This window comes from Platalea leucorodia (assembly GCF_965183815.1).
Source record: "Platalea leucorodia genome assembly, chromosome: 5".
Taxonomy (NCBI): Eukaryota; Metazoa; Chordata; class Aves; order Pelecaniformes; family Threskiornithidae; genus Platalea; species Platalea leucorodia.
The window spans coordinates 84,061,040-84,196,915 of record NC_138827.1 but is presented as its reverse complement, the minus strand read 5'-3'; the positions used below and the strand labels follow the sequence as shown (position 1 = coordinate 84,196,915).

The following is a 135,876-nucleotide window of genomic DNA, read 5'->3' as shown; positions in this document are numbered from 1 at the left end:
CCAGCGCCAGCACGCTGCACGGCCTGGGACACATCTGCCGGTCGGGGCGGCTGGGCGTGCGCCAGACCCTCTGGGCGTTCGCCTTCCTGGCCTCGCTCGCCTTCTTCCTCTACCAGGCAGCCAAGTCAGCACTGCTCTACCTGGAGCACCCCCACGTCATGGCCCTGGACGAGGAGGCCATCCGTGAGATGGTCTTCCCCGCCATCACCATCTGCAACATCAACCGCTATCGCCACTCGGCACTCACCGACGCTGACATCTTCCACTTGGCCAACATGACCGGGCTGCCCCCCAAGGACCGGGATGGCCACAAGGCCACGGACCTGCTCTACCCTGACCCCGACATGGCCGACATCGTCAACCGCACCGGCCACCAGCTTGACGACATGCTCAAGAGCTGCAACTTCAGCGGCGAGAACTGCTCCTCCCGCGATTTCACTGTGGTGAGTGCACGCCTGGCTCAGCTTCCCCGGGGGCCCCTGCCGGCGCGGGGGGCACCCGCCCTGCCGCACCTCACCGGAGCAGGGCTCCCTGGCTCACTCCGGCTGCTGAAGTTTGCATCTCTGTCTGTTTGAGTTTCCCTCCAATTTTCACATGGAGAGAGAGCGAGGATCCTCCGTGGGAGCTCTCGGTAGGGCTCTGCGCCGCAGGACCGGGCTGCCGGCAGGTCCGTGCCAGAGGGGCTCGCAGGCAGGAGCTGGGGCGGGGGAGCGGGGCTCAGCGGTCCCCGGGGTGGGTGTGCAGTGGGCAGGGGGAAAGCGGTGGTGTAGAGACCTGCTCCAGCCTGCCCTTCCCCCTGGGCTGATGTGCTGTGTCGCAGGGTGCTTTGCACAGCGAGAGTGGATGGGGGGGGGGGGCTGAGACCCCTTTGCACATAGGGGAGCACTCCTGCGTTTGGGGGGGATTGGTGCTAGGATGCGTGTGAATCCCGGAGGCTGCCAGCACTGTATACGCGTGTGTGCACACACATGCCGAGCGGTGCCACTCCCGAGGCATGGCTATGGCCAGGCGAGCGGGGGGCTGCCCGCTCGCTGCCCGGGGCTTGCGAGCAGGGCCTCTTCCCAGCAGCGCCCTGCCTACCCAGGCAGCGAGCTCCCGGCCGGGCGCCGCCGGCATGCAGCTCTCGCTAATATTGAGCCTGGAATCACAAATCCCCGCTGTGGTCTGGGAAAATAAATGTGCTGAACGGGCGGAATACCTGATGGGACCCTTTTCAGACCGTAATGACTCTGGAAATGAGCCGCCGCTCTCCTACGGCTGCCAGGGGCTACTGCTCGGCTGGCTCGCTGCGCTCCCAGGAGCAGTGCTGCCAGCCGGAGCCCGCTCCGTGCCGGAGAGGGAGATGCGATGCCACGGGCTGTGCGGGATGCTGGGGGGGGGAGACGAGGCTCCATGGGGCTGGAAATGGCTGATGCAGCATGTCCTGTTTCACTTCATGCCCATCGGTACAACAGCTGCTCGCTGCGCAGGGTGATGCTGTCCCTGGGAAAGCGCCGTTTTGGGGGGCCTGCCCTGTGTGTGGGGGTGGTGTGGGGCACTGCAGTGGATTGGGAAGGAGCAGGGGGCAGCGGGAGAGCAGCCCCACTCCTCATGGGGTTTTGCTGGGCTCTGTGCCTGCTCTACGCCGGCTGCCTGAGTTTGCTGGGGAGAAGTGCGGTTCAGCGGGGCTGGGAGCAGGGAGCTCTGGTGCCGGACAGTCCTGCACGTGGCTCGGCCACGCTGGCTCCAGCCCCGGGGTCCTTCTGGGGGATCCTGCACAGCTTTGGCTTGCGGTGGAGGCAGCGAGCCCAGTGCTGTGCCGGGCAGCAGCACGGCATGGCAATGGGATTTGGCGTGTGCTGAGCCGCGCTGCGAGGCTGGCAGGGCAGAGCTCAGGCGGATGGAGCTGGGTACAGGCTTCCCGCAGCGTGGACACGGTGTGTGGCGTGCGCCGTGTTGCGTGGCAGCGGAGGGTGACTGCCAGGACAGTCATCGAGACCTGGTTCCTCAGTGGGTGGCTGCACAGGACCAGCTGGCCTGCCTGCCTCAGCTGCCTACGGGTCTGCCCTGGGGATGCCCGGGCAGCTGGGCTCCGGTGTACCAGCACTGTGCACTGGAGCAGGTTTCAGTCATGAGGATGGTTAGTGCCAGCTGACCCCCGGCCGCTGACCCAAGGAAGGGCAGCCCAGGGCTGCTGCAGCCTCCACCCCCCTGTCCCCAGCTCAGCCCTCCAGCCTGGCCTTTGAGGCATCAGCAGAAAGGGGTGTCCCCATCACCTCTCACTTGCCTGGAGCAAAGGGGTGAACTTGGGGCAGCAGAGGCTGCAGGGCATGGGTGTGGGGAGGGATGGGGGCAGATGTGACCTCCCTCTGCCGCATACCATGTCCCAAAGCCTTGCCAGGCAGCAATGGGACCTCTCGAGGCATCACATCGTTTGCAGCTGGAGCCTCCTACTCCCATTCCCCGAGACGAATCGGTCCCTCGTGCTTCCTCCTGGGAACGATTCAAACACAGCGCAAGCTGCTTGGCAGGCAGGTTGAGTCCCAGCTGTGATGTGTGGGCTTGGGCGCTCCCGTACCTCCCAGCTGTGGCCCCGACGCAGGGGCACCCAGGCTGCCCTGCACCCAGTCGTCATGCGGCGGGGAGCTCCAGGCTTCATCGGTCCCAGTCCTGGAGCCCCATGTGTGCCTTTATGTTCGGAGAGCTCTTGTACCCCCGCTGCAGTGGGTGGATACGTGAGTCACAGCATGTCCCAGCAGTGATGGAGGGCTCCCAGACTGCAGCACATCGCAGTGGGGCAAGTGGCCTGGGGTCCCAGGACGCCCAGCCATTGATGAGCAGCCCCTGGAGCAGAGGTCACGTCCCCAGGGATGCTGGAGAAGGAAAAGAGCTTTTCCTGCAGCCGTGCTTGCAGGAGTCCTTCCTTCCCTCTGGGCACGAGGTGGACTTCATCCAGAGGCTGGAAGTTTTACAGCACGAGGGTGGCCAAGCCGTGGGGCCGCTGCCGGCCAGCTGCCTGCTCGGGAGCAGGAGCAGCGCCGAGGCTGGAGCGTGTCCCCTCGCACTGCCGCTTGCAGCCTGTGCTCACACGATAAATAACTCGTGCGGATCCTTTAAGTAAGAGCCGCGAGTGGTAAATGATCTTCTCCTATTTAACGTCACAAATCCACATTCTTTATGGGATAGCAAATTAAGAAACTATGGGGGAAAAAAATCCCCAGCGTAAGCATCTTCCATGTAATAAAGCCCGGCTGGGCTGTAAATCTCCCCACGCGGCAGGGACAGCCCTGAGCTGCAGCAAGGCTCCCCTGCAACCCTGCTGACAAATGTGCCCCCTGCGTCGGCTACCGGAGGGCTGTGCCGGAGCCCCGGCGAAGCCTCTTCCGACCCCTCGAAGCTGTGCCGTGCTCTGCAGCCCCCCGATCCCTGCTCTGCTCGGGGGTGCAGGGCTGGGCTGCCCCTGCCCGGTGCCCACCGGCACGCTGCCCGGCGCCTTGGGGAGGGCGGTGGGTGCGGAGCCCTGCCGGCTGGGTGAGCACAGCTGTGGTGCTGAGGGCGCGAAGCGTGCCGTGCCGGTGCGGGAAATCAATAGCGCTCTTTACGTGCCATTAAGCAGGAGGCTGGGAAGCATCCCCACGGGGCTGGGGCTCTTCTATGGCAGGTGGCTTGCGCCTGCCCTTGCCACCGTGCCTGGCACCCCAGTATGGCCACAACCTGAGGCTGGTGCTGGCCACGTCGGGGGGGCGGGGGGCACTGTGGGAAGGGAGAGCGGTGCTTTGGGGACAGGGAGGATGGGCAGGTGGGGTGGGCAGGGGTCTGGGGGTCACGGGAGGAGGTGTGTGGAGATGGTCCCCCCTGGCTGGCAGCAGCATCCCGCCTGCTCACCGGCAGTGACTGCCGCAGGAGGCTCCGCTCATGGCCGGGCGGGAGCCCGGTGCCTTTTTCAAAACCACATCCCCTGTCAAAAGCCTTTTGTTTCTGATCTGTGGCTGCCGAAGCCAGTCCTGCCAGGGCTGGAGGCTGGAGGGGAGCGGGGAGGTTGCTGAGAGCTGGCAGCGCCTCTCAGAGCTGGCACCGGCCCCGGCTCTTCAGGCAGGGTCTCCCGCCTGCCCTGGACGTGGGTGGTGCAGGGGATCTCCCCGGCACCCCATGCAGACCCTGGTGGGGGGGAAGCCGAGACAGGGGGAGCATCCTTGGCTGCACCCCACATGCACCCCAAGAAATCCTGGCTGGAGGCAGCAGGCTGTTGCCCCTGCCTCCTCCCAGCAAGGCTCTGCCTCCATCCCCCCTGCAACCCGTGCCGCTCCCGACGCGGGGACTCTCTCTGACCTTTCTGCCAGAACTGTACTTAATAAATGTCACATTTTCAGCCTATTTTTACTCTGGGTAAAAGAGCTGGACTCGTTGCTCCTCGCCTGCCCTGCCCCACCTGATGCCTGCTCAGCCCCCGGTGTTCGCCCACCCTGTTTCCCTCTCCCCCTGTGCAGTGCTGAGCGTGCCCTGGGGCGCAGGGGGCTCGCCGGGTACCCCTCAGCCGCTCACTGGGCTCCAGGCACTGCAGGACCTGCCCTGGCCAGGGCACAGAGAGGCTTGGCGCCAGGCAGTGCCGTAAGGGTCCCAACGCAGTGTCATCCCCGCTGGAGGGTGGCATGGCTGTGGCTGTGGTGGGTGTCCTGCTGCCCATGGCAGGGGCTGACTGGGCTGAGGCTGGCAGTGTTGGCGTCCAGGACAGCCTGGAGCATCCCTCGCCAATCCCATGCCTGTGAGCTGCCCAGCCGTGCCCATCTGGGTCACTGTGCTCTCTGCTCACCAGATCCATGTCCTGCATCCCCAGCCCAGTGCCTGAGACACCTCCCCAGGGGCTTGCAGCCCATCCGGAGCCCCCCATCCTCGCAGCCCCGCCGCTGTGCTTGTGTCCCCCCGGGTCTGTGTGCCAGGTGGTGCAGACATGCCGAGGGTTGGTCGTGCTCCCGTCCAGAGCGGCGGCAGCAGCAGCTCCGGTGCTGTTACACATGAGCTGCCCGGGCACGGCTCGAGGCACTGTTTGTGCCAGAAAACGGGGGACTTCAATGCAATTCGTTGCCATTTAATTTTACACAATTCCTGCTGCTTAATCCACGGAGAAATGCTAATTTATACAATTCACGTCTAAAAATAAATGTCAGTCCAGCAGCTCCCAGCAGCGGGTAGCTGCTCCCACCAGCCCCCGCCAGAGCCTTGCGTGGGGACCCCAGCCCGGAGCCCACCCCGCTCCCAGCCAGCCGGGCTGTTGCTCCTCGCCCCATGGTGCCTGGGCTGCAGCAGCACATGGGTGGATATGGGGGTGATGAGGATTTGGGGTACCGAGGTGGGACAGTGAGGGACTGGCTGAATTTAGGGGTGTTACCACAAAGCCCCTCAGCACGGTGGGTCTCGGGGCAGCGTGGCAAGGGGACACTGGGTGTCCTGGCAATCCGGCTGTCTTTTGGATGGCTGGGGAGGTGTGAGGAGCATGGGGCTCCTGAGGCGTCTGTGGGACCCCCTCTCCCCGGTGGTTTCCCCCAGGAAAGACAAGCTCAGCCCCACATGCAGCTGCACCCCGGGCTGTGGCTGGGGGTGCACAGGGCAAAGGGCTGGTGTGGGGCCACCTGGGCTGCACGTGGAGGGTCCGGCCGGGGGTCAGGGCAGCCTCCGCCTGGCTGGCATGTATTAATTGGTCACAAAGCGCCATTAATGAATGTGGGAGTGGAGGGAAGCGCGCACCCTGCCTGCCTGGGGAGCAGGGATGCATCATTAGGTCCCTAAGGAGGCTGCTCTGCAGGGGACAGGGAGGGGGTCGGATCCTGCGGGGAAGTGGGCCCGTGGCTGGGAAGAGCCCGTGCTCAGCTCCCCAGACCCCCTGGCTCTTGCCCCAGAACATCTCCATACCCCGCTGTCCTCCTCCTCAACCCCACCAGCCCTTACACCTCGCCCCCATCGCCTCCCCTCTCCCACCCCTTTGCTAGGCAGACCCCATGCCACCCCCATTCGAGGGGGGTGGCACCGGCACCAGCAGCGACACCGGCGAGTGGGTGCCGGCGCAGCGGGGTGGGCAGGGAGGGCCGTAGCCATGGGTGCTGGCTCCCCATGGGTGGGGGCCGAGGTGGGGAGCAGGGGGGTGTGGAGGCGACGCGGCGGGGGAGCGGAGATGCTGGAGGAGCCGGCGGCTTTCCCACCGTCTCCCTGATTGAGATCGGATCACTGTGAGCATAAAAAAGCTCTCTTCATAATTATATTTAATGAATTGACTTTAAAAGCTCTTACGCTCTTATCTGGGTAATTTAATATCACACACTTAATAAGCCTGTCTCCGATACAGGGGGGAGCCAGCGGCCAGGACGCCCGCGCCTGGTGTGGCTCCCCAGGGACATGGGACGTGCCATGAGGCCGATCCCACACGCTGGGCTGGGTGGATCGGGAGCACTGCCATCCCCCGGGACCAGGGCACCCGTGGGGGTCTGTGGAGCAGTGCCCCCCCAGCGTTGCTGGCTGCAGAGTGGGGTGGGCGCCTCGGGCAGCTGTGGGAAGGATGGGGCCAGGGCACCCATGGGGGCTTGGCCCTGGGAGTGGGTGCTTGCTGGTGCATGGGGCTGCAGGGCTGTGGGGCCATGGGGCAGTGGGGACACAGGGCTGTGGGGCTGATGGGGTGCAGGGTGACTGGCTGGGGGTGGGGGGTGTTCGTGGGGTGCATTGTGGCTGGCTGGGCATGGGGGCTCTGGGCATGGGGCAGGGCTGACTGGGGTGCAGGTGCCCTGTGCCAGCAGCATGGTTGGATGCCATGTGGCACTGTGGCTGGCAGGGCATTGCCGTGACCCTGTCCTTGGTGCCAGTGTCACCCGTGGCAGGGGTCCCACAGCCGGGCAGAACTGGGGGCAGCCACGGGGCAGAGTGCACCGCGGGTCCCAGTGCCGCGATGCTGTTGGCTCCTTGTGTCCCTCCGGCTCGGGCCACCTACCCACCTGGGGTAGCCGTGGGGTGGCACGGGGGTAAACGAAGGCTTGTCACCACGATCTCTGCAGCTCTGCCCCCCCAACTCGTGCGCTGCCAGCCAGGGTGCCGGCTGCCTCCCTGCAGGCAGGCATTGCTGCAGCCCCGGCACGAGTCCTGGCCCCCCCACGACCCATTGGTGCGTGCACGCGGGCGCCTGCGGCGAGCCGGAGGGGCAGGCTCTGCCATATGGAGCTGGGGGGCCCCAGGGACCACAAGAGCCTGTGTGCAGGCTGGGACTGGGACCTGTGCCCTGTGGCCGTGGGGGCAGCCGCCAGCATCCCCCGCACCAGGCACTCACTGGGCAGTGGGGTGGAAAGCCACCGGCCGGGCTCGTGTCCCCTGCATGTCAGGGCCAGATCTGCTGGGAGCTGGCCAGTCCCCCCAGCCTGGCACCACATCCCCGGTCACTCCGCGCTTTTGGGTCCCTGATTCCCACATGATGGAGGATGGAGTGGCACCTCCCAGCATCCCTGCCTGTGCTGCCCCAGGACTCGCAGCAGGGACAGGGAGGGTGACAAGGACAGGGTGTGTGACACTGGCCTGCAGCCAGCCATCCCCCAGTGCCGGGGTGCCTGGCAGTGCCGGCTGCCGTGCCGGCACTCGGTGCCAAGGCCAGGCGGGCTGGAGGGAGGCGCGTGCCAAGGCGGCGGGGCGGGGGACGAGGACACAGCTGCCACCTGGCCCTGCGGGGGGGATGGGGCAGCCCCGGGCGGCGCGGGGACCCCGGGCTCCCCGCCGGCGGCGTGGGGCACGGGGCAGCCGTGCCGGGTCTCCCTCCGCGGGGGAGCGCCTGGAGCAGGAGGTTTACGGAACTGCACTAAGTGACGCAAATGGTTTGAAGCCCATAAAGAGAGACGGTTTTATGTAAGACGACTATATAAAGCTCTGCTGTTCTGCCATTGATGAGATATAGGCCTTTATTTATAGAAGGCAATGTTTGCGGTGCGAGCGCTGAAAGCCAGCCAGGGACCCGCAGATAGGGCGTCGAGTCATTTCACATGCAGCTGCCGTCGACACTGTTCACACATTAAAGAAAAAAATTAGCAAGTTTGCAGCCAGTCAGGTGGAAAAAACAATAATTGTCGAAAACCGTATTTCCCCCTTTTTCCAATAACAAATAGCTGGAACGCTGCTGGGGAGGCTTGGGCTTGCGCCGGCCAGGCTGGGGGATGGAGCGGGCAGGGGGAGGCAGCCAGGGGCGGGAGGAGAGGCCAGGCAGGGGATGCCAGGGCTGCTGCCAGCACCCAGGGGGCTGGCAGGGGGTGGATGCCCCTGCCTGGGCATTTGTATGTCCAGGACTGGAATAACAGGGCCTGCGGGCAGGGACGATGGTGCCGGCAGAGCAGCATGGCCATGTGCGTGCTGGGGGCTGGGGGGGGGGGGGGGAGGCAAACATCAGGAGCATATGGCTGAAGGTGCTTTTGCTGCACGGGAGGCTGCGGACCAAGCCCCGCTGGGTTTTCCTGCCTGGCCTGGCAGTGCCTCTCCCCGCCTGTGCACACAGGGATGCTCTGAGGTTATTTCTTTGCCAGATGTGGCTGGGTTTTTACTGGAGAGCAGGCAGCGAGTCCCTGTGGTCAGAGCGCCCTGCCAAATTTTGTTTCATGCACGAAAGGAGGAAAAACTTCTTATGATTAATTGTGCAATAGGGGAGAACATGCATCTCTCTAACCTGCTCCTTGCCAGTCACTGGTCTGCTCTCCCAGGCGCTGCCCTGACACGCAGCCGGGGAGGAGGCGGCGAGCTCGTCCCCAGGGCACATTCCCTGCATGGGCTGCACCACAGCCAGGGTGCGAGGGCAGGAGGGTGCCAGCACCTCTGCCACATCCTAACTCTGCAAGGGCTGTGAAGGGGAGGAAAGGCAGCCAGGGCTTCACAGCAGGGGAGCAGAGTCAGGCTTGTGCTTGAGCAGCCTCCCTGCAGCTCCCCGTGCTGTTCTGCGGGTGGCTGTCCCCTGCTTACACTGCAAAACCTTCCCTCTGTGCTCTGAGCCGTGCCCCGGTGTGCTGCGCCAGCAGCAGTTGCAGGCAGGGTGCTGCGGCCCTGTCCGCCCACCGCTGCATCGCCGTGCCGGCAGCACGCGGGAGGTGAGGACGGCCCCGCCGCTGAGCTGGGGCACATGGCACTGTGCGGCTGGTCTGGGGTGGGGGGGCTGGACCTGCACCCCGACCCACTGGGACTCAGAGCTCCCGCATACGGCTGCCCTGTCCCCAGGAGACATCGCTGCCTGCATGGCAGGTCCTTCCCAGCCACCCTGGCGGAGGCACCCCCAGCTTGCCGTGCCCCTCTCCGCGCGCAGATGCAAGCCGGAGCGCGCTTTGCACCTGAACGGCCGTTAAGCGCCGGCTAAGCTCAACAGGTTTTCTTCCAGCAGAACAAAAGGTTCCCTCCTGATTGCAGCGCCGGGAAGGCGAGCACAGGAGGATGGAGGGAGGGAGGCAGGGAAGCCAGAGTAGCTGGAAGGACCTGTGGGTGCTGTGACCCAGTGGCACGGGGGTTGGGGACCCCTCTCTGTCGGGGAGCTCAGCTGGGCTGGAGAGCCGGGCTGGCCTCTGCCACGGTGGCTGGGCAGGCAGGGAGCAGGGGCTGGGGGCACCCACTGGCCCGCTGCTGGCCGCCAGCCCCTGGGATGTGCAAGGAGAGGAGGCACACGCCTCATCAGAGCAGAGCCCCTGATTAATCACTAACTGCCGGCCCTCCAGCCAGCAGCTCATTAGCAGTTTAATTCCCGGTGCCCGACGCACTGGAGGGCTACGTGGCTCTGATTGAGCTGACCGCGCTCGTCTGGGCAGCTGCAATCAGGCTGCGGCCCCCGCCCCGGTCACAGGCACAATTAGTGGCCGTGTCCGCCGTGCCCTGCGGTGGGCTGGGCAGCGGATGCTGCAGGTACTGTGGGTGATGCAAGTGCTGCCGGTGCTGCAGATGCTGCAGGTGCTGTGGGTGCTGTGGTCAGGCACGGATGAGGCACATAGGTGACAGTGGCTGTGGAGGGCTGGTGGGCAGCCCTGGGGGCAGGAGCCGTGCCCATGTCTCCTCCCGTATCCGGCTGTACCCTGGCTGTGCCCAGAGCATCGTGGCCACCCCGGTGTCACAGGGCCAGGAGCAGCTGTCAGTGGTGTCAGCAGCCACGGCGAGGGGATCTCTCACTAGTCTGTCATCCCTGGGGGGCCGTGGCACCCTGCACATCCCCGTGCTGTCCCGTCCCTCCGCCACCTGCACCTGCACCCACAGGGTGGCAAAGGGAGGGCTGCGGGTGGTACCCGTGTCCCTGCCTGCACCCTGGTGTCCCTGCCACCACCCCAGGCTCTTTCCTGCCCGGGCCGGGGCTCAGCGTGGGGGACCCCTCCGGGGATGGGCTGGGGGTGCTCACCTGGACCAGGGGAGCAGGGCAGGGGCAGGAGGGAGCTGGGTGCCCCCGGACAGCAGGCACCGGCCGTGGATGCTGCCCATGGACCTCGTACCCCATCCTGGACATGCAGAGGTGGGCACACTGCAGGACGGTGTTTGCAGATCGGCCACCCCCCTTTGCCCTCCAAACCCTGCTGTGCCCTTCACTCCTGAGCTGCCATCCCCGCAATTTTTCACACCCCGAGGAGGGAGGGAGGGACTGCGCGGCAGAGGGAAGCATCTCCATCTGTCTTCAATGCTCTGGCGGCTGGAGCAGGGCAGGGCGAGGGCCTGCGGGCATCCCCACTGTGAGGGGCAGGGAGGTGAGGAGGGATGGGGTGCACATGGGGGCAAGTGGGGGGCCATGCTGGAGCTGTGACCCCCACGGAGGAGGCATGGCCAGCACAGCATCTGCTGCTGCTGCCCCCGGGAAGGGCACAGAGCCGCCCGCCTTCCCGGGCAGCGCAGGACCAAGGGCACTATGCAAATCCTGCCGAGATTGATGCAAGTATTAATTATGTCCCGGACAGGCAGGTGCTGGGTGCTGCAGCTGCTCGCACAGGAGAGATGGGTTTGCACTGGCAGTGTCTCCCCTACGCATGTCCCCTGGGTCCCCAGCCTGCTCCCACCACCCCACTGTGCACCACGCTGTGCCATGCCAGGCCAGCCCTGCTCTCCCAGCCCCGTGGCACTGCCCAGCCCGGGCGGCGAAGCCGTCACCGAGCGGGGAGGCGAACAGACCGAGGCAGGAGCAGCGCGAGCGCTGTCAAGCAGCCTGGCGTGCCCGGCTCTGAGGTCCTGCTAATCAGAGAGTGTCTGCAATTACATGTGCTAATTACGGGCAGAGGTTCACAGCGATTCCTGCCCTGCCGGCACAGCGCCGGTCGCACCGGGGCGCATTGCTCCTGCACAAGGACAGGAGTGGATAACCAGGGCTGCTCAGCTGGCTCTCCCTGCCCAGGCACAGTGCATGGCAGCCCTGCCCAGCTCCATCCCATCCCATCCCTATCCCATCCCATCCCCATCCCATCTCAATCCCCAACCGATCCCCATCCTATCTCAGTCTCCATCCCATCCCATACTGGACATGGGTCCAACGTGCGCGGTGCCGTCCTCGGAGCCCCTGCACGTGCGGCTGTGACAGCCGCTCCGTCCCCGGGCGCCTGGCTGATCACGTCTCGGTGGAGTTGATTTTCAGAGGGAGTTTTTCTGGCTCTGGCCCCCCTGCGCTGCGGCCGCTCTGACATCCTGTTTCCTTATCACCTGACATGACCTTAATTAACTCCCTGGTCTGATAACTCTCTGGGCTTCTCCTCCAGGAGCTGTATCTCGGCATCGTGTCCTGCCTCACCTGCACAGGGACTGCTGCACAGACTGCACAGGCAGCCTGGAGCAAGAGAGGGAGGGGGCTGCATGGTGCAGGCAGGGCTGGGCAGGGATAGCTGGGGACACTGGGGTGACATGGAGGGGATGGGGCAGATCCGCCCGCCCGGGCAGATTGAAATGCCAGCACCGATGACTTTTGTAGCCACTTTATCTCCCGCACTCGGCAAATATTGGCGGAGGGGAGATGATTCAATAGCGAGGTTTGCAGATGGGAATCTCGGTGTGTAATCCCTCCGGCTCCATACCATGCAGCAGCTTGGCTGCCTCCGCTGCAGCCGCCGCTCGCTGAGGCCGAGCCTGGCACAGGCACAGCCCAGGGCCAGCGGGGCTACTCCCAGCACCTCCTCCCCACGGACTGGTTCCCAGCACGGCACTGGTCTGAGCTTCGCTGCGTTGCAGCTTGCGTCTCATCCTCCGGCACAGGCAGCTCAGGCCCTGGAGCAGGGTCCCTGCTCGTGGGTCCTGTCACTCAAATGCCACCAGACCTGTAGGCAGCTCTGCTCTGGCAGCATCCGGGGTGACGCCATGAGCCCTCCAAAAAGCAAAGGGTGCAAAATGCTCTCAGCCGGTCTCCTCCCAGCTCGCAGCCACACAACCCTCATCCGCACAGCTCCTAGTCCCCAAAACCTTAGTCCTGCTCGTCTCAGGGGCTCAGCTCCCATCCCCAGGCCCCCAGTCCAGGCAGCGGGTAGGACGGGAGGCCAGTTGTTCCTGGGGCATCTGTGGGCAGGGTGCAGCTTGTCCCCTCTGCTAATGCTGCCTGCAGACACAGTGGGAATTGCATTTTCCTGAAGCTGGGCATGCAGTGGAGACCACGGGCATTATGGAAAGTGTGTACTGATACTGCTGCTCACAGCACGTGGTGTATGGGCTGCTGCAGGCAGCACATGGTCCTGGGAATGTGGTACTGGCTCCAAGCAGGGGGAAGGGGAGACGGTCTGAAGGGCAGAGGAGATGGGAGCTGCCAGTGCTGCTCCCCAGTGTGGGGGAGGCAAAGGGGGCATGAGAAGGAGTCCCCCAGCTGTAGGGGCAGGTTGTCCCATCCCATCCCTGCCAGGACATGTCCCTGCTCCCAGAGCAAGCCCCAGGAGCTGGGAGGAGCCAGGGGGGACTGGGGTGCTCCTGCAGATGCTGAGGACCAGCACGAGGACAATGTGGCCCAAGCATCCAGGAGGGGCAGGCACCCCGGGAGTCCTGAGCTCCCCCCAGCCCATTGCTGCCTGCAAGGCAAGCAGAGGATGGGGATACGGGGATACAGGGATACAGGGGTACAAGGACACAGGGATACAGGGATAGGGGCCATGGCGTTGTCCCTGCCCACTGGTGCCTATGCCTCCTCCCCTGCCCGGCAGCCCCAAGGAGGGAGCCCTCGCCAGTGCTGGGGCGCAGGGGCTCTGTCGATCAGCCCCTCCGCTCGGGAGCACACGGGCTGGGGAAAGCCAGCCCCTATCATGTTTGTTCCATTGATTTAGCGCCGCAGAGAGGGTTTAATCAGCCTTTAGCCTGCACGCTCCAGCATTAAGAACAAATCCATTAGCCACGAGATAACCACAAAGGGTTGCACAGAGGCTGGATGAGGTCCCAGCGCCTTCAAGATGCAAATTGGCAATCAAAGATCAAAGCCGCGCAGCTCCCTAATCTCTACTAAAAGGGCTCAGCTATTAACGAGCCCTTTCCTGCTGGCCTGTGATCACCCCACTTCACTCGGGCTCCCCGATGTGTTGGCAGGTTACACCATCACCCCGACCAGCCCCCCGGCCCCCGCGGCCCCCCGAGCTGGCCCTGGGGAGGAGGGTGCAGCCGGGGCTCGGGCTGTTTGTTTGCGTGTTGTTTCCTTGGGTTCTGACATGCTGGGGTCAAATTCGTGTTGGCGGAGAGAGTGGAGCCCCCAGCATTGTCGGGGGCTCAGCGGCTGGAGGGGAGAAGGGGAAGAGGCAGGAGCTGGGATGGAGCAGGGCCGTGGGGGAGCTGTGCAGGGCTTATGCGGTGACTTTGGGGATGGGGGGGAGATGCTGGCAGGCAGCTCCCCCTCCCGCTGCTCAGGGATTTAGCCTGGTTCAGGCCCTGCCTGGCTGCACCAGGTGGCTCAGGGCAATCCCCGCCAGCCCCAGGGAAATCAGTGCTGGGGAGCGTGGCAGGGGGGCAGGCAGCAGGGCGTGGGTGAGGGGCCAGGACAGAGCAGGGTGCCTTGGGGCCAAATTCCCCTTTTTGGGGTATTCCTGTCCACCCCAGTCACCCTGGGGCAGGGCGTGCACGAGGCCCCAGCTCCCACAGCCGCCCTGCCGGCTCCTGTGCAGTGCTGGGGTCAGGCTGCAGGTTGGGGGCTTCCCCCTGCTCTCTGCCTGGCCATGCTGCCTGCGGTGGCTCCACGCATGGCCGTCCCAGCAGCCCCGCGAGTCCCGCACCGTGTAGGAGAGCTGTGAAGCCGCCGAGCTGTGACAGGAGCCGCGCTGCCAGCACTGTCAGCAAAACTCTGGCAGCACAGATGTGTGCTCTGCTCAGCCTGATCCGGCTCAGGGACCAGCATCCCACCGCACCCCGCTGCGATGGTGAGAGGATGGGTGAGGCACCCTGGGACAGGTGAGCAGGGGACCCATCAGCCCTGGCCGCGGGGAGCAGAGGGACGTGCCCGGCTCTCCTCCCATCCAGGGATCCGCTCTGCCGGCTGCCACTCGGCGAGGTACTGCTCTTGGCTCTCACAGCACCCCCAGGCAGGCAGCACAGCCTTGCAAGAGGAGCAGGCAGTAAAGCACTGGCAGCACCTCAGCCAGGGTGACAATAAATCTTATCAGTGTAAACCCATCTGTAGGCAGCAGGATAACCCCTGTGACAACCTGGCTAGCACTGAGGCTTCATCTGCACCGTGTCAGTGCTGCGGATTTACAGATAAATGCCGTGGCTGGAGGGACCGTGTCTGTGCCGGCACCTGCCGGCTCCCGGGAGGCAGCCCCCCTCCTGCCTGCCCCGGCCCTGCGGCTGCGGGAGCTGCCAGGGCCAGGCCAGGGGTGACCCAGCGACATTGGCCATGGCGTGGCCAGTGGGACGAGCAGACAGCAGAGCTGGTCTGGCACCCGGCAGGGGAGCACCTGGGTGGGTGAGGATGGAGGGAGGGTGACATGCAGGGCGAGGTGGCATTGCCCTGCCTGCTGTCCCGGCCCTGCTGTGTCCTACGTGCACCGTCCCACGGAGCCCTGCGTCCTCCATCCACCCATGGGGGCATGGGCATCGCACAGGCTGGACCACCAGAGCACGTGTGCGGGGGCAAAGACCAGGAAATGTGTGTGTGACACTGGCAGTGTGTCCCCGCGGCTGTGTGATGGCGCCAGGCGTGAGCAGTGCCATGTGTGAGACAGCACACGCTCGATGGTTGCAGTCTGTGTGTACAGCCCTGTGGGGGGGCTGCGTGTGTGTCCCCGTGCAGCCGCCCCGCTCCGGCTGGGAAGCGGGGGGGACATGTGCGTGCCAGGCGTGGGGTGCTGGCGTGTGCCCGCCGGCGCAGCGGGCCTGGCGGAGGCTGCCGAGCGAGGCGGGCTGGCAGCAGCCGCTGCCCCAGGCCAACGCTCCCCAGCTCAGCTCTTACATCTCCTGGCGGCGCAGCCCGCGCAGCCGTGGGAGCAGTAATGAGATGGAGCAGCAGAAGGACGGCGAGATAAGGCTGCCTGCGCTGCCCCAGCAGATTAAACGCTGGGATTAAGCAGGCGGTGCCAGCTCTGCTGCCTTTTTATCTCGCTGCTTCTCCCCTCTTATTCTCCCGCAGTCGATAGTGAACGGTCTCTGAGCTGTCAGCAAAGGAAATTGCTTGTTAACCCTTTGGGGACGGGCAGCGCAGCACTCCCTGCACTGGTGCTTTCAAAGGGAAGCGGTCCCCAGGGACGGTGCTGCCTGGAGAGCTCTGCCTGGAGAGCAGCGGGGACTGCGGTGCTGCGCGCTGCCTCCCCGCAGCGCCCCAGCACACGAAGGGGAGCGAGGCAGGGCCGGTGGCACCCGGGATCTGGTGCCATCTCTCAGCCAAAAGCCACCAGCATCCAACCAGCATCATGCAGAGGCGCTGCTGTACCTGCAGGGCTGGGGTCCCTGCGGGGTGACAGCAGCCAGAGAGCAGAGGCTGCCTGAGCTTCCAAAGGAGCCCCGGGGACCCTGCGTACCCCACTTTCGGGTATCCTTGATGTTCCCTGCTTTCTCCAGCCTGCAGGATGGGTGGGCTTAGTGCTACATCTCTGCTTGAAACCACAGGGCTGGGGAATCCTTCCCTGGTCCTGGGGCCAAGTGGCACAGCTGTGTCTGCACAGCACCGTGCATGGCGCTGGGTCTCCTCCAGCTGCCAAGAGGAGCCCGCTACCCAAAACCGTAATTATTGCTCTGTCTGTGTGTGCATGTTTTGTTGGGTTTGCAGCAGCAAGGCTGGGCTGCAGCCCATCCCAGTGCTTATCCGTAGCATACTGTGCTGCGTGCCCGGGGGCAGCGTGCTCGGCGTGGGGGTGTCTAGGGATGGGAAGCCGGCTGGAGAGTGCCGGAGGGGTGCACTGAGCAATGGCAGGATTGCCGCTCAGCACAGTCCAAATGCGGGCCAGGGAGCATCTTAGCAGCTCAGTGAGCTCGCTCTGGCGTGTTTGGGGGTGCAGCTTTGGTGCACCTTTCCCCTGGGGATCCTGAGCTCCTCCTGACTCTGCCCCACAGCTTTCCCCATCTCCCTCCCAGGGGTTGCAGGAGGCAGAAACATGGGGCAGAAACCTCCTGCAACCCCAGCACCTGACCCTCGTGCTACTAGAGTAGGTAGGCAGCACGCTCAGCATCTCGGAGAGGCATGCCGGCTGCTGGCAGGGTGAAGTGGGCTTCCCCAGCTCCCGCTCCCCTGCCTCTCTGCACCCCTTCCCTGTGCTGCAGCATGCCTTCCCCCTCCGCCAGCAGCCCCGGCGCTTCATCTTCTGCAATTCCCTTGGTGTTGGTTCCTTCACCTGCCCAGGTGACCCTTTTGGTGGATGCTTTAAAGTGCTTAGTGCAAGCAAACCTTATGAAACCACAAGCTGCCAGGAGATCTGCAGGGAGCAGGTTAGCCCCGGACGGGGCAGCGGTCCCAACCTGGGTGGGATGCTGACCCACGGCTGCTGTGGGATGGAGAGAGCAGAGTCACGCCTCTGCATGGGCCAGGGACCTCAGCAGAGCAGTGTGCGAGCCCTGGGCAGCCGGGGCTGAGGAAGCTGCCGGGGAGCTGGAGCAGATGCCGAGCCGGGCTGCGCAGGCGAGCAGAGCCTGAATCAAGAGAGGAAACCAAGAGCGATTGGCACGTGCGGGCTGGCAGGCTGGAGGCTGCGAGGGGATGGGATTGCTGTTTATAAATACATCAAGGGAGTAAACACAAGGGAGGGAAGAGAGCTATTTAAGCTAAGGGACAATGCTGGCACGAGAATAAATGGTACAAACTGGCCGTGAATAAATTTAGGTTGGAAATGAGGAGCTGAGTGAGATTCTGGGACGAATTCCCCCCAAGAGCAGTGGGAGGGGAAAGCACAACTTTACGATGGGACTTGTTTTGCTATCGGAGGCAGCTGTGGGCTGCCATGCCTGCGCAGCAGGGCCAAGAGGTGAGGACCTGGGGTCCCCAGCCCCTCACCTCCGTGTCACAGCCACCCTGGCTCTGTCTGGCACCGGTGGTACAGCCCCCTCTGGCTCCCGGCTTGGCCGGTGCAGGACTCCTGAGGTGAGGGCTTGCAGGGAGAGCTCCTTCCCTGGCACACGAGTTTGGGTGTGCTGTCACAGATGCTGCTCCTGAAAGCAGGGTGGTGCCAATGTCCCCCTGCCTTACTGATGTCACTGGCAGCACTGGGGCAGATGCACTGGGAAAGTGTCCTGGCCCGTGCATGCCGTGCATTCCTCTGCCACGCATTGCATCCCTGTGCTCCCAACCTGCCAGGAGCAGGGAGCCCTGGTCTGGATCCTGCCCGCTCCCGGGGACACGGCACTGCACGCTGGCCCCAGTGCGGCAGCCCGGCGGTGTCGTGCTCACCGTGCCTGGTGCTGGGGCTCGGGTGCCTCCTGCCACTCTGCCCGGCTGGCAGTGCAGCCCACGGCACAGCTGAACACTTGGTATTCCGGCAGCGAGCCTGCTTGGCACGAGAGGGGCTCTGCCAGCCCCACGCGCCCACGTCTCCGCTGCTGGCTCAGGCCTGGCCAAGGGGGCTCAGCTGGCACGGGCTGGCCTGTGGCACAGAGAGAGGCACATCTGCCGTAGCAGGAGGAGTCCCGGCCCCTCCGGGACGTGCCTGCAGCATCCCCCGGCCCCGCTGCCACCCCACTGCTCTCTCTTCTCCGGGGGAAGTGGGTTGGGGTGCCGCGGAGGATGCTCCAGAGCTTGGCCCTTTGCAGCCCTGCTCAGCCCTAGCCCCCACGAGCAGGGCTGCATCCCGCTGGAGCGATCCCAGCAGCTCTGCGTGGGGCGGGCGGCTGTGCCGAGGGGCTGCCAGTGTGGGGGATGGTTGTGCCGCTGCTGGAGCTGGGGTTGAGCCAAACTGGCACTGTTCCCCAATCCCTCCTGGGAGCAGGGAAGGGAAATGGTGCGACCGTGCGTGAGAGGGGACGTTTGCAGAGGTGAAAACATCCCACTGGCTCAGAAAATTGCTGCAGAATCGGGCTTGAAATGAGTTGAAATTGCTGAATCCAAGCGGATCTCATATCCCGGGCAGTTGCAATGCTGGCATCAGCGCTGCGGCTTCCCTCCCAAGGCACCCAGGCGGGGCCTGGCCGCACCGCGCGGGGGGAGCGGGCTGCTGGGGATGCGGCGGGGGGCTCCGGCAGAGCCAGGCGGGGGGCAGGAGCAGAGCGGGGGGCAGCATGCATGGGCATGCTATCGTCCCAGCTCTGCCAGTGTCATCCCAGTTTGGCCCCAGCTCCTGCGCCCTGTCTCCTGGCCAGGGGCATCCCTGTGCCTCCAGCTGCCTGCACTCACTCAGGAAGCAGCATTTCCAGTTTTGGAGGTTGCTTTCCTTTACACCACAGCCCTGCCCATGCTGATTTGCTCTCTGGGCTGGGGTACCTGGAGATCACCCTCAAGGTTACCCCTGGACTGGCACCCACACCAAGCCCAGGGTGGGCAGCATGCTGGTGTCTTCCCATCCCTGTCCCCATCCCCATCACACCCCAGTGATGACTGCTCTCAGTGGTGTCTATGCTGGGATGCTCGCTCCCGCATGGTGTGCCCGTGCCCAGGGCCTGCCTGCCAGCTGCATGTCCCAGCGGGGACGTGGGAGCAGGGCTGGGTGTCCCGGGCGTGCAGGAGCAGGACCCACCAGCGCTGCACGTGCCGCAGCTCGTTTCCCTTGCATGCAAACATTTGGCTGGAAGCTTAGTGCGGCCTCTTGTCTCCTCGGAGCAATCAGGATTTGTCGCTGCTTGCAATGTTTAACGTCGTCTTCCAGAGGCTAAATACCGTGGGGAGTCGTGTAAGCCGCGGAAATACCTGCGTGAGCTGGGATCAGCCGGAGGCTGGCACAGTGGGCTGGCAGAGGCGGGGATGGGGGACCGGGAGTGCATGGGGCTGGTCCTCGTGCCCCCAGTGCTTACAGGTGGGCTGGCATGAGCGGAGGTGAGGATGCTGGGGGCCAGAACCTTGCTCCCATGGGGCTCCCCGCAGCAGGGGGACAGAATGGCAAGCCCCAGGGGGGTGGAGGGGACTTGGGGGGGCCCCAGAGTTGTGCGGGGTGGGGAGGAGGATGCCAGGGCCCCCGGCGATCTCTGGCTGGGATCCGCCTACCGAGGCACAAGCAGCTATTTCTGTCAAGGTCAGCGTGTCTCCACGGCAGAGAGCAGGGAAATGAGGAATCATGTCGAGAAATTACCTCCCTAATGGGGTCTCCCCTGCACGTGAGCATGGCGCGGGGATGCCAGCGTGCAGTGGCTGAGCGGGGAGACCAGCACGTGGTGTGGGAATCCTGCCACCCCAGCCCCAAGGCTGCAGCACCTATGGGTGCCTGGCGAGCGGAGCAGGGTGCCCCAGGCACTGTCCCCAGCTGGACACATGCGCTCCAGCTCTGCAAGGCACTTTTCTGGGTCAGCTGCAGGGAGAAAAATCATGTTCCTGATGCAGGCATGCTCTCCTCCGCCCTTCCTCCTCCTCCTCCTCCTCACGCGCTCCCTGTTATCTAATTGGGTTTGTCATGTTGGAAAGGCAAAGCCCTTCAGGACTGTGCTGTGCTCTCGCCAGCACAATTTCACAGCTGGCCTCGGCACCCTGGCAGCCGACAAGTGAGTAACTCAGCTGGGCGCCACGGGCACCCCTGCCCTCCCCATGCGCCCCTGGAGCCGTGCCCGCCTGCCTGGGGCTGCAGGGGACGGGGGACAAGGCCACCATCACCGCTGGACCTTCTCCTCCAGTCCTGCCCAACACTGGTCCCTGTCCCCGAGCCGTTTGTCCCCACGTGCCCCAGCCTCTGCATCCCATCCCCATCCCTCGCCTGGCTCCAGGGTGATTGCGATGCTGCCTGGAGATGTCTGAACCGACATGAGATGGAAGCGTTCAGAGAAATGACATTTCCTCCAGCCTGGGAAGCTCATCCTCCGTTTAAAGAAAACTAATATAAAAGCTGCCCTGGTGTGCAAGGGGCTGATGGTATCAGGCTGGCAGCCTCCGGCTCTTGGAGCCACAATAAATCTCAGCAAGGAGCCGAGCCAGCTCGAGCAGCCCCACGCAGACGCGCCGGCACGGTGGCAGGGGGGCCCAGCCGTGTCCCGGGGATGGCGCAGGGACACGCAGGCTGGAGGGGAGAGCTCGGGGTGGGGTGACCCACTGGGCTGGTCCCGAGGGTGCGGGGAGCTGGGAGCCCGCGGCGGTGCCCCTGCCCACACCGGCGTTGTGCCGTGGCGGGGACGGTGCCAGGCCCGGTGCCAGCTCTGGGGCGTGGGGCCATGTGGGCGGCCAGGGCTGCTCCCCAGCCTTGCCTTCACGTCCCCAGCGAGCTGAGCTCTGCCCCGGGGGAAGCACCGTGACCCCGCAAGAGCCCTTGCTCCTCCAGCGAAGCAAGCAGCAGCGCAGGCACCCCGCGGCGGGCGGGATGGCGGCCGCCCTTCCCCGGGGCGCACCGTGCCGGGGGGCCGCCCGCTCCCCGCCGCCGCGCCGGGCCGGGCCGGCCGAAGGGGCGCCGGGGCGGGCGGGAAGGCGGCCGGGAAGGCGGCCGGCGGGGCCGGCGCTGCGCGGCGCGGGCGGCCGGAACGCGGGGCCCTGCTGCCCCCTGCCGGAGCCCGGCCCCGCCGGGCCGCGCACCCGCCGCGCAACGGCCGCCCGCCCGGCGCCTGCCGGCAGGCGGGGCCGGGGCTGGCACCCTGCGTGCCCCGGGGCTGGGCGGGCGATGGAGGCGGGGTGGGAGGGAAGCGCCCTGCCGCCCCTGGCACCGGCGGTGCTGCCTCTGCTCACCCACCTTGGTGCCTCTCCCGTTCCCTGAGGCCAAACCCTGCTCCTGACCTGCCGGCCATCCTCCTGCGCCTGTCAGCCTGGATCCCGGCCGGGTCCCCGGGACGGCTGCAGAGTCACGCCGTGCTCAGGCGGCAAGGCTGGCAGCGTGGATGGTGCTGGGAGTCACTGCTGAGGCGAGCAGGAGCTCCCCTCTTTCCAGTCCCCCCTTTCACTGCTGCCCTCCTCCTGCCTGGCTGCCATGGGGCAGCAGGGATGCTGCCCTTCACAGGGGGCACGGCAGCGCTGGCTCGTCCTGGGGTTGCAGAGGCTACGGGACCCCTCCCAGGGCCAGCCCGCTCCTCGGCAGGGCTGGTGCCGAAGGCGGGTGCCTGGGAGTGGCGGCAGCGGGAGATGAGAGGCTGCCGGGGAGCGCGGTGCTGAGCTTTGAAGGCACCCTGACAGGCTGTCGGGCCCTGCCAGCCGCGCTGACAGCCTGCTGCAGAGGCACCCCCCCACCGCCGTGCTCTGATCACAGCCTCGCCGTCACTTCAAAGCGCCCGCCAGGCTCAGGTGGGCTCCCACGCAGCCTCCCGCCCCACGGCTCTACTTCTCCTGCCCCACGGCTCTGCTTCACACACCCCACAGAGCCCAAATCCACTGGGGTCCCCAGCTCCAGGGTGGGAGATACCAGGGTACAGCATTGGGGACTAAGGTACCCATGTGGTGCCAAGCAGCGCTGGCAGGAGGTGATGGCCCCCCAGGCCTGGCACTGTCCTGCCTCTGTGGGGCAGGGCCCCCAGCCCCAGAGCAGCCACGGCTGGGGCCTCTGGGGGTCCACGCAGGGATCCAGGGGGGCTGCAGTGCCAGGGCAGGGGACAACGGGGACGAGCCGGGGTGCAGCATCCCTAGGCACAGGGCTCACACAGCGTAGCTGGGACAGGGCACCACTGTCCAGACACGGGTGCCCACCATCCTGGGGCACTGAGTGCTGCTAGTTTACCCTGCCTGGGGTAACGCAACACACACCCCCGTCCCAGCCCGGCTCGGGGAGGAATTTTCCATTCCCGAATGGAGGTTGGGGGAAGGCGTGTGTTTGCAACAGCCCCCTCCTCTCCCTCCCCTCGCCCGTCACCGGAGAAGCTCGGGAAGGCGCTTGCCACGTTCGTCTCCAGGAAGGTGCGGAGCAAAAGCCTCCCGGGAGGGAGAGCTGCCTGGAGGGGACAGGGGACCCCAGGCAGCCTCAGGGGCAGCCTGCACCCCACTTTCCAGAGGAGCCACCCTGCCTGCAGCCATGCCACTGCCCCTTGCCTGCTGCCAGGACAGGGAAGCCCTGGCAGCGGCTCAGGATGGCAGCGCTGCCCAGCTCACCGTCGGCGTCCTGCGAGCCACCAGGATCCCCGGGCTGCACTACATGTGCACCCGGCCGCAGTCCCGCCTGCGCCGCCTGCTCTGGAGCCTGGCCTTCCTGGCCTCTGCCGGGCTGCTGGCCACCGGCGCCACCGACCGCCTGCACCACCTGCTCTCACGCCCCGTGCACACCCGGGCACGCCTCGCCTGGGCCCCCCAGCTCCGCTTCCCGGCCGTCACCCTCTGCAACCCCAACCGGGCACGCTTCCTGCGCCTCACCAAGCCCGACCTCTACTCGGTGGGGCAGTGGCTGGGGCTGGCCCAGGAGAACCGCTCACTGGTGCCTGAGATGCTGGCCGTGCTGGGGGAGGACCGGCGCGCGTGGCTGACGCGTCTCGCCAACTACTCGCGCTTCTTGCCGCCCCGCCGCTCCGAGCGCACCATGCAGAGCTTCTTCCATCGCCTGGGCCACCAGATTGAGGACATGCTGGTGGAGTGCCGCTTTCAGGGAGAGCGCTGCGGCCCCCAGCACTTTGCTCCCGTGAGTCCCCTCCTGGCAGGGGCAGGACAGCTGGGCTGCCCCATGGGTGCTGGCAGTGATGCTTCATCCCCCTCCAGCAAGGGCAGAGGGGTGGCAGTGGGGGGCGGGGGAAGGCTTAGATGAGCCCTTGCAAGGGTCATGCACCTCCATGGGATTGGAAAGGGGTCCCTGGACGTCATTCAGCTTGCAGAACACCCTGCCAGATCCCTGACTGCTCCCTCATCCCCCCTGCTTTCTCCATCCCCAGGTCTACACACGCTATGGTAAGTGCTACACCTTCAACGGGGACCGGAGGAACCCACGAGTGACCCGCCAGGGCGGCATGGGCAACGGGCTGGAGATCATGCTGGACATCCAGCAGGAAGAGTACCTGCCTATCTGGAGAGAGACCAGTGAGTGGGGCCGTGGCGCGGGCAGGGCACGGGTGAGGAGGGAGGGCTGCTGGGCAAGCAGGGCACCCTGGGGGGGCTATGGGGCAAGCAGGGCACTGGAGGGGTGGTGGGCCCCAGGGTGCAGGTGCTGGGTGGGTGCAGGCGTGCAGCCCCTCTGTCCTTCCCCTGCAGACGAGACGTCATTTGAAGCTGGCATCCGGGTCCAGATCCACAGCCAGGACGAGCCGCCCTACATCCATCAGCTGGGCTTCGGTGTCTCGCCTGGTTTCCAGACCTTCGTGTCCTGCCAGGAGCAGCGGGTAAGGCAGGATGCCCCACAGCCCCTGGGGAGGTGCCCGCAGGCACGCAGCCTGGCACAGCCCTGCAGCGATGCCCCTCTCCCCCCGGCAGCTCACCTACCTGCCGCAGCCGTGGGGGAACTGCCGGGCCAGCGTGCAGGGGGAGCAGACGCTGCCCGGCTACGACACCTACAGCATCGCCGCCTGCCGCCTGCAGTGCGAGAAGGAGGCTGTGGTGCAGAGCTGCCACTGCCGCATGGTCCACATGCCAGGTGAGGGGTGGGCATGACGGCGTGGGGGCACCCCGCTGCCCCGATGGTCCCGCCCGGAGCTGCCCCGGCCCCCTACAGCCTGCACCCAAAGATCACCCCTGCCCCGTTCCTCTGCACTCAAGTGTCCCTCCCACCACATCTTTCTCCACTTGAGAGTCCCTCCGGCCCCATCCTTCTGCACCCAGGAACCACCGATCCTCTCTGCACGCTGGGTCAGCCCCTGTCCTACCCTCCTTACACCTCCAGTCAGCCCCTTCCCTGCCTGCCTTACACCCAGGGGCCACCCCTGCCCCAGCCAACGTGCACCCAAGAGCCACCCGTCCCCATCCCCTCTGCACCCAGGGGCCACCCCTGTCCCACTGCCTTGAGGGGAGCAAGTCGAGGGCAGGGGGCAGAAGCGGGCCAGACTCCCACCCTCCCAGCCAACCAGCTGCTTCTCCGCAGGCAACGAGTCCATCTGCTCCCCCAACGTGTACATCGAGTGTGCCGACCACACGCTGGGTAGGTGCGGCGGTGGGCGGGTGGCTGATGGCCGGCCGGGTGCCCCCGGGGAGGGGGCCAGGGGGGTGCAGCCATGCCAACGGGTGCGTGCCCCCAGACGCAGCGGTGGAGGACAGCCAGGAGCGCTGCAGCTGCCCCACGCCGTGCAACCTGACACGCTATGGCAAGGAGATCTCCATGGTGCGCATCCCCAACAAGGGCTCGGCGCGCTACCTCGCCCGCAAGTACAACAAGAACGAGACCTACATCCGGTGAGCCAGCAGTGCTGGGGTGTGCCGGGGGGTGGGCAGGGGGCTGGGGACACTGGGGACCTGGGGGACCCCCACACCACTCCTGGCAGTGTGAGGGGAGCGGGTCCTGGCACGTGCGGTACCTGCAGCATCCTCTACTCAGGGGTGGCTGCGACTAGAGCATCTCCCCGACCCATCCGTGTCCTCCCAGCCCTCCTGCCAGCATCTCCCCACCTCACAGTCCCTCCCGACCTGGGACATGCCCCTTCCATGTCCCCACCCCACCAGCCTGAATAACTCACCGGGGCCCTGGGAGCATCTGGGAGCTGGGGGGCTAGGGGACAGGGTCACGAGGTTTGGGGGGCAGTGGGGGTGGGAGGGCCAGTGACCATCCCTCCTTGCTGAGCACTGTGGTGTCCCCACAGGGAGAACTTCCTGGTGCTGGACATATTCTTTGAGGCGCTCAACTACGAGGCCATTGAGCAGAAGAAAGCCTACGACCTTGCTGGTCTTCTCGGTGACTGCCCCCACCTTCCCCTGGGACCCCGAGGCGCGGAGCTCTGGGTCCCAGCCCAGGAGGGTATAGGGCTGGCTGGGGAGGGACCACATGGGGCGGGAGCTGGCCACAGCCTGGCTGAAGGGTGGCATGCTGCTGGCCGTCCCCTGTGCCACATGTCCCCTGCTCCTTCCGTCCTGCCGCCCCTGCTCCAGTGACCGTGCTGTCCCCCTCTGTCCGGCAGCCCTGGCACTGCCCGCAGCCCCGCTGGCCCACCCTGGGCTCCCAGTGGGCTGCACAGCAGCTCCCGGTGACCATCTCCCCCTCCTCCTCCTCCCCAGGGGACATCGGGGGACAGATGGGCCTGTTCATCGGTGCCAGCATCCTCACCATCCTGGAGATCTTGGACTATGTCTATGAGGTGCGCTGAGGCCTCGGGGCTGTGGCTCGGCAGTGGGAGCGGGGCCGTTGCAGAAGAGGTGCAGAGCAGGGGCTGGGCTCCCCAGGGAGGGGGTACTGTGTGTGGCCACCCCAGAGGGCTACCTACAGCCCCCAAATCGGGGAACTCCCAGCAGGAGGCAGTGGGAGGAGGGCGGGTTCCCCAGCATCACTCGGTGACCTGAGGACAAGGAGGGTGGCAGGCAGAGGTGCTGTCCCCACTGTCAGCCCCGCGTCCCCTGGGCAGGCAGGGGAGCAGGAGGCCGGTCCATGCAGGCCGGGGTGCCCACACGCGGGGTGCTAACCCCCTCCATCTGCACCCAGGTGATCCGGGACAGGGTGAGCCGGGTCCTGCGCCGCTCCAAACCACCCCTGAAGAAGCCCTCGGGCAGCATTGCCACGCTGGGACTGGAGGAGCTCAAGGACCAGGTACCCCGCGGGCAGGGGCTGCCAGGGGGCTGCGAGGACAGGGCCTGGGCAGCGTCCACCCCCGCCCCAGGAGGAAGGGACATTGTCCCAAGAGTGAGGGACAGCACGGCTCCGCGTTTGGTGACCTCAGGCTGCAGAGCTGGGGCAGCCCTGGGGTGGCAGGGAGCTGGGTGCCTCTGGGGGGTCTCCTGGGGACAGGCTATGCTGGGTGGGTGGGTGGGGGACAGGGTGCATGGGGTCTGCACCCACCCCACTGACTGCCATCCCCGCAGAGCCCCTGCGAGACGCTGGGCCGGCATGTGGAGGGTGCCTACAACGCGGGCATCCTGCCCAACCACCACCACCGCCACCACTACCCTCACCAGGGCGTCTTCGAGGACTTCGCCTGCTAGGCCAGCTCGGGACTGGGGGGGGGCAGCCCCCTGCCACCCCCCTCCCCACCGTCCACATGGAGAGGGACTGCAGCATTGGGCGCAGTGGGCACAGGCCCCTGCCTCCCCCACCCCACTGCTGGGACCAGCCATGCCGTTCGCCCCCCTGGCAATGCCGCCGGAGCTGCCTCGGCACCGGCACCGGAGTGGTCCCCCAGCCCTTTTGCCTGTCCCCTCCGCTTGCCCCCAGCACACGGGCTCAGCCCCGTCTCAAGCACACGGCGTGGAGGGGGATGGGCACACTGGGGGGGCTTGGGGGAGCAGTGGGGTGCAGAGCAGAGGGGCCCTGGCAATGCAGAGCATGCAGGGGGTAAGCTGGGGTTCCTGCGAGCCCCTCCAAGCCCTCCCCTGCTGACCCCTCCTGGGTGGGGGTCTCTGCCCTGCATGGTTCCCCCCAGGAGAGAGATGTGCCTGGAACAGCTTCTCCCCACCCCAGGGACCACCACCCCCCCACCTTCCTGCTGCAGGGCAGGGCAGCATTGCAGGGCACCCCTCTGAGCCGCACGGCCCCCCGGCCAGCCCAGGGACACCCCACCTGCAGTCACACCTGCATGGCACCACCCTGACCCCCAGCACCACCACCACTGTGACACCCCCCCAAACATCTGCCCGCCCTTCCCCAGCCTCATGCAGCCTGCCAGGGCTGCAGCCCCCCCCGTCACTGTTCCCAGCCAGACCCCTGCACTGTGACCCCCCCACACTCCAGTGTTGGCCCCCGATAGCTCCCAGGCACTGCAAACCTACTGACTCCCCCCTCTCCTGCCCCCAGTCCACCGTGCCCCCCAGCCCTCCCCATCCTCTCCTTGCCCAGGTGTTGCCCAAAGCGGCTCATCCCTTGGTGCAGCCGCCCGGCACAGCCCAGGCAGCGCAGGGGGGTCCTGCCCTCGCTCCCCTGCCTGTCGCCGCTCTTTTGCACCGTGCACGTACCCCTTGCCACGCTCCCAGCCCCCGGGTGCTGAGCACCCGCTGTGCCTCCCCCAGACTGTACACGGTTAGGAGGGTGCCCCGTGCCCAGCACCGCCCGGACAGCCACAGCCTGACCTGCTGGCCGGAGCCTCGGCCAGGACCGGCACCCACAGCCCTCCTGCCTGCCCCGAGATGGCAAGACCCATGGCAGGACCCACGGCAGGACCCACAGTGCTCCCCCTGTCCTGTTGGACATTGCCTCCTCCCCCTCCACTGTAGCAGACACCAGCGCAGGGCAAACTGCCCCAAAATATCTCAGGGGGGGGGGCGGGCTGGCAAAGCCCCCCTTGACACACACATGCAGCAGAGAGGGGGACCCCAGGGCAGGAATTCAGGACCTCTAGGGGAGGCTGGGGTTGAGCCAGATGGCCCCTGTCCCTACTGGTTTGGTCCCCATCCCTGGTGCCCGCAGACAGAACATGGCCATGCTACGCCATGGCCAAAGCCATAGATGCAGGAGGAGCCATCATCCTTGCAGCCCCCAACGCCCCACACGTGGGAGACACAGGACAGGGACCGGAGCACCAGCCTGGTGATGTGCCAGGCAGCCCTGGCTTTGGCTGTGCGTGGCCCAATGGCCCCCCACAACATGCACCCACGTGGAAACATGCTCCCTGCCGGTGCAAGCAGCCGGCTGCATGGTGTCCCGTGTCCCCATGCATGGGGGGGACACACAGCAAGCCTCCCAGCAGGGCAGAAACAGCAGTGCTCCCCAGGGAGCCCCTCCAGAGCACCCCGTGCCAGCTCCCCATAGGGTCCCCCCACACCCACCTGCGAGCAGGAGTGTCCCCAGAGGGGTGCCACATGTTAGCCCAGGGCTGTGCCACGGCCGTGCCAGGCAGCCCTACACCAAGGTCTCCTGTGGCGGGCAGGGGGGTGCAGGATGCAGCTCCCTCCCTGCCAGCGGGAGCAGCGAGCCCCGAGCGGGGTGGGCACGGGCACCATAGCGAGAGGGCTGGCGCAAATGCCCTCGTGCTGGTAAACGTGAGAGATGTGCGTCACTGTTTTATAAATGTACAAAAGCTCCCTAATAAAGAGGCACAAGTAGGTCCGGAGCCGCCTGCAAGGGCTGGGGGCATCAGGCAGGGCTGGGAGGGGCAGAGAGGTGGGGGAGCTGGTCCCACCCCAGGGGGAGGTGGCGGTGGGACCCGGGGAGCGCTTTACAGCCCTGCACCCATGTGCTGGGCACCCCGAGAGCCAGCATGCCAGGTCGCCCGAAGGCGAGCATCTCTGCATCGCTGCCTGCAGGGAGCTTTGCCCGCTGTCCGGCTCTTTGAGCCCTGGCTTGTGGCAGAGGTGTGGTGATTGCCAGCTGTGCATCAGCAGTGGGAACTGCCAGCACCGTACCCCGGCCCTCGAATCGCTCCCCGGGGCAGGGTGGGCACCCCACCAGCGCCCCATTGGGCTGTATCAGCCCCGAGCAGGTGGTGCGGTGGGGAGGATGGGCTCCTGCACCTGCCGGGGGCTGCTGCAAGGTGGGGGGCAGATTGGGAGGGCAGAAACATGGGCTGGGGGTGCTTTGGGGGTGGTCCACAGATGCCCCATGCCAGAGTGGCGCCCTGCACCCCTGCCAACACCCAGGACCCCATGCAGGACCCGCTTGCCCATGGAGTGTCCCCCACAGTACCCACGGCCCCTCCGCTCCCACACCTCTTACCAGCGCCAGGCACAGTCCCTACCAGTTAAAGGCCAGTGCTGACAGTGGCACTGCCCTGCACGGGATCACCATCACGGTGCCAGCAGCTGCCGGCTCCTCTGGCACCCGCTGTGGGCCATGAGCCCCGTCCCCCTGGGGGGTCACGGCACAGGTGAGATGCCAGGGCCACCATCAGCTGTCACACAGCGGGACCTCCAGCAGGACCCCTATGGGTGTCATGGGCAAGGGGTGCGGGGTGAAACTGAAACGGGGGAGGTGAAGGATGGGTGGGGGCGGAGGGGGGCCCTGCTGGGGCCAGGCCCTGGGGCTGTCCACAGCAGAGGTGCTCCTCCAGCTCCTGCCTCCTCTGGACCCTGCTCCATCCGCCCCGGCCACCCTGTGGCACAGAGAGAGGGAACAAAGCAGGAGACAGGGGCTGGCCTCATGGTAGAGGCTGCCGGCACTGGGCATGGCAGGTTTCCCTCTAAAGCAGCAAGGGCTGAAGATGCCCAGGTTAACTGGGTGCAGCTGGACCCCACTCCACAGCTCACACCATGCCCTGCCCTTAGGTTGGGTCCTAAAGTGAAAAGTGGGGAAATAGCTTCATCTGCCACATCTTTCATCACCTGATAAGAGGATCAGGTCCCTTTGGGGTCCCTTGGGATGAGGCTGTCCCTGCCACCGGGTCCTGACCCATCTGCCCCTCCGGGATGCCCTGCCACGAAGCCACCTTCATACACACCAAGGCTGTGACCAGGAGCTCCTGCTGCCTCCTGTCCCACAGTGAAGAGGTGTCGGAGCAGCTGAGTGAGGAGGAGAGCAGGATTGCATGGTGCTGTGGGTGCTGGAGGACATGCTGAGGAAGGACCAGGTCCTGATAAAAAACCTGAAGGACATGGTGGTGGTGGCAGGGAGGGCAGGGGAGCAAGGGCTGGGTGCAGCGCTGCACCATGCTCACCAAGATGCTGCTCTGGTGTCTCATCCCCCAGCTTTGGCAAGTGGCTTTCCAGAAAAAAAAACCCACAAAGCCAGATTCTACGCCTATGAGAAAATAAAGGTGATTTTGGAGGAGCAGGAGTGTGGCGTGGCCAAAGGAAAGGCTGAGCCTTGTGGATGGCCCATCCCAGCTCCCCAAGGCTGCCAGCAAAGTGGCCTCAGGACAGGTCCCAGGACCCCTGTAGTGGTGACCTAGCAAAGATTTGACATAAAGTTATTTTTATCTGTTGCTGTCAGCACCTCTGTTCTTTAATTTGGTAACTTCCCGGTGGCACCTGGAGGTGACACCTCCTGTAGGGTCTCCCACCACCTCCAAACAGGACGGGCAGGTGAGGTGACCTCTGCATCCCCTCTGCCTGTGCTGTGCCTGATGTCCCGGTGCAGATGGTGCTGGGCTGAGGAGGACCAGAAGGACGACCCAGATTTAGCACCCCAGGGCCAGCCCCAACCCCATCGCTGTGGCCCCTGGGTGCCCCCTCCCACGCTGTGCCTGACCAAGGGCCACAGGGGGTCTGGTCCTCTCCAGGGATGGGGCCGCTGCCACCCAGGGCTTGCCAGGCTGCAAAGTGATGACAGTCCAGCCCAGCGCTGCTTGAATCACCTGTAATGAGCCACATGAAATAGCTGGGGCATAATTAGAAGGGGATCCACTATAGTGAAACAGGCCCTTAATTTTAACGAGCACAGCCCTCTGGACAAACGCCAGGCACCCAACCGCGGCAGGACCGGCTGCACTGGCAACGGCTCCTGTCACCGTGGAGGTGACAACCCCGGCAGACTCAGCTCCTGTGGGAAGCGGTGCCAGCCCCCGGGGGGGGGGCACCAGTATGGAGCAGCCGGCAAGGATCCCTTCTGCCCACGGGACAGGCATCTCCTAGGCATTTCCCACCGTGCCTCCACCGCCACACACCACAATTCCTGCTGTTCCCAGGGAAAAGCTATGTTTCAAAGAAAACAAATCATATGGCTTGGGAGTGGAGGGGCTTGAAGTGAGCCCTGGAGAGCAATGGGACATGTGGCCTCACTGCCGCCACCTCCTCCCCATCGCCTCCTGCCCAGAGATGCCGGTGGTGACAGACAACACCTGGAGAAAGGAGTGACCCTCAGCATCTCCTGATGACCTGAGCGTGCCAAGCTCACTTATTTGCTCCTGGCTGTTTCCCCAGAACCTCTTTGCTGGGAAAATGAACTGGTGGTGCCCGTCGGTGGGGCCAGGCAGGGGACACACAGCCCTTGCTTTCCAGCGCTCGGCCCCTGACAGCAGGCTGGAAAAACAAGGAGGCAATTAAAATCAAAATCCAACCGAGCTGCCTGCATCTCCCCCCAGCCCCGGAGCTTCGGGCTCCTGCAGTCTGCCTGCGCTGGAGCTGTGTGCCCCCGGAGGGGATGCCCCTGTGCAAGGAAACCCGTGCGGGCAGGCCTGCACCTACAGCTAACAGCTGTTTCCCTTTTCATCGAAAGGCTCTGATTTCCCAGAGCTTGGCCAGAAAAACCCCTGGCCAAAGCTCCCTTCACCCTCCAGAGGGGCTCGGCAGCACGTTGGGCTGTGACCCAGGGCATTGGGCGCAGGCAAAGCCTGGCATCTCCCTGCCTGCTCCTCCTTAAGCAGCGCAGCTTCTCCTGCCTTTGCTTGCGGCCAGGAGGAAACGTTTGCTGGGGCTGGGTCCCGCTCTGCAGCTGGCAGAGCTGCTCCTGTGGGACAGGCAGCAAGGCACCGCTGGCCCCTTCCCGAGGAAAGCAGAGGGACGAAAGGACACTGCGCTTCCCCTTGCCCCCCAGCCCTCTCCTGGCACGGCCTCGCCCCTACATCCTCCCAAAGGTCAGCCATCGAGCTGATGATTAACATCGACGGGGCTGAAGTAACCCTGCCGCGGGGTTTAGTGCAGGCAGAAGTGACCCAAGCAAGGTGAGAGAAGCAGGCTTTTCCTTCCCCGCTTGCAGGCTCACTGCTGCATTTGCAACGAGGCACCTGCGTGACCACGCTGGGGGAACAAACAGGGAGGGCAGAACAGCAGAGCAGCAGCTTGGGTTTTCCCCAGTTTAAGTCCCTCTCCCTGCCTCAGTGCAGGAAGGAGAAGGGGGCAGGCGCCCACCCAGCCCCGGTGCACCCAGCCAGCCCCTCTCGTGCTTCGGAGTGCTCTGAACCAGCCCTTCACACCCTCTTCCAAAAAACTCCCCAAGAGGAACTTGCACTGCTCTTCTCAAAGGCTGTGGTGAGCCAGTAACGCTTTTTAGAAAATTTTCTCGAGGGAAGCAGAAGTCTAGGGACAGCAGACATGTGTTTTCTCCTGCCCCATTGGGAAAATTGCCCTTTCACCGCTCTGCCTCTGCAACCGTGTCTGTGCAAAAATCGGCACGTTGTATGGAAGTACTGGTCAAACCTGAACAGGGATTGCAGAAAGTCCCTGTCTGCTCAGCCGCCCACATCAGCACCCAGGGCCACTCTTCCCTGCCTCTTTCAAGGGTGTCACCGTCCCGGTCCGGCGCCCTGCCAGCGCCTGCCAGCCCTGCGCAGGCAAGAGGGGGCTTTCAGCGCGTTGCAATGCTGCAAATAGCTTGGCAAACACCAAAGCAGCTTCAAACGCTGCCAGCTCCCCTGTAAAAGGGAGCAATAACTGTGCTGGGAGCACCCCGGGGACTGTCATTTTCTCGTCACGGGGGGCTTCGTTGGTGTTGATAGTGCAGAACGTTAGGTATGCAAATAGCTCTAACTCCGTCTGGGCAAACAGCAAAGAGGAGACAAGAGCAACTCTAGCTAGACCATCTTGCGACAATTAAATGATAAATCAGCATTTCTTTTTGCAACCAACCTGATTTGAAGCCAGTTCGCTTTATTACCATTTGGATACTCTTCTAACACCTAATAGCATCCCAGTCCTAGGTCTGCTTTTCAGAGGAGAAATGTATCTGTACCGCACCTGCATCCGCCTCGCTCCCTCTGTCCCAGATTCACATTTAAAGGGAATTAAGGATGTGCTCAGGGAAGATCAAAGGTAGAAATACTCAGGGCAAGCTAACGGTTATCATCTGAAATATAATAAAATTATATTTAAACATATATGAATGAGGTATCTTTGGGGAAGGCGTGACACACTGCCCAGGGGTTTTCCGTGAGTTTTGCCAAGCACTAACAGCCTGGTTAACTAATAGCGAGTAGGTTTAGTTAATTTTCTTGGGGATGTCTCTTTGATAGGGGTGTCTCGTGAACAAGTAAAATGTGACGACCAAAGGACTGGTGGGAAGAGCACACAGAGCCTTGAAAATCATGCTTGGAGCAGGCAGCGTGGGTAGGGGACACAATCCCGGCTTCTCATACTGCAAATAGGAGCTGCAGGTGGCGAGACAGTCTGGGGCAGGACCACAGTGCTCTGCTTGACCCAGCACCATGGCAGCGGGGAACTGGAAACCACAAGAAGCTGAGAAGCCCCGAGATGCAAAACAGCCCGAAAAAGGGCGAAACCAACCCAGAGAGTAACAATTCATCAGTAGCCCAGCAGTAAGGATTCAACACAGTGCTCAAATGCGGTTTCTGGCCCAGGAGCTTCCTCTGGAGCTGATCCCAGATGCTAGAGGGCAGAGCTCACCCCACATGGGCCAGGGGTCCTCCATTACTCACGTACAGCCCACGCAGGCTGTCATTGGGACAGCACGTGTGGGAGGATATGCAGCTGCACCAGCCCCTCACCACGGTGCTTTTCCACCCACAGCCAGGGCTGAGGAGGGCTGGAAACCCGGTCAGCAGGATCACGAATTTACAGCAGCAGGAAAGACAAGGCATTGCCCAGAGCTCAGCACACTGCACAGGGGCAACGGGGCTTCCTGTGGCAAGGGGCTCAGCATCCTGCTGCACCACCAGCGACTGGTGGCAAGTGGTGACAGCAGGATGGCCCCAGGGACAGCGGGCACAAGAGGAGGTGCAGGACTCCTGCTGTGAGCCCCCAGGGGTTCAAGCTGGTATTTCCAAGTGTCTGCTTGGCCTGGTGTCTGCCAGCCTGTCCCTAAGCCGATGGGCTCCCCCCGGCCTCACTAAGGAGAGGCAGTCATCTCTCAGCTCAGGTAAAGGATGCTGCAGGCAGCTTGGGGAATGCAGCATCCCTTTGAGAAAGCAGTCCAGCCAGCTGCAGCCAGGTTTTATAGAAGCAGCCAGCACCTACCGCCACACAGACCCCCAGTGGGACGCCAAGAGAAGAATCAGCCAGACCCACCAGTTCATCTCTCTGTTTTATTACTGTAAACACACCCCCCCCCCTCCTCTCCCCACTATTAAATACAAACCAGGAGCAGAGAGCAGCTCCTCAGTCGCTTTCTCCTTAGGAGATGCGCAGCCAAACCCTCTGCCGTGCCCACCAAGCCGGGCACCGCGTCCTCCACCCCCAAGGGCGGCCCCGCAGCGGGGAGGGCTCCCACCTCTGTCGGGAGGCTCTCATCCGAGGGCTGCGACCTCCGACGTCCTATTGATACTGCGAAGGCCGAAGCGGCCTGGGTCACGGTTCCCATGGGGAGCAGCTCACGGTACGTGAATACAGCAGGATCCCCTCCGGCACCCCCTGTGCCCACCGGCCCCAGGGGCCAGGACCCCCTACCCTGACTCACCAGGAGTGCTCCAGGTCGTTGCCAAGTGGCAAAACCCCAAAACTAACCTCCTTATTGCTCTTTTGGGGTGGGACATGCCCCATCCCACTGTCCCTGCAAGACCAGGCCAACGCACCGAAGGAGCAATGGGCACAGCCCTGTCCCAGGACACTGGGGGAACCGCATGGGATCGCCCCCAGCCCCATGGCAGTTACAGCCCCACAGCAGGGGGACCTTGGGCTCTGCGTGCCTCCGGTGAGGGGGGACAGCAAGGGACAGGGCAGCCCATCACCTCCCTGCTGGGCAGCAGGGCCAGGATGGAGGGACGGGGCTGGTGGCCAGCAGCTCTGGGATAAGGAGCTGGGCATTCCGGCTCGCAGCTCGGCGACTCCGACCCCACCTCGCCCTGGGGTCTGCACAGCCACGGCTGCTCCGGAAGGACCCAGGCAACCCAGGCTGGCAGACCCCGGCCTGGGCAGTCCCAGCAGGGCAAGTCACGAGCTCGGGCACTGGCAATCCCTGCAGCCGCTGGGAAGAGGAAGACAGATTTGGGCAGCAGAAGAGGTGAGGTGGGCAGGCAGGCATGGCAGGGCAGGGCCAGCCCCTCCGCGCCCCAGGGTTCAGGTGCTGTTCCCCTGCTCCTGCTCAAAAAGCACCATGGCCAGCTGGGAGCGAGAGCCTACGCCCTCCAGGCTGCTCTGCACACAGCGGTGGTAGATCTCTTCACTGAGCCGTGGGTTGCAGGCCTGGTGCCGGTAGCGCTGCAGCAGGGCGGGCTCCACGGCCCGGAAGACATGGAGGTTGGAGTACTTGATGAACATGTCGTAGATGTCCAGGGTCTCCAGGATGTCCTCGTTCTCCTGTACGTCGCCTGCCATGCGGGTGCGTGCCGCCATGTAGTCGGCGTTGTAGAAGCAGGCTTCGTGGAAGACGTCGCGGTCAAAGTGCCCCGCGTCCCGCAGCAGGTCCAGCGTGGCAGGTGGCACCTGGTTGTGGTAAGCGATGGCAGGGTTGTAGCCCTGGAAGTGGATGGGGAAGAAGACCTGCCAGTTATTGATGGTGTTCATCCGGCAGCGGTTCAGGAAGTCAACAGTGACCTCCGTCCCCACACCAGCCACGAAGAAAAGCGTGTCCACGGGATGCTTCTTGGAGATGATGTCCATGACCTTGATTTGGGAGGGTGCGTCCGTCTTGACGCTGATCCACGGGATCTTCACCTCTGCATACTTGCGCTCGTACTCGGTGATCTGGGCCTTCACAGGGGCGAAGATGTCATTCTGGGTGACCTGCTGGGCCTCAAAGGGGTCATAGATGAAGAGAAAGGTGAGCACCGCGTTCTCGCTGCTCTCAAAGGCAGCTGCCGCATAAGCCTCCAAAAAACGGGTAGCGTGGTCCCGGTCGTGGGCCGTCAGCGGCAGGATGACATTGATGCGGCTGGCCTCCGTCACGTAGGGCATGGGGATGATCTCCACCTCGCTGAGGGGCCGCACCAGGTGCACGCGCTTGGTGACAGAACGGCTGTGCCCCTTCTGGGTGACCACCTCCACCTGGAGGTCCAGCGTGTACTCCATGCCGCGCGTGGGGTCAAAGCGCCGGTACCCGTTCACCAACTGCTGCTTGCGGACGTGGAGCACCGGCTGGTACTTGCGGTTCAGCTCCTCCATGGCCGTGGCCACCACATCGGCCACGTCTGCCAGGTCCGCGCCGCGCAGCTCGCACTTGGGGGAGCCATCCACGCAGGCGTAGACCTGCTCCTCCGTGAAGTAGTCCCAGCGCAGCACCTCAAAGCGGGTTTTGGGCTGGAAGGGGGGCGGGATGCCAACGGGCCATGTGGCACCATGGTCCCCGTCGGCAGACAGGCTGCTGGCGTTCTGGATCTCTAGCTGCAAGAGGAGAGACGGAGGAGTGAGAGCCAAGGCGGGCGCAGGTAGGCCTTCCAGCTCTGGCTGTAAGCAAGCTGATTCCCGATCCTCAGAGGTCAGCCACCCCTAGCCCAAAGAGCGGTGGAAGAACAACTCCGCCTTCAGCCTGACTCCTGTCCAGTGCCTCAGGTTTCCCTGAACAGCACCCTGAATATGGCACGCCACCTCCATTGGTAGGATCCGCACCCTCTCCCACCCTGCCCGGTCTTTGCTGGTGGACTCAGCACCCTTCTGGCTCCATCACTGCAGCTCCAGGACCCATTTGCATCCAAAGCTGCTCTCCAGCCAGGACCGCTGCCCGTGCAGCCACACCAGCTCAGCTGATCCTGTCCCACAGCAGGTTCAGGTGAGAAACCCTCTTATTAGAGTGGAGAGGTGACACAGAGTGACCAGAAAGCCCACAGGGATGACAGGAGGAGCCCAGACCCTCCCAGTCAAGCCAGGTCTCACCTGGAGCTGCTGGATCTCCTGGTACGTCCTCTCCAGCTCCACCTGCGCGAAGTACTTGTGCAGCCGGTACATCTGGAGGGGATCCAGCACGGGATGGACAGTGAAGGCGCTCTGGAAACGGAGGTCGGTCTCCCGCTCAGGGTCCACGTTCTTCCCCAGCTCAAAGTAGTGGTAACGCAGGCCCTGCACCAGCCAGGAGAGACAGGTCACGACCAGCTCTATCCCATGCGCCCACCCCACTGGCAGCCAGCATAGCAAGCTGAAAGGACGATAAAGCACAAGGGCTGGTCCCCCAGGCCCCAGGAGCCCCTGAGGAGGCAGTGAAACACACTGGGCCAGGATCAGTCTCCTGGAAGCCATCTCCACCGCAGGACCTACCTCGTGCTCCTCGGCACAATTGACAGCTGTGTAGTCAATGATGCAGCGGCCCAGCCACTCGTCGGGCCGGGCGCTGAGGATGTCATTGCGGCAGCTCTCCAGGTGCTGCTGCAGGAGCAGGAGGAGGCTGCGGGACAGCAGGTAGCCAAAACCCCCATAGCAGTAGCGTCCCTCAGTGTCCCCACCGATGAACTCCTCAGGGCGACCCAGGTAGAGGTGGGTGTCGATGCTGAGGTGGGCGACCAGGCGGCTGATGCGGTGTGCCTCCGTGTAGGTATCGTCCTGCACCAGGAAGAACCAGTCAAAGTCGTTCACATAGTGGTCCAGAAGGTACCTGACGGTCTGGTACATGTTCCAGATGGGCCGCTCGTCACTGTGCGTCACCACTGTCATGCCATGGGGCACCTTGCGGCCCCGTGTGCCTGTGAAGTACACCAGGCGCTCCAGGCGGTGGGCCAGCGTGCGGTTGACAGCCACCCCCAGCGTGTTCAGCGTGTTCTTGGAGGTCAGCACACCCACGAAGAGCCGCTGCCGCATCCCCAGCTCCGTGCTGATGTACCGGGTCCTGCAGAAGGGAGAGAACGTCTGGACCTGGGGCACTGCACCCCACCTCGGCCTGCACCCTCCCCGTCCACTGTTCCTCTGCAGGAACTGCTCCCAGGCTTCAACCACACATGCAAGACATCACCCCAGCAGCACTGGCTGCCACTGTGCCTGGGCCAGAGGCACAGCATAGCGCTCTGCTGAGGTCCCCCCCAACCTGAGACCATGGGGGACCCTCCCTTCCCGTCAGCCAGCCAGCCCAGCTCAAACCAGAGGCTCACAAAAGGCTGAGCACAGCTAAAAGAGGGAAACAGGGCTGCACGCCCCGGCTCTAGCGGGGACACGACCCCCCCAGGCACCCCACCATGCTGCCAGCCCCTGCTCTCAAGCGGGCAGGAGAGCCCATACTGCCCTCCCGGGGGAAGCCAAGCCCCACTGCGGGGGCTGAAGCCAGCATGGGACCGGCTGCGTCCCCCTCCCCACCACGGCCCCCAGCTGCCCCACTCACAATGACTTGCAGGTTCAATTCTCCCAGCCCGGCGCAGCAGCAGGAAGTGATTCCTCCCCCCCCCGGCCCCCAGCCGCCTCCTGGCACACACTGGCCCCATTCAGCCCCCTCCATCCGCCCACCGCCTCGCCGGGACAAGGAGGCCCTTTCACTGCCTGCTCCCTGTCATCCCGGGGCCACCGGGACAGGCTGCAGCCAGCCCCGGAGCAGAGCTGGAGTTTGCAGTGTTGGGTGGAGACGTGCTGCTGCGGGAGGGGTTCCTGCTAGGGCAGAGCAGGGCAGGAGAGAGACCAGGGCAGGGCGCCCGGCAGCACGTGCTGCAGCGGGCAACCTTTGCACAGCAGGCAGCAGCGTGGGCAGGAGGCTCTTCTGGGCGCTGTCGAGGCAAGCAGGGGCAGGGGGGGTAAGGAGAAGCAGAGGGAGGCAAAAGGAAAGAAGGGAAGCAGCAGGGAAAGGCACTTGCAGGGAGAAAAATCTGGCTGTAGCCCTGGGTGGCACAGAGAGGGGGAAAGTACATAGTGGGAGTGGGGTCACCTGTAAAGCTCCCCAGCAGTAGCCTGGCAGGCAGGCAGGGGCAGGCAGCCCCCCAGCACCAGCCCGGCGGGCAGACAGGGACGGGGGGTAAGGAGAAGAGGGGGGCAAAAGGGAAGCAGCAGGGAAAGGCACTTGCAGTGAGAAAAATCTGGCTGCAGCCCTGGGTGGCTGCAGGGGAGGGGCAGGAAAGTACATTGCGGGGTCATCTGTAAAGCCCCTCAGCACCAGCCCAGCAGGCAGGGGCGGGCAGGCAGGCAGGCAGCCCCCCAGCACCAGCCCAGCAGGCAGACAGGGACAGGCAGGGAGCCCCCAGCACAGCCTGGCGGGCAGACAGGGACAGGCAGGGAGCCCCCCAGCACCAGCCCGGCGGCAGGCAGGGGCAGGCAGGCAGGCAGCCCCCAGCATCAGCCCGGCAGACTCACGCCCCCGGGCACCCCAGGGCTCGGCCGCAGTTACTCCCATCTAAAGCCCGGCGAGCGCCGGCGGCCCTTCCCCCGCCGGTGCCGCGGGGCCCAGCTCCCCCCGGCCCGGCCCGCCCCGGTCCCCCGCACCTGACGGCCTTCTTGGCGGCCCTGCCGGGGCTGGGCGGGCGGTAGGGCACGACGCGGGGCTCCCAGCTGTCGGCGCCCAGCCCGGCGGGGACGGCGTTGGGCCTGCGCGCCGCGTTGCCATTGGTGTTACCGGGGCCGGCGGGCGGCGCGGGGCCGCCGTCGGGGCGCGGGCGGGCGGCGGGGCGCGGCGGCGGCCCGCAGGGCTCCTCCACCCAGGTGACGCTGAGCAGGCTGAGGGTGAAGCCCAGCGAGACGCCGATGGCCACCGGCCCGGCGGGCCGCAGCACCGACAGCACCAGCGACAGCCGCATGGCCGGGACGGGACCGCGGACGGGACCGGGGGCGGCTCCGGCTGCCGCTGCCGCTGGCGGCGCCGCCGTCCGACGTGTCACCCCCTGGCCCCGCCCCGCCGCGCGTCACGGCGGGCGGCCCGCCCCGGCCAATGGGCCGCGCTCCCACCGTCGCGTCACGGGGCGGGGCCGGGGGGGCGGGGGGCGGCGTGGGGGCGGGACGGGGTTGCTAGGAGACGGCGCGGCCGGGCCCCCCGCCCCTCGCCCAGCCGCCCCGGGAGCCGCCGCCGCGGGGCTGCCCGCGACCGGTCCCCGGCGCTGCGGGGCGGCAGGGCGGCGGCCCCCGGCCCCGGCTGCCCGCTCAGAAAGCGCGGTTGCCCCTCCCCGGGCCAGCCCGACCCGCGACGCCGGTGAATTCGCGGTGGTCTTGAAGCGCCATGTTCCCCCTCTCGGGCCGCTGCCCGGGGAGCGTGGGCAGCGGCGCCAGACTCGGCCCGGGCGTCCCCGGGAGGTGACCGGCGGTCCCGGCGGGTGGGGTGGGCGGCTGTGAGGCCGGGAGCGGGACGGACGGACGGACGGCAGGCTGCAGAAGGCGGCGGGGCACGCCAGCCGCCCCCGGAGCAGGCCTGCAGGAGGGCAAGCGGCGGCTGGCAGGCCTTGGGACGGGGCAGCAAACCCTCCCGGGGCAGAAGGAGGGCGGGCAGGGCAGCGGGAGACCCCGGCGGCAGCACCGGGGACCCCTCGGCGGCTGCGGGTCAGAACGGGACCGAAGAGGTGAGCTCTCGGTCCCACGCCCCGCTGCGAGCTGTCTGCGGCCGGAGCCGCCGTCCCACCGGAGAGCCCCCGGGCAGACGGAGCCGGAGGAACCGGCTCGGGGCAGAGCCTGCCGCAGACACGGAGCCTCTGGCGCGGGAACGATGCAGCCGCAAGGCCAGCAGCCCTGCGCGGCCGCTCGGCGCCAGGCATTACTGAATATGGACAAGGAGGACCCGGCCTGTCTGCCCGTTCCCAGCCCGTGGCTCCGCTTCCAGCAGCCTCGCCGCCGTCGGGGCTCTCAGAAGCCCGTGGATTTACTCCGGCTGGTGGGGAGCCCATCCCGCCCTCCCCATGAAACACATCCCGCCTGCCCCGGGAGCGCCGGTGGCCGCAGAGCAGGGCAGGGCACCCAGGGCAGGCGGGAGCCCGCTCCGCTCCAGGGCCTCTTTCATTTTCTGGAACAAAGCAGCCTGTTTTCATCAGGAAGCGGTTGGCAGCATCCCCCCCCCCTCCAGAGATACGGGACCATCATCCAAGCTCGGCTCGTTTTCATAGGCCTTTTTCTCCTGAATAGGCCAAGACAAGCAATAGGCAAAGGCGGTCACGTGGACGGCAGTTTAATGAAGAACATATAAAAACTAGAAACAGAGGGAACACGACGGGACAAGGAGATGCCAGAAGGGAAAAGATGCAGAAGAAATGAGCAGAGATTTTCCATGGACAAAGGCCAAAAAGCAGGCAGGATCATAAACAACCAAAGCCGCCTGTTTTCTGTACGCAGAAAAACATGTTAGAAATACACGTATTTCATTGCCTTTGCAGGTTGGAATATTTCATATTGGTCCCCTTATACAAACCTAGAAGATTTTGCATGAGTGCTAAGAGAGGTTTCGTTCTGAATGACCCTGTTGATCTGAGCTTGTAGTTAGATAAAGTTGCAGATCGGAGAAAGTACTGAAGTTTTCAGAAATAAGACTCAGCTCAGGGAAACTGCATGGAGATGAAGCCGTGGGCAGAGCAGTCACCTCCCCAGGGCTGGCCGGGGCAGTGGCCGAGCCCAGGGCCCCCGTGCCTGGCCCTGCAGGGGAAGCAGCCGGCGGGCACGGCGCCGTTCCTCCGGCAGCCCCTTCGCAGCCCCCCGCCAGCTGCAGCTCCCGCCTTTGTCTCGCCGGCGTTGGCGTGGGGCTGGGAAGGGGCTGCCAGGGGAACGGCCGCCGCTGCCAAGAGGCTTCTCCCTGCCAGGATTTCCCGGGGGGTCTCTGGGTGCCGCAACCGGGAGGTGCCAGCTCCAGGGAGCTCTGCAGAGCGCCGTGTCCTCCCACCTACCCACCGCGCCTGCGTCTCCCGGCCGCTCGCAGGGGCGGGCAGCCCCTATGGGTGCCCCCTACGTGCGCGTCTGCCCGCTCCGAACGCGGGCGCTGCGGTCCCCGTGGCCCCAGTGCAGGCCCCATGCAAAGCCCGCGTCCCTCTGCACGCTCTGTTGGTTGTGCACCGGCAGCGCAACCCTGTGCACACCTGGCACGAGGCTCTCCTGCGGTTTTCGCACCCACACCCCTGCACCCCGTACCACTCCATTCCCCCCCGCACCATGCCCCAGGGCCTGCAGCCCTTGGAGCTGCTGCATGCCGAGCGCACCGAGCGCGTTGCACGGCCTGGTGCGCTCTGTGCCACGCTGCACGTGCGGCCTCGTCCAGACTCTCCGGAGCACGGCCTGGTGCACGCCCTGCCACCCCGGTGCACGCTTCAGTGCACACGCTGCTGCATGGCCTGGCGCACACCTCAACGCTCACACCAGCGCACACTCCAATGTCCACACCAGCGCACACCCCAATGTTCAACCCAACGCCCACCTCTGCACACCCCAACACTCACACTGGTGCACAACCCAACGCTCACACCAGCGCACACCCCAACGCTCACACCAGCGCACACGCCAATGTCCACACCAGCGCAGGCCCCAACGCTCACACCGGTGCACACCCCAATGTTCAACCCAACGCCCACCTCTGCACACCCCAACGCTCACACTGGTGCACACCCCAACGCTCGCACCAGCGCACACCCCAACGCTCACACCGGCGCACACCCCAATGTTCACCCCAACGCCCACCTCTGCACACCCCAACGCTCACACTGGTGCACACCCCAACGCTCGCACCAGCGCACACCCCAACGCTCGCACCAGTGCGCAACCCAACGCTCACACCGGCGCACACCCCAATGTTCAACCCAACGCCCACCTCTGCACACCCCAACACTCACACTGGTGCACACCCCAACGCTCGCACCAGCGCACACCCCAACGCTCACACCAGTGCGCACCCCAATGTCCACACCAGCGCACACGCCAACGCTCACACCAGCGCACACGCCAGTGTTCACACCAGCGCAGGCCCCAACGCTCACACCGGTGCACACGCCAATGTTCACCCCAACGCCCACCTCTGCACACCCCAACGCTCACACCAGTGCACAACCCAACGCTCACACCGGCGCACACCCCAATGCACACACTGGTGCACACCCCAACGCACACTAGTGCACACCCCAGTGCTCGCAGTGGTGCGCACACCAACACTCACACCGGTGCACAGCCCAACGCACACCCGTGCACACCCCCACGCACACCCCGGTGCACGTGCCGGTGCACACCCCACCGCACGCCCCGGTGTAAGCCCCGCCCCCGGGGAAGCCCCTCCCCCTCCCCGGAGAGGCCCCGCCCCCTCCCGGAGAGGCCCCGCCCCCCCGCGGCCGGCGCGGTGACGCGGCGCGGTGACGTCAGGCGGAGCTGTCCGCTCAGCACCGCGCGGCGGGCCGCGCCGCCAGCATGCGCCGGGGCCGGGGCCGGGGGCGCCGGGCGCCGCGGGGCCGCTGCCGCGGCGGGGCCGGGAGCGCAGGTGGGAGCGGGCGGGGCGGGGCCGCGGGGGGGCGGGCAGCACGTGGGGGTCCGGCAGGCGGGGGGGGGGGGGGGGGCTTCTCTCGGGGGAGGGGCTCGGGCACCGGGCTCCCGGCCCCCCGCCGCCCGCGGGAAGGAGCGCGGTGCCCGCGGTGGGCAGCGCGGGGCGCGGCGGGGCGCCCCCGGGACCCCCGCCCCGAACAAAGAGAGGGGCGGAGCGGCCCCGCGCCCCGGCGGCCCTTGCGGCCGTCGCTTAGCAACGCCGCGCCCGCCCCGCCGGCCCGGGGCCCGGCAGCCCGGCGGGGGGCAGCGGGGACGGACCGGGGCCGGGGGGGGGCGGCGGGGGCCGGGCCCCGAGCGCTGCCCCCGGGCCCTCGCCCACGCTGTGGCCCACGGGGCGGGGAGGGGAGGGCGGGGGTCCGGGACGGGCTGCGGCGGGGAGCCCGGGGCGGCGGGGAGGGCGGCAGCAGGTGGGCAAGCCCCGGCGCCAATGAGCAGGCGCTGGGCTCCCCTAGCAACAGTGCCCGCGCCAATGGGCGCCGGCAGCTGCCTGCAACGCTGCCTGCAACGCTGCCTGCAACCCCGCCGGAGACGGGTTTTCCCAGGCGACCCTTCCCCGCTGCCCTGGCCCCGGCCTGGCCTGGGCTGAGGGGCAGGGAGCAGCACCTCCCTGCCCTCCCTCTGCTCTGCCGTGCCGTGCCGTGCCGTGCCGTGCCATGCCCACGCCAGCCAGCCGGCTGTGCCATGCCCCATCCCCGGCCCCCCGGGCACAGCCGGCCGGCAGAACCCTGCTTTCACCCCGGACAGCATCGCCCGTCCCCGCCGGGGCAGCCGGGACCGGCGCCTCGCTCCCGGGCCCTGCGGTTAAAGTCCAATCCTGCTTAGCATCCCTCCGGGGCTCGGGCAGGGGCCCAGCACTCGGCTGCCCGCTCCCTGCCCGCCTGCTTCCCCGGGATTAGGCACCACGCTCGGCTTCCTCGGGGGATTTGCCCTGGCCACTGTTGCCTTCCCCAGCTGGAGGGAGGGAAGGAGGCCGGCGGCGGGGGGAGAGGTGCCGGTGGGGCCTGGCCTGGGCAGCAGCGAGGTGCTGGGCAATGGAGAGACATGGCTGCAGCCTCTGCCCTCTTCCCTGCCCCTTCCCGGTGCTCTGGTTTTGTGAGCCGTCCTGAGCTGGCTGCTTTAACGTGGCACTTGGAAAGCCTGGTGCTGGCGCGAGGACAACTGGTGACAATAAACCCATCCTAAACCAACCGAGCCCGGAAAGGCACCAGGGGAGCAAAGGGATGCTGGAACTGGCTCCAGGTGGGAGTGGGCAGACGGCTGCTGTAATTAGGTTTAAGCTGGAGCTGGATCAGTCTTTGCGGGGGATTATGACCCCTCCGTCTGCGTAGGCACTGCGGGGGGCCCGGCGGCCGCCTGCTCGGCATCCCGGCACGGCCACGGCGTTACGGGTGAGCCCTCGGGTAAGGGGCAGCGCCAGCCAGGGCCGGTCCCCCTCCGGCCCCGTGGGTCAGCGTGGGAGGGCTGGATCCAGCACGGGGGCCTGCTTTGTTTTTACAAGGACGCTAGGAGCTGGAGCAGGGATGAAAAATAGCCAGAAATATGATTAGAGGATTGGAGAAAATGCCTTGGAGTACAAGCTTTAAGAGCTCAATCTGTTTAGCCTATAAAAATAGAAGACTGAGGGGTGACTTAATTACTGAGCATAATTACTTCACAGGCAGAAAATACCAGGTAGTGGAAGTCTCCCTTTAATCGAGCAGGGAAAGGGCGCCGGCGAGCCAGGGGCAGGAAATTGAAGCCGCAGACAAATTACAAAGCACCGCGTCCCGGCAGCAAAGCTCCCCGGGGGTGAAGACAGGCTCCCTGGGGACAGCGCAGCCACCCTCTGGGTGACGGTCTGTGCCCCCGCAGCCCGCGTGGATGAGGCTGTTCCCCCATTCCCTTCCTTCCCACCTGGGTAGCGAGGGGCCGGAGCGGGTTTTTTGGCGGATGGGTGCCGAGTTGTGGGCATTGTGGTCGGGCACGTGCCAGCGGTGCCTCCATCCCCCTTCTCTCTCTCTCAGCAGTTGGGGCGGGTGCCGGGGCGCAGCTTTGCCGGCGAGCCATGGGGCAGGAGCAGAGACTTTGATGCCTCTCCCGGGAGTCCCCAGAGCCATGACTGCAACCGTGCAGACCCTGCGGTTCAAGCTGCTGCCGCACGAGCCGGGCCAGGAGTGGGGGCACAGCTGCCAGCAGGAAATCGAGCGTCGCTACCAGGTGGTGCCCTCAGTGGTGTGTGCCATGTGCTGCCTCTTCGGCATCATCTACTGCTTCTTCGGTGAGCGAGGCCAGGCCGGTGGCCGGTGGGGCAAGTGGGGAGAAGGGCAGTGGGGAGCCAGGGGAGTGCTGGCCATCCACCCCCTGACTGCGGTGGTCTCTCCACAGGCTACCGCTGCTTCAAGGCCGTCATGTTCCTGACCGGGCTGATGTTTGGCTCCATCATCATCTTCATGCTGTGCTACAAGGAGCGGGTGCTGGACACACAGCTGAGCGTGGAGGCGTCAGTGGGCATCGGCCTGGGCATCGGGGTCCTGTGTGGGCTGGTCACCATGCTGGTGCGCAGCGTCGGCCTCTTCATGGTGGGGCTGCTCCTGGGGCTGCTGCTGGCGGTGGCCACGCTGGTGGTGATGGAGCAGTTCTACCACCCGCCGACGGTGTGGATCCCCATCGCGCTGCTCCTGGGCGTGGGGATGCTCTTCGCTGTCCTCACCCTGCAGTGGCAGCGCTTCTTCACCACCCTCTCCACCGCCGTCTTCGGCAGCGCCATCATGACTGTCACCGTCGACTACTTCATCGAGCTCTTCCTCCTGGTACAGTACATTTATGAGCGCATCAAAGTGGCCCCCGCTCGCCCTGTGTGCTGGTACAGCTGGGTCATCCTGGGCGTCTGGCCACTCCTCACCACCCTGGGCGTCCTGGTCCAGTGGAAGGTCACGGCCGAGGGCTACTCCCACACCGAAGGTGCGTGGAGGCTGGAGGAGATGGACGTGGCGTGGGGTGGGTGCAGGAGCTGGGGGGCCGGGGTGGGGGTTGCCAGCGCCTGGTTTGCATGCACAGTTTGGGGCTCTGGGGGGACGTGGGATGGCAAGGGGAGGCCTGGGTGTGCAAAGCTGGGGCTGGCTTGCTTGTGGGGGGGATTTTGGGGTGCTCCCTGGTGCTCACGGACCTCTCTGCCCTGCAGTGATCATCAGCCGGCAGCAGCGCCGCGTGCAGCTGATGCGCATCAAGCAGCGGGAGGACCGAAAGGAGAAAAAGAAGAAGCGGAGACCCCACCACCCGCCGCCCCACCAGCACAAAGCCCACCCGCCCGAGCCCGCCTACCGCCGCAAGCCCAACCCTGTGCGCCGCTTCGATGGGGACGTGCTCTCCCCCGTGAGTCCCGCGCCCAGGGCAGAGATCTCCCCCGGCCTCCGTGGCCCTTCCTTCTCCATGTGGGCGGGCTGGAGCGCGGAGAGGGGAGAGGTGCCCAGGTGCCAGCCGGCATCCGAGCTCCTCAAGGGATAAGGCCAGGGCATCCCAGGGACCGGGCAGCTCAGGAGGGGCTGAGCTGGGATGTGCCCACCACGGAGCGCTTCAGTCTTTGCAAGCAAATGTAAACCAGTAGCCAAAAGTGCTGCGGCTGCAGTAGGAACAGGCGGTGGGCAAGGTGCGAAGTGTGTGCCCAGGGAAGGGACGGGGCTGTGCACCCTGCTGCGGCCAGCCCCCGGGGGGTCCAAGTGCTGGGGTGGGTGGGTGGGATTGCACAGGGCAGGTTCTGAGGGGCTGCTGCAGAGCTTAGGGTGGAGTGGGGTGGGATGGAGTGGGCCAGGAGCAGAGCCCCCCTCACTTTCTGTCCCCCCTCTCTCAAGCAGAGCTACATCCAGAGTTTCCGAGAGCGGCAGACGGGGCCATCCCTGAACAGTCTCATCGCCAGCTCCCACGCCGTGGTGGACCTGGACTATGACTGCAGCTCCACCGTGCCCCTCACCACGGGCTCCGGCCCTGCCGTGCGGGTATAAGCCAACCCAGTGACCTCAAGCGACACCAGCACCCCAGCCTGCTCCGACAGACCCCCTGGGACAGGCGGGGCTGTGCCCTCGGCCCCGGGCAGCCACGTGTGCCTCGGGGCTGCGGATGGAGACCCTTCCCGGGGATGCGTGGGACTTGGCTGGGTGAGCCCCGGCTGCCCACGGGGCCCGGAGGTGCTGGGGGAACCCTCCGGCAGGGACTCAGCCCAAGGACCGGGGACACCAGCACCCATGGACGCGTGGCGCGAGCGACTCTGCTGGGGTGGGGGGGTCCCTGAGCCCTCGCCGCTGCGTGTTTCCCCATGGCTTGGGCACGCGCATCCTGCATCCCAACATCTCCCTCCCCATGTTTGAGCCTCCCCTTCCCCGAGAGCAGCTCCCCACGCCTGCCCCCACCCCATCGCACCCCCCCAGCAACTCCCCAAGTGCCTGTGCCCCACATCCCTTCTTCAAAGAGCAGGTCCCCCAGCCCTTGCCCCCCTCCAGGGACTCCTCTGAGCATGTGTGCCCTGTCCTACCCTGGCCCTGAGAGCAGCTCCCAGGCAGCGCTTCCCAAAACCTGCCTCCTCAGAAGGTCCCCCTGCCTTAGACACCTTCCCTGCCCCCCAGAGCGGCTCGCCTCCCCCCTTTTCCCAAGCTGGACTGGGCTAGTCCTGCGGCAGAGGCTGCCAGGGCCAGGTGGGTCCCATGAGGATGCTGCCCTGGGGTGATGCCACGTGCATCCCCTCAAAACGTTTTGACAGGAGACAGGACATTGGATCCAGCCTTCGGGCAGAGGCTGGGCTGCCTCAGGGACGCGGGGACCCCCGTGGCGTCAGAGGCCATCGCTGTTTTGCTGGCGACTGGATTTTGTAGTGGCCGGGGGGGGGCCCTGGGGTCAGCCAAGCCTCCGGCCGGGGCAGGGCAGGGCAGGAGCCCCTGCCCAGAGCACCGCTGCAGGCAGAGGCTCCCGCCTTGTATATATTTCTCTTGCTGTGATTTGTATTAATTTATTACGGAGTGAGCCAGAACTTCCCCACGGCCAGGCAGGCAGGATGGCAGCGAGACTGGACCGGGTAGCCCCCCTGCTTTGGGAGCCCCCCCCAGCCGAGCCCGGCCAGCCCCGCTGTCCCGGGAACTGCATGTTTCTGCCAGGCGACCCCGTCCCCGCAGCGCCGCGCCGCCGTCCCCCTTTTCAGTCTCTTTTGTAAATGTGCCAAACACTGCTGAGGCCATGGCCGCACAGTAAAGAGCCTTTCGGAGCCCGGCGTGTGGGGCCAGGGGCTGTGCTGGGGGGCAGAGGCGTGGGGCGACCCCAAGGGCCGGGCTCCCCGGGGATGCTGGGTGGGGTGCAGAGCAATGCCTTCTCCTAACGGGACCCTGGCTCGCTGGGGTGGAAGAAGCCATGTCAGAAAAAAGCACTGTTTAATGCAGAGCCCTGAGGCCGGAGCAGGCTGGGGGTAGTGTCTGTGTGTCCGTACATCCTGGGGGAAGTGTGACCCCATCTCCCAGCAGCGGCGTCTGTCCATCTGCGTGCAGCCCCTGAGTGCCGCATCCTGGCTCCTAGCTCCCTGCAGGGACAGTGGGAGTCAGGGAGAGCTGCAGCATCCCCGCAGCTGGCGGGGCACCCAAAAGGGGTGTCCCAGCCAAGGGGGGCACAGACCCCTGGTCCCGTATCCAGCCTGATCCCCCCACCCCAGCACTCAGACCCTTGCAAGCAGTGGGGCGTGGGGACGGGGCCCCTGGTGTCCCTCTGGTGCGAGGCACAGTGGCAGCGCCAGCCCCCAGTGGTGCCCCCCCGGGTGCCTCCTCACCCTCCACGAGGAGCCGGGCGGTGGAGCGGTCGTCGAAGGCATCGCAGGTGTACGAGTCCTCGTCCTCGGGGCCCACGCGGTGGATGATGAGCGTGCGGTAGCAGTCCAGGTTGCAGATCTCATACTTGTCACCAGCGAAGATCTCGGTGTCCCCGCGGAGCCAGCGCACCCGGCCCCGGGCGTGGGACACAGTGCACTCCAGCGTCGCCTTGTGCCGCGCCAGCACTGTCTTGTCCCGCAGCGGCTTCACGATCCGGATGGGCAGCGCTGGCGGGCGGGGGGGAGCCGTCGGCATTGCGGGGCGAGCGGGCTCCCATGGGGACCCCACGAGCCAACCCTGGTGCACCCCAGCGCTGTTGCCGGAGCCTGGCCAGCCCTCGCACCCCACTCCAGTACCTTCCACCCGCAGGCTGGCCTCCGAGACGACCATCCCGGCGGCGAAGCGGATGAGTCCCGCGTCCTCTGGACGCACGGCGCAGAGCAGCAGGAAATGCCGGGTCCCTGGGGAGGGGGAGGCCGGCTCAAGGGGTCGGTGACAGGCACCCATGGCAGGCGGGAGGCACGGATTCCCCTTGTCCACACAAACTCCCCTTGCTTGAATTCGCCCCCTCCCACCCCCAAACTGGGTGCGGGGCCACCCTCAGCCCCACCTTCTTGCCGTATCTTCACCGTGCTGGAGACCTTGATTTTCTCCCCGTCTCGGAACCACTCGCCCTTCACGTCCCCATGCGACGCCTCGCAGGTGAAGACGGCATTGTCACCCTCCCGCACCTGGGCGTCCTGCAGGTCCTGCACGATGCAGACCTGGCGCTCTGCGGGCGAGGGGCAGGGTGCCAGGGTGGCCAAGGGCGAGGGGGAGCGGGCGGCGCAGCGTTTGGGGGTGCGCATACCCCCGGGAGGGGGGCGGCCGTACCCTGGACGTGCAGCGTGGCAGAGGCCCGGCAGTCACCCGCATCGCAGGTGTAGGTGCCGGCGTCGGCCAGCTCGCAGCGGCTCAGCTGCAGGACGCGTCGCCGACCCGCTGAGTAGATGCGGCAGTTGGGCCCCGGCCGCAGCTCCTGCCCGTCCTGCCCGGGGAGTGCGCGCTCAGGGGTGCAAGCAGGCAGCACCCCGCTGCTTTGCCTTTCCCTCCCCTGCCAGCAGCCCTCGCAGGGAGGGCAGCGGCCAGAGGGCAAAGCAGGGAGGAGGACGTAGCTCGGTGCTGCTGGAGGGGATCAGGGCAAACCCTCACCTTGAACCACTTCACCTCCGCGCTGGGGCGAGACAGCTCACACTCGAAGATAGCAACCCCCGTCTCCAGGACCCCCAGGTCCCGTGGGACCCTCACTATCGTGACTGGAGGCTCTGAGGGGAGAGGACACAGGGCAGGAAGGTTTGGTAGGGGAAAGACATGGGCTTGGGCTGTGGGGATGGGGAGCTGTGCCCGGGGCACCTCAGCATGGGGTGAGAGTGGCACTTCCTGGGGCACCACCATGGGCAAGCACTCATCACTGGTGTCCCAGCTGGCTCCAGACCCAGACCCTGGCCAGGGTGTCCCCACTGCTGAGCTCACTTCTCCTCCCTGGGGACAGGGGGACACCTGCCAACATGTGCCCGGAGTGGCTCACCTCAGCCCTGGCATCTCCCCTGAGACCAAACAGCTGCGGGACAGGCAGCACCGGTGCCACGCACCCCCCCGAGCCTGGCCCGGTGACCGTACCCCTCACAAGCAGGCGGGCACTGCAGCGCAGCGTGTCAGCGGTGAAGGTGACGGTGCCCGAGTCCTCCAGCGCCAGCCCCTCCAGCGTCAGGCTGTGCCTGCAGCCTGTGGCGCTGATCCGGCACGTGCCGCTGGGCTTCACCCGGATGCCGTCCCGCGTCCAGACCCCGGGCACGCTGGGGTGAGACAGCTCCAGGTGGAAGGTGGCTGTCTTCTTCTCAAAGGTCTCCACGTCTGCCAGCGGTGTCCGGATCGACACCTTCTGGGCTGCAAGGGACCCATGTCCATGAGCGGGTGCCTGCTCCACCCCAGAGACCCAGGCTCTGCAGTCTGTGCTTGCTGAACTGATCCCCTAAATCCAACCCTTCTCACCAGGCGCCCACCCCTGCCCGTGCCTGACCCCCACGCTCACCTCCCTGCTTGACCACCCTTCCAGCCAAATACTGGCTCTGCCCATGCTCCCTCCTCCAGCCTGCAGCATCCTTGCAGCAGGCTGGTGCTCTCCCCATTCCCGTCCCTGTCTCCATCCCCGTCCCTGTCCCCAGCGCAGTACTCACGCTCCACGCAGAGCCTGGCCTGTGTGCGGTCGTGCAGGCTCTCGCAGCGGTAGGTGCCGCGGTCGGCAGGGTTGAGGCAGCGAATGGTGAGGGTGCGCCGGCGCCCCAACTCCTGCATCTGGTACTTGCTGCCCGGCTGGAGGAGGACGCCCTGCTTCAGCCACTGCACCTCGGCGGCCTCATGGCTCACCTCCACCTCCAGGCACGCGTCCCCCTGCTCCTCTGCCACCACATCCTGCAGCTTCCGCACGAACAGCACCTGCGCCTCTGCATGGCCCATGCGCCAGGTCAGCGTCTGGCCCCGGGGCGGTGCCCTGGGCTGTGCCCCAGCCGGCTTCTTCCCCCTCACCTTGCACGCTCAGCCGGGCTGTGCTCACCAGCCCCTCGGCGTTGGCCGTCACGGTGGCCGCATCCCCCGGCTGGCACTGCCGGAGGGTGAGGCTGTGGCACGGTCCGCTCCTCGTCACCAGCAGCCGCTCACCGGGGACCACAGGCTGGCCGTTCAGCTGCCAGGTCACAGCCACGTCCTCGGGGGACACCAGGCACTTGAAGGTGGCATCGTCCCCCTCCAGCACTGTCAGGCTCTGAAGCTCTGTGATGATCTCCACCACCCTGGGGACTACAGCCGGGGTGTCAGGGCACAGCATCGGGGACCCCCCGTCCTGCAGAGCCGCTGAGCATCCCCACACCCTGCTGCCATCACCATGCCCAGCTTCCCCACCACCCCCTGTGGCACAGGGGTCCCCGGGGTGACGGCCAAGCCTTGGGCACAGCTCACCCTGCACTGTCAGCGTCGCCAGCGTCCGGTCGTCATTGGACTCGCAGCAGTACTCGCCGGCGTCCTCGGGCTCCACGCGGCTCAGCACCAGCGAGCGCTCTCGCCCCTCCACCATCATCTGCCGGCGGGGGCCAGGCGCCAGCGCCCTCCCGTCCTTCCGCCATACCACATCACCCCGCGCCTTGCAGAGCTCGCACCACAGCACCACCCGCTCGCCCTGCCGTGCACGCACGTCCGACAGCCCACGCAGGAACTTCACTTGCAGCTCTGCACAGCCAAACCCCCCATGTCGGCACTCGTTGCTGCCATGGGGGGGTCCCCACGTGCCCCACTGCCCCCCCTGTCACCCACCTCGGACGCTCACATCGAACTGCATCTGGTCGTGGGGGGAGAGGCAAGTGTAGACGCCGGCGTCCTCCTTGGCCACGTTGTGGAGGACGAGGCTGTGCACGCGGCCGTCCCGCCGCAGCTCGCAGCGCTCGCCGGCCACCGCTGCCTGCCGTGGGCCCAGCCAGGTGATGTCGGCTCGCTCCGTGGAGGCGACGGCGGAGAGCACGGCACTGCCACCCTCTAGCACCAGCAGCTTCTCCTGCTCTTCCCGCTTGTTCACAAACAGCACGGGAGCCTCTGTGCCGGGGGAGCACCGGGCTTAGCCATGCCCCCGCCGGTGGCACTGGCATGGGATGGGAGCACGAAGCATCCCGGTGCAGGGCAGGGGACCGCTCCTGCCCCCTGGCATGGGTGAGGGACACCTCCAGGCTCACCTTTCACTTGCAGCGTGAAATGCACCTCATCATCACCGGCATCGCAGAGGAAGATGCCACTGTCACCCAGCTCCACTTGCTTGATGGTGAGGCTGCGTGCAGCACCCTCGCTGCACACCAGCAGCCGCCCGCCCGAGCGCAGTGTCTGTCCGTCCTTCTGCCACTGCACTGTCGCTGTCTCCGGGGAAAGCCGGGCCACCAGTGTCACACTGTCCCCCTCCAGCACCTCCAGTGGGCTCTGTGCCTCCTCCTTGTTGACAACGCGCACGGGCCGGGCTGGGGGGCGCGGGGGACAAGGCAGGGCTCAGGGGTGTTCCTGCGGTGTGGGGCAGCACAGGGATGGGACCACTGGGAGTGGAGAGGCAGCGATGCCCACAGTGTGTCACCGTGGGGCAGGAGGGGTGGGGGGCTGATGGGTGCATCCAGCTGTGGGATGCTGTGGGTGGCTGGGGGTTGCTGTGGGGCTGGCTGGGGGTGACGGTGGGAAGAGACGGGGGTCCCGGTGGGATAGCTGTGCAGGCTGGCGGAGTCTGGCAGCCCAAGGTCTCATCAAGGAAGGAGCCCCAGGCAGGGATGGCTGCAAAGCCCATCACTCCTGCATCCCTCCCTGCACAGGCAGCTCAGCTGCCGGGCTGGGGCCGTTAATTTCAGTGTTCCCCCCATCCCAAGCACCTTGCTGGGGAGCCGGGACACCTGCCTGTGCCAGGTCCTCTCCCACCCTGCCCAGCTCTCCATCCCCAGCCGATAAGGGTCCGGGCTGAGCTCAGCCCTTGGCAGCCGAAGCAGGAGGAGCGGCGCCTGGGAGCCAGCCAAGGCTAAATTTAACCAGCCCCTGTCTGGGGGAGGCGGGAGGGATGCGTCTTGCCACGACCCTGACATGTCCCTTTCTGACCAACAGCTCCTGCGGGGTTGGGGACAGGGCTCCTACCCTCCCCTGCCACACTGCTGCCCTGGCCTCTGCCATCAGTGGGGTCACAGAGGCGTCCCCTCCCCTCACCCAGGGCTGTGGCATGATCCCACCAAGCTGGGCGTCCCCAGGGCACCAAGCTCCTGCCAGCTCACCTGACACCTCCACGCTCATCACCACGTGGTCGCTGGCAGCGTCACAGACGTAGCACCCCGAGTCACCGGGCTGTGCCCCACAGATGGTGAGCTGCTGCAGCACCCCGCGGGCTTTGACCTGCACCCGCTCACCCGGCTGCACCTCCTGGCCGTCCCGGAGCCAGCGCACAGTGGCGTCGGGCCGGGAGAGCTCACAAGCCAGCACCAGGTCCTCCCCAGCCACCAGGCAGTGATGCTCCATGGCGCCCGTGCTGCCCACAATGGTCACCGGTGGCTCTGGGACTGGAGAGACGGGCTGTCACCATAGGAGCAGCAGCCTGTGCCGGGTGCTGCAATGGCCAGATCCTGTCTGGACCTCCTCTGGCCGCAGATGGGCAGCGCAGGCTTTCCACAGAGCCCCCACATGGGTGCAGCCCGCTCCCTGTGTCCCCCACCCCAGCCTCCCCATGCTCGCTGCCACCCAGCTCAGCCCCACAGCCCTGCAGCAGCCAGGGACCCACCTCAGTCCTCACCCTACCGGCTGTCCCCCCCAGGACCTCCCGCTCACCTTCCACGGTGACGAAGAAGACGATGCTGTCGTCACCAGTGTCGCAGAGATACTCCCCCGCATCCCTGCCTGTGGCACCCAGGACGACAAGGGAGCGGCGTGCCCCGTCCTCCTCCAGCCGTACACGCCCCGTGTCCTGCAACTTCTCCCCATCCTTGTACCACTTCACCTCCCCATGGGCATGCGAGAGGTGCACCTCCAGCACCAGGTCCTCCATGGCCCGGCAGTGGTGGTGGGTTGGCAGGACGTCCCTCTCCAGGATCCTGACCAGTGGGTCTGCAGCACCCAACACCAACAGAGCTGCGGTCTCTGGGGTCCGTGCACCCAGCACCCCCTACCAGGCTCTCTCCCAGCCTCGTGCTCACCCAACACTTGGACGGTGAAGGTCACTGTGTCATCGGCGGTGTCACAGATGTATTTTCCAGAGTGCTCGGCTCGGGCCGCGGGGATGAGCAGGCGGCGGTGGGCACCCTCCTCCTCCAGGACCAGGCTGCCCCCAGCCTCCAGCCTGACGCCCTCCTTGGCCCAGCGCACAGGCGCATCTGCGCGGGACAGCTCACAGCCCAGCGTCACTGTCTCCCCTGGGGACACCGTCACGACAGGCAAAGGTCTGCAGGGCTGCAGAATCCTCACTGGCGGCTCTGCAAGGACGGCATGGCCGTGATGCAAAGCAGCAAGGGACAACGCGGCCCGGGGATGCCTCTGCTGCCAGCCCCAGGCGTGCACTCGCACTGGGTGGCCCAGCACCCAGGGAGTGGGTGCCCACTGGCTCCATCACTACAGAGGAGCTGCTCCCCCTTGCCCAGGCTGGGAAAAACCCCACAGCCAGAGCCCCATCAGCACCTCCCTGCTCCCAGGTCCCCACTGACCTGACACCTTGACATCGAAGGAGACGGCCTCATCCTTGCTCTCGCAAATGTACTCGCCCATGTCCTCTGCGCTGCTCCTGGGGATGAGGAGGCAGCGCCAGGCCCCCTCCGCCCGCAGCAGCAGGTTGTCAGTCTCATCCACCTCCAACCCATCCTTGAACCAGCGCACGGGAGCATCCGGCACAGAGAGCTCGCACCGCAGCTCCACGCGCTCCGGCGCCTGCACCAGCAGCTCCAGTGAGCGCTGCGGCGGGTGCAGGATCCTCACTGCAGGCTCTGCCAGGGACATAGAGGAAGGGTGTGAGACCCTGGCTCTGCTGTCCCTACTTACTGACACCTGTGTCCCTGTCCCCGTGGGGCTGTGCAGGTGCTACAGCCTCTTGCCCCAGTGCAAAGGGGCAGGACCTGCTCGAGGGCAGGGCAGCAGGCACACAGTGCCAGCCCAGCACAGCTGGAGGGGGGCACCCACCAGCCCCTGGGTGATGCAGCCGCATCACCTCCTCTGCGATGCTCAGGGCAGGCAGCAGTGCTGGGGACCCCATGGCACAGAGCTGGGGCAGTGCTGCCCTTCCCAGGACATCCCTGTTGTGTCACCAACCTGCCACCAAGACGTGGTAGGAGACAGACGCATCCCCGGCGTTGCAGATGAACTCCCCCGTGTCCTGCGGCCGGGCGCAGGGCAGCACCAGCTGGCACCGCAGCCCTTCCTGCTCCAGCACCAGGCTCTTGCCTGCCCGCACCTCCTCCCCGTCCTTGTACCAGCGCACCGGGGCTGCCGGGCGGGACAGCTGGCACCACAGCTCCACGTGCTGCCCAGCCACGTAGGCGTGGGGGCCCTCCTTGTTGGAGCTGATGATCCTCACCGGCGCATCTACCGGGGGACACATGGGGGGACTCAGCTGTGGTGGCAGGAGAGCCCCGCAGGAGGACAGGCTCCCCCCGGGCATCTCACCGATCACGGTCACCCTGAAGTTGGCGGCATCGTTCCCGGCATCGCAGGTGTACATCCCCGAGTCAGATGGCACAGCTGTGGGGATGTGCAGCCTCCGCGAGCATCCCTCCGAGCAGATAGCCAGGACCTTGGTTGGGACCACAGCCTCGCCATCCTTCAGCCAGTGGACGGGGGCATCCGGAGGGGACACCTGGCACTCCAGCAGCACAGGCAGCCCTGCCAGCACCTCCCAGAGCTGCTGTGCCTCCGGCACTGGGGTGATGCGGACCTGCGGGGCTGAGAGGACCAAGACCTTGTGTCACTTGGCCTCCATCATACCTGCCCTGGGGCCAGCGGCCAGGGTTGTCCCAGCCCTGAGGCACTGGCAGTGGAAAGCCGAGGAAGCACCGGAGCTGGGGTGTATGGTGGCATAACCCATGGGCAGGCAGCATGGCTGTGCCCTGGGGTGCAGAGGGGCAGCGCAGCACAGGGCTCTGGGAGGAGATGGAGCAGCTGACCTGCCCCTGCCTGCATCCCCCTCCGGCCCAGGGGCACGGGCAAGGAGCAGCTCACAAGGACCCGAGGAGCAGCCGAGATGCTGCAGCCACTGGTGGGACGGCAGCATGAGCAGGGAGCCAGGGCAGAGGGAGAGGGGGAGAGGGCCGTAGCTGTGCATCGCACCCACCTGCCACAGTGATGGTGTAGAAGACAGAGTCCCCGCCAGCGTCGCAGACGAACTCCCCCGTGTCCTGTGGCCGGGCGCAGGGCAGCACCAGCCGGTGCCACGGCCCCTCCTGCTCTAGCACCAGGCTCTCACCTGCCTCCACCTCCTCCCCGTCCTTGTACCAGTGCACTGGGGCCGCCGGGCGGGACAGCTGGCACCACAGCTCCACGCGCTGCCCGGCCAGGTAGGCGTGGGGGGCCTCCTCATTGGAGCCGATGATCCTCACTGGTGCCTCTGCCAGGGAGAGACGCGGGGCTCAGCCAGGATGTAAAGACCAGAGCGGGTGATGGTGGTAGTCACAGCCCTGTGTGGAGCGATGGCTTCACAAGCTCATTGGGTTTAAGGCTGGAAGGCACCACCTCACCTGCATCCTGCATAGCACAAGTGGTCACTTGGGGCCACTGGGGCCACTGGAGGCCACTGGGTCCCCCATGGTGCTTCTGTCTCAGCTCAGCCCTTGGCATTTGCTGACACTGTGGCACAGGTGTGTGGCTCGCTTGTGGCCAGTGTCCCCATCCCTCCTGCTCACCGGGACCCAGGACACCATGCCAGATGGCAGTGCTTGCTGAATGCCACCATTAATGGGTTACACATGAAATGTGTGCCACTGATCACATCTCCCTGCTGACTTGAGTGGGGCCTCTAAAGCCAGAGGGGCTCCCAGTACAAGCATGAAGTGACCAGCCCCCTCTCTCCTGGGAGGAGGTCAGGATGCGGCCCCTGCCTGCAGCAGCCCATGCCACCTCCCAGCCACATGCATTGCAGCAGGCTGTAGCCCAGACTGTGCCACGGTGCTCAGCCAGCCCATGGCTCTGGGCGGGCACGGGACACAGCCAGCACAAGAGCAGGCTGGCGGCCGAGCAGCGACCTGCCCTTCTCACAGCCCGCAGCTGCCCCGTGCTGGGCGTCCGGGCTGCAAACTTCCCAGGCAGTTTCCAGCTGTGATGACCAGGCTCAGGAGCACACCGCAGCCCCGCAGCGCATGCGAGCGGTGCGACGCCAGTTTGCAGCATTCAACCTGCACCACGCTGAGCCTTCATCCGCCCGGCTCCCTGATTAAATGCTTGGCGGCTGCCTGTCTCCCTAGACCTGCTAAAAGCAATCATGTCGCTGAAGTGCTGCTGGAGATGTTGAACAGCACCGAAGTGAGGAGGGGGCGACGTGCCAGCCCTCGGTGGGCAGCACCGCTCGGGCCCCTGCCCTGCTGCTGGCTCCGAGGGAGCCCTGGTGCTCAGCAGCTGCTGGAAAACCCAGAGGTGTGCGGGGGTGGCCGGGCTTGAGGCAGGCAGGCTCTGTGCCACAGCAGCCCCTGAGGGATAGCTGGGATGCCTCGGGGAAACCCAAGCATGCCATGGCAGCGGCAGCGCTGCTTGCAGCAGCCAGCCTGGCACTTGTGCCAGAGGGGTGCCAGCCTGAGCCTCCTGGCACCTGCAGCGAGACCCACCGGTGACAGCGATGGCCGAATCCTGATTGAACCGAGCTAGCCTCTCTAAGACCCTTCCATCTAAGTTATGCAAAGCTGCTCAGCTGAAAGGCTGAGCTTCAGCAGATGGTGTTTCCCCCTCCCACCCCAGGGAAGCGGAGCTCTCCATGCCCTGCACCCCCGCGGGGCAGACGATGCCTCCTGCCTCTGCCCAGAGCACACGCTGCCTGTCCTTCCCGCTGGAGAATTTGCCTTTGTCACACTAAAACCCTCCTTTCTTCACCCTCCCGGCAGTCACCACTGACTCTTCCAGGATCTCTCATCACTCATCCCATCTTCGCTCCTACATCCTCTGCCATCAACTTCGGCACTTTGCCACCTATTAACACCATGGAGAGGTTTTACTGCTGCGGTCACGGAGCCTTTTAACTGGGCTTTAGCTCTGCCCCCAGTCACCTTCCTGTGGTTGCGGGATTGTGTTTCGGGGCCAGCAAGGGGAAGTCTTTCACTCGCTTTCAGTTTTCATTATCCTCTGCCAGCCCGCGACGCCAGCAGCCACTCCGTGGCCGGGGCAGCCGCTGCAGGACACCGGCCCCTGCTCACACCCAGCAACCACCACCCAATTTTTGGTATCCAGGCAACCGCTAATTTTCAGGTCAGCAATTAACACCGTCCATCAGAGCGATGTCCAACCACAAGTCACCCCACGCCAGGTGCTGGGTGCTCATACCCACTATTTTTAGGAACTCAGAGGAGGGCTTGTTTACCACCATGGGAGAGGTCCAGCAAACACCCCAGCGTGGAGGTGCTGGGTGCCAGCCCTTGGGCGCCCCAGCGTTTCAGACCAGCACAGCGAGCTGTCCCCTTTGCCAGTCAGTCTGGGTGGTTTTACAGACCAGAGCTGCCGCAAAGACCCCACCTGCCCGACCTCCTGGAGAGGACCCAGCAAGAGCATCTCTGATGAGCATCCCCAAGCCCAGGGTAGCAAGGGACAGTGACACCAACAGCGGCATGTACTGTGGCACCCTCCACCACCAAAGAAAGCCCCCCAGGATGTGACCCCACCAGCCTGTCTGCATCGCACCCACCTGCCACAGTGACGGTGTAGAAGACAGAGTCACCGCCGGCGTCGCAGACGAACTCCCCCGTGTCCTGTGGCCGGGCACAGGGCAGCACCAGCCGGTGCCGCGGCCCCTCCTGCTCCAGCACCAGGCTCTCACCCGCCTCCACCTCCTCCCCGTCCTTGTACCAGTGCACTGGGGCCGCCGGGCGGGACAGCTGGCACCACAGCTCCACGCGCTGCCCGGCCATGTAGGCGTGGGGGGCCTCTTCGTTGGAGCCGATGATCCTCACCGGTGCCTCTGCCAGGGATAATGTGGGGCTCAGCACAGGCACCCGTCTGACAGCAACTTTCAGCCCCATCATGGGGGCAAGAAGAGGGGCAGGAGCACTGTCAGGAGGCGGGGTCCAGGCTCCCGCACGCAGTCCCCAGCTCACCGGTCACGGTCACCACAAAGCTCACGGTATCATCCCCGGCATCACAGGTGTATGTGCCGGTGTCCGAGGGATCCGCCGAGCGCAGGAGCAGCCTCCGCACGCAGCCCTCTGCCTGCACCGCGATAACGTCATCCAGGGGTACAGCCTCGCCGTCCTTCAGCCAGTGGACGGGGGCACCCGGGGGGGACACCTGGCACTCCAGCAGCACGGGCAGCCCCGATGGCACCTCCCGGAGCCGCTCGGCCTCAGGCACCGGGGTGATGCGGACCTGCGGAGCTAAGAGAGACATTGTAGAGGGTTAAGAAGCATCCTCCAGCATGAGAGCCCCTGCTGCTCTTCTCCTGGCAGGACCCCAGGGCGAGAGCCCCGCTCACCTTGCACGTGCAGCATGGCCGAGTCCCGCACGCTGCCGGACACGAAGGTGACCTGGGCCCCACTGTCGGCCAGCCGCACTCCCTGGATCAGCAGTGAGTGCTCCGTCCCGTGGCGCCGCATGCTGCACCGGCCACCGGCCTCCTCCTCCTCCTCGCCTAGCCTGGTACCATCGAGGAACCAGGTGCCATGCACCGTGGCCGACAGCTCCAGGGAGAACCGGGCGTCCTCGCCATCCCGCACCCACACATCCTGCAGACCCCTCTCCAGGCGAGCTGCCGGGGCTGGAGCATGGCCGGACTCAGCCATGGTGGCACCGGCCAGCAGTGTGCCATGGCACGACATCCCGGATGGCCCCTGGGGAGAGCTGGGTCCTGGGGGGGGGGGGGGTCCCCAGCTCAGCACCCTCACCGAGATGCACGGAGCCGGGGAACTCCACGGGGCAGCTCTGGCCGTGCTCGTTGGCAGCGCAGACACGGAAGCAGTAGTCGGCCTCGCAGGGCACGCTGTCGCCCAGCACCCGCACGCGGCCAGGCAGGTCGGTGGCGAGGCACTGCACCCACTCGCCCCCCGCCGCCTCCCGCCGCTCCAGCAGGTAGCGGCTGGGGGGGCGGAGGTGGGCGTCGGGTGCGGGGCACCACATCAGCAGGGCCGCGTTGCTCTCTGCCACGCTCATCTCGGCTGCCACGGGCGCGCTCGGGGGGTCACGCTTCACACCTGCAAGTCACAGCCCGTGTTGCCTGCTTGGGGACGGCAGTGAGGCTCCCGGTGGGGTGGCAGAAGGGCTGAAGGGGGCTACACAGCCTGTTTCTCTGGGGATCCTCTCTCTGATGGAGAGGATGGAGAGGATGGTTTTGTTCCCATGTAGTATGGTGCTGCTCTGTGAGTGCCAGCGAGGCTGGGGCCCTGGAGCCCTGCTAAAAGCCCCCTTCCCCAAAAAGCCATCGCAGCATCACGTCCCCAGTGTACTGGGTGCCCATCCCATCTCTCCCCCATGTCAGTCCCCTGTGAATGGGCAGGACCGAGGACGCGGGGCCCCTCTGAGCCTGGGGCTTACACTTGACCCGGAGCTGGGAGGACGTTTGCGACTCCCCGATGGTGAAGGAGATGATGCCCGCGTCCTGGCGGGTGACGTGTACCAGCACCAGGAGGTGTGTCCTGCCGAAGCTCTTCAGCACGGTGCGGGGTGACTCCCACAGCTGCAGCCCGTCCCGGCTCCAGCAGATCCCCTCCAACGCCTCCCGCGTCTCCACACAGAAAACCGCGTTCTCCCCCTCCATCACGTCCAGCTTCCGCGGCAGCCGCTTTGCGATCACCCCTACAAGAAGAGATGTGTGAGGGCTGGGGAGGGATGCTGGGGAGTCAGCTGGGCTCCCCGGTGTGGGAGAGAGGAGGAGGAGGAGGTCGAGAAAGGGCGGCAGCAGCAGGTGCCACAGCCAAACACTGGGAAGGTATATGCAGGGGGCAGTGGGGAGCCTGACGAGGAGGGGGATAGGAAGGCAAAGCCATGCCACCTGAGACCTGCCCCCCACCTCGGACGGAGACCTCGGCAATGCTGCGCCCCTTGTCCTTCATCTGGCAGAGGTAGATGCCGTCATCATCAGTGCGGGCGTCACGGATGGTCAGGCGCCGCAGCACGCCTCGCTCTTCCATCACGTACTTGTGGCTGGGCTGCAGCTCCCTGTCCTCCAGGTACCAGGCGGTGGGGATGGTCTCCAGCGGCACCTGGCACTCCAGCACAGCGTCCTCCCGCTCCGCCACCTCCACGTCTGCCAGCTGCACCTGGAACCGCAGCCGGTGCTCTGCCGCCAGGAGAGACGGGTGCTGAGGGTGTGTGGGGCACAGCACCTGCCAGCAGCCCTTTGCTCGGGGCTCTCCCAGCTCGCAAACAGCGCCGAGCCCTTGGCCCTTCTCTGCCTCTCCCCTCTTTGGCCCTTGTGGGACAGGCACTGCCCCAAGAAGCACATTCCCCAGAGCAGGGGGAACCAGGGCACGGGCTGGGGACACCCAGCGGTGCCCCCAGCATCTCAGCAGGAAGTTTTGGGGGACGCAGGAGTGTGCACGCCAGCACATTGCAGCAGGCATCTCAGCAGAGGGGAGCAGTGGGGTGCAGGCAGGGGATGCACCAGGTGCCGGGTCACCCCAGTGGCGGGCTGTCCCCAGCTGGCAGGGTGGCACTGGGGGACGGGGCTGCTGCCAGTTCAGATGCTTGGAGCCGTGCCCTGCAGGGCTGCCCGCCAAAACCACTCAGCACTTCCAAGGGAATTTGTCACCAGGCACTGTCCCCCCTTCCTGCTCGCAGCTGTACACCCGCAGCCCTCCAGAGATGCCACCTCTCTGCTTGCAAGGAGAGAGGGGCACAGAGCGAGGGACAGGACCCTGGGGGAGCCCAGCATCCCCTGCTTCCACCCTGCAGCTCTATCTGGAGGAGCGTGGGGTGACCCCGGCTGTACAGGGCAGGAGGGAGCCCAGGGATGCTGGGCTCACACACAGACGCATCCCTGCAAGACAAGAAGCCCTGGACCGCCCCCAGCGCCCGGCCGCCCCTGGCAGCGCTTGGCCACGCTCCTACCTTTCACCTTGAGCTGAACCGCACTGAGGGTCTGGCCGGCAGTGTTGGACGCGGTGCAGACGTACAGCCCCTGGTCCTGGGGTTTGCAGTACAGCACCTTGAGGATGAAGTAGCCCTCCCGGTCCTCGTAGATGAGGTGCCTGCGGCTGGGGGCGAGGGGCTCACCGTCCTTCTGCCAGACGATCTCTGGCTTGGGCTTGCCAGTGACATAGCAGCGAAACTTGGCGTGCTTCCCCACGCTCACAGCGAATGCCTTGGCCCCCGGTGGCCTGGCCAGCACTGTGCCATTGGGCACTCCGATCTCTGGTCCTGCATGCCGTCCCGCCACGTGCCGCTGTCGCCGCTGTTGCCGCTCCACCAGCGGCTCAGGGCCATCAGCAGGAGAGCCATTGGTGAGCCCATCCGGCGGTGCCCGGGGTTCGACCAGGAGCACGGCAGCAGCCAGGGCCTCCTGGGAGCCGCTGCGTGCACGGCACACGTACACCCCTGCGTCCGGTGGCCGGGCACCGAACAGCTTCAGGAAGTGCCAGTCCTCCGGCTCCTGCCCCACTGCGAAGTGGCTGCTCTCAAAGAGGTCGGAGAGCTTGTGTCCATCCTTCTCCCACTCCAGCACCAGGCAGGGCTGCCCGGACACCCTGCAGGCGAACATCACATCCTCCCCCCGGCACACCCGCGTGGACGAGGGGGCAACGAGGAAGGTGAGCACCTCGCCATCCGAGCATCCCTCTTCCTGGGGCTCACCCACCTCCACCTTGAGCGTGGCGGCAGCATAGGTCTCGCCAACACTGTTCTTGGCCTTGCAGACATAGAGCCCGCTGTCCTGGGGGGTGGCATGGGACACCAGCAGGCTGTACAGATCCCCCTTGGCCTCCACGTGGAAGCGGCCCGAGGGCTCGATCGGGGTCTTGTCTTTCTCCCAGAGGATGCTTGGCCTGGGGTCACCTGTGATCTGGCAGCTCAGGACCGCGTCAGCACCACTTTGTACCGTGAAGGCACGTGGATAGGCCAGGAACCTGGGGGCTCCCCCGAACCCCTCCATTGCCACCTTCCCAGGCTCACGGCAGGCGGCTGGCCAGGGCAGCAGCAGGGATCATCAGCCTGGGGGGATGCACAGACCGACAGGGATGGGGGCTCAGGCTTCGGCAAAGGGACTGGTGTGGAGCACTGCCGAGAGGGACCCACGCCCGGAGTGAAGCCCCTAGCACCGAGCCCGTGCCGCAGGAGCATCACCCTTGCTCTGAGCACCCCCGCCCCGCTGGCTATGCTCCTGTCTCAGCCCAAATCACCCATTTCTCAGCCCAACAGCAATAGCAGAGGTGACAAAAGGGGCTCTTTGCACCCCAAGAGGCTGGGGTGCCTACAACCCAGGCTGCCTGCCCCAGGGTCGCAGAGGGGACCCCAGCTTGCGGACGGGGGACCCCTGCCTAGATGGAGAGTGCGGGCAGCTGCTCACTGGGTGCTGGGGATGGCGGAGGCAGGAGGGCCCCAGCCCACCCCTTCCCCACCCGCGGGGCATTCCTGCAGTATCGGGTGGTGGCAGAGCCACATTCCTGCAGCATCTGGGCTGGCTCAGCAGGCAGGTGCTGATATGGGACTGTCGCCGGATCCAGGCGCTTCCTCCCAAGCTCAGAGGGGCAAGGGACCCCCCTGCACCCAGAGGTCTCCCTCAGGGCCCTGCCCTGGGGCAAATCAGGGCTCCCCCAGGAGCAGGTCCCTCTCCAGAGCGTGGTCCCACAGGCAGGATCCAGCCCTTGGGTATTGAAAGCCCCGGCTGGAAATAATCAGTCGCTCAAGCCCCAGGGGGCAGAGGGAAGGCCTGGGGGACAGGTCCTGCTTTCGGAGGGCACTGCTTCCATCCCCAGCGCTGCAGGTAACTGTGCCCATTGTCACGGGCAGGAGCGGAGCAGGGTGCTCCGTGCCTCCCCTGGGTGAGCACACCCCAGCCTCTGCCCGCACAATGGCCAGGGCTGGGGCAGAGGCGTCTCTGCCTCCCTCGGGCAGTGGGAAGGGAAACCAAAATACTCCCTGAATGAGCCAGAGGGGATGGTGGGAGAGGGCCAGTCCCCAAGGAGTGGCAGGGATCAGGGCCAGCTCCTCCCAGACCCCTACCCCTTGGATGGTGCATCCATTCAGAGCCACATCCCTGGCCACATGCTCCCCAGACCCACGGCCGCCCCACGGCAGCTCCTGCAGACATGCGCAGCCTCAATGGCTCAGCCGCCCTACTGTCCCTTCAACCACCCCTTTCCCCAATCGCCTTGCTCCATGCAGCCCCACAGCCCAGTCCCCGGCCCCATGCACCCACCTCGCTTCGCCGCCTCTCCCCTGCGTCTCCCAGTGCCGGCACCAGCTCCTGCCGCTTTCCCCAGCTCCGCTCCTGGGTGTCAGCGCGCAGGGACCAAACGTTACAAATGCCTGCAGCTGCTGTCCCCAAAAATACCTTCTGATGACACGCTGGGTTGATAAGGCTGAGCCTGCTCCATTCAGTGCCTCGCCGGGGCAGGGCTGGCCTATGTATAGCGGCCTGGTGGGAGCCACCCAGCCCGGAGCAGGCAGGCAGCACTCCACCGCCGGAGATCTGGCATGCCGCAAACCCGGCCCTGCCTCGGTGCCGGGTCAGCCTGCGGCAGGAGGCAACACACCACACGGGGTGCACAGCACAGGGTGCATGGCACGGGACACCAGGCTGCAGTAGGACGGGACGTGCCACGCAGGACATGCTGCACAGGGTGGGACGCGCAGCACCAGATGCTGCGTGAGATGCCAGGCTGCAGGGGATGGGATGTGCTGCACGGGCCACGCTGTGTGGGATGCCGGGCTGCAGGAGGAGCGGAGGGGTGCAGAGGCTGCCCACCACCCCGCAGGCAGGGCTGCTGGATGGGGGACGCCTGGCACTGTCCCCACAGGCAGCGGCAGGAGGAAGGGCAGGACACGCTGGGTCCCCTCACAGCCTGCGCCCCTCCTGACCCAGGAGCCAGCCTTCAGCCAGCCAGCCCCAACAGCACTGCAGCACCCTTCTCCCAGCGCTGCTGCGGGGTCTCCAGCTGGCCTAGCTCTGCCTCACCTTTCCTCCTCCTCCTCCTCTCCTGAAGCTTGTCCAGCCTTCCCCAGCCCCAGGCAGCATGGGGACCTCTTGCCATCCCTCCTGCTTCACATCCCCAGGATCTCGCCAGCCTCCAGCCTGCCCTGGAAATGCCACAGCTCCCCATCCCCCAGCTTGCCCTCCTCATGTCCCAGCTGCCCTGTGACCCTGGGCTGTCCCAGCCATCCCTGGCAGGAGGGTGCCCAGCCTGCTACCCCCAACATGCCCCCACGCACTGGGGCCTCGCAGGGATCTGGACCCCATCACGTCCCTGCCCAGATGTCCCTGTTGTGCACAGCCACTGCCACCTCCCACTGTCCCCCCAGAAGCTCCAAATCTGCAGCTCCTCCAGCACAGAGGACACCCAACACTGGCAGCTGCAAAGTTTTCCCAGGGTGCCCCCTCCATCCCCGCCAGCGCAGGAAAACCTTCCTGGCAGCACCCTGCCTGCAGCCCAGTCTCCCCAGCCCCACGCGCCCACGGCCCCTGCCAGCATCCCCCCCCCGCGCCCCCCTGCCCAGGCGCCGTCCCCCCCCAGACCACACTGTCCTTGCAGTCCTCACATTCCAGACGTCTCAGCGCTTTCGCTGCCCAGAGATAATATTCACGGCGAGCAGACGTTTGCGTCAGTGTCAGATAGGTCTCAATGCCACCCTGCCTGGGGGGGAGCACAGCGGGCAAACAGGCTGGGCAGGCAGGCAGGAGCCCGCGGCAGAGCCCCCTGAGCCGCCAGCCCGCTGTGTGCCCCACGGTCATGCTGCTCCTCCTGCACCTGCTGCCTGCCATGCTGCCCACCGCCGCCCTGGCCAGCTGCACTGGGGCTGGTGCCGATCGGCAGCTCATCCTGGCCAAGGTGCGGGCTCGGGTGCTGGAGCATCTCAGCCCCCCGCTTCTCCAGGAGGAGCCCCAGAAGGAAGCAAGGAGGGTGCACCGGAGAGATGTCCTTGAAAACACCGAAGTCGAGCCCGAGGAGCTAGAGGACACCTCCCAGGTGATCCTCTTCCCTTCCACAGGTGAGAATGCCCTGGTGGGATGGAGAGGGCAGAGGGGTGAAGCAGGGTGGGGGCTTGGACAGTGGGGATGCAGCAGGGTGGAGGGGCTGCACGGGGGGGTCTGTGGGAGAAGAGAAAGAGGGCACGCCAGCCTGGGGCATGGGCACGGGCACGGTGTGGTGGAGAGCTGGGAGGTGGAAAGGGATGGCAGGCAGGGACAAGCAGAGCAGCCCAGGACACAGGCAAGGAGAGGGGCAGGTGGCACAAGAGGGTGCTGAGAGGCTGGGGAACTGTTGGGCCAGGTGGGATGCAGAGAGATGGGGAGGGCTGAAGGGGAGGCAGGGTGGGATAGGGTGGGATGCTAGGGAATGGGGCAGGACGCCAGGGAATGGGATGGGATGGGATGGGATACTAAGGGACAGGGCAGGATGCTGTGGGACGGAGCAGGATGACCGGCTATGGGGCAGGACACTGGGAGATGGGGCAGGACGCTGGGGGACGGGGGCAGCAGTAACAGACCAGCCTAGGGCACAGCAGGCCTCAGCTGCAGGGCGCAGTGCAGTGGCTGCTGCGTAGTGCTAGACCTCAGCTCCCCCACACCCTGATGCAGCCCGCACCGGCAGCCGGGCGCCCTGCCAGCACCCTGAGGACCCTCTGCAACACCCCACCTCCCACCTGGCGTCGGGGACCCTCCCTGGACTTGGGTGCGCACCCTGAGCATCTTTCTCCCCCTGCAGATGTGCCCTGCGAGCCCACGCAGCCCGACAGGCTGCTGGAGGAAGAAGGGATTTTCACCTACCTCTTCCAGCCCTCGGCGCACACCCTGAGCCGCGCAGTGACCTCCGCCCAGCTCTGGTTTTACACCGGCCCCTCAGCCGCCCCCAACCACTCGGCCCCTGACGTGCTGACCCTGTCACCGCAGGGCCGTGTGCCGGTGACAGCCACGGTGGTGCAGACGCCTGAGCACTGGACAGTGTTTCACTTCGCCCCGGCGCTGCTGCCCCAGCTCTCGCAGCCGCTCTTTGTGCTCCTGGTGCGCTGCCCCGGCTGCCCCTGCCTAGCCGAGGGGGATAAGATGCCCTTCTTGGTGGCCACCACCCGGGCCAAGGGCAGTGAGAGGGCTCGCCGCTCCGCCATGCCCTGGTCCCCGGCCGCCCTGAGCCTGCTGCAGCGCCCATCCGAGGACCTGGCCGCCCACACCAACTGCCGCCGGGCTTCCCTCAACATCTCCTTCGAGGAGCTGGGCTGGGACAAGTGGATCGTGCATCCCAGCAGCTTTGTTTTCCACTACTGCCACGGGAGCTGCGCCGAGGGCCACGGGCTCAGCCACCGCCTGGGCGTGCAGCTCTGCTGTGCCGCCCTGCCCGGCACCATGCGCTCCCTCCGCGTCCGCACCACCTCCGACGGCGGGTACTCCTTCAAGTATGAGACGGTGCCCAACATCCTGGCCCAGGACTGCACCTGCGTCTAGGGCAGCCCACAGCCCGGCCCCAGACCGTGATCCCGCCCAGGAGGAGTCGCTCACCCAAGGGACCCCCAGCCCCACGCTGTGGCTGTGCCACCCTCCTTTGCACAAGCCGGAGTTTCAGGCTGCGCCAGGTATGGTCACGCTGCCAGACCTGCTCTGGGACTGGTCCCAGCCCGGAGCAAGCTGGGGCAGGGACAGGCACAGCCTCTAGCAGAGGCACCAACCCCTTGCCGAAGCCAGCCTGCTGTCTGCGACCAGTTCAGACCTAGTTTCTCCCCACCCCTCTCAATTTTCCCTCCCCCTAAGAGACTGGGGTCCCACTCCTGCTGCAGAGTGCAACAGCCTCCCTGTGCCAGGGCCAGGCTGCCGGGGCAGGGATCGGGATGTGCCAAGGGCAAGCCCATGCCAGGACCTCGCACTGGTGGTGGGGCTGGTGGCACGCGTGGCGCTGCAAGCGAGCCCTCTCCTGGCAGCACAGCCTGTTGGAAAAATTAATGGGATGAGTGAAATAAACCTGTTCTCTTTACCAAAACAGCCTGGAAATGCCAGCTTCCATCAGAGGCAGCCACAGAGGAGACACGTGGCTGTGTGGCGGGACGCGAGCTCCCCCGGGGGCTTTTGGCTGGAGGAGGGAGGGGATGGGCAAGCACTAGACACGTACAGCTCTGACCTGGGGTCCCAGAGTGGGGACTGGGGTGTGCTGGCCAAAATCGGCACGGCATGGCTGGGTTTGATCCGGCCCCGGGGCAGGGGAGCGCAGGGCAGGGCAGCATCCCTTCTGCTCCCGGCTGCAGCGGGATGGGGACACACGGAGAAGCCCCTCACCGGGCCCCTGGCCAGGGACAGGACCACACAGGAACATGGCCGGAGCAATCCCGCTCTGCCGGGCCGATGGAGGCTGCCCTGGCCGCAGCCGCCTCCGCACGCACGGCAGGAATGGCTGAGTCACCGGGGCAAGCGGGGAGGCCCCAGGGCAGGCGGCGCTGCCCCCCCAGCCCAGCTGCGCAGGATTCCCTTCCCACCCCTTCCTCCCAAAGGACCGGATGCAGCAGCTCAGTACAAAACGTCTCCAGCCTTTACTAATATAGATATATAAAAAAAAAAAAGAAGAAAAAAAAAAAAAAAAAAGAGTGACAATCATTTCCGAGTAAAAAACAACGCTACAAAAAAATCCCTGTGTGCCCCAGGCTGAGATGATGAGAAATGCCCCGCTGGCTCCCGGCAGAGCCTGGCTGGGGGCACCGCGTCCCCCCACCATGGGACCAGGGCCCGGCCCCGCACAGGGGGTCCTGGCCCCATGGCCAGAGCAGGAGGGGATGGGCTTTGGTCCAAGGGCGGCCGGCCGGGAGCGGGGCGGAGGCAGCAGGAAGGACAGCCCCTGCCCTCTGCACAGACATTTCCAAGCAGGCCAGCCCCATGGCTCGCACCCCGTGCCAGGACGCCACGCACCGCGGCCCCCCCAGCACTTTCCGGCAGCGGCGCCACCAGGACCCCTTCCATCCCCTCCGCTTCAAGCGCAATGCCAGCCCATGGTTCGGCCCAGCCAGCCGGACCCCCAGCCTCAGCTCCCCTAAACCTCCACGCCGCAGGGGCAATACGGGCATCGCCAGCATGGCCCGCACATGCACAGCACCGGCCAGCGCAGTGGCGGGCAGCAGCAGGCACAGGAGGGCACGGGGAGGCGTGAGGAGAAGATGCTGTGGGAAACGGGTGCGGGAGGAGAAAAAGGGGGTGAAACGGGAACCGGGGGGGGGGGGGGGGGGGGGGGCAGGCCCAGACCAGAGATCGGGAGCCAAGTATAAAAATGCCAGGGTGCACACGCTGACGAGTTTATAAAAACGTACAAAAATAAGATATTCCCTTTTTGAAAATTAAGTAGGAATGTTCCCCAAGGCCCCCATCCCCACCACTGCCCACCAGGACAGAGCTGCCTGGCCAACCCCACCGGGCAGGCACGTGTGACCCTCTGCCCCGCGCTCCTGGCAGGCTGCCCGTCCCGCGGTGGCGGCGGCAGCCGCTCCGGCAGACACCGCCGTCGTCCCTGGTGGCACTCACAGCCCTGCGGGGAAAGAGAGGCAGGTTAGCACCCGCCCCGGGGGGAATGGTATCCCCTCCCCGGGGGAGCCTGGGGGCAGCCCCCCATACCCCCACCTGAGTTGGCCAGATCCATCCCCCTCCCCAGCTCACCCGTGGTCCTCTCGCAGGCAGCGGTCCCCTTCTCGTGGGCGAGGTTGAGGCGGTTCTGCTCAGCGGCGATGCCGTTGGCCTCGGGGCTGCTGCTGCGGGCAGGGCTGGGGGGGCGCGGGGGGGGCTGGAGGTGGAAGGCCACCTCCAGGTGCTCCTGGGCCAGGCGCAGGTGCTCACGCAGCCGGTCCAGCTCGTGCGCCGGGGGAGCCCCGGCCAGGGCGAAGTGCCCCGTCGCCGCCACCTGGGCCAGGCTCTCCCGGTAGTCCAGCTTGCCGTCGGGCAGCGGGGCTCGCAGCGGCTCCTTCTTCAGTGAGTGGTAGGTGGGGGGTGCGCCGGGGGCTTTCTTGGGGTACTGCGGCGCGGGGCTGCCGCCAGCCGGGAGCGGGGGGCTGTCGGGCTGGTTCAGGGCGTCCCGGATGCGCCCCACGCCGAGGTGCACGAGCTCGCAGAGGTTGAGGAAGAGGCAGAGCCCGCTGACGGCGTACATGATGAGGAGGAAGATGGTCTTCTCAGTGGGGCGGGAGACGAAGCAGTCGACAGTGTGCGGGCAGGGGCTGCGGCTGCAGACGTAGGAGGGGCTCACCTCGAAGCGGTACAGCAGGTACTGCCCGAAGAGGAAAGCTGTCTCCAGCAGTGAGCGGCACAGCAAGTGCAGGACGTAGGCACGCATCAGCCCATCCTGCTTGATGCGGCGCCGGCCATCGTGCTTCTCTCCACCCTCTGGGCTCTTCTCCTTCTCCACCTCAATCTCCTCAAAGATCATGGGGTCTTCTTCGTTATCGTCCTCTGCCTCCTCGTAGTCCCGCCCAGCTCCCCGGCGCACCACCGGCATGCGTTCCCGCCGGGCTGCCAGTGCCCGGCGCCGTGAGGACTCAGGCATGCGGGCGATGCGGTGCATGGCGAATCCCAGGTAGAGCACCGACGGCGTGGCCACCATGATGATCTGGAAGATCCAGAAGCGGACATGGGAGAGCGGGGCGAAGGCATCATAGCAGACGTTCTCGCAGCCCGGCTGCTGTGTGTTGCAGACAAACTTGCTCTGCTCGTCGTAGTAGATGGACTCGCCCCCCACGGCCGTCAGCACGATGCGGAAGACAATGAGGACAGTTAGCCAGATCTTGCCCACGAAGGTCGAGTGGTTGTTGATCTCCTCCAGGAGCCGCGTCAGGAAACTCCAGCTCATCCTGGCCAGGTAGTTGGCTCAAACCCTGCGGGGAAGGAGCAAAGCAATCAGGCACTGAGCAAATCCATGTGCACCTCACCAGGCCCCCCCAGATCACCAGACACCACCCCAGCTCTGCCCCTCTCCCTCTCATAGCACCGACATCCCTTCCCTTACCACAAACACAGCCCTGCATGGGCAGCCATCTCCCCAAAACCCCATCCCCTGCCCAGCGCTGCCTCCCAGCACTCCCGTCCACACCCTGCTCCAGCCCCACCACCAGCCAGGTGGGTGGAGGGGACCCGGGGAGCAGGGGCAAGGCTGGGACGTCCCCGTCATCTGGGGGAAGAGTCAGCACAGCCGCAGCCAGGGTAAACACGGCAGCACAGGGCAGCGCCAGCTGGGGAGGGCGAGGGACAGGCAGGGGACAGAACCACCTCCTCCGCCCCCGGTGCCACAGCACCCATCTGCCACCTGGTCCTGGGCAGGTCCCCAACTGGCACCGCACCCTGCGCCAGCACCCACACCCTCCCACGGGGGTCCATGGGCCCCTGGAGGAAGGCAACACACAGGCAGCACAGCAGGGCGCCGGCAGCCCCTCTGGCCCATTACGGCTGCCAGCCCTGAGCCCCGGCCAAGGGGGCTCCCCTGAGCAGCATCCCCCACCACGTGCCCACAAGCCAGGTCCTCTGCACCCCGCAGAGCTCTCCCTCAAGGGCCGGCAGAGATGCAGCATCACTCTGCCCCACCAAACCTCTGCGCTGTGCCCACCCTCCTGTGGGACCCCCACCACCCACGCCCGTGGTGGCTGGTGCTCAGAGCGCCCGGCAGCCCGATGACAAGGGCTGGCGGGGGAAGCAGAGCAGGAGGGAGGAGAACGATGGCAAGGGACAGCGTGGGGCAGCCAAGGAATTGCACAAAGTCCCAGTGAAGCAGCTGACACCAGAGGTCGGGAAGGAAATTACGAGGACCGTGCCGCAGCTCCCGGCCAAAGGAGAAGACACAAGAGGAGACACCCCACCGCCACCCCCAGTTTCGGCAGCTTGCACAGGAGCTGATGCAAGGGCAGCAGGTGGCAGGGCTGCCCGGGGCGAGCAGAAGCGATGTGTCCCCGTGGAGCCCCAGCCTCCCCCACGCGTTGCCTGCCCTCCGGCCAGCCCTGTCCCATCGCCTCCGGCCAGGGCACGTCCCTGCGGACGATGGCTCCCGCTGCACTCACGCCACTATTGTCCAGAATAAGAGGATCTTTTTGGCTCAGCTCAGCCTGCCTCCCAAGCAGCCTTGCCTAAACAGAAAAGCCGCCCCCAGCACAAGCACCCACACCCAGGACGCACTCCCGCTGATGGCCTGGTGCTCGGCACAGCCTGCTGAGCCGTGGGAGGTGGCACAAGCTGGCACCAGGGACCCAAACCCAGCTCATCAGGGCCACCATCCTCCTGTGGTTGAGCACCCTGCAAGGTCTCACTGCAGCCCCGTCTCCCCAGTGCGCGGCCCTCTCCCCCAGGACCCCACTGGAAGGATGCTTTGTGTCTGTCTGCATTTAGCCCTTGCCTGGCAGCAGCGCATCGCTCTGGCCCCAGGGTGAGGGGCTGGGGCAGCGGACAGGACCTGGGGACCAGGCAGGAGCACAGCACCAGGAGCTGGTAAGCCCAGGGAAAACGAAAGCACACACGTGGGCACTGCCGTGGTGGCCAAGGAGAGGTGACACAGGGACGGACCACAGCGTGGGTCAGGAGCTGCAGCAGGCACGGCCGGGGCAGAAGAGAGCTCCCCGCACCCTTTGCCCGGGCCCAGGGCCGGCAGCCGGAGCCCAGCTCTCTGCCGAGGGGGCCAAGCCACCCACCGCCTCCCGGCCACGCCGTCAGTCAGGACCAGCAGCACATGCCTTGGCCAGGCCCCGCACGTACGCCCCCAGCCCTACCGACCCCAGGTCCCCCTGCCCGGGACCCCCGGGACCCCCTGCCCCAGCCTGCCCTGCCCAGGGACCCCATCTCCCCGACCTGCATCGGATCGGGGCCCCCCACACCCCAGCACCGGGCAGCCCACCCCGGGGCTCGCCAGCCCCTGCCTGCCCAGAGACCCCTGTCCCGCTGACCCCCGCCAGCCCGCGCTGGGACCCCCCGACCCCCGCCGGCCTGGGGACCCAGCCCCCCAGCCCCAGCCCTGCCGGGGCCCCCCGCCTGCGGCCCCCAGCCTCCCCGACCGCAGCCCCCCGCCCACGCCCGGGGCTCCCGCCCCCAGCCCTCCCGGGGTACCGACGCCCGCCCCAGCCCCAGCGACCCCCGCAGCCCCCCGGCCCCACTCACGGTGCGCCGGGACGAGCGGCTCCCGCCGGCAGCGGCGGACAAAGCGGCGGGGCGGCGCGCCGCCGCCTCCCGCCTAACAAAGGGGCCCGGGGCCGCCCCGCCCCGCGCCCGCCCGCCGGTGCGCACCGACCGCCCCGCACCGACCGGCGGCGTCCCCCGGCTGACTCAGCCCCCGGGCGGGGCGCTGCCGCTGCCGCCCCCGGGCCCCGGCCCCGGCCGCCGCCCCCGCCCGCGGCTCGGCGGGCCGCGCAGGGCTGCGGCCAGGGGCCGGCCCCGGCGGCCCCATCCAGCCCCCGGCGGGCCGGCTCCCCCCGCCGCCCCTCGCCTCCGGTTGCTCGTTGGCTGCCGGGGCGCCGCCCCCGCCGAGGTGCGAGGCTGAGGCGGCCTGCGCGCCGCCGGGAAAGGCTGCGAGCCCCGGGCCCAGCAGCAGCCGCGGCGGCCCTGGCTCGGCCCGCGGGGCGTTCAGGGATGAGCAGCACCTTCCGAAGGAGCACCCGTGAGCCGGGCCGCGGCGGGAGAGGCGGGAGCCGGCGCCCCGGCCGTGAGGCTCACCTGCACAATGACCTCCCGCCCCCCCAACGCCGAATTCTTCCTCTCCCAGGGAAGAGAAAGAGAGAGGATGGAAGAAAGGAGGGACCTGGTGGCACCAGAGGACAGGTGGTCCCAGACACGTTGGGAACGTGGAGCAAAATGTGCCTGTGTGGTGGGAACGTGCTTCGAATCTTTTGAAGCCTGTGCTGCTTCTCATGCCCCGGGCCAGGTCCCTGCAGCAGGACCAGGGCTGAGCGTGCAGCATCTCCAGATGTGCCCTTAGAGAGTCACCGCTGCTCATCCTGGGCAGTAGCACTGCTGTCCTGAGGCCAGCGTGATGGCAGTGGTGGCATTGAGTCACCACCCTGGAGCCGTGGGCTATCCCTCCACAAGAACACCCCGGCCACTTGCTTTCTGCACCGCTAAAATTGGCTCTGGGGGTTTTGTCAGGGCTGAGTCCCCGCGCTGGGCCAACCACACCCATGACGTCCTGGCCAGAGCACCCCATCCTTGTGCCCTTGTGCGGGGACGTGGAGGGACGCCGGGCTGCCTTGTGCAACCCGATGTAGTGGGGGTGAAGCTGGTGTCTGCGTAAGCACTGAAACACGTGCTCCCTCCTGCGGAAGGGTTTCCGTGAGCAGGCTGCAGGAGGGCTGAGGCTGGCGGCTGGGGCAAGGGGCAGGGTGGGAAGCGTGGCCACCGCATCCGGTGTGGGTTTTTGGTTATTCTGGGCCCACTGAGTAACGGCAGCCCTGCCGCTTCCCCTGCCGCTTCCCTAAGTCAGCAAGAGCCACCGCGGCGCTGCACCCACGCCGGCACGGCCCAGGCAAAGGCTCGGTGCTCTCTTGCAGGAGGGCAACTGGAGCCCCCCAGAGCAGCGTGCTGCACCCTGGCACGGGTGCAGGTGTGTGCACAAAAGGAAGGGGGAAAGGGCCCCGCTTCGGGCTCTCTCGCTCAGTCCTTTCTTCCCCGCTGCTCATGGACGGGTCCTCCCCAGGTGACAGCTTCAGCCGCGTGGAGGGAGAGCTGCAGCAGAAGGAGGAGGATTTGACCTGGCCATGAAGAAACACTTTCTGTTGAGTCCCACCCCCACGCACCCAACTGCGGCATTAATATTTCTGGAAGGGGAAATGCCTGTTGCAGATCCAGCAACAGATGCTCTGGGAGCAACCCCTGGGCACAGTCTCCATCCCAGGCCCGGAGCAACAGGAGGAGGTGGATGCAGGGAGACAGCAAGCCGAGCACAGAAACTGAAACTTTTGGAAGGATGCAGGGAAGCGTTCAGGGCCAGGGAGGGAGCCTGGGGCTGCAGCCAGGTGGCACCCACAGTGTGGCACAGAGAGGTGGGAGCAGAGCAAGGGGCTGCCAGCACGAGGGCCGCATCCAGGCGGGCTGGGGAAGACCAGCAGCACACAGCTTACGTTGAACCTCCTGCTCATGCCAGGTGGTTAAAGTGGCTTGGGGTTTTCTTTCCCCGCAGTTACCACTAGTTTTCAAGTACTTCCAGGTCTCACCTCCAGCATGGCTCCATGCCCAGGCAGCTGAGCAGTTTGCCAGGGGTAAGGGACCTACATGACCCTTTGACTCTGGTGCTCAGCACGTTAAGAACAAGCCCCTGTAGCAGCCTCACGTTAAACTGGAGAGCATGACCCGCTGAGGCACTGCAAACCGAGGCCGTCGCACCCAGAACGAAGCTGCTTGTTGGTCCGGGGCCAGGCACAGCTGCCACAGCAGCAGCATTTTTGCACAGCACAGCTCAGCCCACGCCTGGGCTGCGTGGCAGAGCTTGCCTCGGGAGGCCAGGCCTAGAGGCTGGTCTCAGACACCATCCATGGACAGGCGTTACTGTGCTTGCCAGCATCCGGCCACTGGCATCAGAGCTCTCCTGTTTTCCCAGCGACGGTGACCTGCGTGTCCCTGGGCTCTACCCTCATCTTGAGCTTGCAACACCCAAGTGCCTGCAGGGGCATCACTCTTTCAGCCTGGGGCAGAGGGAAAACCCACAAGAGCCAGGAAAGGAAGGTGGTGGGCGAAGGGTGTTGCCCACCCTCATCAGCTGAGGCTGACAGAGCCCGGGGCCATCACGGGCAGGAAGGACGTGCAAGACCAGCAGTCTTGCGGGGTCCAGCTCAGAGATGAGCTTTGCAGAGGAAACAGGAGCACCGTCACCAACCACAAAAACCAGGATCAGCTCCAAACCATTAAGTCTGCGGGGCAGAGCCCGGAGCTAGAGCGAGTGCATGGCGCATGGCAGGGCGGATGCATGTCTGGCCCAGTCTGGCTCTCATTAGCAGCCTCAGTTCCTGCTCTAATCAACAGGGCAGGACGGGCTGGGCCCTGCTACGACTGCCCCTGCTTCCGGGGATGGCGGCAGCGCGGCAGATGGCGGGGCCAGGCGCCCAGGCGTGTTTGCTGCCGGGCGGCGTGGACCCTGCCCGGCTGGTGCTCAGCAGTGGGATGAAGAAGGGGCGAGCGGGCTCCACCCTGCCCACGCGGGGCCACGGGCAGGCAGGGCTGCAGGTGGGCAGCGCGAGTCCTCGGCAGCAAACACGCTCTTCCCAGATTAAACAACTCGGCTGGCACTGGGATGGGGAGCGGACAGGTCTATTGGGGACTGTTTGTCCTGACACAGGACAGCTCACAACTAGCTTAATAACCTTCTGCTAACAGGCAGAGGCATGCCCCGTCGCAGGAGCGCAAAGGGCAATGGTCATCCCCTTTAACACAAGCCGAGAGAAGGCTGGGATGGCTTCAAAATAAAGTCCCCTTCCCTTTCCCCCCTGCTTGATTAAGAAGCACAGTGAGGGGTACATGGCACAGCCCCTGCTCACCTCCCTCCTGGGAGGGTCTCCTTCCCGGTTCCTGGGTGCTGACTTCTGCCGGCACCCCAGTACCGCACGTGGCACTCGAGCCCAGCCTGTGCTCGCTGCTCTTCCCCTGCCAGCCAAGCTGGAGGGCAGCCCAAAGGGAAGGGGTGTACACAGCCCCGGGTCATTGCTCTGTACCTGGGTAAGGAGCGTTTGCACCCACGGGAGGGTTGAAGGTGGCCAGGCAGGTCTGTGAGCCGCAGGGAACACATGCCCTTTGCTGCTATATCTCCAGTCCCCTCGACATAAGGGCAGCAGGGATATTCTGCTAGAAGTAAATGACCAGTCCCTCCAGTCACCCAGTTTGATTAGAAACAAGGCTTCGTTAGTTAGACATAGTGCAAGGGGGCTGACAGCTAACCCACAGGCTATGTATGCTCAAGGCAGTACTGGTTTAGAGGGCAGAGACACAGAGTAGGAAGCACTGAAATAGCCAAACCTGTGACTGAAGCATCATTTTCATCGATGAGTTAAACAGCAAAGTAAGGCAGGGCTGGTACGTGCCCACGGAAAAGCAGTGGTAGCTTCAGGTTCACGGCAACGGCCAGCCTGAAGCCTGAGCCTGCAGCTGCCTGGGCTGCCTGCCTCAAGAGCCCTGTGGCCACCCCAGGCCTAGGCATCCCTCCAGCTGCACACACCTCGAGAAGAGCCTGCTCCAGGCAGGTGCAGGCAGGGAAATGCTGAGATTCAGACCAGCCTTGCTCCATGCTGGCAGCTGAGCGCTGGAGCCAAGTGCGCCCAGAAAAGGAGAGGGGAAGGAGGGGGAAAATCGAGAATGTCTAAGAGCACAGCTGGAGGTCTGCATGCTCAGAGCTGACACATCTGCAGCTGGTTCAACAGATGTCACACCTTTCCACAAACCCTGGCTCTCCTGTGCATTCCCTATTCCTCCACAGACCTCAGTCGGGGCTGCCTACGGTGCGGGAGTGGAGGAGTGTCGGGGAAGCCCTTGCACACACCCAGCTGATGCAATGAAGCCAGTTAATCCTACCACTGTGCCCGGCGCGAGGAGCCCCACAGCAAAGTGTTCATGATCACAAATTAACCATAAAGGGGTTAACCTGGTAACAACCAGGACAAAACCCTAAGGGAAAACAAAGCAAGTGTTTCATTAAGAGGCAGGAGACAGGTTGTGGCAGCACATGTGAGCTTCCCTGTCAGCAGCAGGAGGAATGCAGAAGAGCAGGGAGCCGTTAACGGGACCAAGAGGGTAGTGCTGAGCTGAGGGCACAGACCTGCAGAGACATGGCAAGGAGCAGAAGCAAACGAGTATTCACTTCTGCAGTCAAAACTGGGAAGAGCTAGAAAAGCTACGGACAGGCACAGAGCAGAAACCTTTGGTTCTGGCAGTCCACGCTTTGTCAGGCCCCTCAACACATACCCAGACACTGGCATGGCAGAGCAAAGGTGCAGCTTGGCTAAGATGGAAAAAGCAAGCTCCAGGGACGGGCTTTCTCAGGGGATCAGCTTACACAGAAGAGACATCAACGAGCTGGTCCAATTAACTCCAATTTTTACTCTTATCCTTTGTGAAAAACGCAGCTACAGAAGGTGAAGACAGCAGTTACACAAGCTCCTTAAATGGCAACATGAAGACAGAAAACCCTTACTGGTCTTTACTGGCTGAGCTCGCTCTGACTCCTTCCCCTGAACAAAGTGCTAGGTGCTGGCAGAGCTTCCACTGAGCTCACTCCCGCTTGCGATCCGAGATCGCTCCAAAGGAACGGAGAGCAGCAGCCATATGCCCATTTAGGAAGAGGGGAGAAAGTGGAATGCGCTGTGACATCTGCCTCAAGACAGTATAGATCTTGTCAATCAAGTCTATAGAAGGCTAGATAAAAATATCGGCCACTGCAGGCCTTCAGCAACTCAACTGCTTCTGGAAGTGACAGGATAAAGTCTAACAGTATAACGATTCCAAGAAAGCATCCAACTGCGCGCTGCGAGGTGGCCTTCAGACCACTACAAAGTATGGAAACTGAACTTCCCGCTCTCCTAAGGCTATGAGGATGGCATGGCCGGGTTTGAGCAGGGAGAGCAGCTTTATCTCATCTGTCCAGCTGAGGCTGGAGCAGCGGGATGCGAGGGAACCCAGTCACTCCTGTTTTCTAGATGAAAGAAGCTGAAGCCACAGGCACCAGCTTAGGGTATGTGGAAGGTTTGGATGTCATAGAGACTGTTGCAAAGAGCTGCAGTGCTCAGTATCCAAAGAAAACAGGCATCAGGTCACTGAATGGCAAATACGTATCTTTAAAGAAATCAAGATCACCTTGCCATAAAATAGACGTTTTGTCACTAAGGATTCAGCAGTCGGAAAACTTGCTGTGAAACTGTGCATGGAAGACTCAAAGCAAGACAGAGACACTGCTCTGGGAAAAGCAACCATCAGTACAGGACCGCACTTGGGGTATCAGATCCCACCTGGCAGCACCTTAATGTAACAGGCCCATTTCTGCCCACCCCAACAGGGAGCTTCAACTGCATCAAAACACCACGCACAGCATCTCTGCTTGCTCCTCACTGGGCAGGGTGCAGAGCCACTGTGACACAGCAAGCCCAGGCCAGGCAGCAGCATTTTTTCAGGTGCATTTAACTCTGTGCAGGAGAGGTTAAGACAAGGTAAAGCCTGGCACAGGGAAGAACCTGGGAGCAGGTACTCCCACCTCCCCAGCCACAGCAGCTCCTGTGAGAGGCATGCCTCTGAGCGCCTGTACAGCCAGGAAGCAACTTGCTGGGGCTGGAAGCCCACAAGATGCTCATCTGAGGGCAGTTGTCACAGGAGAACAACATAACCAGTACCTGCTGTCAGTCTAATACTGTTTGGGCCTTGTTCCTTGGTTGCTGCTTGGGAGCCAGGCAGGTGGAGAAAGTTAGTCTAGCAGCCCATCAGCACCCACCCTGAACAGGAGGGGGAGAATGGCTCGAACCCTGTGAGATGCTGGGGAACCCCTGAGGCTGCTGCAAAGCTAGTACCCAAGACCTTACAAAGACTCTACAGCAGGGCAAGAGGATGAAACAAGGAAAACGTGACAATTCAATAAATATAAGCTTTTATTACAATAGAAAATAGTAAAACTCATGTTAAAATAGACTCTTGCTTTTGGACTGCTCAGAAAAGCCTAAGCCTCACTTTCACCTGCCAGTGCCCACCAGGGTCCAGACCCCTAAGCGACGAGCAACACATTTCTGGGCTAAGAGCCTCAGAGCTCCTCCCTCCCCAGTGACAGTGAAAGACTACAGCAGCAGACTGAGCCATGTCTCGCCAGGCAGGCAGGTAAGGGCTCTCTGCGGGGTTACTGGTACAACACACCTCATCCCCTTGTGCAATCAGGCTCCTGTTTGAAGCAGGCAGCCTTAGGGAAGCCGTGGACATGAGGGAGGGAGAGGAAAAGAAGAAAAAAAAAAAAATCAGTAGCAGATAATGGCAGCTGTTCTGAGACAGCTCAGAAGGCAGCAGATATACCTGCTAGAAAGACCACAGCACCAGCTGCCTCTGGCCTGCTGTTTGCCTAGTACCACTGCATGTCCCACTGAACATGCTCTGGCCTGGCTCCCTTCTTCCTTCAGGGACACTCTATATGACCCTGAAGGAGACCAGCAGACACTGCCAAGTTAAAACTCGGTGTAGCTTATGCAGTATTACAGGGAACACCCTCTACCTTCTCCTTCCATGGCCAGCCCAGTGCAAGTGAGTGACTGTGCAGTCTGGACCATCATGTGCTCCCCTCCTCCTCACCAAAAAGGGCCAGGGGCAACAGTAGAGTAGAAAGCAGAGGCCACAGGACAGCAAGGTCATATGGGAGTGGGAGACACTTGTGCACCATTGCCAGCACAGCAGCACTCTTGACTGCAACTCCCGCCCGCGTACAGTTGGCGAGCTCACTCCAGTCCCTCGTACACAGCCTTCCGTAGCTCGATCGAGAACATCTCCTCCCAGGGCCCGCGGATCCACTCCACCAGCTCTCCCAGGAGCTCAGGGCACTCTGTGCGGATGTGCCAAGTGCTCTCCACCTTCAGCACCTGGGAGGGAGGAAAGAGAGGGAGGTGGATGAGCAGGGCCTAGCCTCAAAGGCACTGATCAGCCCTGAGCCGCTATTCCCCAGCACAGCTGCCAGCTCCTCCCAGTCCCTAAGCGACATCCTCCTCCCTCTCTGCTGCCAGCCGTGCAAGTGTCCCTGCATGACTTTTGTACAGCAGCGATTCGCTGTGCTCCCCTGCCCCTGTGGTGCAAGGCCCTAGGTTAGGATGGGAGATGACAGCCCCAAGACACTCTTGGCAGGAACAGGATCTGAGCACAACCCAGCCCCCAGCAGCCTGTGTGCCCCATGACCGCCTCCTGGTTACCTCATCATAAAGCATCAGCTTGACATCACAAGGACAGAGGCGATAGGTTATGACATTGCTAATACTGCTGATCGGCTGCTTCTCCTTCAACTGGACGTTGCTCCTAGGAGGCGTTTCTGCCTCGTGGTCTTCATCCAAGGAGGGCTGCACCTGCCACTGGTGATTCTCCTCCAGCAGAAACAGCATGCTTCGGGTGCTCAGCAGGGTCACAGGGAAAGCAGATGCCCCTAAAAGGATATGAGGGAATAGGAGAGGCTTTGCTGAGAGCCTGAGTCACCACAGAACCAGCTTTGCTTTCCATTCCTCCCCTAGGGAAATCCTTTCCAGCAACAGTAACTGGGTGAACAGCCTTATCCAGCTTCCTGACTGAAGAGGGGGAGCAGGGTAGCTGAATGTGGCTGGGCTTGACCAGCTTATCCAAGCTCATTGCAGGAGCACGCATGTGAAAGACCACCGCCCAGCAAGCCTTCTCCAGCCTACGTCCTCACGTGAGGCAGGAAAAGACACTTGAATCCTTTGACCTCTTAAACAACACTTTACTACTCCTTAGTTAAAAGTCAGCAGCTCCAGCTAAAAGGCCACCTTTTTTGGCCTGAATTCATCTGGCTGCAGATATCTGATGGCTGGAACAGAGAGCACACACAAAGTTTAACATCAAGTTGGGATGCGTCGTAAGTATGGCAGGAAGCAAAGTAGTTTTGATAAACTGTAGGGAGCATAAATATCATCCAGCTGGTTTCAGTGGATGCAAAAGAAAATCACTAGAACTTGGGAATAAGTCAGATGCACAGAAATAGGGAACCACTAGCAGAACTGGCTGAGGTCACAGGGGATCACAAGCTGCTACAGCAATATGTTGCTTTTCTTGTCACATCTCGCTCTTGGGAATTAGTAGGAATATCAGAAATGAGATGTTTAATTAGTCCTGCCTACTTGGTAGTGAGGCCTCAGCTGGAACTGTGTCCAGTTTTGGGCACCATACTCTAAAAACTGTAGCGTAAGAAAAACACACTTTAAGTTCTCCCTCCTACAGGCCCTTTGCTCAGCTTGAGGAGACCAGTAAACATACTTCCCACAGATTCCTTCTCATTCTTGTTCTCTCATACCTCCCCAATGGCCAATGGTGAAGGAGGATGCAAGAGCAGTAACAAATTGGTCAGAATGTGATTAACAGCTAGGTTGTTTTTTTTCAGTATCCCAAGCTAAGACGACACTGGAATTGTTCACTGAAGACTCACATCCCAGGTTTAGCACATTTGGCCCTCAGCAAGCCCTGGGACAGAACTTGGTAGGCTCCAGCAGGCTGCTCCTCTCCTACTGTCTCAAGTTCTAGACACCTGCTTCTGTTTTCCCAAACCGAGGGGCCTTTCAGCTCCTCACACAAACCAGCCGTGTGTACAACCCCTCAGCTTTCCCTCAGCTCAGGGCAACAATCCAGCCCTTAGATCATTTCCAGCTTCTCAGAAGCCATTCTGAGTTGTCACCAAACCTGGTGTGCAAGACCAACTACTCCCTAGAGCCTGGACTTCCACATCAAAAAGGGCTGGGAGACTTGCTGGATATATACGAAGAAGCATGCTACATGTCTCAGCACTTAAAAAAAAAAAAAAAAAAGCCCTCACCAATGCCCCTGCCCCATGTCTGCTGCAATGGCCCAGCTCTGTTCCCACAGACAGTACACTAAAACACAAGCATGTAAGCAGGCAGCAGAAGGCGTGGGACACCTGGCCACTGAGATCTCCTGTACCTTGGATCAGGTAGGCCAGCAGGTAGAAGAAACAAGTGTCATTTGCAGCTGCAGAATCTGTGGTCTTGGAGTCCAGTAGAGGCCTAGAGGAGATACAACAGCAGGCTGGTCAAGGAATCACTGTTTCCAGTCTAGGCTTGCTGTGAGCTAGCTACTGTTCATTGTCCTCTTGAGGATGGGAAGGACCCTTCTCTTCCAGATGTTGCAAAATTTCTCCTGTTACTCTGCCCACCACCTTGCCAGCTAGGAACCAAATGCTTCTTGCAAAGGAAGAGGCAACTCTGTGCCTCCCCCTTCTCCTCCCTCCATTATATTCTGTCCAGGCTCCTCCAGGAGAGCTGGAGTTGCCCAGCCTGGCTCAGTCCATGACACCCCTTTGCCTGCTCACCCCCTATGCAGCAGGCACCTGAGCCAGCAGCCTTAAACCTGTAACGTAGGCCTGGCTGCCACTCCAGTGGTGCCTCCTCTTGTGCTTCCCTGTTTTGAGCACTACGCTTCTCAGGCACTGCTGGACAAGCAGACACCCTCTTCTATCCGGAACCCCAGCTTCTCAGAGGCTGTTCTTACCATAGCCAATGTTGTGGATTCATTTCCACAGTGGGGATTTCCTTCACCTTACTCCTGTGCTTAGCAGGCAGCTCTTGCATGAGATCTAAAGAGAGGGAGAAGATAGACGCCTTTTATTGCAAGCCCAAGGGCAGTACATAACAGCTCAGGATGGTTCTCTAGTCTACAGAGAGGCACTGGAAGTTATGATGCCAGTGGGGTTCTCCCCCAACTCTTTTCTGAGATGGCAAGAAGTGAATTTCCAACATACATCAAACTACAGCTCTCCAAGAGCAAATCTTCCAAATCCTCTCCCCCTCCCCTGCCCCTGCTACACCTCTACTCTTACATGTCAGGGTCTGCAGGAACTGGTCACAGCAGCTTTGATTCCGGATCAGCAGATTGTAGGAGGCTTTTGGGTTCTCAAACTCCATTCGCAAGCTCTGGTGGCCGAGTCCCACTTCCAGATGGGAAATATCAGACAGGTAGTGAGAGTCATTCTTCTTCAGCCAGTCTGCAGGTTGTCCCCTAATCACAGAGCACAGCCCTCAGCTGCAGCAGGCTGCCCCATCTCCTCTCCCACATCAGATTGCAGCAGGGGGGTTTGCCAGAAGAGCCTTTGCATGTCACCACACCTCCAGCGCAAGGCTAGCACAGGCTGGCACTACCCAGCATGCACAGCCTTGCTGCAGGGTCTCACTTGCCACCATTCTCCTCACCTGATAACCCCAGTGACTTCCAGCACATAAATCTTGAGGTCAGAGGCAACCAGGATTGAGAGGAACTCTCCTTGTCGGCCAAACTTCACCATGACCACCTAGAGGACAGAAAGGGTGGGTCACAGCACTGGCCTGCCCCTTGCCAGCCCACCCATGGAAAGAGCCGACCCAAACACACTTCAGCTCCCTTCACACCTCACAGTCTCCGGGGTGCCACCCCAGAGCAGAACTTGCAGGGTGGCTAGAAGGATAGCCAAGGAGCTGCAGGAGTGGTGCTGCAGGAGCTCACCTTGAGGAAGCACTGGAACTCCTCAGCGTTCTCCTCAAAAACCTCCATATCCAGGTACAGCTTCAGGCGATGGTCCACAGAACGGAAGTCCCTCGTATTCAGGATGCCGTTTACAGCTGAGGAGAGCAAAGGGTAGGACTGACACTCTGCCCACTGACCAGATGCTGCCCAGTCATGCAGACTGGCACCAGGGCAGCAGTGTCACCCCCTCTGCACACCTGATTCCATCAAGTGTCTCCTCAAGACAAAGGGCCAAAGCCAGGGCTTTCCAGGCCACAGGTCTCATGAGGGCACTCCATCACTCCAACACTTGCTTTTTCAGATATACAAAGCTTTGGTCTAACCCATCTTCAATGTATGCTCAGCTTAGTAACAGGAGGACACTGCTTTGCTGCCAGATTTGGCAGGAGAGCAATTGTTTATCACAAAGCCAGAGAGCTATTTCTCATTTCAGCTGATGTCAGCTCAGGTCAACTTTTTAAACTCTGACTTTGACCGTAGTAAGGCTAAAGGGGACTGAGGAAGACACCAATAAAACTGCTTAAGAACATAACTAGGTTTGTCATGCAATTGTATGACCAAATAATTTATACAACAGCCATGATACTGCCCAAGAGTACACACTTCCCAGCGGAGCCTGTTCTCCACCACAAACACTAATCAACTTCTCCTCAGCAGGAACTTTTTCATGGGCTCAGTTTTAAATTGGGACCTTGCGATTTGACCCAAAACAAGAGACTGCTTTATTTCTTACACTTCAAGTGTACAAGACTGAACATGGCAATCCTAAACACTGGTCCTATACCAACTCCTCTTCAGAGGCACAGCAGCCTTGAAAGTCTGGGGGACATCTCTATAGATCAATAAGCTGATGGGTTTGAAAATCAGGACTAGACTACAGTTGCAGTAGAGTCACTTGGTGGGCTGGACCAGATAACTGAAGTTGGAAAGGAGCTATGGAGGTTATTCTGCACATCACAAGCTGACGCCCGAGCAAAGGCAGTCTGCTACATCAGAAATCCAAGGCCCTTCACAAAAAGCACTTGTGGATCTCCTAGTAATGGCTGTCTTGCACGACAGCCCTCACACTATCAGCACACAGTCTCTTCTTTTGGACAGGTTTTGTCATCTGAATCTCACAAAGACCACTGAGGAAAGCACAAGTAACTGTAGATCCACTAACCAGAGCCTCCAACAAACAACTAGCCTCACACTGCACTTAAATCAGAGAATAAAGACAGAGAAATTGTGCATACCATTCTCCAAAGGTAATGCTTCAGCTGGCAGCTCACTGGTACCACAGGAACCCAGTGTGCTTGTAACTGAGCAGCGCAGCTCCCAGAACAAGACCCTGTTACTCAGAGTCTGAGCTATACTAGGGATTAGGAGCTGACTCAGTTTTCCCTACCTTCAGGCATGAGGACGGAACAGAGAGGGGAATGAAAAACTCTGCTCACAAGAACCATGGCCACTGCTGCTCGTGCTTGATGACCCCCCTTCCCCATTAAGCAGGAGGCAGCGCACCCTGCAAGCACCAGTGACAAAGCCCAACACCAAGCTGTGCACACCCCTAAACCCTGCACAACTCCTACATACTCACAGGGACTGAGATTCCATGTTTCTTCAGACTCAGAGTTCAATGAGACCTGGGAAGGAGTGGGCCCACGAGAAACGCTGTAACGGTAGCTCCCCATCAAGCTGCCCCCATTGGTGTCTGTGTGGTTGAGGGACAAGTACTGGCTCTTCATGCCCAGCTCCTTCTTCCCGCAGCCCCCATCTGAACTGCGGGAGCTGGAATGGAGAGTGCCATCGTGCTCGCCACTCAGCTCTGGGGTCCTGGTGCTGTTGCTGGTATCCATCTCTGAGCTGTCCTCCCCGCCGATGTAGAACTTCCCACTCTCAGTGGCCAAGGCAGGTGCTTCCTCTGGGCCCTCCTGCTGGCTGCCTCCCTCCAGGACAGAGTCTGACAGGTCCTCACTCGTGCTATCAGGGCCAGGTGGCAAAGGTGTGCTGGAGCACACCTCTGAAGGCAGGATGACCACATGGTCACTGGAACAACTGGGACAGGCTATGGGCTCACCAGCTGCTGCAGCATCTGTGGAAGATTTTGTCAGGGATAACGAAAAAGCAGAAGAGCTCCCCCCCCCAAGATTTTACTTTTTTTTTCCCCTCTGCAAACCAGAAACCATCCCTTTCAAAGTAGACAATAGTTATAGTCCAACTTGAGCAGCTTGTTGAGCAACTCTGTTCAGAATCATATCCTACACACCTCCCCTCGCAAATCAATGAGAAATTCTGGATCAGTGCCAACACCCACCTGAAACAGCTCTGTTCAGCTTTAGGGTGACTAGCATGTGCTGTAGTTGCAACTGAAACTACATCAGGGCTTTGGCTCATGACTTTCCTCCACTTCATGTCCACAAGTGCTCACATAGCCTTTGAAGCCCAAGCTCATGGCCAGCCAGGCCAACCTGCCTTAGCCACCTTCCATCCCCAGCTTGGTTTATCCTACAGCCAGCCAAACCACAAGCATGCCATGTCCCTTCTCCAGCTGTCCTCATCCTTCCTGACCTCAATTCCCAATGATGCTCCCTTCACCACAGCAGACTCCCAGCTAGATCTTGGGACTCCCACTACCCTGGCGGGGGGGGGGGGGGGGGGAGAAAGTGTCCCAGGGTGGAGGAAAGTGCTGCAGCCAGGACAGCACTTCTGTCCTCACTGAAGTACTTCAATCCCAGGATACTTCATCAAATGAGCAGCATCTTCCAAGCTAAGGCTGGACACTCCCCACTTCAAATATAAACTGAGCTTTGAAAAACTCAGCAATCAGAAGATGCCTATTCAGCACTAGCCATGTCTCAGCCAAAATACCACATCTAGTTTCAGACACCCGAAGAAAAATGTGGACAAATGGGAAAGAGTACAAAGGAGACCAGCAAGAATAACTGCATTGTATGAGATATGACTGACAAGCAAATTATCTAGGGAGTTGAGCTTATTTAGTCTAGAGGACAGAAGACAGGACTAGTCGTGGGGAGAACAACGGCCCTCAAGTACAAAGAAAGGAATAAATCATTCCCCATAAGGGAAGCAAGAGTGGGCTTAAGATCACAGCCAGGGAGACTTAGGTGAGGGTTCCAGTTGTTTTTCTGATGTCTAATAGCCAAAGATTTACCTGAAATATTGGAGCAGATTCCCCAGAAGCCTCCATTAGCAAAAGCCCTTTAGAACAAATTAGTCTCTGTGGCAGAACTGACCATGGTTTCAACAGGACAAGAGACTACACGACCTTTAAAGCCTCTCCCAGACCTCAGTGGGCCATCTGCAGTTTCCAGCACCCCTGTGTTCTCCCAGACCCCAGGCCACCCACAACAAGGGTGCTGTTTGCTTAACCTTAAAACAATGGCTTATTCCTGCTAGTGAACAAGGCAGGCTCTTCCCAATCCAAATGGGCAAAGTGACAGTACATCCCTCAACAGGTTTTAATTCTGGTACAGCCAAGGCATCACCCTCTCCTATACATTCCATGCTCTGCACCACAGCTGCCATTCTGGCAGTCTGCCTGGGCATTAGCAAGCACCCTTTTTCTGGGCACTACATCCTACCTTGATTTGAGGCAGCTAAGGTCTCCAGGATTTTGGCATCTCCAATGTCTGAAGGATAGGGACCTTGATGCCAGCGAGCCAGAGACTGGGAAAACTCCTGCTTGCATTTCAGGCACTGGAGCTTCATGGATCCCTTCTCCTGGTCCTGATTTCGCCGATTCTCCTCAACAGCTGGGGATAACACTTCAAGGACACACTAGAAGCAGCAGCACAGGGAAAAGAGTGCTAGCAGGCAGCTATAACTATCCTAATAACAGCAAGCCTCTGACATCAACAAATCTCCTCACATGCCTCATTACAGCATTTCAAAGTGCAAAGGGTGCAGGGCCATTTCCCAGCTAACAGAGAACAACAGCCAGTCTGTGCAAGACTTGCCAGCGGCACAGAGCTTCACTGCAGAAGACCAAGAGAACCTGGTTTTGCAGGTCTGTGCCTTGTGTCTACATATTGACAGGCTCTCCCTGGAACCCTGGTCTCAAAGGCCCGATCGATTTGTGCCTTCTCTGTAACAACTTGTTTAAATGTACTTAAACAACAGTACCTCGAGAAAAATACTTGGATTTGAGACCAGAGTCCCTGGTCCCCAGACCACAGCTGCCATAGCACTGACACTTCAGAGGATTAAGTACAGGCTACTGTGTCACTCAGCACCCAGGAAACATTATGTTGCACATGCACAACAAGTAAGGATCACTAACTTCACTACTAACTTTTCTCCCCATGAGGGAGAAAACTGCAAGGCTTTCTCCTTGAGAGCACCCTTTATGCTCCAGGATGCACGGGCCACTGCCTGTGGCCATGCTCACAGGGACCTCCACAGGTCACTTGTGCAGCAGGATAGAAATCCTGAGCTTACAAGCCAGACATGGGCTGCCAAAGGGCAGCAGATGCACATATGCTCTGAGAACAGGGGCCCTGCGCTGGCTGGAAGAATTCAGTGTCTTCAGTAACACTGTCTCCCTCCCCAGGCTTCCCCCTCTAGCCTCCCCTACCTGTAGACACTGCTCTGGGCAGTCATCAAGCACCACATATTTGCGCTTCTGCCGGTCCTTGCGAATGTAGCTGAAGTGCAATGTGAGGACAGGGAAAACTCGCTCCAGTTCCTGCAGGAGACAGAAAACACCAGTTCTAGAAAGAGGGAGCAGCATCCAGTATACAGGCTACATTTGTTTGCAACTGGCTGAAACGTGGCCACACAAGCACTTAATTTAGTAAGCCTTGAGTAGCCCTCCATAGCTGGCAGCTTTTGGAAGCCTGGTAAAATGGGCATAAATAAATAAATAAAAAGTAAAGCTCATTAGTGCTGAGGACAACAGTAAGTTTCAAGGCCAAGAACAAAGCATTTCAAACAAAACACCTTTTCACAAAGGTATTTCAGAAGAATATTAAGCCACAAACATTCAAGAGGTACAAGGGCAGGAAGAAAAAATGAGGTGGAGCTTTTGGGGAAAACAGTATTAGAGAAGCCTGTGAACATGTCCATGCACACACTGAATGTTAAAATCCTACCACAAGGAAAAAGAGATTTCCAAACTCCTATTCTAAAGAACCACAAAAGCAAAATAGGGCTGGTAGTGCTAAAGCACGCACCTAGAGTGGATGGAAAACTGCCCACTGAGCTACCAGTAGCTTTCTGAACATCACACTAGGCTCAGTGCTGCACTGTCTAAGAAAAAGTGCAATCCACATACAGTCCTCCAAGGCCAGGGTGATATCCCAGTGAGGAACGGATGGGAAAGAGGTGTCCATTTCATTTAGGCTCCTCTTGAGAAGTCTCTCATTCCTGCACACTGAAACAAGTCCAGCCATTTTGTTTTTAACTCCAGCTTTGGAACAGAACTGGTGCTGGCTTCTGCAGCATTATCACAGGTACTCTAAGCAATACAGATGCTGTTAGATACACATGCATTGGGTGGAAGAGATGCTCAAGCAATCAGGCTTTGCAGGAGCTAGGAAAAGACCTGCAGGGTACTCTGACAGAAGCCCAAATCCAGAATGCTGGCCCACACAGGGAGTAAGATGCCAAAGGATCACGCAGAGGCATAACTCACCATCCTCTTCCAGTTCATCTCGGAGGTCTCCACCTTCTGCAGACATTTCAGCTCCAGCTTGTGGAGGACTCTGGCAGCCTTCAGTTCCACCTCAATCACATGCTTAGCTGTGACTCGCAGGAAGATCCAGTCTGGCTCTGGGTCCCCTTCACCTTCTATTTGGCTCACCAGCACTGGCTGGCAAAGGTCCACTGCCGAACAAGACACAGTACAGGTCAGTACACACAGCAGGCCTTCAGGTCTGCTTGGCCCAAGTCCTTAGAATTCTCACAATACTGAGCAGCACGATAAACCTTCAGGGATATCACACTTGATCCATCCGTTCTATCATCACCCAAGCCCTCAAAACCAGCAGTGAAAGGACCTGTTTACCTTCTGGCTTCTCCTCTTCTTCCTCCCCCAGCATTAGCTCATCTGCCTCCTCTTCTCTCTGTTGTCCTTCCACAGGCTCATCCAGCTGTACTTCAGGCTCTTCCTCCTTCTCGGTATCATCCACAGGAGGAGAGGATTCTTTCTGGGATACCTGGGGTTTTCCTTGCTCTGGGTCAGAGCTCTCGCTCTGCAAGTCCATTGCAGCAGGTCTGCCTGCGATCTCATCTGCAGAACGGCTACGGCAGATGACAGGTACTTGGTCGTGCTCCTCCAGGTGTCTCTTGTACTGCAGCCAGTCAACACCAAAGCGATCTCTGAAGCTGTCCAAGCGCTTCATCTCCTTCTGGTGCTGTAGGACCAGGCCTGCAGAGAGAAAACTTGGGAAGTATGAAAATAGTCACCACGCCAGAGCACTCCTCTGACTGTGGGCAGTTCAGCTGCCGTGTTACTGAGGAAGAAGACAAGCCTTACCAGCAGAGAGAGGTAAAGCCTGGGGCTCATGCTCTGTGTCACTGGGCTCCGAAATGCTTGCTCTGCGCACTTTGACTTTTCCCTGGAACAAACAGGACAAGAACAGTTGGGAGGCACCAGAGCAACCAAAACAGCATCTGATGAGGGGCTCTGCCAAGCTGAAGGGTTCATAGCTGTTACAGTGCAGAAGCACACCACGAAACATTTGTCGCAGTATATCAAGACTGACATGAAGTCCAGCCCCTTCCTAACACACAGCAGCGTAGAGGCTCACTACCACACAGTCAGTACAAGACCACATCCCACTGCACGATGCTTTCACGGCGAGGCAGCCCCTTCACCCAACATGCCAGCTACATGGTTAAGAAGCTGTCTCAGTCCCAGACCTTGCTTTTCTTCCGAGGGAGCCTGACAGCCACATTCTCCGCTGGCGACTGACTGTCACTGAAGTCTGCAGCACAGGAACTGTCTAGAGCACTGCGGTCCAGCGCAGTCTTCTCTGAGGTAGAAGTGTGGATGGACTGTGACACACTTTGCACAAGTCTTGGAAGGTGCTAAAGCCAAAAGAAGAGAATGCTGCCTGCTGAGTGCAAAGGAGAGACAAGGTAACCAAGCCACAGCTCAGGCTGACAACTTCCCTGCCCCTCATCACAAAGTTTCACCATCTCAGTTGAAGTGGTGACAACAGATCCTGCCTGGTTGACTGGATTGTTTACCACGACCACTTCAATTCAACTCAATCTCTGCCTTTCTTAAAAACAGCAGATGGGAAACCGATAACTGTTTGCTTTGCTGACATGTAATTCAAGTGTCAAGTACCAGATAGTACCTGAAGAGGAAACAGGCAAGGCTCCAAGTTCTGCAAGGCTACGTGGGACAGAATAAGTTACACTGGCCAGTCCCAACAATTACTAAGAATCAGCATGGACTGAGCCAAAATGAACCGTGTCAAAGAGTCAAGGCAGCCCATACAGATTTAATGGGACACGTGACAATACAAAAACCTGTCAGAGTTCCCACTCCCAAAGCCAGTAAGATCAGTTTACAGCAATTGTACTTACCAATAGGTCGGAGGAAGAGAGTGGCTCCCCATCCAAGAGGAACTGTAATTAGAGACGCATTTGCAGTCAGATTCCATTTGGCTGGCACATACTCAAGACAACATCTGCTGACTCCTATTCCCCTTCAGGCCACCCTAGGGTTGGGAACCCTGGCACAAAACTGCAAAGACTACCAGAAACAACCCTGTTCCTGCCTATCCATCACTCCTTTAGTTGTAGCTACCTGACCTAATGGCATATAAGGCCAGAAGGGACCACTGTGGTTTTCCTGTTTACAGACTTTACGACTCCCAGAAACGTATCCAAGACAGTTCACGGAAGAGATACAATAGATTATTCTGCAACAACTCACAAATTGTTTTGAGAGGTACTCACTTTCACCTCAAAGCTTGTACCGTACTTCTAGCCTGAGTCTACCTAGCTTCCAGTAACTTGAGCTCAGTGAAAGCTCGTTCCAAGATGCAGTTTGAAGACAATGAATCCAGTCATTTGCCACTAATATAAGGGGTAGACTAGCTCTGGAACACCTCTGACCCTTAGCAAGCACACTTGCTTTGCTAAATTGCTAGAACATTGTCTTTGCTGGCTTCTTTATTTAAAAATCAGATTACCAAGAATTGACCTAAGCACCAGAGTGAAAGGGGAACAGTGATGACACCTAGCTGAGAGCTGAGTGATGGGGAGAAAGAAAGAGGCGGCCACGGCTGCCGAAGGAGTATGTAATTAGGCAAGGTGGGTCAAGATGGGGAGTTCCTTCTTTGTAGAGTCCAGCTCCATAGTCACTATCTAGCAGGAACAGAGTAAAGTTTTGGGACCATCAGTGAGCAAAACTGATGAAATAGACAGTGAAGACGTATTAAGATCTGAGGTCTTGCAAACCTGAGATCAGTATTCAACTCTATCTGCCCTGGCCAGCACGCCACATAAAAATTTAAGGATCAAGTACTCTACCTGGAAAAAAACAAAACAAAACCCTCCACAAAACAATCACCACTGTTACACCACCGGAATAAATTTTCAGGTTTATGAAATTCTTTCCCCTCATTTGCCCCCGAGTGTCAGAACACCCTACGTCTTCAACAACAGCGGCAGAAGGCACGTGGCTAATACTCACATGGGAGGAGGCTGCCCTGGGAGACAGGTGTACAAGGGTTGCAGATCGGTGGTTTTGGTGGAACCATAATGGGTTTCCCTCTAAACGCAGCTGGGTGGGAGAAATAGAGAAATTGTTACTAGAAGCAATATTCTACACCCCGACCTAATCTGCCTGCAGGCTCCAGGCTTTCTCTCTGCCTCAGGAAATATCCTTGCAGTGGAACGGTGATCAAGCCAGGAAAGGACCAAGCTTTTACAATCCTTCCTGAAATTTATTTGGCAAATAGAGAAGGAAATTAAAGTACTTCCTACTCATGCTCCTAAAGCATTAGGAGCTTTTTCAGTACTGACTCTGAGAAGTGTTGAGAGAACAGTCCTTTGCAGGCTATCGCCCTTCACAAGCACTATAGTGAGTGCAGTTATCCTTCTTCAGACTTCTCTGAACACACAAATCCACAACAGGATTAGGGGAGGATCTTTACTGAAATTGACAGCGTTAAAAATGGAAAGGAGGAGCAAGGAGGTGGGGATGAATACATGGGAAAAGGTTAGCTTGAGCAGGGGTCACTGAAAATAAAGGCTGAAATACAGGTGTCTCTCCAAGGCTCCCCCATCAGCTTCCTGCATTAAAATAAATGCCCAAGAGTCAAACTGATCTTTCAAAACTCTCTTCTTACCACACAGTCTCCACATTGCACCCCCTAACTGTGACATCTCTAATCTACCAACGCATCGGGCTTTGTGCTTACTTTTTTTACACAGTGCAGAGTGGACAATGGTGCCAGCTGGTCATGTTCCAGCAACAGGTTATACGCCACATCCAGGTGCTGCAGATTCACTAGCTGTTCAACCCCTGCAAAGAAAGCAAGAAGCCATCAGCACGCTAAAAGGTATAACTTAGAAACCTCCCATCTACCCCTCTCCCCCAGAATTGAACCCTAGCAAAAATAGCTGTGCCCAAGATTTCAAGTTCTGTTCCTCTCGAGGAAGAGAGAAAAGCCTCAAACTCAGAAATGCTCCTCCCTTGTGGGCTCACCATTAATGCTGTCAAGCTCATTGTTGCGCAGGATCAGAGTCACCAGCTTGGATCGGCTGAAGATGCCAAGGTTTGGCACCTTGGACAGGAAGTTATAAGCCAGATTGAGGTACTCTAGTTCTGTAAGGGTCTGTTCAGAGAGAAGAGCAGCACCAGATCAATTGAGACCTTAGCTCAAAGCCTGACCCTGAACTCAAGACAGGGCACTAGCCCCTACCATTTTTTCCATCCCACCAAGGTCAACCAACAAGTGAGTTTAAGACTATTTCTGCAGCAAGACTTGGACATTCACATTTGGAGTGGTTTGTCTAGGGGTGCTCAGCATGACCTAACTGCTTTACAAAATTGGTTAGGAGCAGCTTTCTCCTTCCTCATCAACTTCAATGGAGCACGGGAAGGGACCGGACCCCCCGCCTCAGCAAAAGGACTGAAATACCAAAACAAGGCCTTTCTTACCTTTGCAAAGATGATGGTGAATGATATATTGCGAGCCCCACCAACTCCATGAAAAGCTGTTTCATAGCTTCTTTTAAAAGAAGCAGATCTACCTCAGCACAGCATAGATTTCATTGCCATTCCCCAGAGACGCACATGCCCCTGTGATGAACTACCACCTTTCTAAAGTAACTGACAGGAGATTTCTGAGAGTGAGACAGAAATGCTGCTGGCAGTCTGAACAAACCGAACAGAGAGTCTCTACAGCCCCATGCCTGGCTACATAATTCCCACCTGCTGCACAGATTACAGCGAAGTCTGGGCCACAATGGAGTGCGCACTGCATATGCAACTGTACGTACAGTGTACGCTGTATGTATTTCTGTATCTACCACTCGGCCACACTGGAGTGCCAAGTGATACAGTGATAGATACAGCTAACTTTCCTGTCTTAGAGGGGATGGGGAACACTGCCTTCTCTGCCTCAGTGGCACAGGGGCTGCACATACAGGACAACAGTTTCAAGGCTGCAAGCACTAGGTCTAACTCACATGCCTGCTGGGCCACATCTACAATTGTTTTTGTTATACTTCACCTAGCAGGCACATGGTCAATGATTACAGCACTTTAGCAGTGTCCTCTCCATACGAGGAAACTCCGGTGCTCAGCCCAAGATACTCACCGTTAAATAGTGCTCACAATCCTGGATCTTGTTGTGACTCAAATCCAAGACTCTCAGAGCATTCAGTAATTGCTGAAGGACAAAAAGATGCTAGATCAGATGCTACAAATGTCTCCATTGCAGCATGGAAACCCTGTCCTGCTGGGAGAGGCCAGCAAAATTAACACTGCCCACTCCCTCTCACCCAGACTGAGCAGCATCAGTAAATGAGTGCCCAGTTCTTGGCTGTGATGATCTCCTCTCTTCCCCTCAGTCATGCAGGAAGGATGCCCCACTCACCAGCGAGTCATCCAAGGCAGTGATCGAGTTATAGCTGAAGTTCACAGTCTGCAATTCCAGCCACGGGAGAGCACAGCTCAGATCTCCACCACATGCTGAAATGATTTCCTAGGAAGAAGCGAGGAGCCATTCCTTGGTGAGTACTAGCTGTTACAGTAACAGCAGATGAACACAGGAAAACAGCTAGTCTAGAAAAAGGCTGGCATATTGTGCTTTACAGACCCTGCCTTGCCTAGAGTGGCAATGACTTTTATGTCACTAATTCAAGTATTTGGAGGTGGTGGGAATTCCATGGCTAGTTATTTAGAAAGAAGGGGAGATGCTGTTACTTCCTACACTTGAGTAGCAATAGTTAACCTAACATGTTACAATTTGTAGGCTCCGAATGCTAAGCACAAAGATTCATGCCAACAAAACCTTTGTCAGACCTCCATCAAAGCAGAAGTAAGATACACACACCCTGGCCAAACAGCCTGTGCTCTGGCAGACAACAGAAGCTCTCAAAGCACTCCCTACCAGCAGCCCCTGCTCCCCAGCAGGCAGCTGCTTCTGTGCCACAGACAGAAGCCCAGAGCCCCTCGGCTAGTGCAGCCCACGCTACTCAGGTCTCCCCAGCTGGAGCTTGCTTTCATGTCTCAGAAAGCTGCTGGGCACCCGTGCAGATAAGACACGGGGGCACAGCATTCCCTCTGACAACCAGCTCTAATTTAAGTCTGCTGAGGTACAATGAAATAAATGTCGATCGGCTGCAGGCCTTTGAACGTGGAAACAGCCAGACACACAGAACAGTCAGACCTAGCTGACACGAATATTGGCCGGAGCCAGAAATTCTCAAGCAGCTAAAAAGGAGACTACAGAGCACACATGTATCCAGCCAGGGAATACATGAACACTATTTTGAGTCAGGAGTAGGACCACAGAACGGGGAAGGGAGAAAAGGCCATATACAACATGGACTGATAAGATAGTTAACAGTCTCCTACATCTTCCCTGTGTGAAGGGATATAGGATCAAGACAGCCTTTCTCCTGCAATTTTCCCCACGAGCTGTGTAGAGACACTCACCTCCACTGTACTGATACATTTGCAACAGGTTAGAGATTCCAGTTGAGAATAGACAAATCGCAGTCCCCGCAGGCAGTGTGGAGGGACAGACCTCAACTGCAGCAGTGATGAGAAAGTAAGGACAATATCCATCAAAATATTACAGTGTAAGAGCAGCTGCCATCCCAGGTCCATCTCTGCAAGGGATCTCCCATTTCCCTGCTGGAACCTTCCTCCCCAACGCTCCAGCCTTTGCTCATGTCCGAGCTTCACCCCAAGCAAGTGTTGCAGGAGTTTAGACTTAGCCTTCTAGGGGAGCCCCAAAAACCTACCCAGTTTTTAGGAGTAGAGGCATTCTGCAGCCACAAAACTAAGTCGAGAAAAGCCAAACAGCAAGACTCAAAGCCAGTTCTGCCTCCTGTACTTACTTCCAGATGCCGGAGGGACTTGAAAGGGAAAATCTTCACAGCAGATTGCAAAACACAGTTTGGAACATGAACGAGCTAGAGAAATCAGAAAAGAAGTCTCATGTCAAGCTCAATTTGTGCTGCAATACCCTCCCGATGCACCGACTGCAGCACCTTGAACGGGCCCCCCCTCCAGCTCGGGTGTTCACTAACAAGCTCTCCCCCGATGCTGGTATCGGCACTGTCTCCTGGCCCCATAGTTCAACAGAGGTCAAAGAGAAAAGCATGTTAGGTAGCACAAGACCACGGTCTGCCAGACCATAGAACTCCTTTTCTTCTCCCGGGCCATGCGGCTTCACCACTTTCAGAACCACAGGGAGGTCTGACAGCTGGATTCCTCATCAGCCACCACTAACAAATCTACTAAATAAAGACAAATCTAACTGCTGGAGCTATGTTTATCGAGCAACTGAGCTGAACTAGCACACTGGTGGGAGGCATGCATGTGCATTTCACTAAAACAGGCCAAATAAGGCGAATCACAAGCAGATACAATGGAGAACAGAGCTGGTCTCCAAGACACTGTTAGCATTAGACTGAGGTACCTGCAAACCTCCTCTTTGCATTCTGTAGTGGAGCCACAGGCTCTTTCACCACAGGGGAGTTAGGCTGTGTTCATGTACCACAAAGCAGCTTATTAAATCCAGCTTCTTATGCTTTCTACGGGCAGTACATAAACAGTATTTCAAAGTGAGTAATGAAGTAGTTAACGCTTCCACTGCAGACACCAGAGTACAACTGGAGAGGCCATCCCTGCCAGCTACGTTCACGCAGACCATCTCTGCCAGCTACGTCCACGTTCACGCAGACCATCTCTGCCAGCTACGTCCACGTTCACGCAGAAGTGACTCATCAGGTGCAGAACAGACATCCCAAGGCCTCGTCACCACTACCGCTTCCACAGTAACAGCCCTGGCGGTGATGAATCACTGCCCACTGCCTGCCAGCACTAATGCTGCATGTTGAACAGGACCGTTTGTAGGGGAAGCTTCCACTGGGAAGTTCTGATGATCAGTTTTAGCAAAGTTTATTTCAGATGCCATCCTTGCTCTGTGTCCTGACCCTCTCCTCTCCCTCCACTGTCTTAAGAATCTGATCAGGCTGATATAAATTATTAGTTTCTCCAAGCAGGTCAGTTACCGCACCACAATGGGTATCTTCCCCTTCTTTACAGGCTTGTTACAGAAAGAGCCCATTTTTTTGGTTAACACAAGCACTCACCACAACATCCTCCTGACTGCAGCATCTCTCCCTGCCTCCTCCTGCCAGGGGACACGTGTTTCTCCACAGGCTCTGGGCCCCACTCCAGTCTCCACCCTCAGCACACTGTTACAAAACCCTCCCAACAACATTCAGATAATGTTTCCGATCTGTCTCATGTGGAAGACACTTTTAAAGACATTGCAGGCCGTAGTGCTCTGCCACAACACCTCCTGAGCACCACTGTGGAACCTAAGAACAGCTGCTAATTCCCCTTTCGGGCCCATTTCACATGTGCTACCCTCCTAGCAGTGCCCCAGTGCCAAGTACAATCATGCGCAGCCGCCTTTCAAAAAGCCCTCTGAAGAATCCCTAGCTCTGTACTTTTATCTTTATTAGAGCCTTCTTAAAATTAATGAGGCCACGTTACTAGCAACATCCCATGCTGTGAAACAGATCAACCAGAACCACTGCCCAGGCAGGAGCCTGTAAAACTCAGAAATATGAAGCAGAAGGTCTCAGACTAGTGGGTGTATGCAACGTCTGACCGCTCTGCTCAAATACCCTGGCTCTGCTGCCTCGTGAAGATCAATCATCACTCAGGGAGCACTCAGCTGTGCTCAGCTGCCAGATACTGCCTGAATTGCTCAAGCATTTCAGGAAATAATCATTTTCCCAACAACGTCAACACCTTACCAAGGTCAGAACATAATCAACCCCCGCTGCCCCTGTTTTTAACTCTGAAAGACTTTCCGCTGAGTTGCACGGCTGATCCTAGATGAAGTAGCTGCACGCTATCACACTGAACTACGACTCCATGCAACAGCCCTGCCAGGGCGACCCGACCCACGTAGCATGCACGTAAGACGGGGCCAATGGGCACCAAAGGAGGCCACTCCGAAGCAGGCAGCTGTGCCTGCCGCCTCCGCTGGCCGGCCTTGCCGTACCCGCCACATCCTTGGCCACGGTAGGTAACGGACCTTGAGGGAATGAGTCTTCTGCAGGACGTCGAAGAGGAACTGCGCCTGGAGGATGGCGGCGGTCTCGGCGGGGTGCGAGGGCAGGGCCACGAAGCCCCGGTTCTGGTTGCGGGAGCCCAGGTGCTGCTCGAAGACCTGCGTGAGGTGCTGCAGGGTGGGGGTGAGCAGCGTCAGCGTGCTGGAGCCGTCCAGGACGAGGTCCCCTGCAGGGAAGGGGAAGGGCGGGCCGGGCCGTGAGCGCTGCTGCCCCCACACCGGGGCCTTCGCTCCGGCCCGGCCCGCGGCGGCCGCCACTCACCCGCGTCCTGCAGCAGCCGCGCCAGGCCGTGCACCAGCGTCTCCGCCGCCGCCATCTGCAGTGGAGGGGAGGCGGAGGCCGAGGCCGAGGTGACCGGCACGGCACGGCACGGCACGGCACGGCCGCGCCGCCGCCGGCCCCTCGCACTTCCGCGTTACCACAGAGACGCGCCCTTCCGCCTCACCAGCGAGGCGGCCGCCGCGGCTAGAGCGCCGCCGCTTACATCCGGTTGCCATGGAGCCCGCCCCAGCGTCCCCCTCCCGCCCGGCGGGGCCCGCGCCCCCCGGCCCCCGCCCCGCCGCCCCGCGCCGCCGGGGGAGCGCCCCGCGCCGCCGCCCCGCCGCCCCGCAGCCCCGCCGGTAAGCGGGGGCGGCCCGGGAGGGGCGGCGGCGAGCGGGGCGGCGGGCCCGCACCGCGCCCTGCGCAGGGCCGGCGGGAGGCCGGGGCCGCAGCGCCGCCCGCCGCCGGCGCGGTGCGGCGCGGCACGTGTCGGGCGGAGCGCGGTGGCGGGGCCGGGGCGCGGCGCGGCGGCGGGCGGCTCTCCTTCCCCGGCGGTGCGAGGTACGGGCCGGGCGGGGGCTGGGGGGGCGGGCCCCGGCGCTGCCCCGGCCGCAGCAGCCCGCGGACCCCGCGGACACGCGTGGCGGGCGGCGCTGAGCCCGGGCAGCCCGGCCGGCCGGCCCCGTGTGCGGGGGGGGGGGCTCCGGTGCGGCGCGGTGCACGGCGCGGCGCAGGTCGCTGCAGGGTGGGTGGCACGGCACGGCACGGCGCGGCGCGGCGCGGTGCAGGGCGCTGCATGGTGCATGGCACGGCATGGGACGGCACGGTGCGGGGCGGTGCACGGCATGGGGCACGGTGCATGGGCGCAGCGCGGTCCCGGGCACGGCACGGTGCTGGGTGCTGCGCGGCGTGGTGCGGCGCGCTGCGCCGTACGGGTTGCATGGCACGGCACGGTACATGGTGCAGTGCATCCCCAGCGCCTGCCTACGTCCCTTCGCCCCCCGGCTGTACGTGTGTCTGTCAGAGCCATCCGTACGTCCAGTGGAGGGGTGTCTCCTTGTCGCTGTCTGGTGCTGGTACTTCGTTCTGGAGTGGGTTTTGCTCCCGTGTGTTGGTGTATGTGTCTTCTCGGCTGTGCGAGCTCCGTCCCGTCCGGTAGCTCTGTGACGGGCCTGTGAAGGGAGAGTCGGGGGAACGGAGCAGGTGCTTCAGAAGTGAATGGCTGCGGTGGTTTATCCAGGCTAGTTCAGTAAGGTATAGGGTTCACTGAAATATTTAAGCCTTATAAAATACTTCTGTACTCTTAGTTTCAGCGTAGCCATGTGGCAGAGAGATCCACAGGTTAAACCCTTCATGCCTGAAAACTTTGTGTGTTTACTGTCTTACGTGTTGCCTTTTCATTCTGGTGTGTGTGTGTGTCCGTTCCTCTGCCGTGGCAGGGGAGAAGTAGGGGCTGCGCAGCCCACTCCCGTTCCATTCGGCTTTGAGGCTGTGACTGTCACAGCAGCATCTGAACGCTTCGGTGTACGCAGCAGCACCCCTCCTGCTCCTCTCCGCCATGGACAGGCTCATCAGTATGTCTCCTCCGTAAAATCTTCCCAGGCCTATAATCCTTCTCCTTTTTGAGCTCTCCTGTCCACGTCTATCAGCCAGAGTCTCTTCTCCTCCTCTATCCCCAAACCAGCTTTGCCTCTGTAGCTTTATCCCTATCTTAACATCCACTCCTTGTCTAGACACTCCATGGCTAAATTATTCTCAGCCCGATGGCCAGGGGATTAGGGAAGAGCTGAGGGGATGGATGGGGGGCCTGATGGCTGTCTCTGTGCAGCCCTTTGCCCACAGAGCTGGGGCAGTCTGCTGTAGCCCTCCCGGCTCATCTTTATTGCAAACGGGCAGCATGAACAGCTCGCCTCTGCCCGTCGAAGACATGCCAGATCCATTTTGCTCAGTGAGACAGGAAAGCTCCTGCACTGGCACTGTGAAGCAGCCTTTGGGGGTCAGGGGAAGCCTGAGTCCCGGGGGAAGCTGGAGTCCCTCCTAGCAACATGTGGGAGATGCTGTAGCTGCCAGCATCACAGTGGCATGCCTGCTCGCTTTCCTTTGGTGTTCGTTTAGCCTTGATGGTTGGTACGAGGTACAGTGATTTAGGTGAGCCAGTTTTGTTTACTGATGCGCTTGCAGAGAGAGCAGGGAGGTGTGAGCACGCACAGGTCGGCAGGCTGTGGATTTTTCTGGCCTCCCTTCAAATCTGGCCTGCTAGCATGATGCTTCTATTACTGAAAATTACTTGTAGCGGGAATGCTGAATCACGTACTCCCGACAAGCAGGAGATGCAGTAGGATGAAGGTATCATTCATTCAGTTTTCTTTACTGGGTTTTTTTTTTTTCTTTCCCCTTTTGTCTTGTGTTCTTCTTATGGCAGCCCAGGCAGTGATGCTGGCAGGCTGGATGCTTCAGCATGATGCTCATTAGCAGAATTCTCCCTGATATTAATTTTAAGTTTCTCTTTTAAATTTTAACCCATTTCTAAGTCTCTTTGTGCAGGGCTGCCTGAGAAAAGAAAAATCTTTAGTTGTGTTTTACACCCTTGAGATCTTTCCAGACTGCTGGCTTGTCCCCTCCCCATCTTAGTCATCCCATATTGCGCTAGACAAATTTAGCTCCTAACCTTTCCTTATAAATCAATCCCTCTGGCCTACTGGCAATTTTTTGTTGCTCTTCTCTGAACTCCGTCTGTTGTGGGTAATAGAAAAGCCAGGCCTGATCTGAGTAGGTGTCCATCCAGCCTTTCTCCGAGAGGTTGCACCAGGTTGCACAGAGTAAGGGGCAAGTGGCCTCTAGTGGCCAGCCGTCAATTAATGCACCGAAAGGGATCACCAGTGCTCTCAGGCCGTGGGCTCTCCCTTCTCCAGAAGGCAGGAGAGCTGGAAGGGTTGGGACAGGAGAATGTGCCTCCCATCCTTGCCCCTCTCTCGGCCCCAAAGCGGCAGACCCCTCGGGCAGCTCTGCCCCCAAGCCCCGCCGGCTCGGAGAGCCCACGCGTCCCCTCTTGCTTTTGCAGGGTGGTGAGCGGGGGATTGACGGAAACCCCGCGAGCACCTCGCAGTCCCTCTGAAATTTCAAAGCAAGTCCCAAGGGCTCTCTTACTTTACTGCTAGTACAACTGTCTTGCTTTTAGCTGTTCAGCAGCGTCATTAGAGTGACATATTTTCAGCACATTTCAGAACACGCTGCTTCGGTGGGTAAAGAAAGATTAAGTGCTGGATTTTCCCTCCCTTTTAACTTTATTTAGGCAGTGAGGCTGTAGTTTTAAACTCAGTGTAACATCTTGCGAAGCTGGAGCCAGCAGAGTTCGTTGCATCCAGCAGTTCTCCTGGCCATGGATTTCCTCTCACCCGGAGCACGAATGCCCCTGCGAGCCTCTGCCTAGCCGCAGACAAACCTGAGCTTGACCTGAAACAAAGCACATTGTTTCACAGCGTTGCTGATAGTTTGCAATTTCCTTTGGAGGCCCCACAAGGCACATTAGTGGCACGGAGGTGGAGCTGAGCATTAGCATTTTTTTTGTTATATTACCTTTACCGTTTCTCTAGTTTTTAGGGGTTCTGCCACTATAGGAGCTGCCGTCCAAAGCCTCATTGTCATTTTACTCCCTGAAGTAGTAGTGCTTGCAACACGTTTTTGCAGGCAGTCTGTGGCTGTGGATGTTATGTTCCTTACTAATACCCTAATCGTTTCTTTAACAGTCATGATGCTGTGGCCCTGCAGGGCTGCAAAGCCAGGTTCCCGCACCAGCTTTTCCCGCTGGAATAAAGCATTCCCTGCCTTCAGTTTCAAATGTGCTGCTGTTTGCTTTCATGGAATGATACCCTGTTCTTGAATTAAATGTGAAAGGAAATAAAAGCCGTGTATTACCCTTTTCTCTATCATGTCTCCTACTAAAAAGCAGCTCCGTCTCTGCTTACAGATGATTTCCAGACCTTTCTCCTTTTTTCTGCTTTCTCTCTTAGAAGCCTTTTGCTCTCTCTTTCTTGGAAAACAGGGTGAAGTTGAATATTACAGCTTAAGATCTACACAGAGTGGATTGGGTATTTTCATTCTTTTCTGTCCTGTTCCTTATGGCTTGGACTCTGCATTTGCTTTTTAGACATCTGTCTTGGCAGCATATTTCTCTTGGGCTGTTCAGGTCTCATCAAGGGATTCAATTACTGAAGAGTTCGATGAGGTGCATTTGAGGGGTTTCTTCCATTAACTTTTGCCTTCTTCCTGATAATTAGGAGGGTAGACCAAGGGAGCATGCTTCATCAGTGGTCAGATTAGCTCCTCAAAAACTTGCCTTACAGATGGCCCCGGGATTTTTGGTTTGAATAAGCTAGATGTGTGCCTTCAGGTAGGCAGAGTAGGCAGAGGCTGTAGTAGCACCTTCTGGAGATCTTCAAAGATCGAGGGAGGGATGATGAAGTGGCCTTACTGGTGTTACCCTTAGACCATCTGGTTTAGTGGCCTGTCTTGAGCAGTGGCCCATACTAGGTACTTCAGATAAGACAGTAAGAAACCCCTCAGCAGATCACCAGGATATAACCTATAATACTTCTTCCAAAGCTTTCATAACTAGAGAATAGCTTATTCTGAAAGATGGGTTTCACTTCCCTTAATTTTCTTTGTTATAAATATGACAACTTGTTACCCAGAAAGATGGCCAAGCTATCCTCTGACTTTGCAATTTTGTCGTCCTTGATGACATCAATGAAAAAAATGTTTTCTTTTGCCAGTTTTGAATTCATTTGTATTCTACCCTTGTAGTTTTAACGAATGTCCCTTTTCTTGTGCTGTGAGATGAGAACACTTTGCTTATCCCGGTGCCCAAAGCACTGTGCATATGCTTACATCTTCTCTCCCTCTCTGTATGAGTTCAGATGAGTTTTTGGAGGTCAGTATCTTCCCAGTACCAGTCTCTGTGCCATCTCCAACTCTTCCTGGGGTGCAGCCCATGCTGAGCCCAGCCTGTGCTGTTGCTGTAGATGATGTGACTACAGCTGTTTCTCTGTTAGTCTCCATCCCACTCCTTGTGAACCGTGGCACCTCATTGCCTTCACTTGCAGTTGCATATCGAGCAGAGCGCTCCCTTGGGCTGCCTGCGGGGTCTTCCGCATCCCTCAGCCACACTGGTGCAGACAGGGCACAGATCTGCGGTCTGAAGGTTGCCCTCTTTCCCTGTAACATGTGTTGTTCTGTGTTTGGTGTTTGAATGCTGAACTGTTTGTCCTTGTGCCATCTCTCTGGCCTGCACAGATCTCTCTGAGGTTCCTCCTGGCCATTTTGGGGTCTGCCCAATTAAAGCTAGGTGGCACAGGACCACTCCACTGCCTGCTCCTGGCATGCCTTCCCAGCACCCAATCTCTCCAACTTTATCCTTCCCCGGTGGTCAGTCACGCCCCGGCTTTGCACAGATGTCCTGGTGGAGAGGTGGCTGAGCAGGAAGCCTTTCCTTCTCTCGCACAGCCCGGGCAGGAGCCACGCACAGCCGCTGTCTCGGTCGGCCCCTGCACCCTCCGAGCAGCAGGTCGTTCAGAGGAGGACAGGGTCCCTCCTGCCTTTGAACTGTTGGAGACTGTGCACAAAGCAGCGCGGGCTGGGCCATTCTCGCCGCCTCGCTGCAGCGTGCCGGGGGACAGCCCTGTCCTGGTGGTGCCGGGGAGGTTCCCTGAGGGCCGGTGAGGTGACCTCTCTGGGTTAGGAGCCAGGGGGGTTGAGGGCAGTGGCCAGCAGTCTCCCACGACATTCCCTTGTCCTGCCCTCTCTCCACAGGTTATGCCACTCTCCAGGTTTGCTGGGTGCCTGCCGGTGAAAGAGAAGGGTTGATATTTTGCCCAGGCCCTTAGGTCCTGAACCAAAATGGCAGCTGGAGAGTCCCCTCCCGTAGGAGATGTCTTCATCGACCTGCAGCAGGTGAGGTGGGAATCCAGCAGCAGTGGGGCCATCTCTTCCCTGGGAACCATGCTCCTGTCAGGCTGAGTGCGGGACCTGGGTCCTGGCAGCCTGCTGCAGTAGGAGACACAGCCTCCGTTCCCTGGGGACAGGTCCGCACGAAGGGTGCCCCAAGGCTGCCCAGCAGCTCACATCCACTCTCCGTGCAGACAGCAAAGCGTGGTCCAGAAAAGGCCAGAGGTTGCTCTGTGGGGTCTCTGTGCCTTCATACGCCGTTGGGAGGGGTAGGCAAGTGGCAGGAGGAGCTGGGCAGCTTGCAATTAGACTCTCCCCATTTAGGCTGAGCTTGGGACACCCATGCTAAGGTGAGAGGAGAAGCAGTCTCACCCACAGATACAAAGCCGCTCCTGGGGCACAGCTGGGAACAGCTGGGGGATGCCGGGAGAGGTACAACTCGGCTAAAGCCGCCTTGCTCCCTCTTTCCGCCCAGCACAGACAGATTTGTCACAGTTGGGCCTCCTCCTGTTTCCATGGAAACACGGGAGTCCACAACAGCTCCGTGCTGGCATTTCGGCTATATTGACGGAAAATTTTACCAGCTGCAGCTGCTCGGGAGGCAGAAAGGACAGGAGTCACCTGGTGATGCTCTTCTCGGAGCATCTCCACCAGCAAAAAGCAGAGAAGCACCCACAGCCTGAAACAGGAGGAAAACAGGCAGAAAAGCCTGAAGAAGGCATGCCAAGGGGAACGGGGTCCCCTATGAGCATGGAGGGGAGGTGGGAAGGCACAGGGTGGTCACTGACCCAAGGGCAGCTCACCAGAGCAGGGCTGCTGTTTCCCAGGGGGAAATATGGAGGAGGTGGCAGGGAGGGATGGCAGACCGGGCAAAGGGAAGGCCAGAGGACAGGACTTAGACGTGAGGAGAGAGAAATGCCAGCTAAACAGAAGCTATGAATCTCCACTGGTAGGAAAGACAGGCACTGACATAGCCCCTTGATACCTGTCACTCGGGAGGTGTGGAGGACCGCTGAGGTATCTCTGCAGAGTACGGCTTGGAGGCTTGCTGATCTGTTCTGGCTCTCGGTTTCGAGCAGAGCTGTGCCTCTAAGTGAGAAACTGTGCCCCAGCCCTGTTGTGTGGAGCCTGCTGCTCCTCAGCAAGCCCAGCACCATCTGCCGGGCAGGAGGATCCAGGTGACTGTAGGGGTCTGCAGTGTTTGATTCTTGTCTGGCGATTTCTGTGCAGGGCAGAGATCGCGCAGAGAAAGCCTCTCCTGGTGCCGAGGACGATGAGGACTTGGATAAGACTTTGTCAATCGAGAGATTTGGGGACCTGATAAGCAAATCAGCATCAAGCAATCTGGAGAAGCAGAGACGCAGCTACAGTGAGAGAGATTTTGAATGTATGTAGGTTTGAACCATTGTACCTACTTCCACTCTCGCTGCCAACCCTTGCTCAGCCCCACGTGCTCTGCAGCCTTGTGCCGGGACCCTGCAGATAGTGTTAACATGCTGTTCGCTTCCTCCCTTCAAAGTGTTCCCGAAGTGCTACGTACACCCAGTTTAGCACCAGTGCCCACGGCCTCTTCCCAGTCTGTTCCCTGTTTTCCCTGTCCCTGCAGGCGTAGCTACTGCCCAGCCCACGCGGCAGCATAGCTCAGCCCGGGGCGTTCGCTCACCTCCTCACCCAGCGTCAGGGACCTCTGCAGCCACTTCCCCCACGTTGAAATTTCCAGTTTGAAACTATTTTTCTTCCATATGGCTGCAAAGAAACATCCAAATATGGACAGAAGCCAGGCTGTCCTCCCCAGTCTGAAAGCAGATGGCTCCAGTCAGACTTGCGTGTGTATTTCTAAATAGCAACCACGAAACCATCAGGCTTATCTGCTCAAAGAAAGGATTGCAAAATAAAAATGGGGTGTGAATTTAGAATGCTGTAGCTATCTCACCTGAACTCCTCTGATCAGCATATTTATTCCTCTAACTGCCCTTCCATGATGAAGGCAACCAGGCTGCCCAAACTCACTTTGACTGCAAAATGAGAGTGTGCCCACAAGAGTGGCCATAAGCTATTGCCTGGTGTAGGTGGGTTGCGTTAGCTTGTAGTAACAGCAGTGAAAGGCAGGAAGAAGAGGCCGCCGGCCAGCAGCCTGCTTGTGTGGCAGACAAGTAGCAATGGTTGGGAGAGTTCCCCACTCCCTGGCTCTCCACAGTCAGATATTGCTTATTTTCCAGCTTAGCTTTGACGAGATACAACCTCGGGAACATTATGTTCCAAGTACCTCACCAGGCTGTTTTCTGCTTGGCCACTCATTTCCAATGGCTGTTGTAAAAAGTCTTCTGGTAAAAGCCTATTACTGTAGTGCACCCCAGCTGCTCCTTTCTGCTTGTGTCATTTCTCTACAGAGGCTCCATTCAAATAACACATTCCACCTGAGCACACAGTCACTCGCGCACATGGCTGCAAGGTGCTACTAGCTTTGCTGTGGGTTGAATACCTGTCCTGTGCTGGTAGGACTTACCTGCTCAGAAGCTCTGCCTGTGTGCACAGGTGTGTGGGTTGGCTTGGAGGACACGGACAATCTGCTTGAGCATGCATGGCAGAAGCTTCTTTGAAAATTTGACTAGAGATTTGTGCTGTTTCGGGGTTTTTTTTCTTCTTAATAGGAGAGTCCTTCTTTCTTTGTCAGAATCAAGCTTGTTTTCCTCTGAGCTCCTGATGTATCCCTGTTGTCTAGGACTACGTCAACCCTGGTTATTAGAAGTTTTATGCAGTTCATACTTATAAAGCTGGAAGATCTGGTTAGGTCATTAGATTTTGAAAGATAACATACCAGCCCATGGAGGTGAATGCCCTCTGGGTTTAGAAATGTTTCCTGCCCTATTCAAAGCCAGGAATTCCTAATATGTAGGCTCTTCCTTCTGGGCTCCCTATCCAAATTACTTTTTCATATCTCTTGTATCAAGTTCACTGAGAAGTGTAATCAAACATCTAGGACATTGGTTTGGCAATAACTTTCCGTACAGGCAGGCAGTGCAAGGAAGGGAGCAGGGAAGGAGGGCAGGGGCTGAGCACACAGGAGTTGCAGGAGGACGGGGAGGAAGAAGAGGGAGGCATGAAGCCTTTTGTGTTTTGGAGAGGTATGTTTTTCCCACCTCCAGGCCACCTCTGTGGAGACATGATCAGTTGACACAAGGAGTGCAGAGTGCAGGGGTGAAGAGCGGTGCTCCCCTCTTCTGTGCCAGATCAGCCACTTACCATCACTGCCCTTCCCTGCAGCCCAAGGCTTTGGTTTCCTTCTGATCTAAAACGTAAACGTTTCTGTCTTGGGCTGATGCGAACAAGCCAGAAGGGAAAGATGGGCTATGTCCTCATGAGCAGCTTAGTGCTGTAGAAGGAGCAACGAGTGTCCAGTTGAGGCCTTCCTTGCTTCTTCTTACATGAGAAATTCATGCCTGACCTATGCATGCAGAGCAGTGCTATGGGAGTGCAGCAGCGGGGCAGGAGGGCCTTTCTGCCAAAACCTGCAAGTGAAATAGGGTACATCTAGTTAAATCAAAGAACTAGAGAACACTTTGGAGGAAAAAGTGTTTATAAAGAGCCCAAACTCTTCCCAATTTGCAGATGTCCCACCATTCCCAGTCTCCTCTAATCTTGCCACAAGCCTCTCCTGCTGAACCAGGGGGTTGTGTGAAATATTCCTGCTGTTCCCAAGGGGGGAAACAAGGGAGAAAAGACTTGAGAAACCAAAGGAAAGGAAACATGACAGCAGAACAATGAACCTGCCTGGCTCTCCCAGGGAGAAGGTTACAGCTTCCATTGAAAATGTCCTTTGAAGGTAGTTTTCACTATAAACAGATTTTGCTGCCATGTCGCAGGAAAGCTGGGAAGGAACCAAATCAAAACAGACTGGAAACAATTCCTCAGGAAGGGCTGCTGAGCAAAGCCCCCTTGCGAAGTGGCTGGTGCCCCCGCGATTTCAGCTGCTCCGGGTGCAGCCCCAGGATCTGTGCATCCTGCAGACCGTCTATGGCAGGCTTTGTGCCTGCAGATAGACCTGGCAGAAATGGCTTTCCTCTCTCTTGCAGGGGGGTGCTGAGCTTACCCTGTTCCCTGCGTGGTGCATTATGGTTGGTTTTGAGTGAAGGCTCAGAAATGCCATTAATTTCTTCTCACTCTGTAATTCCCACGACACCCAGGTCAAGCCTGTATGAATTTCTCTTTGTAGATTAGTTGAAAGAAAAGTCCTTCTGCCCTGTTTTTTACCCTGGTTTTTAAAAGACAGCCTCCTAATTGAACCTGCATTTCAGAGGCTGGTAGGCACAAGCCCTTACAGTACCTGGGATGTGGACTTAGGCTGCATCTGCACTAAAAGGCTTGGTCTGTGGTTCCTGTGGGTATGCAGGAGGGTCTTTCTGTCAAAGCCTTGGGGGATAAATAAGGTGCATCTATTTAACTCAAAGAACACTTCACCGGAAATAAATGTTTGTAAAAGGCCCAAAACATGTTTGTTTGAGAATGCGAGAAACATTTCCCCGTGTTTAGGAAAGGGATGGTGCCTCTGGCAGGCCACCGCAGCTCTGTGTAGCCATGCGAATGGCTTTTGGCAGCACTGGGAGAGGAGTCGTGCCTTCCCCAGGGCAGTGGAGCTGCGTTGGGGTGATTTGGCGCTGCATGGGCGCTGCCTCCCCAGCCACCCCAGGCTGGACACAGCCTGCCGCATCACTGAAAGAGCTTTGCTATGTCCCTGTGGGCTGGTGGCTCTCCTTGCCCTTCCTGGCCCTTGATCTCCAGACCATGCTGTTTCCTGGAGGGGCGCCTGGCAGGTTCCTCCCAGCCTCTTCCTGCCCCTGACTCTCTTTTTCTCTCTCAGTCCACCGCCGAACCTCGCACCACATCCATCATCCCCTTTCCACTCACCTCCCTTCTGCCCTCAAGTTCCAAAAGAGGCCCCCCCGTGCCAGCAGGAGGAAAAAAAGGAGGAGGAAAAAGAAGAAAACCTCAGTACCCCCCTCGGAGGTGACCCCCACCATCCAGGAAGAGGACGAGGAGGGGGGAGAAGAGGAGGAAGACGAGGAAGAAGAAGAAGAGGAAGAAGGAGAGTCTGAGGCAGAAGAGGCCCAGGAGAAAGAGATCCCTGCAGAGTCTGAGGGTGAAGCTCTTGGGAAGGACACGTCCCCTAAGCTGGAGCCCCCAAGCAAACCAAAGGCAAGGCTAGGGCATCCCTACCTGGACAGGACTCGGAGGCTGGGGGGAGGTGGAGGGAGAGTTGCTGCCGGGAGGGTGCCAGGGTGTATGGTCATGGCAGTGTGCTGCTCAGGGGGAAGAGGTTGTAGCTGTGCAATATTGTGGGAAGAGTGGTTTTGTCCCTGCCTAGCAGAGATGGGCACTGGAGGACAGCGATAGATATAGCCATTGCTTGGGGTGGATGCTGCGGAGGGTGTGCATGACCATTTTGGGGGTGTAAGACTCATGGGGGAAGATCAGTGTGGCTGTTCTTAGGGTGTATAGGATATGGGGGGGCTCAGTAGGGCCAGTGTCAGGGCATGGGGCACATGGGGGAAGTCGGTGTGGCCCGTTCTAGGAGGTGGGGACACGTGGAGGATCTGCATGTCAGGGACTGGGGCGAAGGCTGCCTGCCCTGGCTCTTGCTATCAGGACTGTTGTCTCTGCAGTTCACCATTGGCAGCGATGAGGAGGAGTCCGGCAGTGCTCTGGCCCCTGCGCAGTTCCACGTGGAGCAGGAGTGTGGCATCCTGTCCCCTGTGCCACGCTTTGCCGACCTGCTGCAGGACAAGGGCCCTGCCTCCCTCCGCAGGTAGGAGAGCAGTACTGAGCTGCCTGCCCCTCTCCCTGGCTTGGGGTCGCTGCACAGACCCTGTCCCTGGGGGTGGTGGCTGTGCCCAGCCTGAACTCACCTGCTGAGCCAGGGGGGACATGGGGCCCAGAGGGAGAGCGGCTGTGAGCAACAGGGCTGCTCCCCAGTGGGACAGTCACTCCCTGGGACTCCTGTGACCTCCTTGGGTCTGTGGGATCCCCAGGGTGCAGGTTTGGGGGCACTGGGCTGGGCGTGTAGAGTACCCTGCCTCCCAGCTAACTTGCAGTGTAGTGCTGACCTGTGGGCTGGGAAGCCCCAGGGGGCTCGGCCGAGTCAGGGGACCATGAGGCCGTTGACTGAGAGGTGGGTCCCCAATACTGACCACAAGCTGATCCCACTCTGCGGTGGGGGAAAGGGGGAGCAGAAGGGGCAACCTTTAGGTATTGGGATGGGTGACTCCTGGCTGTCCTCCTCCTCAGGGACCTGTTGGTCAGGGCTGGGCCGAGGGACCTCAGCCCCCGAGAGGGGCTAGTGCCCATCCCCACTTGCTTCATTTGCTACTATCAGTCTTTTTGGTTCCCACAGCCTCCCCGGGCCTCGGGAACGTCTCTCTCGCGGGTGGGAGAAGCGCAAGCCCTGGGGCCAGGTGGCGAGCGGACAACGCGTTACCTACGACTTGAAGGAGAGGATGTGCATTGGCAGCATGACCACGCTGGAAAGCGCAGCGTACCAGCGCGTCCCCACGGATGAGGCTGAGGCCCAGATGCTAGCATCTGCTGACTTGGATGGCATGAAAAGTGAGGCTTTGCGACACTACCTACGCTACTCGTGCGCGCGTCCCTGTGCTTCTCCCTGCTTTGCCCTCTTCCCTAGCAGCTCCAGGCATGGTCTTCAGCCTGCTGCAGGACCTGGTCCTCACCTCCCTGTCCCCCAGCCCCTGTTGTTCCAGCCCTGGCTCTCCTCTGTCAGCTTTGCAGTGTCCACAGCACCGGTCCCCGTGTTTCCAGCACCTCTACTCACACCCACCCCACGGGTGCTTGCTCCTCCACCCGCCCCACTGCCCTCTCCAGTTCAGGGCTCCCTGCGTTTCCCTGCGACCCAGCTCCCTCTTCTCCTGACACACTTTCCCAGCAATCAGCCCTCTGTGCAACACGCCAGCTCTGGCATCGCAGAAAACCTGAGGTGAGGAGCCTCCCCTCTCCTCCACTCTCCTGGCAGAGAGGCAGCTGGCCCCTCCGGAGCGCCTCGGAGCGGGACTGCCCCTGTGCGCGGCTCGAGGGCAGACAGAAGAGACGTCATGGAAATGCACGCTCCGGGCCCCAGGACATGGAGAATTCAATAGGTTGCTCTGCAGGCTGGAGAGGGAGGGAGACACCAGAGGGGAGCGAGGGAGAGAAGCGGTGCTGCACACACAGCCTGGCTGTCCCCGGGCCACGGGCGCCAGGTCCCTGGGCAGCCGGCACGAGACCCTGCAGCAGAGCGAGGATCCTGCTCCTGAGGAGCTGGTGGGGCAGCCCCCCACGGAAGCATCCCCAGGTGGAGCCAGCCTTCCCAGGACCTCATCAGTCCCCAGGGGCTGCTGCAGCCGGTACCTTCATGCCCCGTGAGGAGGAGAGCGAGGCACCGGGGCTGGCCCCGGGGCTGCGGTGAAGCCCCCCAGGGGCAGCTTGCTTTCTGCACGTCAGCCTGGCTACCCCGGCCCCTCCTCTGAAAGTGAGTGGCTCATGGCGCCTGACCCCTGACCTTCGCAAGGACAAAATGACAACCCTTCGAGAGAGAGAGGAAGCAGCAAAGGAATCCGAGGGGGGCAGCAGCCCGGAGGTAGCAATAAGCACCTGCATTCGCAACTCGCTTGGCTATGAAGACTTTGATGAATTTGCCTTCAATTTTGAAGACTATGATTTATGGGAGGCCATCAGAAACCATCTGGGCTACCCAGGCGGGGAGCCCACCTGTAAGTACCGGAGCAGTGACCCCATGGTTGCATAGATCAGAGCGCCCAGCTAAAGTGCGTATCCCCCACCCTGTGTTTGCTGTCTGCACTCTCTCTGTGTCGGGTTGGTCTCCTGGTTTAGAGGAGGTATGGTCTGCTGCACCGTGTGCCTGGGGACACCGGAGGAGCTGTCTGGTGTCTGTGTGTCTGTCCGAGGTCTTTGTATAGATCTGTGTTGTAGTGCTGAGGTGCTTCCCTGTGTGTGTCTCGCTCGAGCAGTTCTGGAGGCAGCTGCATCTTGCTGTTTGTGCTTATCGGGATGTGGCCCGTGCCGTGGCCAGAGAAAAAGCAGCTGCTCCGAGGTGTGTATAAGGACAGAGACATTTCCCCTTCCATCTGTGGCACAAGGTGACAGTGTGCTGCTGCTCTGTTTGCTGGAATTCAAGCTGAGCTGCGGATCCAACAGCAGTGGTGGGTATCAGGTTCCCAGCTCTCCACCGTAGCCTAATGCCTGGAGGAAAAAATAACCTAATCCCTGTGTCTGCAGGCTTGAGCATGGCTGTGAAATTAGCTAACGGCAGGCTGGCCAGGGTGCCTGGAAGGGAGAAAAGAGGAAGGAAGTGAGAGTGGGAAAAGCAGGGAATAAGAATAGGAATCCCAAGAGTGAAGATTGTCTTTCTGTTCTCCACATCTGTTTCCGTACCCACGCATCTCTTGAGCTGGGTCTCTGGGCCGTCCCGGGGACCGCGCAGAAACCAGAGCCTCGCTCCCGCCTCGCGCAAGCGGTCCTTCCTCGGCAGATGGTGGTCACTCACAGTTAAAAGGTGGCTTTGCTTGTCACTTTGGGAGTGACGCTGTTCATATCCGTAGCTCTGTGACAGCTGCCCAAATGTCCTCATCTGGATCAAGGTCTAATTTTTCAGGGGATTTTAGGGGTGCACACGGGAGGGTGGCGTGGCCCCAGAACTAGCCCGCTTACCGGCTTTGCATGCAGGAGTGGTGAGGCAGAGTGCTTGCAACAGGGACTCAGGATGCCTTGGTTCAGCTTCTGGCTCTGCTACAGCCTCTCTGTGTGATCTCAAGCAAAACACTTAACGTCCCCTGCCTCCCAGTCCCAGCATCATGTTCTCTTTCTCAGCTGGTCCATCTTTACAAGCCTTCAGGGAAGAAATGTCTGTCTGTGTGCTTCTGTAGGGACCAGCAAGTGGGGATTCGCTTCTCGCTGGGTCTGCTACTTGTTACTGTAAATTGATAGACAGTATAATAGCAGCAAAGTTCAAAATAGAAACCTGGAGCAAATTGGCTCCATCAGCTGTCCTGAGCTGAGCAAACTGTACATTAAAAGTGTGAGAAATTGCCCCAAGTTCACCTGGGAAAGGATGGCTATTCTTGGGAAGGTAGAAGGGGCAGATCACTTCTGCAAGGTGTGATACACGTCACTTATAAAGTGGGGAAATTTGGCTTGCTAGCAGTTAACACAGTCATTGATTGCCACAGCTAATACTGCAGGTGCTTGAAATGGGATGTACTGTACAGTCAACTCAGTTATTTCTGCACAATGAATCCACACTGTGGACTAATCCTGCGGAGAGATATGGCAGAGACAGAGATGGGAGAGACACCAGAGTCAGCTCTGTGCAGAGCCAGCTCACATCCAGCCAGTGCCACTTGCTCAGCTACTTACTCCATGGGAGTACCTCTTCCAGGAGCAACTCAGATCCAGAGGAAATTAACAGCTTTTAAGCCCAGTAGAGTCCTTGTTGGACCCGAGCTGGTCTCCTTGCTCTCCTTTTAGTGTTCAGAGCATGGGGAGTGCTGTGCAGGCACACCTGGATGGCAGCAGGGATGAGCTGGGGTCCAGCTGTCCCTATCACATTGAACTCAGCATCAGCCAGGAGAGACTTGGGTGCTGGGCAGGGCAGTAGCTTTTTCCAGAAGCCAGCGTAGGGTTGTGACTTACTGTATGTTGATTTGCATTTTGTTTAGTCTACCTTTAAATATTCCAAGAGATGGGGTATTAATCTCTTTGTTCTTTCTATAACTTAACCATTGGGGTACGTGGGAAGTGTGCGCCATCCCTGTGATGCCGGGCTAGCAAGTTGCTCTCTAGTACTGGTACAGCTACTTCGATGCTTCTTTCTGGGCTTCCTGCTTGTGGACAGAGGGCAATGAAAGGAGGCAAGCAGGAGCTAACACACTAATCGAAGGCAATCGGCCGCTGAGTTGGACTGACTAGCACAGGCACTCTGGGGGAAGACTTTAACCAGTGCAAAGTCGTATTTGTCATCTTCAGATTTAAGCTGGCAGAAAAGGAACTTGGTCATTCCAAGAAATCTGACTGATGGAAGCCAACGTGGCAAGAAGATCTTCTGAAGGAGACTGTAGGAGATGCTGTGTGGGAGGGTGACATAACAGTTCGTTGTAGTGGAGCCACCATAGGAATCACACTCTGTCCTCAGACATCATCACTGTCTCATGCTCTGCTCCTGGGGAGCACTGGAGAGGAGGTACAGCAAGAGCTGTCGTTGGCTGCTTCATCTCACCCCAGGGAGTTTGGCTTCAAGCAAGGAGGGCAGAGCTATGCCCTGGGCACGTCACCCTTTGGTGTCAGTCCAAGATCCTGTCCTGAGTAAGGACCCCAGACTTAGGTGCTCACTTGAGCTTGACTTTCATTTGGGGGAAGCACCGATCCGACGGGATGGAGAAAAGCTCTCCGTAGAGCAGTCTGGAGCACCTCAGCCGGGCTCTGCTTGGGACTCCCAAAGCCAGTGGCCTCTTCCAAAATTAAGCCCATGTGTCCACCCTGCTCCTATGAGTTGTCTCCCCCAGGTGGCGTCTCAGTGGCCACAAGCACTGCCAAGGGACAGCAGCAAAGTGGATTGCTCCTTTCTTCTGTAGGGCTCTGGAGGTGTGCCTTCACCGGCTCGCTCTGCGCCTGCAGCACCCCGGCTCCTGCCCCGTCAGCAAGTGTGGGAGTCGCTGGAGATGCTGGCAGGAAACTTGGCTCTTTTCATTTTGTCTGTCCTCCAGCCATTTGGTGGCTGAGGCTGAATGCCTGTGTGTGCTTTCTAGGGCTGTTGCTGAAGAGCACTGTGTGGAAGGTTGGCATCGCCATGGGGGAGGCTTGCCATGCTCTGGGTGAGCGCTCTGTCTTGCTGGGCAGAGCGTCCTCTGGCCCTGTTCTTCTAGGGACACGGTGAGAATGAGTCCCAGGGTGCATGGGAGAATGAGAAGCTGCAGGGATTGGAGCAAACGTGCTAGATAGCAAGATCATCTGCCTGGTGACCTGTTTGTTTATGCACGAATCCACACCAAGTGTGATGAAGTGCATGCCGTGCATGCAGGAATTGAGAAATCCATGCAAAAGTCCGAGGAAGCCCCACACGTGCCTGGCTGCCAGAAACGTTTGTAGCAGTGGGCAGTTATTGGCTCCTATCGACATTGCAGTGCAGTAAGTGGAGCAGGGAGGAGTCCAGCCGTCAGCAGGACATGCATCAGCAGGGCAGCCAATGGGGGAAAATGCCCTGAGGCTCAGTATTGATTCATTTTATATTTAATTTAGCGACCCAGATTTCCAAGGAGCAAGGCTATGGTATGCCTGGCCTGATGCTGGGCTGTGTCTTTCCTATGCCAGAGATGCACGGATATTTTCCTGCAACATCAGAGACCGTTTGGCCATCAAGCCCAGTGCTTTTCACTACCTCTCATGCCCTGAGAGCTGCAAGTCTTGAAGCCGAGTGCAGAAAGGTACATGGAGAGTGAACGTTCATCCCAGCCAACGGAGAGCTGCCCTTGGTCCCCCAGGGAGAAGACATTGGCCTTGCCTTACAAGCAAGGCCAGCAAGCCTTGATGGACTGAAGCTGAGCAAAAGCCCTGACTCCGTGGTCTACCTGGGGGAGCCAGCCTGGAGCTGGGCTCTGAGGCTTTCCCCATCCCCACGGCTGTCTCTGCTGAGGAAGATACATTTGCTGTCTCTGGATAGTGTCCAGGGAAGCTACTCTCCATGGCAGGCTGTTGCCCAGGTGCTGTTTCTCTGGCATTGCAAAAGGGGCTGGCACGATTGTGGCCAGGTTTTGTGGGCGCTGGCTAGCTAAAAGCACTGGTAGCTCGGTGGTGGGTCTGTAATGCAGCCTCAACAGCCTCTCTGGAGGCTTCAGGAGGCTTTGATTCAGCCAGCCAAACTGTGTAATGCAGACCTTTCAGAGGGCATTACAGCGTCACTGTGGATCATCTAGAAGCAGCGATGGCCGAGCTAACTGCCCAGCCTCCATGCCAGCCCCGGTCTGCACTGTTATCCTACAGTCTCATTGCACAATTAAATAAAACCGTCATTGATATTTCCTTGTGTCTCCCAGATCGGCAGCTAAATATCCTTCCCCTTCACTGCCCTTTATGCTTGCTGAGCACCAGGCCTTCCTCCAGTGAGAGAAATGAGCCCCAGCCGGGTGCCTGCCTGTGCTGTCTGGGTGCAGAGCTTTGCAGGCAAGGCTTCAGGTTGCTTTTTGTTGAGGGAGTGTAGGAAGGGTTCCTGCCCCACTTATTCAGGTACCATGAATAAAAGCTTTTGCAATGATGCTCCAGTGTATGCACAGCCTGGGAGGAAGCCTTCTTCTTGAAGGAATTAGCTGTCAGATGTCTGGAAGAGCTGAAAGTAGGCAGATGAGGCAGGAAGGATCTTCAAAGGTCTGGAGGATGATGGTGAGTGCTCCAGCTGCCAGGGCTTTGCTAGCGTTAAGCTAATGAGAGAAGGGTGGGCTTGGATGTGTTTCCCTGCCAGACAGTCTGTTTCCACTGACACACTGGTGCTCTTTTTCCCTTTCCCATGTCTTCAGGCCACCGTTTTGAAGATAACCCTGGTGTGAGGAGGCATCTGATGAAAAAACCATCTCGGAGTCAGATCACCAGGACAAGCAAAAAATTAGCATCAACTCCATCTGTGAAGAAAAAGAAGAAGAAGAAGAAGTTGGATAGAAAGCCCCATGAGGTATCCATGTGCTGTCCTCCCACACTTCTTCAGAAGCCATAAATCAGGACTAGAAACAGGCACTTTATAAAAAGTGATAAATGTGGTTTCAATATAATTAATTCTTTACATGACCTTGGGAGTGACATTTCAAGGTCTTATCCATTATCATGAGGGCTGAAAATACACTTTTTTCAATAAAAGCAGAGATTTCTCCAAAATCCCAAAGCTTCAACCTTGGGAAAGATGTTAAAAAGTCGCAGAAATGGTAGTGCTGTTGTGGCAGTACAGTAACATCACCATCTCTGGTAAGTGTGGGAAATTTAAGGGGAAACCAAGAAGCAGGCAGAGGACAAAATGGTCACAGTTTGGTAGAGGGGTGCAGCATTGCATGATTTTCTCTCCTCTGCCCTCGCTGTCTGACTTGGAGCTTTCTGGTGCTTCATGCGCTGATGGAAGCTCCTGCCATGCTGCCGGTGATATGTGTTCTGTCTGCTTCTGTTCACCAAACCTCTGGTTCACTAAGGCAGGTTTGCTCAGGTAGTGTTTTAGACCAAGTGGTACCTCGAGAACAAACATGAGGCTTTCCATGTATTGTTGATAGAGCTGTATGCGTCAGGGGAAGCCTCACGCCCTTGCTGTAATTCACACTAGGTGTTTGTGGAGCTGAACGAGCTGGTGGTGGATAAGAACCAAGAGATGCACTGGAGGGAGACGGCCCGCTGGATCAAGTTTGAGGAGGATGTGGAGGAGGACACAGCAAGGTGGGGGAAACCCCACGTGGCTTCACTGTCCTTCCGCAGCCTGTTGGAGCTCAGGAAGACGATTGCCCATGGTGAGTCAGGAACTGTGGGCCAGGGTTTATGTCTTGCTCTAGGACAGGTTTTGCTGGACAGCTTCTGTCACTGTTTGGCCCCTCTCTGGAGACACTCCAACAGTGTCCGTGTCCAGGCTCCATGTAGGGTCTGCAGAGACAGACCATCCTGCAGCCCATTTGCCAGGGTTTGCATTAGCCCAAGGGTGCCTGTGTTGGTTCCTTGCTCTGCTTTGCTGCTCTCAGGCACGTGGCAGCTGTGACACCCAGCTGTGCCTGGGCCTGCAGGTCTTTGACCCATCTTTGGTATGAACGGTCAAGTTCGGTCAGGGTGGGAGACCAAAACGAGAGGGAGGTACCAGAGCTACTAGTGTGTCTTGGAGCTTTTGGGTTCTCTTGGGACAAGGGTTTACACAGAGGACGTGGGACACCTGGACTTGGGCCATTTCTCAACTGAGAGAATCTGTACCCCAACAAAGCCTGGCTCCTGGTGGGACGGCTGTGTCCCCAGAGCAAGTGTGCGGCGGGGAGTGCTGCACACTAGGAGCAGGGCTCTTCCCCTCCTGCTGGCAGGTGCCATCCTCCTTGACCTGGAGCAGACCACACTGCCCGGCATCGCTCACCTCATGGTGGAGACCATGATCATCTCTGACCAGATCAGAGCAGAGGACCGAGCCAACGTGCTGCGTGCCCTGCTGCTGAAGCACAGGTGGGTGGTACGTGGCCGAGGGCTGCCGGGGCTCGGGGGTTGTCTGCGAGCCCCAGGCAGCACGGAAGGCAGCTCCCCTCATGGCCACTGCTCTCCCCCTCAGCCACCCCAATGATGAGAAGGAGGGCTTCTTCCCGAGGAACCACTCCAGCTCCAGCATGAACTCTATTGTGGGGAACCACCACCACAACCACACCACTGACACCTGCATGCCCCTCATGGGGGAAGAGCGCATTGAGATGGCCGACCCCAAGGCCCATGAGACCGAGTGCAAGGAGGTGAGGGTGACATGGGGGGTTACTGCTTCTTTTTCCACACCCTGGGGACAACTGTGGGCCGGCGGCAGCCCTTGGCACCCACCTCTGGGCTCCTTCATGGGGGGCCTTGTACTTGCCAGGGCTGAGCTCCCCTGGATCACCTGGAGCGCTGGAAATCAGGTCACTGCATTAGGATTTCGGGACCTAATTTTAGCCTCACACTGTATGCAAATGTCTGCTTGAGCATGCAATGGCAGCAACAGCCCTGGCGCTTGCAGGGTGGCCGTTCGCTGTGAGGGTGCCTTGCCTGTGAAGCAGGGTATCGGCCTCGCAGCCGAGGCAAGCCCGGCTGCAGATATGCCGGTGGGGTGTAAGGCTGTATAGGGAGACCAAGGCACAGTAACTCCATCCTTACTTGTTTGTATTCTTCCCCAGCAGAAAAACCCACATCTCCATAACTCTGAGGGCCACCGTAAATACCTGAAGCTGATGGAGAAGATCCCTGAAGATGCAGAGGCCACAGTGGTCCTTGTGGGTAAGAGGCAGCATGTGGAGTCCCCTGGCACCAAAAGAGACCAGTTCAGATCCTGGTCTGGCTCCAGCTGTCTGTGCCCTCCCTCCTGAGGGGTACTTGGTCATCTTGTACATGTTCTCCCAAAGGAGAGCCTTGTACGCTCTCTCCTTTGGTGACAACGCATGTTTTGTTTGTCTGTGGTAAATGTAAGGGGTGCCTAGGTAGTTTGTTTCCTAAATTAAGAGATTGATGGACACTGCTGCTGGCAGCGGGGGCCCAGCTTAGAGGAGAAAGTCCCATCAGGCTCACCAGAACATCCCATTTTGCAGCTCAGAAGTGGGTAAATGGTGCCTGAGGGACTGATGGCCAGGCACTGACTGCTATCGGGCCTCGTGCTGTACTCTGACCAGCACTGCTCTCCATCTGGCCTTTTCACACCTCGCCAGCAGCTGGGTCCTGCCCCTGGCCAGTATTGGTTGCTGGTTGTGTGTGCCAGGGAGCTTTGAGTTTATGGAAGCAGGGCCTCGCGGGTGGCAAGGTCTTGGGTATTGGTCATAGCGCTGCCAGGAGATATTTATTTCTCTGTACAAGAGGGCTGTGAGCAGGCAGGCTCGAGCATCAGTGGGCTTGGTGCCTTCTGATCACAAGAGTAGTCCTTCTCAGCACTTTGCTGGCATTAACATCTCAGCAAACGTAGCTATACTACAAGCAAAGTAAATGTCGTTGCCTATCCAGTAGATGAAAAGCTCAGGCAGAGAGGCTTGGCAGCTCAACCAAGCTGATGCTTAACCACAATGAGTCCAAATCAGCTTCATAAACACATTTTGAATACTCAGATAACTAAACACTGGCCATTTCTGAGGTAAGACTGTGTCTTGGGATCCACTTGGCCGCTCAGATGGCCCAGATTTGCCAGTCTAACACAGAACACAGCTCTTTGCTGGATGCAGATGGCAGAAAGATCAGTAATAATGCCAGAGAAATACAAGTATTCAATAAACATTTGTGTTCGATATGGGAAGGAAGTGGCTGGTGTGCCGGAGGATGCGGGAGTATTTCCCAATCTGTTAGGAACCGAGGAGGCTGCCAAGCATTGATGAGATGCAGACATTGTAAAACAAACTGTGCAGTTCGCACCTATGAGTCTTTAGAGAACTGGCTCATTTTCGTCTGAAAAAAAAAATGTCTAGGAATACAGGGAACATACGAGAAAAACAGAAGAAAGCTCATAGCATCAGTGCTCAAGAAGGGAAGTACAGTGATCCAGTACCCATAGGTTGTTTAACCTGACATCCTTCCCAGCCAACATAATGGCAGAGCTAATATGGGATTCAATTAATAAAGAGCTAAAGGATAAGAATGTAATTATTGCCAAGCAGTGAGGTTTATGGGAAATAGGTCATGTCAAGCAAACCTGATTTCATTCTTTGATGAGATTAGAAGTTTGTTTGATAAAAGTAACATGTAAGAGACTTCCTTCCATAAGGCAGTGGCTTAGCGGAAACCAACCTTCTGGTTTAAAATTAGCCCCTTATTGTGTAAGTAGAGCCCATCTGTCGGAGATTAAGAGTGGGCTAACTGGGAAGCTAAAGAAAGTAGCACTGCTTGGGAATGATCAGTGAACGGCGGACTTAGAGCAGTCCTCAGCATGAAGCTCAATGCTGTGTCAGTGGTCTGGAGACGAGTACAGGACTGCAGGGCTCGTGGGAACCCCCAAAATCCCTGTTTCCACTGTTAAAGGCAGCCTAGTACAGCTCACCCTGATGATTAACTCTGCTCAAAACATTGCCTCCTGGTAGGTTGCGTGCAGTTCCTGGAGCAGCCAACTATGGCCTTTGTCCGACTAAATGAGGCCGTCTTCCTGGAATCTGTCTTAGAGGTCCCGATTCCTGTCAGATTCATCTTTGTGCTGCTGGGACCGAGCCAGGCCAACATGGACTACCATGAAATTGGCCGCTCAATCTCCACCCTCATGTCCGACAAGGTGAGGAGCTGACGGGCGGTGATGCTGGCACAGGCGAGGGAGCTTCGGTAGCTCCTCAGGTCAGCCCTGGGACGAGAGTGCTGAGAGATGCTGTGCAAAGGCCCAGATGGGGCAGGCAGGCGTGAGCACCTGCAATTTTTAAGAGCAGCCTGGCTCGACCAAGGTAGGATGCTCCATTACGGAGGCAAGAGTAGGAGAGATGCTTGGCTGGGACAGAGAGTGCTAGGCTGGGTGAAGAAAGGGGCTGTACGTAAAAGCAGGAGCAAAGGACTGCCCAAGGTTAGAGGAGTTGTGTTCAGTTGATGTTTCACAGAGGGGAGGGGAGGCTGAACGGGGACTGTGACCATAACGCCTGGTCCAGGCCACACTGAGAAAAAGACCCCCTGGGGACTGTTGTCAGGTGTTTGGATGAAGCTTTCTAGCTGAGTCCCGTGGCTGGGGCATCCATGCAGAGGAGCACATCCATGCAGGAGGAGAGATGAGGAGGCAGGAAGGTGTTTATGCCAAGCATGTGTACTGCTAGAAGTCCTCCATCTGGCTGGATGGCAGGAAAGTTAAATTTCATTATCCTGGTAAGGAATTAGAGGCAAAGAAAAGACAATCTGAACATCTGCTGCATAAATCCAGGACAGGAGAATCAGAAGTTCACAGGGTCCTCCTGGCTGGTGCCATGTAACTATAACCAAGTAACAAACCTGCCTGTCCTGCCACCAGTGCACAACTCTCCCTGAACTGGGGACAAAAGGTCCACTCAGAGCAGGTGGGTTGTGGGCAACAAGGGCTCCCAGCTGAAAGATCCCTTCCCAGGAGTTGCACAGGGCTCAGCTGAGACCATGTTTTTAGCTAGGTGAGGTGCCATATTTCAGCTTCAGCCCTGCATTTGTGGGCTGATCTCGCCCGTTGGAGCCTCTGCTCCTCTGTTGCTGGAAGAGGGGAGCCAGCTGCCACAGCCGGGACTGGCCGTAGCAAGGTTACACAGTGGCTGGCGCCATGAAGAGAGTACGGTATCATTTACAGTTTGAAGCTGTGGCTCCAGGGAGTCTGTGTGCTGCAGGGACCTTAGCTGTCCCCTACCTGCTTTACAGGCTGTTGACTTGTTCATATTCCTCCAGCCCTTTCTCTGCAGGCACGTTCCAGAGCCAATGCAGCACTTCCGCCCATTTGCCAGCACCTCCCTGCCTATCTGCAGTAGTGTTGTCCCCTCGTGGTCTCCTTGGAGTCCTTCCTTGTCATCTTGCCCTTGCTGTCAGGAGTATCTCCCCTTTTCTGCCTGGTTTCCCTTGCATGGCTTCCTCATGCTGTAGACTCCTATTTTCCCTCCCTCTCCCATGTGGAGACTTCCAAGAGTCTCTTACGCTCCCTGCTCGGGTCCTGGTTCTTGTGCTTTATCTGTGGTGCTTTAGGGCTCCACCAGCTTGTCCCTCAGAACGAACCTAAGACCAGACTAGAAGGACATCGGTCTGTTGCAGAGTCCTAATTTTGAGCTGCAGGGACAGGGAAAGTCTTTCATCTCTGTGGTGCCTGGCTTCTGGTCCATCTCTGAGCTGGGCTCTGAACAAGAGCCCTGCAGGACCGAGCAATGGCATGCAGAGCTTGTAAGGAGAAGGATCTCGGCCTGATGCAGCCACAGCGCTCTGGTATGGAGAGAGGCACAGGATGGCCAGGTGTAACATCTAGCCTAGGGAATGAGAGGCACCAGGCTAGCTGGGAGGCACAGATCTGTTTTGATTGATGGAGAGGTCCCATGAGAGGCACCCTGTGGTCTGGCAGAGCATGCAGCTGGCAGAGATGCTGCAGGAGCATGATCTTGGGCAAGAGCAGTGGGGCTTGGGGGAGAAAAGCAGGAGCAAGGAGGTCACTGGAAAGGACGGATGGGGAAGGGAGGAGAGACATGGGATTAAGTGAGGGGCATTGGGTAGAAGGACAGGTAGGAGGGATTCAGGAGTGTGGGTCACAGAGTGGCCATAGTGAAACAAGTAGTGGGTCGAGGGAGCGGGATGTTACTGTATGGTCACAGCAAGCATTGTGTGTCCAGGCTGTAGGTAGCTGGATGCAGTCTTGGTCTGAGCCTTCTCCCTCTCTCTTTTTCCCTGCTCCTCTCAGCACTTCCATGAGGCTGCATACATGGCAGATGACCGTCAAGACCTTCTCAACGCAATCAACGAGTTCTTGGACTGCAGCATTGTCATCCCCCCATCAGAGGTGGAGGGGAAAGACTTGCTCAAATCCATTGCCACCTTCCAGAAGTTGCTGCTGAGGAAGAGGAAGGAGAGGGAGCAGAAGTCCATGAAGGAGGGGGCTGTCCAGGAAGCCAAAGGTCTCTCCATTCACATTTGGGCAAAAGAGTTTGTGCCTAGTGCCCAGCATGCCCCTGTGGGCCCTCCCCTCACAGAGCCCAGCAGAGGGGTGAGCAGGGCCTGGCTCCTGCGGTGGGCAGCGGGGAGCAGGGCAAGGGGAGGCAGGGCAGTGGCTGGGGGCAGCTGGAGGCAGTGGGATGTGCAGTCGCAGGGGGCCCTCCAGGTTAGCGCTGCTGGAGGAAGGTCTCCATGGGGTACGGGGGAGAGGGACAGCCCAAGGGTGGACCTGCGTTCCCCTGCTCAAGCCCTGCTCTCTGTACATCCCCAGAGCTGTGTGAAGTGAAAGCTGAGGAAGAAGAGGAGGAAGCTGAGGACGACCCTTTGAAGCGGACCGGGATATTTTTTGGAGGTCTGGTTCGGGACATAAAGCGCAGGTACCCCAAATACCTCAGTGACATCAGAGACGCCTTGCACAGCCAGTGTCTCGCGGCCGTTCTCTTCATCTACTTTGCTGCTCTCTCTCCTGCCATCACCTTCGGGGGACTCCTAGGTAATGGGCCTGCTTTCTGGTCTGCTCTTTGCACGCTGGGACACTGGCTGTGTCTGTGTGATGCTGTGCTGGGGTGGGCCTTGGTGCTGCTCGCTCGGGGAGAGCGGCAGCGCTGCGCCTCGGCTGCTGCCTTGTCCCCTCCCTGCCGCTTGGCCTCTCCAGCCTCGGCTCCCCGGGCTCCCTCTGTGCTCCCTGCCCAACGCAGGGGACCTCTGACTGATGGGACGGGGACCTGCCTCCTCCGTCTGGAGCTGTGTCTGCAGCCTGTCTGCCTGTGGTGATGGTGCCTGTGTCTGGGCTATAACACTCACACGTTGTTCTCTTTCCCAGGAGAGAAAACCGAGGGTCTCATGGGGGTCTCCGAGCTGATAATCTCCACCTCGGTTTTAGGGATCCTCTTCTCCCTGCTCGGAGCCCAGCCGCTCCTGGTCATTGGCTTCTCAGGGCCTCTGCTGGTGTTTGAAGAAGCTTTTTACAAGGTACATGTGAGGCAGTGTCCATGCTTGGCACCTGCTTGCTCTGCCCTTGCACTGGAGAAGGCAGCCGGTATTTCTCAGTTCTCCAAAGGGTCTTTGGTGGTGTGGACTCCTTGGGTCCTGCCAGGCTGCCCTCAGCTCAGCCAGGGCTGGCCCTGGCTCTGCTGACCCTTTGCAGGTCACGCCATAGGGACTTCTGCCTCCTGTTGCTGTATCCCGTGGGCTGACCCCCTTGAGGTGTGACACTGATAACAGCCCTTCTCTACCTGCTGACTGTGAGGGGAGCATTGTCCCCCAGCCCTGCACTGCAGCCCATCCTGGCGCAATGAGCACTTGTAGCTGCATCCTAACATACTGGTCCTTAATACCTTCTTGTTCTTGGGGCTTCCTTTGAAGACCATTTCACAACTTTTACCTGTGTCCAGGTTTCCTCGTATGGGAATCCACCAGTGTTCAGTGTACCACCCATCTGGGATGTCCCATGTACATTACTCCCACCTCTCAGGATGAGCCCAAGGGCGTGTGCAGAGATATCCTGGCCAGCGGGGGTGGACATGCTTCTTTCTCAAGTAGCATGACCTCTTCACTGTTAAAAGCATCCCTGTGTCACTGTACCTCCAAGCAGTGGGTCTAATCCTTCTCCTTTTTTCTGACTCCTAGCATGTCTGGGCTTTTAAAGCATGGTTTTTCCTACAGCTAGATTTTCACCTTGGTGTGTGAAGAGTTTGGAGCTGGTGATGCCATTGCACAGTGGGAATTTCTCTGCTCTCCTGTGGCCGCACTTCTCACTGACGGCTTTTGCTTTGCCCAGTCATTGTGTACAAAGGTGTACCTCTGCCCTGTGTGAGGGCACTGTCTGTGGTGGTACTGAGGAAGGCTGCAAAGGGAGGGATGTAGTTTGTGCTGGAAGTGGTTGGTGTTGCTGTGTGTGGATGAGCAGAGGCAGTGGAGATGGTCTGTTCTGTGGTTCTGTTCTTGCGTGCGCTGTGTGTGTACGCAAGGCGCTGGCTGGGATCATGCCCCAGCTAACGTAGCCTTTATGCATCGGGACGTAGCAAGCAGCTCAGGCTCTCCTTTGCGGGGAACAGGCTTGTGCTGTTGAGTGCATGGAGCAGTGGAGAGCTGTGTTTGAATTCCACCTCCATATGGGTGGGATGGGGAGCGTCATGCATGGGATGGCTTCAGCAGAGAGTGAAGGAGGTACTGTTACAAAGACAAGCAGTAAAGACCTGCTTGGTGTGAGCTGGCTGGTGTTAATGCAAAGTCTGTAACTTTACCTGTGACTCCAGCCCTGAATTCACTGTCTCTGTGCTGGATGCCTGAGCAGATGTAGATGCTTTTTTCCAGGAGAGTCTTTGATCTTAATGGGGAGCAGATGTGGGAGGCAGCCTGAGGAGCCATGAGTAACTCCATCCCCTTTCCCTTTCAGTTCTGCCAGACACAAGGCATTGAGTACCTGACAGGCAGAGTGTGGATTGGTTTGTGGCTTATTGTCTTCATCTTCATTATCGTGGCTGCTGAGGGAAGCTTCTTGGTGCGCTACATCTCGCCCTTCACCCAGGAGATCTTTGCTTTCCTCATCTCCCTCATCTTTATCTACGAGACCTTCTACAAACTATACAAGGTGAACCTTCCCCAGGGAGATGGGCTGCCGCACCTCTCGATCCCCCAGGAACCTGTTGCTTTAGCGTACAGGAGGCAGGGGAACAGGGCCAGCTCAGCCACAGCTGTCCTAGGCATTCTGCAGAGCAGTTCTTTGCTGGCCTCTCATGCCCCAGCCCAGCTGGCCCCTGTGCCACCACAGAGGCTGGCAGGATGAGCCCTAACATCTGTCTCCCCTTCTCTTCCTGCAGGAGGCATTAAAGAGGGGCCACTTTTCTCTCCCCAGCCCTCTCCAGCTGGGTAGGTTGCGAGGCGAGGTGACGGATGCTGGGATTGTCCGCGCCCACCATCTACCACCCTCACCTCTCCACAGAGCAGGACACCTCCGCTTCCCCCTGCCCCCAGTAGTGACAGTGCCCCCTGCCCCTCCTTGCGGTGACAGTGCCTGCTGCTTCTCTCACCTGCCCAGGTGTTTGCAGAACATCCTCTGCTGAAGTTCTACCCACCGAGCGTGCAGAGCGGCCTGAATGCCAGCATGCTCTCTGCGGATGCGATGTCATTGGGAATCAGGATGCAGCCCAACACTGCTCTCCTCTCCCTCATCCTCATGCTAGGCACCTTCTTCATTGCCTTCTTTATGCGCAAGTTCAAGAACAGCCGTTTCTTAGGAGGAAAGGTGAGAACTTTGTGGACCCAGATGTTAAGGAAAAGGGACGTGCCAAACAGATAATGCTTCTTGCTACAGACATTTGTTCTCCAGAGCGTTTGGACAGCCCCCCAAAGAAACACCAGCAATCCCTTAAATGCCATGCAGAAGGGATGGCAGCCTGACCTGGGCTGCAGACCAGAGCTGGCTGTTGATGATGGTATCTGCACTGTCCTGCTCCAGTGAGCTTTGCTGAAAAGCCCTCTGGACCTTGGGAATGCTCCTTTGGCTGGATACGAGTCTGTTAAACTAGAATATAGGAGGAGGAGCTTACACCTTGTTCCCTTTGGACATCTCTGTAGATGCAGGGCATCTGTGTAATACCTGGAGCACCATCCGAATAGGGCAGTAGGAGCAATTACCCAGTCACTTAGGAGTGGCTGGAGGACTGTGTGTTATGTGGGCAGTGGGATGCGCAGCCCCTTGGGTCAGGGCTGGGTTCCCTCGCCCTGCTCATCAGCAGTGCTCAGGTTTGCAGTGGTGCTTGGCCCCATCTGGGGCTTTGCTTTGCTGCAGGCTCCCTGTAGCAGGGTGGGTGCACGGGGCCGGCCCGTACCCTTTGCCAGCAAGGGTGTTTGTTCTGCAGGCTCGGCGGATCATCGGAGACTTCGGGATCCCTATCTCGATCCTGGTCATGGTGCTGGTGGATTACACCATCACTGACACATACACGCAGGTAGGTGCCAGCGCTGCTCTTGGAGCCCCTCCTGCAGCCCAGCAGCGATCCCTGCGGCACTGCGGCCTGCTCTTGTGCAACGGGGGATTTGTATTTCCTGCCTCTTTAGTCATAAGAGCGCAAAGCAAACAGAGACGCTCCCCTCGTCCTCACTCCCGCGCTGAAGGGAAGCTCCAAGGGTCTTGCCGAGACTGAGACCAGAGCTACAGGGGCTGGAGTGCCCCGGTATCCCTCTGGTATTCCAGCTGTTAGTAGGGGAGGCTTTAGGGGACCGGAGAGATTCAGTGCAATTAATTCCTTGTTTGCAACTCTAAAAACTTGCTGTCAATCAACAAGACATAAACTGGTTATGCACACTAATGGGGGTGGCATATAGAGTGGTTTCAGTGGGGTACTTGTCATGATACTTAATATATACTCTCCTTGATGATAGGCTACTAAATATTTTGATCACTTTATCTCAAACACAATGATCTCTTTCCGAGTTTATGCACAAACTTAAATGTTATCAAACCGACCCATCTCATGGCTTTCCTTTTTTTCCCCCTTTTTTAGTAGATGTGTAGTTATATCTTTGTTTCGGTATTTTTTTTTCAACTAACATTGGGGAGAAGGTGAAAGGTAGTTCCTGTTCAGCATGCAGGCTTTTTATCAAGACAGCCCAAGGCTTAACGGAATCCAAATGCATTTTTATGCATTTAAATTTCAATGAAAAATCTGGTTTTATCAGACATTAGTAAAATCATGCACTTTGTTACATCCTTTTCATACCCTTCTACACTTCTACAATTAATATCAAAAGCATTATCATTTCAGTATTAACTCAGCATATGTACAAAGCTTTCTGAGAAAATGGTACTTAGTTACACAGCTTAGCTCAAGTACAAGCATTCCAGGAATATTATTCATACTTATGCTGATTAACATAAATGCAAATCATAAACTTTCCCTGCAGTGCTCACGCAGGCAGATAGCAAGAACTGCTGTAGAACAGCGCAGAGCCGAGAGTTCAAATGCTGGTGAACACAGGGTCGGGACGATGTACAGCTAGGAATCTGTGTGGTCTCTGATGAGAGCACAAACATGATATTCCCTCTGAACGTGATCAGAGTGAGGTCATTTCCAGAGAATGTGGCCACTTCTGGGGTCCACACTGCAAAAACAATACTGAAAAATGTCTCAGAAGAGGCTTGTAAAGTCTGGAAAGCCACCTCAGAGAAGGGTAGGCAGTTCAGGACACTTGATTTGTCCAAGCAGAGGTCAAAGAGCATTTTAACCATGGTCTGCAACCACTGACATGGGGGTGGGGTTCCTGAGGGAAGATATTTCCTTGGTCTCTTGGACAAAAACCAAGGGAATTCCAGTAGCTGAAAGGAAATGAGACAGGCCTGTGTTAGGGGACATGGAATTTTTTGCACCGAAGGGGATTATCCATGAGAAAGTCCTGCTCGGGTCAGGGTGGCTGTCCCATCATCTGAGGCATTCAGACCAGGGAGACCAGGAGGATCAAGGCTGGTCTGGTGTGAGGCTGTGGGCACGTGTGTATCGATGAGTAACTGCTGGGTTTTGCGGCTACACCCCCAGAAGCTGAATGTCCCCTCTGGCCTGTCGGTCACATCTCCTCACAAGCGTGGCTGGTTCATTCACCCCATGGGCAGCAGTGGGACCTTTCCAATGTGGATGATGTTTGCCTCTGCCATCCCTGCCCTCCTGGTCTTCATTCTTATCTTCATGGAGACACAGATCACTACGTGAGTACCTCCCCTTCCAACGCCAACCATCACCAACCCCTGGGCAGACAAAGCCGGGATGGGTGCTGGTGCCATTCGTCTGGAGATGCGCTTGGCATCCCAGCAGGACAGCAAGGGCACGATCCTGGCCATTTCAGGCTCTACCTTCTTGAGTTCTCCCATCGTCTCTTGGCTCCCCTCCTGGCATACAGTGTGGTGGAGACCTGCCTCAGCCAAGCACAGGAGGAAACCTCTAACCTGAGGTTGACAGCCACCGTCCCTCTCTTCAGCCATCTCCTTGTTGTCCCCATGTGCGCTCTCTCCAGTGACCATTGTCCCCAGCCGTACTGCTGTCCCTGGGCACTGGGCTGGGCCTGGCACTGACCTGGGCTCAGCACTGACCTGGGCTCTTTTTCCTCCCAGGCTGATTGTAAGCAAGAAGGAGAGGAAGCTGCTGAAAGGCTCTGGCTTCCACCTGGACCTGCTGCTCATTGGCACTATGGGGGGCCTTTGCGCACTCTTTGGGCTGCCCTGGCTGACGGCAGCGACGGTGCGCTCTGTCACCCACGTCAATGCCCTGACGGTCATGAGCAAGGCCATCGCACCAGGAGAGAAGCCCAAGATTGAGGAGGTGAAGGAGCAGCGTGTGACCGGAGTGCTTATTGCTGCCCTCGTTGGTGAGCCTCTGCTCGGGTGAAGGAGTGAGGGGGGAGATCAGGGTCGACCACTTGAATCTCCTGGCAGCATCCCTGCCCCATGGGGCAGCCTGCGCTCTGCCCACTTGCTGCAGGACTGCCCCCACCTACACTCAGCTCTCCTCTGGCAGGCTTTGGTACCCCCCCATGGTCAGTCCATCTCTGCAGCCCTTCCAGCTAGACCCCGCTTGAGCTTCCTTTCCCTTGCACCCTGGGACAGACAGGGAGGAGGCGGGAGAGGGAGGGAGGCCGAGGTGCCTTGCGGAGGGGCTGGTGTGGGTGTGGGGCACACCATGCCCTGAGCTCTGTCTGTGCAGGTCTGTCCATTGTGATGGGGAACATGCTGCGGCAGATCCCGCTGGCTGTGCTCTTCGGCATCTTCCTCTACATGGGGGTTACGTCGCTCACTGGTATCCAGCTCTATGAGCGGCTGCTCCTGATCTTCATGCCATCCAAGCACCACCCTGACCACATCTATGTTGTCAAGGTGAGCGAAGGCAGGTTGCGAGGAACCAGGTAATGAGGAGCAGAGGAAGAAGAGGCAGGTGAGGGGAGGATGGTGCTTTGCTAGAGTAATGCTTGGCTTGGTGACCCCCCTTGGCTGCAAGTTTGTGCCAAGAAGTAAGTGCAAGCCATGCACAGGGGCGATGGAACGCTAGGATAGCATGCTGATAGGCTGCACACGGGAGCATATTGCCAGGATATTGTACAGACAGACAGTTTATAGGAGTGATGCATTGCTTGAGCGGGTGTTAGGGACACTGCACTGCCAGGTGGGTGTGCTGCTAGGTTGCACAGAGGCTGTGTTATGGAGTTCTGCCTTGCTGTAGAGTACAGGCAGGTAGAGTGTGCAGCAGCATTGCGTTACTGTACTATGCTATGCAGAAGGGTTATGTTATGCCAGTTGGGTCTTCATTAATCTGTGTGGAAGGATAATGTGTTCTTAGACTGGATTTACCTCCCTAGGTGAAGACCTGGAGAATGAATCTCTTCACCTGCATTCAACTGGCCTGCATTGTGCTGCTCTGGGTGGTGAAATCTACGGTGGCATCCCTGGCCTTCCCCTTTGTCCTGATCATGACAGTGCCATTGCGACGCTTCGTGCTGCCCCACTTCTTCCACGACAGGGAGCTCAAAGCGGTAAGCAGATAACTGTCTTCACAGTCTAGCTTGCAACACTGGAGTGAGGTTGAGGAGATTTGGCAGACTGAAAGGCTGGGAGATCCTGGGCCGGCCAAGCCTTGGCTTTCCCTTCTGTTGTCTGGGGGTCTTTGTTCAACAGCGATAGGTGGGTGGATGGCTTCCTCAGAGCTTGTAGCCCTGGGAGTGCAGTGTGGGATGGATGGGCACCCTAGGGCAAGGAGACAGAGGATCCTTCCACGCAGAGGCTTGGAATAAGGGTTTCGTCTTCCATCCTCCTCCCCATTTGTGGCTCATTCATCAAGAGACACCCCATTTCCCCACTGAGACAGCAGCAAGGACAGCCCAGCAGCACACCAGAGCCTGTGGCTGCTTGGCACAGGAGCACGTAACCACAGTGCCAGGGTGCCGGCAACTCCTTGAGTGCTGGCAGCTCCTCTGCTGCTGCCAACATCCTGAGCTGCTGTTGGAGAGCAGCCTGCAGGAGCAAGAGCTTTGCTCTTCCCAGCACAGCCCAACTGCCTGGCTCTCTGCGTGCTGATCCCTCCGGGCCAGGCTTGACCCTGCACTGGGGGTGGCTGTGGCCTTCAGAGCCTGGTCTCTGCCTCTCCCCAGTTGGACTCAGAGGATGCAGAACCGAACTTCGATGAGGACGGCCGGGATGAGTACAACGAGCTGCACATGCCTGTGTGAGCTGGGAGCCGCCCTCCCCGCTCATGGGACAGGCTGCTTGCGCCGGCTCGTCCCTCCCAAGGACTAACTGGAGACTTGCCGTGAGTCACGCGATCTCTTGCCTGGACCAACAAATGGCTGTTCCATAGCCCCGCAGCAGGCAGCCCCGGCTCCTGCTGCCCCATCGCTCGCTCAGCAGAGGCTGTGAGTCTCTCTCCTCTTGGACCTGGTGGGCTGAGAGATGTCTCTCACATCCCGAAGCTGCGTGGGTCCTGAGTGCCCGTGGGTCAGGGGTCTGCCCCCTCCCTGCTGGAGGCAGCCTGTGCCTGGTCTCCAGGTGATGAACGGGAGCCATGCCAGCTGGTGCCACTCTGTCCCCCTCCACGACCATGAAGCTTGGGTGTCTCAGAACCACGTGCCACCGGGCAGTCACAGGATGGGCTGGATGCTGCCTGCGGATGGCCAGTGGGCTTCTCCCAGGCCAGCAGCCTCCTTGCTTGGCTGGCGGATGCCTTGCTCCTGCTCCCTCTGCCCCCTTCCAGGAGTGCTCACGCTGGGCCTGTGCCACAGCCCCTGGCCCACGGGGCTGCTGCAGCCTGGCAGATGGGCAAGGAGGGACCAGCACCCTGGCCCTGTCCTCCAGACCATCATCTGTCCAGTCACCCTCCCACAGGACTGTTTTCAGCTCTTGCTCAGCGTGGGGGAGGCTGTTTGCTTTCAATTTTCCCAACCCTCTTCCCAAAGGAAAACCGCACAGGGAGGGGAGGCTGGGGACAAGCAGGTATCCTGAAGCCTCGAGTGCCTGCCCTCTTGTGGGTACTAAGAGGAGTCCTGTGCCATTCTGCACCTTCACAAAGGTTGCAGGGGTAAAAACCTCATCACAGGGCTGCATCCCAGTTCCTGATCCCCAGGTTCCTGTCCCTGAGAACAAACCATATTTAAGAAGCTATACAGGAGACGTAGTGCTGGAGCTCAAAACAGTCCTTTGGGTTCCCTCCCTTTCCCTGTGCAGTGATCCGCTGGGTCTGCCTCCCTGCAGCCCTACAAGGAAGTCACTGAAACCCCCAGCCCCAACTCTGCTGCCATATCAGGGTGACCTTTCATGTCCAGGGGTGCCCTCCAAGTGGGAAGGAGCAGCATTCAGCGTGCCCAGCACTCAGCCCCTGTCACCTCTGGGCAGCTCCGAACACCTTTCTGCCTGGCAGGGCTGTCCGCTGGGGTCTCCCCAGGCCAGCAGCCCCTGTTCAGAGCTGCCTCAGAAACTGCTGGTGGTGCCCTTGCTGCCCACGGCGGCTCTGAGGGTGGTGCCAGAGGAGATGGGCACCCCAGCCTCTCCCTGTTGTCAGAGCCGGAGCGGCCTTGTGGAGGAGGCTGGGATGCTCGCTTCACCATTGGATTTGGGACAAGCCGCTGCCCCGGTTCCCACTTATCAGCCTGGCTCCTGCGAGAGATGGTGGGTGCTTCATTACCGGGAGGGTCCGATGCCTTCCCCAGGAGGCCGCAGAAATATCCCACCAGAGAGAGAAACCTTGCCCCACGGCAGGTTCCTGCCCCACAGCTTGGCCCCCCGCAGGGCCTGGGGCAGAGAGACGAGTGTCTCTGTGTGTCTGTGGCCGTGTGTGTCCTGTCCTCCCCGTGTAGTGTAGGAGGCCCGTTGTCGCTGTGCATTGTGACTCCTCTGACTGTAGTGGAAACAGCTACACCAATAAACTCTTCACAGGAACCGCGTCTGACTCTCCGCTTTTGTTTGTTCATTGGCAATAAAATAAATTGATTGAAATTCCACGACACAAAACTGTTTCTTGCCCACAACAGCAGCCAGCGAGGGAGCAAGCCCCAGTTGGAGCGGGGACTGTCACCTTGTCACCCCTACCAGCACGGAGGTGGGCTCTCCACCACCATCACCAAGCAGGCTGGTTACTGTGGGCCCAGCTGGAGCCCCCATGCTGGCTGCTGGAAACAGG

The 135,876-nt window shown here is 60.4% G+C and overlaps 8 protein-coding genes across 11 annotated transcripts in view; 4 read left to right on the top strand and 4 right to left on the bottom strand.

Annotated features, from left to right (window-relative positions):
* Positions 1-26,661, top strand: part of ASIC4 (acid sensing ion channel subunit family member 4) — a 26,867-nt gene extending 206 nt beyond the window's left edge. Inside the window, exons 1-10 of the mRNA XM_082312552.1 lie at positions 1-443; positions 23,278-23,422; positions 23,594-23,721; positions 23,813-23,972; positions 24,417-24,473; positions 24,571-24,724; positions 25,129-25,220; positions 25,541-25,620; positions 25,962-26,066; positions 26,339-26,661. The exon at positions 1-443 is cut by the window's left edge and continues 206 nt beyond it. Of these exons, the coding sequence (XP_082168678.1) occupies positions 1-443; positions 23,278-23,422; positions 23,594-23,721; positions 23,813-23,972; positions 24,417-24,473; positions 24,571-24,724; positions 25,129-25,220; positions 25,541-25,620; positions 25,962-26,066; positions 26,339-26,458 (1,484 nt within the window). The 3' untranslated portion in view covers positions 26,459-26,661. The remainder of the gene's footprint in view (positions 444-23,277; positions 23,423-23,593; positions 23,722-23,812; positions 23,973-24,416; positions 24,474-24,570; positions 24,725-25,128; positions 25,221-25,540; positions 25,621-25,961; positions 26,067-26,338) is intronic.
* A 7,738-nt stretch (positions 26,662-34,399) lies between these two features.
* Positions 34,400-39,864, bottom strand: CHPF (chondroitin polymerizing factor; the record flags this gene model as incomplete). The annotated part of the gene is made up of 4 exons (XM_082312567.1): positions 34,400-36,550; positions 37,040-37,222; positions 37,418-37,982; positions 39,554-39,864. 4 exons carry the CDS (start codon positions 39,862-39,864, stop codon positions 35,288-35,290), a joined length of 2,322 nt encoding a protein of 773 aa, XP_082168693.1. The 3' UTR covers positions 34,400-35,287.
* A 5,761-nt stretch (positions 39,865-45,625) lies between these two features.
* TMEM198 (transmembrane protein 198) lies at positions 45,626-47,535 on the top strand (the record flags this gene model as incomplete). Its single annotated transcript, XM_082312541.1, has 4 exons — positions 45,626-45,815; positions 45,923-46,498; positions 46,719-46,909; positions 47,389-47,535. The coding sequence occupies 4 exons, from the start codon at positions 45,626-45,628 to the stop codon at positions 47,533-47,535; spliced, it is 1,104 nt and encodes a 367-aa protein (XP_082168667.1).
* A 2,518-nt stretch (positions 47,536-50,053) lies between these two features.
* On the bottom strand, positions 50,054-64,171 carry OBSL1 (obscurin like cytoskeletal adaptor 1; the record flags this gene model as incomplete). Its single annotated transcript, XM_082311472.1, has 22 exons — positions 50,054-50,149; positions 50,228-50,404; positions 50,569-50,681; positions 51,037-51,303; positions 51,594-51,860; positions 51,943-52,212; positions 52,372-52,638; positions 52,723-52,998; positions 53,136-53,411; positions 54,198-54,473; positions 54,745-55,020; positions 55,110-55,286; positions 55,614-55,889; positions 56,212-56,841; positions 57,230-57,502; positions 59,780-60,052; positions 60,189-60,464; positions 60,563-60,844; positions 60,972-61,277; positions 61,618-61,878; positions 62,093-62,362; positions 63,133-64,171. The coding sequence occupies 22 exons, from the start codon at positions 64,169-64,171 to the stop codon at positions 50,054-50,056; spliced, it is 6,624 nt and encodes a 2,207-aa protein (XP_082167598.1).
* Positions 64,172-66,968: 2,797 nt separating this feature from the next.
* Positions 66,969-68,677, top strand: INHA (inhibin subunit alpha; the record flags this gene model as incomplete). The annotated part of the gene is made up of 2 exons (XM_082312466.1): positions 66,969-67,227; positions 67,944-68,677. The coding sequence occupies 2 exons, from the start codon at positions 66,969-66,971 to the stop codon at positions 68,675-68,677; spliced, it is 993 nt and encodes a 330-aa protein (XP_082168592.1).
* Positions 68,678-70,503: 1,826 nt separating this feature from the next.
* LOC309590595 (gap junction gamma-1 protein-like) lies at positions 70,504-74,411 on the bottom strand. The gene is made up of 3 exons (XM_082311899.1): positions 74,330-74,411; positions 70,862-72,069; positions 70,504-70,733 (listed from the first exon to the last, which is right to left on the bottom strand). Exons 2-3 carry the CDS (start codon positions 72,042-72,044, stop codon positions 70,726-70,728), a joined length of 1,191 nt encoding a protein of 396 aa, XP_082168025.1. The 5' UTR covers positions 72,045-72,069; positions 74,330-74,411; the 3' UTR covers positions 70,504-70,725.
* Positions 74,412-79,567: 5,156 nt separating this feature from the next.
* On the bottom strand, positions 79,568-100,677 carry STK11IP (serine/threonine kinase 11 interacting protein). 2 transcript variants are annotated; one of them, XM_082312043.1, is made up of 24 exons: positions 100,448-100,676; positions 100,150-100,352; positions 97,931-98,005; positions 97,524-97,619; positions 96,460-96,567; positions 96,181-96,252; positions 95,064-95,193; positions 94,777-94,880; positions 94,047-94,136; positions 92,933-92,974; positions 92,258-92,425; positions 91,872-91,953; positions 91,401-91,763; positions 91,029-91,219; positions 89,970-90,080; positions 88,978-89,173; positions 86,973-87,467; positions 85,373-85,488; positions 85,084-85,181; positions 84,714-84,892; positions 84,386-84,470; positions 83,819-83,901; positions 82,072-82,298; positions 79,569-81,747 (listed from the first exon to the last, which is right to left on the bottom strand). In XM_082312043.1, exons 1-24 carry the CDS (start codon positions 100,500-100,502, stop codon positions 81,607-81,609), a joined length of 3,510 nt encoding a protein of 1,169 aa, XP_082168169.1. In that variant the 5' UTR covers positions 100,503-100,676; the 3' UTR covers positions 79,569-81,606. The 2 variants fall into 2 exon arrangements, with proteins under 2 accessions (XP_082168170.1, XP_082168169.1); XM_082312044.1 differs by lacking the exon at positions 97,524-97,619 and having other exon boundaries at positions 79,568-81,747; positions 100,448-100,677.
* A 278-nt stretch (positions 100,678-100,955) lies between these two features.
* SLC4A3 (solute carrier family 4 member 3) lies at positions 100,956-135,567 on the top strand. Of its 3 annotated transcripts, none has more exons than XM_082314612.1 (23): positions 100,956-101,008; positions 106,256-106,396; positions 107,621-107,777; positions 111,249-111,583; positions 112,051-112,193; positions 112,779-112,990; positions 118,960-119,111; positions 119,745-119,925; positions 120,478-120,613; positions 120,717-120,891; positions 121,309-121,405; positions 123,184-123,368; positions 125,472-125,685; positions 125,994-126,215; positions 126,546-126,694; positions 128,121-128,315; positions 128,763-128,969; positions 129,586-129,675; positions 131,260-131,426; positions 131,829-132,082; positions 132,418-132,587; positions 133,067-133,240; positions 133,856-135,567. In XM_082314612.1, exons 2-23 carry the CDS (start codon positions 106,343-106,345, stop codon positions 133,931-133,933), a joined length of 3,747 nt encoding a protein of 1,248 aa, XP_082170738.1. In that variant the 5' UTR covers positions 100,956-101,008; positions 106,256-106,342; the 3' UTR covers positions 133,934-135,567. The 3 variants fall into 3 exon arrangements, with proteins under 3 accessions (XP_082170738.1, XP_082170737.1, XP_082170739.1); XM_082314611.1 differs by having other exon boundaries at positions 121,306-121,405; XM_082314613.1 differs by lacking the exons at positions 100,956-101,008; positions 106,256-106,396; positions 107,621-107,777; ... (1 more) ...; positions 112,051-112,193; positions 112,779-112,990 and adding an exon at positions 113,816-114,147 and having other exon boundaries at positions 121,306-121,405.
* The last annotated feature ends 309 nt before the right edge of the window (positions 135,568-135,876 follow it).

Coding starts and splice junctions, on each gene's coding strand:
- LOC309590595 (XM_082311899.1), bottom strand. CDS start 72,044: ATGAGCTGGAGTTTCCTGACGCGGCTCCTGGAGGAGATCAACAACCAC.
- STK11IP (XM_082312043.1), bottom strand. CDS start 100,502: ATGGCGGCGGCGGAGACGCTGGTGCACGGCCTGGCGCGGCTGCTGCAG. Junction 100,353..100,447: donor GCGGCTGCTGCAGGACGCGG/GTGAGTGGCGGC, acceptor CCTTCCCTGCAG/GGGACCTCGTCCTGGACGGC. Junction 96,568..97,523: donor AATGTATCAGTACAGTGGAG/GTGAGTGTCTCT, acceptor GCTTCTTCCTAG/GAAATCATTTCAGCATGTGG.
- SLC4A3 (XM_082314611.1), top strand. CDS start 106,343: ATGGCAGCTGGAGAGTCCCCTCCCGTAGGAGATGTCTTCATCGACCTG. Junction 112,194..112,778: donor GGCCCTGCCTCCCTCCGCAG/GTAGGAGAGCAG, acceptor TGGTTCCCACAG/CCTCCCCGGGCCTCGGGAAC. Junction 132,588..133,066: donor ACCACATCTATGTTGTCAAG/GTGAGCGAAGGC, acceptor TTACCTCCCTAG/GTGAAGACCTGGAGAATGAA.